The following is a 129,325-nucleotide window of genomic DNA, read 5'->3' on the forward strand; positions in this document are numbered from 1 at the left end:
AAGACTACAGTATAAGGTCTGTAATGGTTGTGATAGTCTCCAGGCCTAAAGACTACAGTATAAGGTCTGTAGATGGTTATGATAGTCTCCAGGCCTAAAGACTACAGTATAAGGTCTGTAATGGTTATGATAGTCTCCAGGCCTAAAGACTACAGTATAAGGTCTGAGTGGTTATGATAGTCTCCAGGCCTAAAGACTACAGTATAAGGTCTGTAATGGTTATGATAGTATCCAGGCCTAAAGACTACAGTATAAGGTCTGTAATGGTTATGATAGTCTCCAGGCCTAAAGACTACAGTATAAGGTCTGTAGTGGTTATGATAGTCTCCAGGCCTAAAGACTACAGTATAAGGTCTGTAGTGGTTATGATAGTCTCCAGGCCTAAAGACTACAGAGAAGGTCTGTAATGGTTATGATAGTCTCCAGGCCTAAAGACTACAGTATAAGGTCTGTAATGGTTATGATAGTCTCCAGGCCTAAAGACTACAGTATAAGGTCTGTAATGGTTATGATAGTCTCCAGGCCTAAAGACTACAGTATAAGGTCTGTAATGGTTATGATAGTCTCCAGGCCTAAAGACTACAGTATAAGGTCTGTAATGGTTATGATAGTCTCCAGGCCTAAAGACTACAGTATAAGGTCTGTAATGGTTATGATAGTCTCCAGGCCTAAAGACTACAGAGAAGGTCTGTAGTGGTTATGATAGTCTCCAGGCCTAAAGACTACAGTATAAGGTCTGTAATGGTTATGATAGTCTCCAGGCCTAAAGACTACAGTATAAGGTCTGTAATGGTTATGATAGTCTCCAGGCCTAAAGACTACAGTATAAGGTCGAGGGGTTATGATAGTCTCCAGGCCTAAAGACTACAGTATAAGGTCTGTAATGGTTATGATAGTCTCCAGGCCTAAAGACTACAGTATAAGGTCTGTAATGGTTATGATAGTCTCCAGGCCTAAAGACTACAGTAGAAGGTCTGTAGTGGTTATGATAGTCTCCAGGCCTAAAGACTACAGTATAAGGTCTGTAATGGTTATGATAGTCTCCAGGCCTAAAGACTACAGTAGAAGGTCTGTAGTGGTTATGATAGTCTCCAGGCCTAAAGACTACAGTATAAGGTCAGGGGGTTATGATAGTCTCCAGGCCTAAAGACTACAGTATAAGGTCTGTAATGGTTATGATAGTCTCCAGGCCTAAAGACTACAGTATAAGGTCTAGTGGTTATGATAGTCTCCAGGCCTAAAGACTACAGTATAAGGTCTGTAATGGTTATGATAGTCTCCAGGCCTAAAGACTACAGGAGAAGGTCTGTAATGGTTATGATAGTCTCCAGGCTTAAAGACTACAGTATAAGGTCTGTAATGGTTATGATAGTCTCCAGGCCTAAAGACTACAGTATAAGGTCTGTAGTGGTTATGATAGTCTCCAGGCCTAAAGACTACAGTAGAAGGTCTGTAATGGTTATGATAGTCTCCAGGCCTAAAGACTACAGTATAAGGTCAGGGGGTTATGATAGTCTCCAGGCCTAAAGACTACAGTATAAGGTCTGTAATGGTTATGATAGTCTCCAGGCCTAAAGACTACAGTATAAGGTCAGGGGTTATGATAGTCTCCAGGCCTAAAGACTACAGTATAAGGTCTGTAATGGTTATGATAGTCTCCAGGCCTAAAGACTACAGTATAAGGTCTGTAGTGGTTATGATAGTCTCCAGGCCTAAAGACTACAGTATAAGGTCTGTAGGGGTTATGATAGTCTCCAGGCCTAAAGACTACAGTATAAGGTCTGTAATGGTTATGATAGTCTCCAGGCCTAAAGACTACAGTAGAAGGTCTGTAATGGTTATGATAGTCTCCAGGCCTAAAGACTACAGTATAAGGTCTGTAATGGTTATGATAGTCTCCAGGCCTAAAGACTACAGAGAAGGTCTGTAATGGTTATGATAGTCTCCAGGCCTAAAGACTACAGTATAAGGTCTGTAGTGGTTATGATAGTCTCCAGGCCTAAAGACTACAGTAGAAGGTCTGTAGTGGTTATGATAGTCTCCAGGCCTAAAGACTACAGTATAAGGTCTGTAATGGTTATGATAGTCTCCAGGCCTAAAGACTACAGTATAAGGTCTGTAGGGTTATGATAGTCTCCAGGCCTAAAGACTACAGTATAAGGTCTGTAATGGTTATGATAGTCTCCAGGCCTAAAGACTACAGTATAAGGTCTGTAGTGGTTATGATAGTCTCCAGGCCTAAAGACTACAGTATAAGGTCTGTAATGGTTATGATAGTCTCCAGGCCTAAAGACTACAGAGAGGTCTGTAATGGTTATGATAGACTCCAGGCCTAAAGACTACAGTATAAGGTCAGAGGGTTATGATAGTCTCCAGGCCTAAAGACTACAGTATAAGGTCTGTAATGGTTATGATAGTCTCCAGGCCTAAAGACTACAGTATAAGGTCTGTAATGGTTATGATAGTCTCCAGGCCTAAAGACTACAGTATAAGGTCTGTAATGGTTATGATAGTCTCCAGGCCTAAAGACTACAGTATAAGGTCTGTAATGGTTATGATAGTTTCCAGGCCTAAAGACTACAGTATAAGGTCTGTAGTGGTTATGATAGTCTCCAGGCCTAAAGACTACAGTATAAGGTCTGTAATGGTTATGATAGTCTCCAGGCCTAAAGACTACAGAGAAGGTCTGTAGTGGTTATGATAGTCTCCAGGCCTAAAGACTACAGTATAAAGTCAGGGGTTATGATAGTCTCCAGGCCTAAAGACTACAGTATAAGGTCTGTAATGGTTATGATAGTCTCCAGGCCTCAAGACTACAGTATAAGGTCAGGGGTTATGATAGTCTCCAGGCCTAAAGACTACAGTATAAGGTCTGTAATGGTTATGATAGTCTCCAGGCCTAAAGACTACAGTATAAGGTCTGTAATGGTTGCATGATAGTCTCCAGGCCTAAAGACTACAGTATAAGGTCTGTAATGGTTATGATAGTCTCCAGGCCTAAAGACTACAGTATAAGGTCAGGGGTTATGATAGTCTCCAGGCCTAAAGACTACAGAGAAGGTCTGTAATGGTTATGATAGACTCCAGGCCTAAAGACTACAGTATAAGGTCAGGGGTTATGATAGTCTCCAGGCTTAAAGACTACAGTATAAGGTCTGTAATGGTTATGATAGTCTCCAGGCCTAAAGACTAAAGTATAAGGTCAGGGGTTATGATAGTCTCCAGGCTTAAAGACTACAGTATAAGGTCTGTAATGGTTATGATAGTCTCCAGGCCTAAAGACTACAGTATAAGGTCTGTAGTGGTTATGATAGTCTCCAGGCCTAAAAACTACAGTATAAGGTCAGGGGTTATGATAGTCTCCAGGCCTAAAGACTACAGTATAAGGTCTGTAATGGTTATGATAGTCTCCAGGCCTAAATACTACAGAGAAGGTCTGTAATGGTTATGATAGTCTCCAGGCCTAAAGACTACAGTATAAGGTCTGTAATGGTTATGATAGTCTCCAGGCCTAAAGACTACAGAGAAGGTCTGTAATGGTTATGATAGTCTCCAGGCCTAAAGACTACAATATAAGGTCTGTAATGGTTATGATAGTCTCCAGGCCTAAAGACTACAGAGAAGGTCTGTAGTGGTTATGATAGTCTCCAGGCCTAAAGACTACAGTATAAGGTCTGTAATGGTTATGATAGTCTCCAGGCCTAAAGACTACAGTATAAGGTCAGGGGGTTATGATAGTCTCCAGGCCTAAAGACTACAGTATAAGGTCTGTAATGGTTATGATAGTCTCCAGGCCTAAAGACTACAGTATAAGGTCTGTAGAGGTTATGATAGTCTCCAGGCCTAAAGACTACAGTATAAGGTCTGTAATGGTTATGATAGTCTCCAGGCCTAAAGACTACAGTATGAGGTCTGTAATGGTTATGATAGTCTCCAGGCCTAAAGACTACAGTATAAGGTCTGTAGAGGTTATGATAGTCTCCAGGCCTAAAGACTACAGTATAAGGTCTGTAATGGTTATGATAGTCTCCAGGCCTAAAGACTACAGTATAAGGTCTGTAATGGTTATGATAGTCTACAGGCCTAAAGACTACAGTATAAGGTCTGTAATGGTTATGATAGTCTCCAGGCCTAAAGACTACAGTATAAGGTCTGTAATGGTTATGATAGTCTCCAGGCCTAAAGACTACAGTATAAGGTCAGGGGTTATGATAGTCTCCAGGCCTAAAGACTACAGTATAAGGTCTGTAATGGTTATGATAGTCTCCAGGCCTAAAGACTACAGAGAAGGTCTGTAATGGTTATGATAGACTCCAGGCCTAAAGACTACAGTATAAGGTCAGGGGTTATGATAGTCTCCAGGCCTAAAGACTACAGTATAAGGTCTGTAATGGTTATGATAGTCTCCAGGCCTAAAGACTACAGTATAAGGTCAGGGGTTATGATAGTCTCCAGGCCTAAAGACTACAGTATAAGGTCTGTAATGGTTATGATAGTCTCCAGGCCTAAAGACTACAGTATAAGGTATGTAATGGTTATGATAGTCTCCAGGCCTAAAGACTACAGATAAGGTCGAGGGTTATGATAGTCTCCAGGCCTAAAGACTACAGTATAAGGTCTGTAATGGTTATGATAGTCTCCAGGCCTAAAGACTACAGTAGAAGGTCTGTAATGGTTATGATAGTCTCCAGGCCTAAAGACTACAGTATAAGTCAGGGGTTATGATAGTCTCCAGGCCTAAAGACTACAGTATAAGGTCTGTAATGGTTATGATAGTCTCCAGGCCTCAAGACTACAGTATAAGGTCAGGGGTTATGATAGTCTCCAGGCCTAAAGACTACAGTATAAGGTCTGTAATGGTTATGATAGTCTACAGGCCTAAAGACTACAGTATAAGGTCTGTAATGGTTATGATAGTCTCCAGGCCTAAAGACTACAGTATAAGGTCTGTAATGGTTATGATAGTCTCCAGGCCTAAAGACTACAGTATAAGGTCAGGGTTATGATAGTCTCCAGGCCTAAAGACTACAGAGAAGGTCTGTAATGGTTATGATAGTCTCCAGGCCTAAAGACTACAGAGAAGGTCTGTAATGGTTATGATAGTCTCCAGGCCTAAAGACTACAGTATAAGGTCAGGGGTTATGATAGTCTCCAGGCCTAAAGACTACAGTATAAGGTCTGTAATGGTTATGATAGTCTCCAGGCCTAAAGACTACAGATAAGGTCTGTAGGGGTTATGATAGTCTCCAGGCCTAAAGACTACAGTATAAGGTCTGTAATGGTTATGATAGTCTCCAGGCCTAAAGACTACAGTATAAGGTCTGTAATGGTTATGATAGTCTCCAGGCCTAAAGACTACAGTATAAGGTCTGTAGTGGTTATGATAGTCTCCAGGCCTAAAGACTACAGTATAAGGTCTGTAATGGTTATGATAGTCTCCAGGCCTAAAGACTACAGTATAAGGTCTGTAATGGTTATGATAGTCTCCAGGCCTAAAGACTACAGTATGAGGTCTGTAGGGGTTATGATAGTCTCCAGGCCTAAAGACTACAGTATAAGGTCTGTAATGGTTATGATAGTCTCCAGGCCTAAAGACTACAGTATAAGGTCTGTAGTGGTTATGATAGTCTCCAGGCCTAAAGACTACAGAGAAGGTCTGTAATGGTTATGATAGTCTCCAGGCCTAAAGACTACAGTATAAGGTCAATGGTTATGATAGTCTCCAGGCCTAAAGACTACAGTATAAGGTCTGTAATGGTTATGATAGTCTCCAGGCCTAAAGACTACAGTATAAGGTCAGGGGTTATGATAGTCTCCAGTTCTAAAGACTACAGTATAAGGTCTGTAATGGTTATGATAGTATCCAGGCCTAAAGACTACAGTATAAGGTCTGTAATGGTTATGATAGTCTCCAGGCCTAAAGACTACAGTATAAAGTCAGGGGTTATGATAGTCTCCAGGCCTAAAGACTACAGTATAAGGTCTGTAATGGTTATGATAGTCTCCAGGCCTAAAGACTACAGTATAAGGTCTGTAATGGTTATGATAGTCTCCAGGCCTAAAGACTACAGTATGTGGTCAGGGGTTATGATAGTCTCCAGGCCTAAAGACTACAGTATAAGGTCTGTAATGGTTATGATAGTCTCCAGGCCTAAAGACTACAGTATAAGGTCAGGGGTTATGATAGTCTCCAGGCCTAAAGACTACAGTATAAGGTCTTTAATGGTTATGATAGTCTACAGGCCTAAAGACTACAGTATAAGGTCTGTAATGGTTATGATAGTCTCCAGGCCTAAAGACTACAGTATAAGGTCTGTAATGGTTATGATAGTCTCCAGGCCTAAAGACTACAGTATAAGGTCAGGGGTTATGATAGTCTCCAGGCCTAAAGACTACAGTATAAGGTCTGTAATGGTTATGATAGTCTCCAGGCCTAAAGACTACAGAGAAGGTCTGTAATGGTTATGATAGTCTCCAGGCCTAAAGACTACAGTATAAAGTCAGGGGTTATGATAGTCTCCAGGCCTAAAGACTACAGTATAAGGTCTGTAATGGTTATGATAGTCTCCAGGCCTAAAGACTACAGAGAAGGTCTGTAATGGTTATGATAGACTCCAGGCCTAAAGACTACAGTATAAGGTCAGGGGTTATGATAGTCTCCAGGCTTAAAGACTACAGTATAAGGTCTGTAATGGTTATGATAGTCTCCAGGCCTAAAGACTAAAGTATAAGGTCAGGGGTTATGATAGTCTCCAGGCTTAAAGACTACAGTATAAGGTCTGTAATGGTTATGATAGTCTCCAGGCCTAAAGACTAAAGTATAAGGTCAGGGGTTATGATAGTCTCCAGGCTTAAAGACTACAGTATAAGGTCTGTAATGGTTATGATAGTCTCCAGGCCTAAAGACTACAGTATAAGGTCTGTAGTGGTTATGATAGTCTCCAGGCCTAAAGACTACAGTATAAGGTCAGGGGTTATGATAGTCTCCAGGCCTAAAGACTACAGTATAAGGTCTGTAATGGTTATGATAGTCTCCAGGCCTAAATACTACAGAGAAGTTCTGTAATGGTTATGATAGTCTCCAGGCCTAAAGACTACAGTATAAGGTCTGTAATGGTTATGATAGTCTCCAGGCCTAAAGACTACAGAGAAGGTCTGTAATGGTTATGATAGTCTCCAGGCCTAAAGACTACAATATAAGGTCTGTAATGGTTATGATAGTCTCCAGGCCTAAAGACTACAGAGAAGGTCTGTAGTGGTTATGATAGTCTCCAGGCCTAAAGACTACAGTATAAGGTCTGTAATGGTTATGATAGTCTCCAGGCCTAAAGACTACAGTATAAGGTCAGGGGTTATGATAGTCTCCAGGCTTAAAGACTACAGTATAAGGTCTGTAATGGTTATGATAGTCTCCAGGCCTAAAGACTACAGTATAAGGTCTGTAGAGGTTATGATAGTCTCCAGGCCTAAAGACTACAGTATAAGGTCTGTAATGGTTATGATAGTCTCCAGGCCTAAAGACTACAGTATGAGGTCTGTAATGGTTATGATAGTCTCCAGGCCTAAAGACTACAGTATAAGGTCTGTAGAGGTTATGATAGTCTCCAGGCCTAAAGACTACAGTATAAGGTCTGTAATGGTTATGATAGTCTCCAGGCCTAAAGACTACAGTATAAGGTCTGTAATGGTTATGATAGTCTCCAGGCCTAAAGACTACAGAGAAGGTCTGTAATGGTTATGATAGTCTCCAGGCCTAAAGACTACAGTATAAGGTCTGTAATGGTTATGATAGTCTCCAGGCCTAAAGACTACAGAGAAGGTATGTAGTGGTTATGATAGTCTCCAGGCCTAAAGACTACAGTATAAAGTCAGGGGTTATGATAGTCTCCAGGCCTAAAGACTACAGTATAAGGTCTGTAATGGTTATGATAGTCTCCAGGCCTCAAGACTACAGTATAAGGTCAGGGGTTATGATAGTCTCCAGGCCTAAAGACTACAGTATAAGGTCTGTAATGGTTATGATAGTCTACAGGCCTAAAGACTACAGTATAAGGTCTGTAATGGTTATGATAGTCTCCAGGCCTAAAGACTACAGTATAAGGTCTGTAATGGTTATGATAGTCTCCAGGCCTAAAGACTACAGTATAAGGTCAGGGGTTATGATAGTCTCCAGGCCTAAAGACTACAGTATAAGGTCTGTAATGGTTATGATAGTCTCCAGGCCTAAAGACTACAGAGAAGGTCTGTAATGGTTATGATAGACTCCAGGCCTAAAGACTACAGTATAAGGTCAGGGGTTATGATAGTCTCCAGGCCTAAAGACTACAGTATAAGGTCTGTAATGGTTATGATAGTCTCCAGGCCTAAAGACTACAGTATAAGGTCAGGGGTTATGATAGTCTCCAGGCCTAAAGACTACAGTATAATGTCTGTAATGGTTATGATAGTCTCCAGGCCTAAAGACTACAGTATAAGGTCTGTAATGGTTATGATAGTCTCCAGGCCTAAAGACTACAGAGAAGGTCTGTAATGGTTATGATAGTCTCCAGGCCTAAAGACTACAGTATAAGGTCTGTAATGGTTATGATAGTCTCCAGGCCTAAAGACTACAGAGAAGGTCTGTAGTGGTTATGATAGTCTCCAGGCCTAAAGACTACAGTATAAGGTCTGTAATGGTTATGATAGTCTCCAGGCCTAAAGACTACAGTATAAGGTCTGTAATGGTTATGATAGTCTCCAGGCCTCAAGACTACAGTATAAGGTCAGGGGTTATGATAGTCTCCAGGCCTAAAGACTACAGTATAAGGTCTGTAATGGTTATGATAGTCTACAGGCCTAAAGACTACAGTATAAGGTCTGTAATGGTTATGATAGTCTCCAGGCCTAAAGACTACAGTATAAGGTCTGTAATGGTTATGATAGTCTCCAGGCCTAAAGACTACAGTATAAGGTCAGGGGTTATGATAGTCTCCAGGCCTAAAGACTACAGTATAAGGTCTGTAATGGTTATGATAGTCTCCAGGCCTAAAGACTACAGAGAAGGTCTGTAATGGTTATGATAGACTCCAGGCCTAAAGACTACAGTATAAGGTCAGGGGTTATGATAGTCTCCAGGCCTAAAGACTACAGTATAAGGTCTGTAATGGTTATGATAGTCTCCAGGCCTAAAGACTACAGTATAAGGTCAGGGGTTATGATAGTCTCCAGGCCTAAAGACTACAGTATAAGGTCTGTAATGGTTATGATAGTATCCAGGCCTAAAGACTACAGTATAAGGTCTGTAATGGTTATGATAGTCTCCAGGCCTAAAGACTACAGTATAAAGTCAGGGGTTATGATAGTCTCCAGGCCTAAAGACTACAGTATAAGGTCTGTAATGGTTATGATAGTCTCCAGGCCTAAAGACTACAGTATAAGGTCTGTAATGGTTATGATAGTCTCCAGGCCTAAAGACTACAGTATAAGGTCAGGGGTTATGATAGTCTCCAGGCCTAAAGACTACAGTATAAGGTCTGTAATGGTTATGATAGTCTCCAGGCCTAAAGACTACAGTATAAGGTCAGGGGTTATGATAGTCTCCAGGCCTAAAGACTACAGTATAAGGTCTGTAATGGTTATGATAGTCTACAGGCCTAAAGACTACAGTATAAGGTCTGTAATGGTTATGATAGTCTCCAGGCCTAAAGACTACAGTATAAGGTCTGTAATGGTTATGATAGTCTCCAGGCCTAAAGACTACAGTATAAGGTCAGGGGTTATGATAGTCTCCAGGCCTAAAGACTACAGTATAAGGTCTGTAATGGTTATGATAGTCTCCAGGCCTAAAGACTACAGTATAAGGTCTGTAATGGTTATGATAGTCTCCAGGCCTAAAGACTACAGAGAAGGTCTGTAATGGTTATGATAGTCTCCAGGCCTAAAGACTACAGTATAAGGTCTGTAATGGTTATGATAGTCTCCAGGCCTAAAGACTACAGAGAAGGTCTGTAATGGTTATGATAGTCTACAGGCCTAAAGACTACAGTATAAGGTCTGTAATGGTTATGATAGTCTCCAGGCCTAAAGACTACAGTATAAGGTCTGTAATGGTTATGATAGTCTCCAGGCCTAAAGACTACAGTATAAGGTCAGGGGTTATGATAGTCTCCAGGCCTAAAGACTACAGTATAAGGTCTGTAATGGTTATGATAGTCTCCAGGCCTAAAGACTACAGTATAAGGTCAGGGGTTATGATATGTAGGGAATAGGGTGCCATTTGGAATGCATGCAACAAAATGTCAAGATTCCTTTTAGATAATAACAGAGTATAGCAGCTTGGCAACAGTACAATCTTCCTTTTTTGATTGGCAGGCTCTTCCATCTCTGGGCGTTTGATTGGCAGGCTCTTCCATCTCCGGGCGTTTGATTGGCAGGCTCTTCCATCTCCGGGCGTTTGATTGGCAGGCTCTTCCATCTCTGGGTGTTTGATTGGCAGGCTCTTCCATCTCTGGGCGTTTGATTGGCAGGCTCTTCCATCTCCGGGCGTTTGATTGGCAGGCTCTTCCATCTCTGGGCGTTTGATTGGCAGGCTCTTCCATCTCTGGGCGTTTGATTGGCAGGCTCTTCCATCTCTGGGTGTTTGATTGGCAGGCTCTTCCATCTCTGGGCATTTGATTGGCAGGCTCTTCCATCTCCGGGCGTTTGATTGGCAGGCTCTTCCATCTCTGGGCGTTTGATTGGCAGGCTCTTCCATCTCCGGGCGTTTGATTGACAGGCTCTTTCATCTCCGGGCGTTTGATTGGCAGGCTCTTCCATCTCCGGGCGTTTGATTGGCAGGCTCTTCCATCTCTGGGCGTTTGATTGGCAGGCTCTTCCATCTCCGGGCGTTTGATTGGCAGGCTCTTCCATCTCCGGGCGTTTGATTGGCAGGCTCTTCCATCTCCGGGAGTTTGATTGGCAGGCTCTTCCATCTCCGGGCGTTTGATTGGCAGGCTCTTCCATCTCTGGGCGTGTGATTGGCAGGCTCATTCTTTGGCAGTGAGTGTGTTGTTGTTTTTCTTTCTGCTTTGAGACATTTCAAGTTCTCCCCTCCTCAGGGGGCAATGCGTAACGTATCTATGGCAACCACCAGAAGCCATGGCACTGTGGGTGTGCTGTGGGTGTGCTGTGTGTAATTTGTTCCAGAAGTTGACCAGAGCAGAAGTGCTACACATCTGACTAGTAATGTTAACATCAGACTGTTAAATAGCCATCACCAGCACATTAGAGGCTGCTGCTGCCTATTGAAATCACTGGCCACTTTAAGAAATGGAACACTAGTCACTTTAATAATGTTTACATATCTTGCACTACTCATCTCATATGTATATACTGTATTCTATTCTATAATATTCTACTGTATCTTAGTCCATGCCGCTCTGTCATTGCTTGTCCATATACAGTGGGGGAAAAAAGTATTTAGTCAGCCACCAATTGTGCAAGTTCTCCGACTTAAAAAGATGAGAGAGGCCTGTAATTTTCATCATAGGTACACGTCAACTATGACAGACAAATTGAGAAAAGAAAATCCAGAAAATCACATTGTAGGATTTTTTATGAATTTATTTGCAAATTATGGTGGAAAATAAGTATTTGGTCACCTACAAACAAGCAAGATTTTTGGCTCTCACAGACCTGTAACTTCTTCTTTAAGAGGCTCCTCTGTCCTCCACTCATTACCTGTATTAATGGCACCTGTTTGAACTTGTTATCAGTATAAAAGACACCTGTCCACAACCTCAAACAGTCACACTCCAAACTCCACTATGGCCAAGACCAAAGAGCTGTCAAAGGACACCAGAAACAAAATTGTAGACCTGCACCAGGCTGGGAAGACTGAATCTGCAATAGGTAAGCAGCTTGGTTTGAAGAAATCAACTGTGGGAGCAATTATTAAGAAATGGAAGACATACAAGACCACTGATAATCTCCCTCGATCTGGGGCTCCACGCAAGATCTCACCCCGTGGGGTCAAATGATCACAAGAACGGTGAGCAAAAATCCCAGAACCACACGGGGGGACCTAGTGAATGACCTGCAGAGAGCTGGGACCAAAGTAACAAAGCCTACCATCAGTAACACACTACGCCGCCAGGGACTCAAATCCTGCAGTGCAAGACGTGTCCCCCTGCTTAAGCCAGTACATGTCCAGGCCCGTCTGAAGTTTGCTAGAGTGCATTTGGATGATCCAGAAGAGGATTGGGAGAATGTCATATGGTCAGATGAAACCAAAATATTACTTTTTTGGTAAAAACTCAACTCGATCGTGTTTGGAGGACAAAGAATGCTGAGTTGCATCCAAAGAACACCATACCTACTGTGAAGCATGGGGGTGGAAACATCATGCTTTGGGGCTGTTTTTCTGCAAAGGGACCAGGACGACTGATCCGTGTAAAGGAAAGAATGAATGGAGCCATGTATCGTGAGATTTTGAGTGAAAACCTCCTTCCATCAGCAAGGGCATTGAAGATGAAACGTGGCTGGGTCTTTCAGCATGACAATGATCCCAAACACACCGCCCGGGCAACGAAGGAGTGGCTTCGTAAGAAGCATTTCAAGGTCCTGGAGTGGCCTAGCCAGTCTCCAGATCTCAACCCCATAGAAAATCTTTGGAGGGAGTTGAAAGTCCGTGTTGCCCAGCAACAGCCCCAAAACATCACTGCTCTAGCGGAGATCTGCATGGAGGAATGGGCCAAAATACCAGCAACAGTGTGTGAAAACCTTGTGAAGACTTACAGAAAACGTTTGACCTGTGTCATTGCCAACAAAGGGTATATAACAAAGTATTGAGAAACTTTTGTAATTGACCAAATATTTATTTTCCACCATAATTTGCAAATAAATTCATAAAAAATCCTACAATGTGATTTTTGGATTTTTTTCCCTCATTTTGTCTGTCATAGTTGACGTGTACCTATGATGAAAATTACAGGCCTCTCTCATCTTTTTAAGTGGGAGAACTTGCACAATTGGTGGCTGACTAAATACTTTTTTTCCCCACTGTATGTATATATTCTTAAATTCCATTCCTTACTAGATTTGTGTGTGTTGGGTATATGTTGTGAAATTGTTAGATATTACTGCACTGTCGGAGCTAGAAGCACAAGCATTTCGCTACACCCGCTATAACATCTGCTAAACAAGTGTATGTGAAAAATACAATTTGATTTGATTGGCTGATTTTGTCATTTAAAAAGGGTTTTATTGGTTCGGTATGAACTACTGTATATTTGCTCAAAATCACAATGATGGCATACCTATGAACATTCCAGTATGCTGATGTTTATCACACCAGATATGTCATGCCTATGAACATTCCAGTATGCTGATGTTTATCACACCAGATATGTCATGCCTATGAACATTCCAGTATGCTGATGTTTATCACACCAGATATGTCATGCCTATGAACATTCCAGTATGCTGATGTTTATCACACCAGATATGTCATGCCTATGAACATTCCAGTATGCTGATGTTTATCACACCAGATATGTCATGCCTATGAACATTCCAGTATGCTGATGTTTATCACACCAGATATGTCATGACTATGAACATTCCAGTATGCTGATGTTTATGACACCAGATATGTCATGCCTATGAACATTCCAGTATGCTGATGTTTATCACACCAGATATGTCATGCCTATGTGCATCTCTATGTGAGATATGACATCCTGTGTAAAAGCTATTATTATTCCCACTGTCACAGAAACTGTGGTCTGTTTTAGAAATACTGAGAGTGTGTGTGGAGATGTGTTTCACTGTGTCTGAATGCTGAGTGTGTGGAGTTCTCTCCAATCTGTGTGTGCGTGTGCATGTGTGTGTGTGTGTGTAGTTATCCCCAGTCTGTGAGATGGGTTTGCTTGTTTGTGAATGCTGAATGTGTGTCTACAGTAGTAATTCAGTGAGATGGTTTTCCATCCAACAGAGCTGAGGCCTGTAACCTGTAACCCTGTAACCTGTAACCTGTAACCCTGTAACCTGTAACCCTGCAACCCTGTAACCTGTAACCCTAAAACCCTGTAACCTGTAACCCTGTAAACCTATAACCTGTAACCCTGTAAACCTGTAACCTGTAACCTGTAACCTGTAACCCTGTAAACCTGTAACCCTGCAACCTGTAACCCTTAACCCTGTAACCTGTAACCTGTAACGCTGTAACCTGTAACCCTTAACCCTGTAACCTGTAACCTGTAACGCTGTAACCTGTAACCCTTAACCCTGTAACCTGTAACCCTAAAACCATGTAACCTGTAACCTGTAACCCTGTAACCTGTAACCTGTAACCCTAAAACCCTGTAACCTGTAACCCTAAAACCCTGTAACCTGTAACCTGTAACCTGTAACCCTAAAACCCTGTAACCTGTAACCTGTAACCTGTAACCTGTAACGCTGTAACCTGTAACCCTTAACCCTGTAACCTGTAACCCTAAAACCATGTAACCTGTAACCTGTAACGCTGTAACCTGTAACCCTCCCAGGAGCTGGCTGAGTAGCTGAAAGGTTCACCTTGAGACTGGTGCTTAAGAGGCCCTGTGTGTCTGTGTGTGTGTGTGTGTGTGTGTGTGTGTGTGTGTGTGTGTGTGTGTGTGTGTGTGTGTGTGTGTAACCACAGTGTGCATGTGTGTGGTCATGAATAGTATTTCAATGGAGTACAGGCTTAACTGAATGACAGAGACAGAATACAATATGGGATTTTATTGAATAGTTTGGGGTAGGCCTCGTCTCTGAGGAATGCTCAGGTGCTGATGACAGGTTTCCCTATGCTGGGCAGCTGGCATGGAAACCCCGCCAGCTGGGAGATCGGGGCTTCAGGTTATTATGCTGGTGGTGGTGGGGAGGTGGAAGGTCATTGGAAGACTGTTGATGCAAAACATCAAGTGAGAAACAAGGGGTGAGTTGTCATAAATGCTCCCCTAGATTTTTGCCCATTGGTTGACCAAAAGGGAAGTGATTATTGCACGAGTGATCCAATAGGTTAATCAGCAAGCGTAGTGGAATTGCCTTAGTGTGCCATGCTCATTGGCTGAAGTTAATAGGTGAATGACATTCCACACACTTGCTAATGGTAAAGAAGAGGAGAGACGTGACGCTATCCTGATGAGGTAACATTATTAACACTCCCATACCAATACCTGCTTTGCTGATGGGGTAACATGGACACCCATACCAATACCGTCTATATGCATATGAGGTAACGTTATAATTATTACCATATAAATATCTGCTATGATGATGAGGTATCATTATAACCACTACTATATAAATACCTGTTATGATGGTGAGGTATCATTAAAACCACTACTATAAAATATCTGCTATGATGGTGAGTTATCATTATAACCACTACTATATAAATATCTGCTATGATGGTGAGTTATCATTATAACCACTACTATATAAATACCTGTTATGATGGTGAGTTATCATTATAACCACTACTATATAAATACCTGTTATGATGGTGAGTTATCATTATAACCACTACTATATAAATATCTGCTATAATGGTGAGGTATCATTAAAACCACTACTATAAAATACCTGTTATGATGGTGAGGTATCATTAAAACCACTACTATAAAATATCTGCTATGATGGTGAGGTATCATTAAAACCACTACTATATAAATATCTGCTATGATGGTGAGTTATCATTATAACCACTACTATAAAATATCTGCTATGATGGTGAGTTATCATTATAACCACTACTATATAAATACCTGCTATGATGGTGAGTTATCATTAAAACCACTACTATATAAATACCTGCTATGGTGGTGAGTTATCATTAAAACCACTACTATAAAATACCAGATTAATGAGGTGACGATCATTCAGACCAGCCTTACTGATTGAACTTTCATAACTATATATCTCCATGCCCCTGAGCTCTGAGTCCGTTTACCTGACAGGGCAGGATGCTCTCCTCTCCTCTCCTCTCCTCTCCCTCTCCTCTCCTCTCCTCTCCTCTCCTCTCCTCTCCTCTCCTCTCCTCTCCTCTCCTCTCCTCTCCTCTCCAGCCAACCAGGCTTTGTTATCTGAATAGAGAATACCATCTCCCTGTTGCTACACTATTCTTCCTCAACAGCTCAGCCTTGAACAGGTCCCACTGTCCACTGTTAATAATGCCAATGTGAATGAGACCATTCTCTTCTGCTTATTCTATGTGAATTATAGACTACATGGGCCACTGTATTCCTACATTACCATAGCTAGCCTGTTGATACTAGTTAATATTAGCCATTAGAATGAATGGATGACAGTGAATGTAGCCTGATAAGTGTTCCCTGCCTATTCCCTGTGGTGCAGTTTATTAGAGACTATTAATGAAACAAACAAAGGGGGGTTTCTAGTCGCTGTTTATTTCAATTCAGTGTCTTTTAACCTTTTTTGTTGTTGACAACAGAAGTGCGTCCATGTTGCCGTCCATTCATGTGTAAAAGTATCCATGTGGCTGACAGGCTGACAGTGCTGCTATCTAGCCTACTGCGACTGTTCTGTGATCGTCACGGCTAAGCAATCAATCAATCAAATGTATTTATAAAGCCTTTTTTTACATCAGCAGTTGTCACAAAGTGCTTATACAGAAACCCAGCCTAAAACACCAAAGAGCAAGCAATGCAGATGTAGAAGCACGGTGGCTAGGAAATACTCCCTAGAAAGGCAGGAACCTAGGAGGAAACCTAGAGAGGAACCAGGCTATGAGTGGTGGCCAGTCCTCTTCTGGCTGTGCCAGGTGAAGATTACAACAGTACATGGCCATTAAGGCCAGATCGTTCTTCAAGATGTTCAAACGTTCATAGATGACCAGCAGGGTCAAATAATAATCACAGTGGTTGTAGAGGGTGCAACAGGTCAGCACCTCAGGAGTAAATGTCAGTTGGCTTTTCATAGCCAAGCATTCATAGGTCGAGACAGCAGCTGCAATAGAGAGGGAGAGAGAGAGGGAGGGAGGGAGAGAGGGAAAGGGAGAGAGAGGGTTGAAAACAGCAGGTCCGGGACAAGGTACCACATCCGGTGAACAGCGCACTCCTGTGGCCTGTGGTTACAGCCAAACACACTACAACCAGTCCAGTTCCATCCCTTACTGGAGCACACAGGCCTGCTGTACACTGTAGTGGTCATAGGTTGTCTTTGGCAGCTTAGTAAGGCTGGTCTTGGCGGTTTTCTGTTTTGTGGTTGTTTGAAGTTCTCTGTTGAATTGATGGGTTAAGAGAATCTAATGGTGTACATCGATTTCACTTTGCATTAATGTAATATCTTAAGTTGTCCTTGTCTATAACTGTTCTATACTTTCTCATGTATTTGTACGTTTTATGTGGACCCCAGGAAGAGTAGCTGCTGCATGTGCAGTGTCTAATGGAGATCCTAATGAACTAAACTAAACAGTTCTTCATCTCTCTCTCTCCCTTTCCCTCTCGCTCTCTCTCTCTCTCTGTCTCTCTCTCTCTCTCTCTCTCTCTCTCTCTCTCTCTCTCTCTCTCTCTCTCTCTCTCTCTCTCTCTCTCTCTCTCTCTCTCTATCAGCTGACTGGCTGGTGTGGTGGATGCCCTGCTTGTCCCTCACATAGTCCTGATTGTGGAGAGCTCTGACCAGGGGGAGGCCTTTAAACGTAACACGCCGGACCAGGGGGGAGGCCTTTTAACCTGACACACCGGACCATGGACAGGAAGAGGAAATGGGTGCTGAGCAGCGGTGCTTTGCTGGTGATATTCCTTGGTCACATGACCACAGCCTTAGAAGTGCCTCTTGACCGTAAGTACTGTAGGATATGGTGACTGTAGATCAGAATGTTCAGATTGTTCATAGAATTTAAGATGGTGACTCCCGCAATATTGAATGGGTACTGTATTTTTTTGTTACTGGAATTGTTTGTTTTCAGATTTCATGACATTACTGGTTACAAGTTAGTATGTACAGGGTTCGGAAGCATTCAGTCAATTAACCATAGATACAGTAGCTTCCTTCCAGTGACCTGCATCTCAACAACACTGCATGGTGACATGATATGCATGTTGGGACAGATCTCAGATGATGATACAGTTCAACCACAGTGAAGAGGAATCCTCTATTATTGTCTTGCCACATTGCATGCATCCCAAATGGCACCCTATTCCCTTTATAGTGCACTACTTCTGACCAGAGCCCTATAGACCCTGGTCAAAAGTAGTGCACTATATAGGGAATAGGGTGCCATTTTGGACTCAAACATTACCCACATTACCTTTATCTGCCTGTTGACTAATACTTAGCTTTCCTCACCTTCCTCACCATTTTATGACCATTCATGGGGGACAAAAAGCTAAGGTTCTGGAAGGATGTAAGTTATCAGTGCATTACTCTGTCTCTGCCGTGAGATGTAGTGTGGAGTGATGGAGTGTGGAGATCTTACTGTCGTGTGGATTGGAGTGACGTCGCTAAATTTGCATGTAGCTATTTGGCCCCCTGTGTTTACAAACAAGCTTTTTATTGATTTTTTATTTATTTCATGTTTGTCATTCATGTTTGAACCCTTTAATTGAATGGTAATACAATGATCGTCCATAAGTATAATAAGATGCAATGGTGATTTACATGTAGCATTGTGGTTGATAGTTACAGGAAGTGTTTGCTGCATCTTGTCCTGCTGAGTGCATGCTTCTTACTTTTCCTTCCATTTGATTTAATGCTGGCTAATGTGTTGCGTCTGCTTCTCTCTCTGAGTGAGTGTGTGTGTGTGTCTCTCTCTCTCACTATGTCTGTGTGTTTGTTTGTGTGTGTGTGTGTGTGTGTGTATGTGTGTGTGTCTGTGTCGCTATGTGTGTGTGCACATTGTGGAGTGAGGTGTGTGTAGATTTGCCTCTGTTTAACCCTCTCGTTACCCCTCCCTCCAGTACCACAGCCCCCCACTATAACCCACCAATCCCCTAAGGATTTCATCATCGACCCTCGGGAGAACATCCTCATCTACTGTGAGGCCAAAGGGAAGCCGCATCCCAGGTGAGTGGAATGCTGTGTGAATAAATCCCATTGAAGACCATTACCATAGAGACCCATCGTCCATCGCGTTAGTAACACTTAACTGCAACACCTGACTGAGCCTAACTGCCTACAGTTAAGTAGAAACTCCCTCTTGAGAGTCTCTACGCTCTTAGAAATAAAAGCTGCTATCTGGAGCCAAAAAGGGTTATTCGGCTGTTCCCATAGGAGAACCCTTTGAAGAACCCTTTAAGGTTACAGGTAAACCAATAGACACACCACCTTCAGTACTGACTCTCAAGTGGAGGGTTCTAAACCATTAGATACACCACCTTCAGGACTGACTCTCAAGTGGAGGGTTCTAAACCATTAGATACACCACTTTCAGTACTGACTCTCAAGTGGAGGGTTCTAAACCATTAGATACACCACCTTCAGGACTGACTCTCAAGTGGAGGGTTCTAAACCATTAGATACACCACCTTCAGGACTGACTCTCAAGTGGAGGGTTCTAAACCATTAGATACACCACCTTCAGTACTGACTCTCAAGTGGAGGGTTCTAAACCATTAGATACACCACCTTCAGGACTGACTCTCAAGTGGAGGGTTCTAAACCATTAGATACACCACCTTCAGTACTGACTCTCAAGTGGAGGGTTCTAAATGAGTCACATGAATCCCAATATTCAGCCCTATTCCATGAACTGGATACATGTCTAACCTCAATTAGATTTTCTACTGTACTCTACTCTACTCTACCGTACTCTACTTTAACCCCTTATGTTTCATCCAGCTTTTCCTGGACACGGAATGGGACGCATTTTGACGTGGAGAAGGACTCTAAGGTGTTGATGAAGCCGAGCTCAGGGACGCTGGTCATAGACATCAGTGGGGAGAAGGCTGAGGCCTACGAGGGGGTCTACCAGTGTACCGCACGCAACGAGCGCGGGACAGCTGTTTCCAACAACATCATCATCAGACAGTCCAGTAAGGACTGTTACTTCCAACTGTCACTGAGCCTGTCTTTACCCTGAACCTGTCTTTACCCTGAACCTGTTGTTACCCTGAGCCTGTCTTTACCCTGAGCCTCTTTACACTGAGCCTGTCTTTAACCTGAGCCTGTCTTTACCCTGAGCCTGTTGTTACTCTGAGCCTGTCTTTACCCTGAACCTGTCTTTACCCTGAGCCTGTCTTTAACCTGAGCCTCTTTACACTGAGCCTGTCTTTAACCTGAGCCTGTCTTTACCCTGAGCCTGTTGTTACTCTGAGCCTGTCTTTACCCTGAGCCTGTTGTTAACCTGAGCCTGTCTTTACCCTGAGCATGTCTTTACCCTGAGCCTGTCTTTACCCTGAGCCTGTTGTTAACCTGAGCCTGTCTTTACCCTGAGCATGTCTTTACCCTGAGCCTGTTGTTAACCTGAGCCTGTCTTTACCCTGAGCATGTCTTTACCCTGAGCCTGTCTTTACCCTGAGCCTGTCTTTACCCTGAGCCTGTCTTTAACCTGAGCCTCTTTACACTGAGCCTGTCTTTACCCTGAGCCTGTCTTTACCCTGAGCCTGTTATTACCCTGAGCCTGTTGTTACCCTGAGCCTATCTTTATTCCGAGCCTATCTTTAACCTGAGCCTGTCTTTAACCTGAGCCTGTCTTTAACCTGAGCATATCTTTAACCTGAGCATATCTTCAACCTGAGCCTGTCTTTACCCTGAGCCTGTCTTTAACCTGAGCCTGTCTTTAACCTGAGCCTGTATTTAACCTGAGCCAACTATAGTACAACTATTTTACCCTGGGATTCTAGTCATAACAAACACTTCTTCACTTTGTAAACTCTCCCTGAAGGGATGATGAATCTGTATTGAACAAGTATTATAATCAGCAGATCTTTACAGATTAGAGTTAACCATTCTGATATTTTAAAGACATAACTCCCTGCATTACATTTCAAACAGGGCCCCTCCCTCCCTGCAGTACATTTTAAACAGTGCCCCTCCCTCCCTGCAGTACATTTTAAACAGGGCCCCTCCCTCCCTGCAGTACATTTTAAACAGGGCCCATCCCTCCCTGCAGTACATTTTAAACAGGGACCCTACCTCCCTGCAGTACATTTTAAACATGGCCCCTACCTCCCTGCAGTACATTTTAAACAGGGCCCCTCCCTCCCTGCAGTACATTTTAAACAGGGCCCCTCCCTCCCTGCAGTACATTTTAAACAGGGCCCCTACCTCCCTGCAGTACATTTTAAACATGGCCCCTACCTCCCTGCAGTACATTTTAAACAGGGCCCCTCCCTCCCTGCAGTACATTTTAAACAGGGCCCCTCCCTCCCTGCAATATATTTTAAACAGGGCCCCTACCTCCCTGCAGTACATTTTAAACATGGCCCCTACCTCCCTGCGGTACATTTTAAACAGGGCCCCTCCCTCCCTGCAATACATTTTAAACAGGGCCCCTCCCTCCCTGCAGTACATTTTAAACAGGGCCCCTCCCTCCCTGCAGTACATTTTAAACAGGGTCCCTCCCTCCCCACAGTACATTTTAAACAGGGCCCCTCCCTCCCTGTAGTACATTTTAAACAGGGCCCCTCCCTCCCTGTAGTACATTTTAAACAGGGCCCCTACCTCACGGCTGTCTGTATGATGTGTGTTTGTGTGACACAGGGTCCCCCTTGTGGTCGAAGGAGAGGAACGAGGCAATCATGGTGCAGGTGGGGGTGTCTCTGGTCCTGCGGTGCCGACCCCCTGCAGGCCTGCCTCCTCCTATTATCTTCTGGATGGACAACAGTAAGTCTTCATGGGGTTTCATACGTTTATATATCACTGTTGTTTGTTGATTACATCAAGACAGTATGCTGTAAAGCCCAATTTTAGAAGTCTTATTGGTCGGACTGTGCAATACAATGTGTTTAGAGTTTATATAGAGGTTGTTTTTGGTTGTCAGCAAGCATAAATATTTAGTGTAATTGTATACAACCACCATGTGTAACATATTCATGTTTCCCCCCCCCCCTCCAGACTTCCAGCGCCTACCTCAGAACACACGTGTGTCCCAGGCGTTAAACGGGGACCTGTACTTCTCTAACGTCCTATTGGATGACACCAGGAACGACTACATCTGTTATGCCCGCTTCCCCCACACACAGACCATTCAGCAGAAACAACCCATCACTGTCAAAGTCCTGGACAGTAAGTGTCCATCCCACTCAGCACAGAGACTTTTAACCAGTCTCAGTGGGTTCCTAACCCTTAGATGTTTGCTGATCTGTAAGTTGGAAGCAATAAGGTGGAAGCTCCACCATTACACTGCTTATACCTATCAATACCCTTCAGATCAGCAAACAAGGGTTAGGGCCAAGGCAAAGGGAGCAAATTTGGGCAAGACGGTCTATGTCCTGGGCTGTCCCTGGGTTGTCTGGTTCTATCTGTGGTCTTAGTGGAAACCATGACATTCATTGTCATTGTATGTTTACATGTTTCTGTGCATCTCCACATTACCTTGTTTTGCAATATTTTAATATTGTGATCATTTTCTAGAGTATTTTTGTAATACTCACATCATTTGAATGTGTGATGCATTTTTTAAAACTGTCCTTTCATGTTGCTGTTGTTCGATGATCTCCCTTTCTCTGAACTGAATCTCCCCCATGGTTGTTCCCCTGTAGATGTCTAAGTAGTACTGCATGCTTCTGATACTTCTGATTGATTTTTACAGTGGATGCAATCAATGAAACTGTGGCAGCTATGTACAATTATACGAACGATTTATTTGTTGGTGAGTGCTGGTTTACCCCCTTACCCCAAAGTGAACCCAGCCCCATCCCAACTCCTCCTTTTAGTCTAACCTCACCTGAAATATACCTGACCCACCTGACTCCAACACCTGTTGTATAACCTACCTGGAATATACCTGACCCACCTGACTCCAACACCTGTTGTATAACCTACCTGGAATATACCTGACCCACCTGACTCTAACACCTGTTGTATAACCTACCTGGAATATACCTGACCCACCTGACTCCAACACCTGTTGCATAACCTACCTGGAATATACCTGACCCACCTGACTCCAACAACCTGTTGTATAACCTACCTGGAATATACCTGACCTGATAATCTACTCCCAACCTCCTCCTGTGTGACTAAATTAACATTTATAACATAATATTACAAAATAACATCAAACAATGTTAATTAAATTCCATAACTAAACCCTCTCCCTTTACGCTGTACTTTGTTAGCTTAGCATACCTTCTCACTTTGAAAACCAAATGTCTAAATGAAAGGTGGATTAATTTATAGAAAACCAATCAGGAAAAAGCAACCAATCAAATCCCTTTTCTTTACTGTAATGGATGTTCCTTTCTTTGGCTGGATATTCCTTCCAAAGCAATGGACATTAATCTACTAATGTTAACCATAGGCTGAGCATTAGCTTAGCATTATTCATAGTAAAAGGTATGCTCCTCCTAGTTTCAATTCAACACGTAACCCAATAGTTAGATGATGAAATCCAATGTGAAGCAAACAGCATATAGGACTAGTTTGATGAAACTCTTGCCTGACCCATAGGCAGTATTTACTCCCTCTTCTAGATCTTTCCATGTTATTTTAATGTAAGTCTCCGACCCTGAAAAAGGCATGCATGGAAAGATCATTAAACTCAATCTGTGTTCTGTCCATCAAATCAGCGGTTCACGTCAATGTGTTGTATACAGCACATTCCCCCCAGCTCTTCTCACTCAATCTAGTCTAATTATAAATTTACCCGGAAGAGATTTTCCAAGACCTTTCAGTAAGGGATTGCTTATGGCTGAAAATGTCAGAATCATAGCAACCGTAGCTAGCTTATGGCTAAAATCTGTCATATGATTATATCGAGGAAGGATACTAAGGGTGATGTGGTGGAAGGAAGCTCTAGGGGCAGTGAGAGATCCCTTGGTTGTCTTGGCAACGGATTGACGAAGGACGACCTGTCTCTCCAGGTGTTCTGTGTTTACTTTAGACCAGTGGCCATACTGTATATAGTGCACTATGCTGAATAGGGTGCTGTTTGGGAAGCAGCCTCTGATAGGGCCAACGTAGGGCCTGCCTGGCTACAGTTAAGTCATTATATATCCACTATCACAGTCCATAACAGCACGTGATATTACTACTATCCTTTAATAGTCTATATGTCGCTGGTGCTGGACTACTGGCTCTACGAACTGAACGGTCACAGCTAGCTACAGACAGTTATACCCTTTCCAATCCAGCAACTATGGTGGATATGTACCCACTACCCAGGTCAGGGAAGTACTACTCAGCTTGTCTCAGCTCGGCTTGGCTCAGTAGTGTGAACAGGGTATAAGAAACGTGTGGTTCTGGTGCTGAGATGGTTGTTTGCTGTCCTGTTCTCCAGACAGTCCATCGGGGGAGCGGCGACCCAGCTTCATGGCTCCTCTTGGGAAGAGCAGCACCCAGATGGCCCTGAGAGGAGGGGTTCTGGAGCTGGAGTGTATCGCTGAAGGACTGTAAGTACACCCACAACACTGCTTGAACAACACTGTTGTGCACAAGGTTTTGACTTCTGTTTTTGCACAAGGGCAGGTTGGTTTGTTTAGTCTTTGTATCTGACTGTTTCTGCATTCAGCAATACTACAAAACCAGGCTGGTTACCTAGACAACAGTTGACTAGCTGTCTGTCTGTTCTTTTTGGGAGATGACAATACACAGATATTGGTAAATTATTTCTTTTTTGTTGTTGTTTTTGCTAGCCCGACTCCGGAGGTGTCCTGGTATAAGGAGAGTGGCGACCTTCCTAGCAGCCGGATGTCCTTCCACAACTTCCAGAAGACGTTGAAGATCGCAGACGTGATGGAGGCGGACGCTGGGGACTACCGCTGCACTGCCAAGAACAGCCTAGGCTCCGCCCACCACATCATCAAAGTCAACGTCAAAGGTCTGTGACACAACGCAGAGTTAGGACTAGATGAAATATGTGGAGAAATGTTCCTGACACTGGTACCTTTACAGTGTTACCGTAACAGAAATGTTCCTGACACTAGTACCTTTACAGTGTTACCGTAACAGAAATGTTCCTGACACTAGTACCTTTACAGTGTTACCGTAACAGAAATGTTCCTGACACTAGTACCTTTACAGTGTTACCGTAACAGAAATGTTCCTGACACTAGTACCTTTACAGTGTTACCGTAACAGAAATGTTCCTGACACTAGTACCTTTACAGTGTTACCGTAACAGAAATGTTCCTGACACTAGTACCTTTACAGTGTTACCGTAACAGAAATGTTCCTGACACTAGTACCTTTACAGTGTTACCGTAACAGAAATGTTCCTGACACTAGTACCTTTACAGTGTTACCGTAACAGAAATGTTCCTGACACTGGTACCTTTACAGTGTGACCGTAACAGAAATGTTCCTAATACTAGTACCTTTACAGTGTTACCGTAACAGAAATGTTCCTGACACTGGTACCTTTACAGTGTTACCGTAACAGAAATGTTCCTGACACTGGTACCTTTACAGTGTTACCGTAACAGAAATGTTCCTGACACTAGTACCTTTACAGTGTTACCGTAACAGAAATGTTCCTGACACTAGTACCTTTACAGTGTTACCGTAACAGAAATGTTCCTGACACTGGTACCTTTACAGTGTTACCGTAACGTTCATAAACCATAGCTATTGATGTTCTTCGGCAGTGTTTGGTTGGATTTGAAAAGGTGTATTCTACAAGAAGGCCTATTTTGGATTTCAAGCCATTTCTGGTTGCTTAGGGAATTTCTGGCATGCAGATTAGGTCTGTCCCTCTCTCTCTCTCTTTCTCTGACTAACTTCCACCCCTCCCCCTCAGCGGCTCCATTCTGGATCAGTGCCCCCAGGAACCTGATACTGGCCCCCATGGAGACGGGCATCCTCACCTGCAGGGTCAATGGAGACCCCAAGCCCAAAATCACATGGTCCGTCAACGGAGTCCCCATCGAAAGTGAGTCTAGTCCACTTCCACCCTAGCCTGCGGCTCAACGGAACGAATCCTAACTGGAGAAATGCACACTAAAGCTTACATTTACATTTGAGTAATTTAGCAAACACTCTTATCCAGAGCGATTTATAGTCAGTGTGTTTCACAGTAGGTAGAACAGCAACAGAGCTCAGATACTTTTGCAGAAATCATTCATTGATGTCAATGAGAGATTTGCACGAAACATGGTGATGCACGCAAGTAGAGTATCCTATCTCAAGTTAGGATTCGTCCCCTATGTGACCAGAGCACACATCTATACGGTTTCATCTCTCTGTTGAGTATGAACATCCAGATGTGCAGGAGGAAGAGTGAACAGAGGATTGAATGTGTGACATACTTGTATATCCAGCCTGTGATCCCTTGATAGACTCTCCGAAGGACGTGAGTCGGAAGGTGGAGGACGACACAGTGATTCTGAGCGACGTCCAGACCGGCTCCAGCGCTGTCTACCAGTGCAACGCCTCCAATGAGTTTGGCTACCTGCTGGCTAATGCTTTTGTCAATGTGCTTGGTGAGTTACTGGAAACACAACCATTGAATCTGCCTTTTAGAATCAGGATATTGAGTCAATAAACAAAAAACAACTCTGAACTCTTGAGCTTTATAACTCTTGAACATTGTTTTGGCCAATGAGAGCATTTTGTGTTCGCTGCGTCATTCTCATGTCAAGGTATGGTATAGTAATCATTATCAATATTATTTGTTTCTGTTTTCAGCCGAAGCACCAAGGGTGCTGACTCCCCCCAACAACGTGTACCAGGTCATCACCAACAATCCTGCTTTACTGGACTGTGCCTCGTTCGGCTCACCCATACCAACCATCACATGGTTAGTCCATCAGACTCTAAGCATCGCAAGCCAGTCAGCCAGACTCTAGTCTCATAAGCCAGTTAGCCAGAGTCTCACAAGCCAGTCAGCCAGAGTCTAGTCTCATAAGCCAGTCAGCCAGAGTCTCGCAAGCCAGTCAGCCAGACTCTAAGTCTCCCATCTTGTTTGTAAAGTAGGTACAGTACATATCCAGTGGTTGCCCAGTAGCTTTTCCATGCTCTCAAAAACCTTTCTCACAAGAGACACCACGTAGGGATGTTGTAAAGGGCACTCTGTTAACACCACTCTGTTAACACCACTGCACTTCCTAATGGAGAACACTGAGGCTAGTGTGATCGTGAACAGAGGGCTGCTAATGAATATGACACAGTGTCCAGTAAAGTCCTACAGTCACAAACTGTTCTACATTATCTTCTCATAAGGAACTGAGCTGATGAAGTCTCACAGGGTCCTAGTGTTCTAGTGTGTTTCCTCTGATGAAGTCTCACAGGGTCCTAGTGTTCTAATGTGTTTCCTCTGCAGGTTTAAGGACAGCCAGACCAGTATCCTGAATAGAGACCCATATATGATCCATAATAACGGTACCTTAGAGATCAACGTAGCCCAGCCCCTGAACAGTGGCAAGTACACCTGTATAGCCTCCAACAACCTGGGAACCAAGGAGAACCATGTCTACCTAGAAGTCAAAGGTCAGACAAGCCTGCTCATAACCTGATTATAATGCTTTATGAATGTATTTATAGACACTTATAATGCATTATGAATGTAGTTATAGATGTTATAATCATTATGAATGTAGTTATAGATGTTATAATGCATTATGAATGTAGTTATATATGTTATAATGCTTTATGAATGTAGTTATAGATGTTTATGACCATCTATTATCACCTATGGCTATTTTGTGCATTATTGTTTATTATGCACATAGCTCATAAGGCGTCATGAATGCACTTATAATGCATTATGAATGTAGTTATAGACACTTATAATGCATTATGAATGTAGTTATATACACTTAGAATGCATTATGAATGTAGTTATATACACTTATAATGCATTATGAATGTAGTTATATACACTTATAATGCATTATGAATGTAGTTATAGACACTTATGATGCATTATGCCTGTAGTTATAGACACTTATAATGCATTATGAATGTCTTTATAGACACTTATAATGTATTATGAATGTATTTATAGACACTTATAATGCATTATGAATGTAGTTATAGATGTTATAATCCATTATGAATGTAGTTATAGATGTTATGATCCATTATGAATGTAGTTATAGATGTTATAATGCATTATGAATGTAGTTATAGATGTTATAATCCATTATGAATGTAGTTATAAATGTTATAATCCATTATGAATGTAGTTATATATGTTATGATCCATTATGAATGTAGTTATATACACTTATAATGCATTATGAATGTAGTTATATACACTTATAATGCATTATGAATGTAGTTATAGACACCTATGATGCATTATGCCTGTCGTTATAGACACTTATAATGCATTATGAATGTCTTTATAGACACTTATAATGTATTATGAATGTATTTATAGACACTTATAATGCATTATGAATGTAGTTATAGATGTTATAATCCATTATGAATGTAGTTATAGATGTTATGATCCATTATGCATGTAGTTATAGACACTTATAATGCATTATGAATGTAGTTATATACACTTATAATGCATTATGAATGTAGTTATAGACACTTATGATGCATTATGCCTGTAGTTATAGACACTTATAATGCATTATGAATGTCTTTATAGACACTTATAATGTATTATGAATGTATTTATAGACACTTATAATGCATTATGAATGTAGTTATAGATGTTATAATCCATTATGAATGTAGTTATAGATGTTATGATCCATTATGAATGTAGTTATAGATGTTATAATGCATTATGAATGTAGTTATAGATGTTATAATCCATTATGAATGTAGTTATAAATGTTATAATCCATTATGAATGTAGTTATAGATGTTATAATCCATTATGAATGTAGTTATAGATGTTATAATGCATCATGAATGTAGTTATATATGTTATAATGCTTTATGAATGTAGTTATAGATGTTTATGACCATCTATTATCACCTATGGCTATTTTGTGCATTATTGTTTATTATGCACATAGCTCATAAGGCGTCATGAATGCACTTATAATGCATTATGAATGTAGTTATAGACACTTATAATGCATTATGAATGTAGTTATATACACTTATAATGCATTATGAATGTAGTTATATACACTTATAATGCATTATGAATGTAGTTATAGACACTTATGATGCATTATGCCTGTAGTTATAGACACTTATAATGCATTATGAATGTCTTTATAGACACTTATAATGCATTATGAATGTAGTTATAGATGTTATAATCCATTATGAATGTAGTTATAGATGTTATGATCCATTATGAATGTAGTTATAGATGTTATAATGCATTATGAATGTAGTTATAGATGTTATAATCCATTATGAATGTAGTTATAAATGTTATAATCCATTATGAATGTAGTTATATATGTTATGATCCATTATGAATGTAGTTATATATGTTATAATGCATTATGAATGTAGTTATATATGTTATGATCCATTATGAATGTAGTTATATATGTTATAATGCATTATGAATGTAGTTATAGATGTTATAATCCATTATGAATGTATTTATAGATGTTATAATGCATCATGAATGTAGTTATATATGTTATAATGCTTTATGAATGTAGTTATAGATGTTTATGACCATCTATTATCACCTATGGCTATTTTGTGCATTATTGCTTATTATGCACATAGCTCATAAGGCGTCATGAATGCACTTATAATGCATTATGAATGTAGTTATAGACACTTATAATGCATTACGAATGTAGTTATATACACTTATAATGCATTATGAATGTCTTTATAGACACTTATAATGCATTATGAATGTAGTTATAGATGTTATAATCCATTATGAATGTAGTTATAGATGTTATGATCCATTATGAATGTAGTTATAGATGTTATAATGCATTATGAATGTAGTTATAGATGTTATAATCCATTATGAATGTAGTTATAAATGTTATAATCCATTATGAATGTAGTTATATATGTTATGATCCATTATGAATGTAGTTATATATGTTATAATGCATTATGAATGTAGTTATAGATGTTATAATCCATTATGAATGTAGTTATAGATGTTATAATGCATCATGAATGTAGTTATAGATGTTATAATCCATTATGAATTTAGTTATATATGTTATGATCCATTATTAATGTAGTTATAGATGTTGTAATGCATTATAAATGTAGTTATAGATGTTATAATGCATTATGAAGAGGGTATTCATAGGAAGTGTAACCATATGTGTGTATTTTCCTCCAGAGCCGACGAGGATCCTGGCCCAGCCAGAGTACATGGTGGTCCAGAGGAACAGGAAGGCAGTGTTTGAGTGTAAAGTAAAACACGACCCCACCCTCATCCCCACCATGACCTGGCTCAAAGACAACGGAGAGCTGCCTGACGACGAGAGGTACTGGAGACCATCTCCTCTATACACATGTTCTCTTTACAGACATGGGTCTGCTATAGGCCAGTGGTGGTCAACCCTCCTCCAGGAGAGATACCTCCATGATCCTCCATGATTCTGACACACCTCATTCTACTAATCAAACTGCTCCTCAGGCCCTTTATTAGCTGCATTAGGTGTGTTATAGCAGGGCTGGAGCAAAAGCCTGAAAAAAAAGAAGTATTTTAGTAAATGTATGGTTGGATGTTACTGTAAGCAGGATTGTCTGACTGTGTGTGGTGGTGTTTTGTTAGGTTCGTGGTGGACACTGACAGTCTGACCATCAAAGACGTGACAGAGGAGGACGAGGGAACCTACACCTGTGTCATGAACACCACCCTGGACCAGGACTCAGCTAGCGCCATGCTCACTGTCGTTGGTGGGTTTACCATTATACTTCACATGATGTTTACCTAACTTATCTTAGGAAATAAAACACATTCTATCATTTCCTTGTTATCTATATTCTATCTCCTTTACTTACCCTTATGACAAAGGATGTGTTTAGTCTCTGTGGTAGACAAGCTTGTTCTGAATAGTCTGCTAACATCTTTATTTACATACTTTGTAGTCTGATCCAACGCTCACATACAGTTGCAATACTAGAGTGTTGTAATATTGATGATTGACTATAGTAACAGTAGTATTTCATAACCAATACTAGTGTTGTAATACTGATGATTGACTATAGTAACAGTAGTATTTCATAACCAATACTAGTGTTGTAATACTGATGATTGACTATAGTAACAGTAGTATTTCATAACCAATACTAGTGTTGTAATACTGATGATTGACTATAGTAACAGTAGTATTTCATAACCAATACTAGAGTGTTGTAATATTGATGATTGACTATAGTAACAGTAGTATTTCATAACCAATACCAGTGTTGTAATACTGATGATTGACTATAGTAACAGTAGTATTTCATAACCAATACTAGTGTTGTAATACTGATGATTGACTATAGTAACAGTAGTATTTCATAACCAGTACTAGTGTTGTAATACTGATGATTGACTATAGTAACAGTAGTATTTCATAACCAATACTAGTGTTGTAATGCTGATTATTGACTATAGTAACAGTAGTATTTCATAACCAATACTAGAGTTTTGTAATACTGATGATTGACAATAGTAACAGTACTATTTCATAACCAATACTAGTGTTGTAATACTGATGTTTGACTATAGTATCATTAGTATTTAATAACCAATACTAGTGTTGTAATACTGATGATTGACTATAGTAACAGTAGTATTTCATAACCAATACTAGTGTTGTAATACTGATGTTTGACTATAGTAACAGTAGTATTTCATAACCAATACTAGTGTTGTAATACTGATGATTGACTATAGTAACAGTAGTATTTCATAACCAATACTAGTGTTGTAATACTGATGATTGACTATAGTAACAGTAGTATTTCATAACCAATACTAGAGTGTTGTAATACTGATGATTGACTATAGTAACAGTAGTATTTCATAACCAATACTAGTGTTGTAATACTGATGATTGACTATAGTAACAGTAGTATTTCATAACCAATACTAGAGTGTTGTAATACTGATGATTGACTATAGTAACAGTAGTATTTCATAACCAATACTAGTGTTGTAATACTGATGATTGACTATAGTAACAGTAGTATTTCATAACCAATACTAGTGTTGTAATACTGATGATTGACTATAGTAACAGTAGTATTTCATAACCAATACTAGAGTGTTGTAATACTGATGATTGACTATAGTAACAGTAGTATTTCATAACCAATACTAGAATGTTGTAATATTGATGATTGTCTATAGTAACAGTAGTATTTCATAACCAATACTAGTGCTGTAATACTGATGATTGACTATAGTAACAGTAGTATTTCATAACCAATACTAGTGTTGTAATACTGATGATTGACTATAGTAACAGTAGTATTTCATAACCAATACTAGTGTTGTAATACTGATGATTGACTATAGTAACAGTAGTATTTCATAACCAATACTAGTGTTGTAATACTGATGATTGACTATAGTAACAGTAGTATTTCATAACCAATACTAGTGTTGTAATACTGATGATTGACTATAGTAACAGTAGTATTTCATAACCAATACTAGTGTTGTAATACTGATGATTGACTATAGTAACAGTAGTATTTCATAACCAATACTAGTGTTGTAATACTGATGATTGACTATAGTAACAGTAGTATTTCATAACCAATACTAGTGTTGTAATACTGATGATTGACTATAGTAACAGTAGTATTTCATAACCTTACTGTTGCTGTGTAGTCTTATTCTCCCTCTCTCTCAGACCAATGTTGTGTCACTAACCTCTAACTCCTACCTTACGCCTGCCCTCGCTCTCTCAGAGGCTACTCCAACTCCTGCTATTGTCTACGGTAAACAACGCTGGCACTTTTGGCCGTATTAGCATTCCCACACCATCACCATCGTCATCATTCCTCATCCACTCCTCTCCCTCGGTCCTGAGTGTGTGAGAGCTGACCCTCACCCTTACTGTAACAGTCCTGAGTGTGTGAGAGCTGACCCTCACCCTTACTGTAACAGTCCTGAGTGTGTGAGAGCTGACCCTCACCCTTACTGTAACAGTCCTGAGTGTGTGAGAGCTGACCCTCACCCTTACTGTAATAGTCCTGAGTGTGAGAGCTGACCCTCACCCTTACTGTAACAGTCCTGAGTGTGTGAGAGCTGACCCTCACCCTTACTGTAACAGTCCTGAGTGTGTGAGAGCTGACCCTCACCCTTACTGTAATAGTCCTGAGTGTGTGAGAGCTGACCCTCACCCTTACTGTAACAGTCCTGAGTGTGTGAGAGCTGACCCTCACCCTTACTGTAACAGTCCTGAGTGTGTGAGAGCTGACCCTCACCCTTACTGTAACAGTCCTGAGTGTGTGAGAGCTGACCCTCACCCTTACTGTAACAGTCCTGACCGTTTTGTTAGCATGCTATGGCTCTGTTGTGATGCTCCTGCAGTGGCACATTGACAGACCGTGACCAGAGGGAACCAGTCTGTGTGTGTTTGAAGTGTCTGGTGTATCATTAGATTTATTCAGTAGTGTGATTATTATTATTATTAGTTCCTATGTCTGACTACTGTGTTTTGGGTTGGAGTTGTATCCTGCTCATTTTAGACTCGCGCTCAGTTAATCAGTTTATCAAACAAGGCATGCTGACTCCCACCACCCAAAGCATCAAGTGACCTTGTTGTTGTAGTGAGTGGTACTGACACCATGTTTTCCTCTCCAGAGGAACCGGACCCTCCTACAGACCTGGAGCTGACTGACCAGAGAGATAGGAGCGTCCAGCTCACCTGGATACCTGGAGACGAACACAACAGCCCTACACAGAGTACTGTATTATAATGAACACAACAGCCCTACACAGAGTACTGTATTATAATGAACACAACAGCCCTACACAGAGTACTGTATTATAATGAACACAGCAGCCCTACACAGAGTACTGTATTATAATGAACACAACAGCCCTACACAGAGTACTGTATTATAATGAACACAACAGCCCTACACAGAGTACTGTATTATAATGAACACAACAGCCCTACACAGAGTACTGTATTATAATGAACACAACAGCCCTACACAGAGTACTGTATTATAATGAACACAACAGCCCTACACAGAGTACTGTATTATAATGAACACAACAGGGTCACTACCAACAGGGTCAACAGGGTCACTACCAACCCAAGATCCTCCTTCGTGTTCTAACCCCTCCTCCATGTTCTAACCCCTCCTCCATGTTGTCTCCCCTCCCAGAGTTCCTGGTCCAGTATGAGGATCTGCTCCACCAGGCTGGGGTGTGGCACAACCTGACAGAGGTGGAGGGCACCAAGACCACGGCCCACCTGGACCTGTCCCCCTACGTCTACTACTCCTTCAGGGTGCTGGCCATGAACCATGTGGGCCACAGCCAGCCCAGCCAGCCCTCCAGGCAGTACAGGACCAACCCTGCAGGTAAAACTATACTGTGGATCTTAGTTTATTAAACCATGTGGGCCACAGCCAGCCCAGCCAACCCTCCAGGCAGTACAGGACCAACCCTGCAGGTAAAACTATACTGTGGATCTTAGTTTATTGTCAAAGAAATGCAAATGGTCTGTTCTAAAACTGTAGAAGTGTTAGAGGTAGGGATGACTAGTGTTGAAGAGTAGGTTGGTCAGAAGTGTTAGGGTGAGAGGTAGGGATGGCTATAGAGTAAGATGGTCAGAAGTGTTAGAGTGAGAGGTAGGGATGGCTATAGAGTAAGATGGTGTGATGTACACTGTAGAGAAGAGGTTTGGTCTGATCTGTGATCTGTTTGTGACTCTGTTAGCTCCAGCTGAGAATCCAACAGATGTCCAAGGTGTTGGAACTGAACATAATAACTTAGTCATCTCATGGAAGGTAAGATATGCTCCATCTAAAGTATAATCAGTATCATTAGTCCTAATTCAGCAGCCTGCAGTGGATCAGTTTGAGTATTCCTGACCCTATTCATGGTGTCACCATATCACTATAATCCCAGTGATTCCAAGACCCCTCTTCCCCTCTTCCCCTCTAATCTCTCTCCCATAGGAGCTGACAGGCCTCCAGTCCAACGGGCCAGGACTACAGTACAAGGTGAACTGGAGACAGAAGGTTGTGGAGGAGGACTGGTCTTCTGAGACCGTGGCAAATGCCTCCAAGTATGTGGTGTCAGGCACGCCCACTTTCGTACCCTACGAGGTCAAAGTTCAGGCGGTGAACGACTATGGAAACGGACCAGCGCCTGAGACAGTGGTGGGATACTCTGGAGAGGACGGTGAGTATTGTATTGTGTGTGTGTGTGTGTGTTTGTGTATGTGTCTGTGTGTGTGTGTGTGTTTGTGTGTAGAGAGGACTGTGAGTACTACTACTGTACATGAGGAGGTTGTGAATGGAGAGAGCAATGGTCTTTTTCAGAGCCATGCATCACTACCTAGAGTATGTGGACAACTACAAATATCTAGGTGTCTGGTTAGACTGTAAACTCTCCTTCCAGACTCACATTAAGAATCTCCAATCCAAAGTTAAATCTAGAATCGGTTTCCTATTTCGCAACAAAGCCTCCTTCACTCATGCTGCCAAACATGCCCTCGTAAAACTGACTATCCTACCGATCCTTGACTTCGGCGATGTCATTTACAAAATAGCCTCCAACACTCTACTCAGCAAATTGGATGTAGTCTATCACAGTGCCATCCGTTTTGTCTCCAAAGCCCCATATAATACCCACCACTGTGACCTGTACGCTCTTGTTGGCTGGTCCTCACTACATATTCGTCGCCAAACCCACTGGCTCCAGGCCATCTATAAATCACTGCTAGGCAAATCCCCGCCTTATCTTAGCTCATTGGTCACCATAGCAACACCCACCCGTAGTCTGCGCTCCAGCGGGTATATCTCACTGGTCATCCCCAAAGCCAACACCTCCTTTGGCCGCAATTCCTTCCAGTTCTCTGCTGCAAATGACTGGAACAAATTGCAAAAATCTCTGAAGCTGGAGACACTTATCTCCCTCACTAACTTTAAGCATCAGTTGTCAGAACACCTTACCGATCACTGCACCTGTACACAGCCCATCTGAAATTAGCCCGCCCAACTACCTCATCCCTATATTGTTATTTATTTTGCTCATTTGTACCCCAGTATCTCTATTTGCACATCATCTCTTGCACATCTATCATTCCAGTGTTAATACTAATTGTAATTATTTTGCACTATAGCCTATTTTATTGCCTTACCTCCATAACTTGCTAAATTTGCACACTGTATATTATATGTATTTCTGTTGTATTTTTGACTTTGTTTTGTTTTACCCCATATGTAACTCTGTGTTGTTGTTTTTATCGCACTGCTTTGCTTTATCTTGGCCAGGTCGCAGTTGTAAATGAGAACTTGTTCTCAACTGGTTTACCTGGTTAAATAAAGGTGAAATAAAATAAAAAATAAAAATTATCAGAGCCCAACTGAAACTGTCACCATAAGTTCCAATAACTTCCTGCTCCCCTTCATTTCTAGTTAGAATGCAAATTAGAATGACGTTGTCATGAAACAATTGATGCCAGTATGGAGTATAGTCTGTTGAACTCTTTGTCTGTCACTCAGTGCCCATGTCAGCCCCAGAGAGTGTCCAGGTGCTGGTTCAGAACGGGACGCTAGCAGAGGTTCACTGGGAGCCTGTCCTCACCCCCATGGTCAGAGGAGGACTACAGGGTTACAAGGTGCTGTACACAGAAACCAGGGATCCCTCACAATGTGGACAAATGTTTATTATCACTACAATATATTGATAGTTGAAATACATACGTAGCAGTTAGTGGCAAAGTTAAGATGGCAAAATTCTGGTGTGTTTGCCAAAATGCCCATGTTTTCCTGCAATCAGGAGGGGATGAGCAGGAAATCTGACAATCATCGAACCAGGAAAAACCTGGTAATTTTGTGAAAGTGACCAGAATGTTTGTGTGATGTTTGTGATGTGTGATGTGTGATGTGTGATGTGTGATGTGTGATGTGTGATGTGTGATGTGTGATGTGTGATGTGTGTGTGTGTGTGTGTGTGTGTGTGTGTGTGTGTGTGTGTGTGTGTGTGTGTGTGTGTGTGTGTGTGTGTGTGTGTGTGTGTGTGGTCCTGCAGGTGACCTACTGGCGTGAACGTAGCCTCCACCAGGCAGAGGGACAGCAGGGGGAGCAGCAGGTGTTGGCCTTCAGTGGGAACAGGAGTGAGGGCAGACTACCAGGCCTCCAACCATACAGCCTCTACACACTCAACATCAGGGTGGTCAACGGCAAGGGAGAGGGGCCCCCCAGCCCCAACCAGAACTTTGAGACCCCAGAGGGAAGTAAGGGTCATCATTCAGACTCCTAATGTTATTGGATAGATTCTCTGTGTGTAATCCGTATACCAAAGGAGGCTGGTGAGGGGAGGATGGATCATATTAATGAATGGAATGGAGTGAATGGAATGGTATCAAACATATGAAAACCAGGCGTTTGATGTGTTTGAGACCATTCCATTTACTCCGCTCCAGCCATTACCATGAGCCCGTCCTCCCCATTTAAAGTGCCACCAGCCACCACTACTGTGTACATTTAGTCATGCATTGTGCTATACTGTAGGAAGTGGCTCACTATGGGCTTGAAACAAGGCTGATAAAAGGTCAGTACTTGTTCACATTCCATATCAGGTTAGAATGGTTTTGTCTGTACGTTACTATATGGTTTTGTGCCTATGAATGATGTTTTTCTTTAGTTAATAAGTAATGTTTTATAATTGCATCCATACATTATGTCATTGTATTCCTGTGTTTGTCTGTGTGTGTTTAGTCCCCGGTCCTCCTTCCTTCCTGCGTATAAAGAACCCCAACATGGACTCTTTGACGCTGGAGTGGGGTCCTCCACAGGACAACAATGGCCGTCTCACCGGATACACACTGAAATACCAGCCAGGTAAGTGGCTGACCCTAGCTTCTACCCCTATGGGTGTGTATGTGTGTGTGCCTCAGTGTGATTGGGTTCAAATCAAAAGAAGCGTTTCAATATCTTTATCTTTATGGATCTCTCTCTCTCTCTCTCTCTCTCTCTCTCTCTCTCTCTCTCTCTCTCTCTCTCTCTCTCTCTCTCTCTCTCTCTCTCTCTCTCTCTCTCTCATCTCTCTCTCTCTCTCTCTCTCTCTCTCTCTCTCTCTCTCTCTCTCTCTCTCTCTCTCTCTCTCTCTCTCTCTCTCTCTCTCTCTCTCTCTCTCTCTCTCTCTCTCTCTCTCTCTCTCTCTCTCTCTCTCTCTCTCTCTCTCTCTCTCTCTCTCTCTCTCTCTCTCTCTCTCTCTCTCTCTCCCCCTCCTCCTCCACTCTCTCTCTCAGTCAACAACTCCAATGAGCTTGGTCCCATGGAGGAGATGACGTTCCCAGCCAATGAGACCACCATAACCCTGGCCAACCTCAAGTACAGCACCCGCTACAAGTTTTACTTCAACGCTAAGACCATCAAGGGCTCCGGCCCAACCATCACAGAGGAGGCTGTCACTATCATGGATGAAGGTGAGTTTTATGTAGAATGAAATCCAACACTAGAATGGCCTTTGGCATCCCGGCAAGGTGATTACAGGACGGCCATCTTGGTCAGGGAATCTAATGTATCTCTATGGAGCTTTAGGTACTGTGAAAGCAAATTGTACAAAGTATTATGGGTGTGTTGAAGTTTAAAGCTGCTGTCTAGGAATTTGAGAGTGGTTTCTCTCAGATTTCTCTCAGCTGTTTACCAAAACAAGTGGTGGGCGGCAGTTTACGGACTGTAACTTTTCCTACAGCGCAGCGTCCAACGTTTCCTACGGCGTCCCATATGGGAGTCATTGTTTTCTCAGCGGACACTTTGCAGGTTGCATGAACTCTTTGACGTGTTCAAGTGTGGTAAAACTGTCACCCGTGTTGTTCGACCTGTAGTGAATCATTCTGTTTGGCTTCAACTTGGTGAAATAAGACTTTGTCTTTTAAAATGGGACCCCAGTGTGATCTAGTTGTACCTTTCCTTGCTCGTCTACTTACATCACCTCTGCCTGGGTTTGTGCTCTCATCTCTTCTCTCTCTCTTTATTCCCCTCTTCCTCCTCTTCTCTCTGAAGCCTTTATACAGCAACCCATAGTAGATGTGGTCAAAGGTAAAATAAGTCTCTCAGCGGAAGCACCTGCATGTTCTGCCAGATAGAGAAACTAGGCCCTGATAGATAGCTACTGTAGATCTGTCTGCATGTGCCTTCCTCCATCATCAGCGAACTGTAGCATGATGCACTACAGTACCCATAATGCTCTGTGTTAGCTACTGTGGGAGTAGATGTTAACTCTAAGGCTACATTCCAATAGCCGTTCTAGAACACTCCTTAGAATGCATGCCCCCAAAGCATTTCCTCACTCTAAGTGGTAAGCTGAAGAAATCATCCTATAACTGCGTTCATTGCATCCGCAAGCACCAAGCCATGTGTCCAATTCGAAAAAGAAGGGTCACGTTAAAAGACCTAAATGGATGAATAGCAATATTCTAGGCTACTCATCTCTTTAATTCTCTCAGTCTTTCCCCTCTTCCCTTGCTCTTGCTCATGAATGAATTCCACCACTGTGTCATTTGCTTTATTGAGCCGTCCTGCATGATGCTGTACCACTGGACAGTCTGCATGCTGTTAACTGCTCTATCTCTAACTACTATAACTACTATAACTACTCTATAGTATTGTGGTACTATTTGTTTGTCTGTGGTGTCTGTTGTGTTTGTGGTGTTTGTGGTGGTAGTGGTGTCTGTGGTGTCTGTGGTGTTTGTGGTGTTTGTGGTGTCTGTGGTGTTTGTGGTGTTTGTGGTGTCTGTGGTGTTTGTGGTGTCTGTGTTGTTTGTGGTGTCTGTGGTGGTGGTGGTGTTTGTGGTGTCTGTGGTGGTGGTGGTGTCTGTGGTGTTTGTGGTGTTTGTGATGGTGGTGGTGGTGTTTGTGGTGTCTGTGGTGTCTGTAGTGGTGGTGGTGGTGTCTGTGGTGTTTGTGGTGTCTGTGGTGGTGGTGTTTGTGGTGTCTGTGGTGTTTGTGGTGTCTGTGGTGGTGGTGGTGTTTGTGGTGTCTTACTCTTCTCTGTGGTGTTGTTGTTTCAGGCCACACAGAACCCCATCATCCAATCTCTCCCATCACTCAGTCTCTGCGCCCCCCGTTTCACAAGGGTACTACAGCCATTCCCTGTGTCCCTTACTTCTCTCTCCATTACATCTCTAGCCCAAAAGAGGAACATTTTAACTTATCGTTTAGGGCAGTTGTGTGTCCTGTGTCTAGCTTGCATATGAGAAATGATTAGTTCTCAGGGAAATATGGTGGAAAATGCAGAAAAGTAAGAAAAAGCAGAATATCTGTAGACATTTAGTGAAAGGTGTGACTCATTTTCTGGAAAACAAAACATTATTAGGTTACAAAGTCTACAGTTTGTATTTGAGTCTAAGTTAACTCCTCCATGACCTTCTGTGACGTCCTGTCTCTGAGACTGTATATTACTGGCTATGATTCCAACTTGTGTAGCTCAACACCTGTCCTGTATGTATGTTCTTCCCTGTGTGGTCAGTGGGTCCGATAGGCCCGGCGTTCACCAATGTAAACTCATCTGTGGTGGGAGAGGAGGGAGCAGTGATAAGTTGGGAATACTTTGGACCAGATAAGAATGTGTATGTGGAGTATATTGTAGAAAACAGTAAGCTATTCCTACTTCTATACAATATCGTCTCATCACATCACAAAGCAAATTGCATGCTCATAAACATACAGTTAAGCATATAAACTGCCTGTCAAACGTTAAAGTATCATTGTTCATTTATTCCTAAACTTGGATCATCAGTGCCTATAAAAATGTGTATGCAAACCCACTGTTAACATACCTCATAGAATGAGGAAGTGGCATGCTCAACTCAAAAGTTTGAAGTAATAAAAGGTTTTTCAGTACATACATCATATTATCACCCAAATACTTGCCTTTTCCAATACATACTTTCCTTCTCTCGATTTTCACTTTCTTCCCAACCCCTCCATTCCCTCCAGGTAAAGAAGACTGGACAAAAGAGTTTGTAAACGGCAGTAGCGGGTCTCAGACCTATCTGATAAAGGGCTTAAAGCCGGGGACGTCCTATAGGGTTCGGGTGGTAGTTAAAGACCATTCTGAGGCTACCATACACAGTACAGAGGAGCTAGTGATAACGCTGCCAGGTGAGGCAGCATGTTCAGAGCGCTCTGCCTCAGTGCACTGCAGGGTTGGAGACAATTCCATTTCAATATTAGTCAATTCAGGAAGTTGGAACAGTTACAATTCTATTTCTAATGTTCCTCATTGCTTTTCAATGAATTGGAATTGACTGAATTGAAATGGAATTGACCCCAACCCTGATGTACAGTAGATGATTGTTCCTTGTAGTTGCCTGCGTCACCCTTCCATGCCCTCCTCCCATGATAAGTCCTCCATCAGTTTGACCAGTAATAATCTGGGGTGTAGCTAGTGTAAAAGCATGGGAAGAGCAAGGTTTGAAGCATGATGTCCCTAATTCATTTTAAGGTATCCTGTCTCTTTTCAGTTAGTGTTCAGTGAAAGTTGACTGTATGTGCAGTAGAGGGTCATTGTCATTGCATGTCTTCATTTTTGAAAACATTAATTACTTTTTTTATCAGATCTTTTCATCCTTAAACAATTTTTGGGAAATTCCCTCCTGCTTCTTAATTTAATTTAACCGTTATTTATACTGGTCCTTGCCTGCGCCACTCCCCCCTTCAAATATTCACCTTCTAGCACCTTCTAGCACCTTCTAGCACTCTGACCACTTTGCCCTTTCTCTTCTTCCTGTGTGTGTGTGTGTGTGTGTGTGTGTGTGTGTGTGTGTGTGTGTGTGTGTGTGTGTGTGTGTGTGTGTGTGTGTGTGTGTGTGTGTGTGTGTGTGTGTGTGTGTGTGTGTGTGTGTGTGTGTGTGTGTGTGTGTGTGTGTGTGTGCATGCGTGCGTGTGTGTGTGTCTGTCAGAAGCAATGAAAAGCAACCAGGTAGACCTAGCCACTCAGGGCTGGTTCATAGGGCTGATGTGTGCCATCGCACTCCTCATCCTCGTCCTCCTCATCGTCTGCTTCATCAAGAGGAACAAGGGAGGGAAATACCCAGGTACACACACACACACACACACACACACACACACACACACACACACACACACACACACCCTAGACATTCAGCAACAATGATATGTATCGTATCCACAGTGAAAGAAAAAGAGGACGCTCACCAAGACCCAGAGATCCAGCCTATGAAGGAGGATGATGGGACGTTTGGAGAGTACAGGTGAGAGACACTCTGTAACACAACACACACATTCCTGTTGAAGACTACTGTACTTGTTCCATGTTGTTCTGATTGACATGTTGTTCTGATGGACATGTTGTTCTGATTGACATGTTGTTCTGATTGACATGTTGTTCTGATTGACATGTTGTTCTGATTGACATGTTGTTCTGATTGACATGTTTGGATGTATAGAACATTTTACCAAGGAACAAGGAAACTCTCCCTTCCTGACTCCCTCGAGGCAAGACAGAATCTACACCTCTCTGTGTTTAATTAACAAGACAGAATCTACACCTCTTTGTGTTTAATTAACAAGACAGAATCTACACATCTCTGTGTTTAATTAACAACACAGAATCTACACCTCTCTGTGTTTAATTAACAAGACAGAATCTACACCTCTTTGTGTTTAATTAACAAGACAGAATCTACACATCTCTGTGTTTAATTAACAAGACAGAATCGACACCTCTCTGTGTTTAATTAACAACACAGAATCTACACCTCTCTGTGTTTAATTAACACTGTAAATGCTGTACTTACTTACAAATATGATTTTATAATCAATCTAAGCAAATGTATACATTGGTGTGTGTGTGCAAATACTGTATGTATTTTAATGTAAAATTAAAAACATCTGTCATGCTATCATTGTTGAGTAGTGGTATCAAGCTTTATTGCTGAACGGGTCTCAATCTGCACACCACTATCTTGTGATATCATCATCATACTTTGTGTGCCAAATCATTTTTTGTGATTTTGTTGACAAAATTTTTTTTGTTGAATAATAATTGCGGTGTGTCGAACATGTGTTGACTGATAGAGGCTTCTACTGTAATACATGGGTTGACTGTTTGATAGCTGGCTGCTACTGTAATACATTAATTGACTGTTTGATAGCAGGCTGCTACTGTAATACATGGGTTGACTGTTTGATAGCTGGCTGCTACTGTAACACATGGGTTGACTGTTTGATAGCTGGCTGCTACTGTAACACATGGGTTGACTGTTTGATAGCAGGCTGCTACTGTAATACATGGGTTGACTGTTTGATAGCTGGCTGCTACTGTAACACATGGGTTGACTGTTTGATAGCAGGCTGCTACTGTAACACATGGGTTGACTGTTTGATAGCTGGCTGCTACTGTAATACATGGGTTGACTGTTTGATAGCTGGCTGCTACTGTAATACATGGGTTGACTGTTTGATAGCAGGCTGCTACTGTAATACATGGGTTGACTGTTTGATAGCTGGCTGCTACTGTAATACATGGGTTGACTGTTTGATAGCAGGCTTCTACTGTAATAAAGCACATAGCGGAATGTATTTTCTCATCCACCACTCTTCATGTGTTCCTCCATTGTTCTCTGTCTTTGGGGTGTAGGTCCCTGGAAAGGTAAGAGGGTTAGCGTTATGCTATTAGCATACAGCAAGCCTGGCATGCAACACACAACCTCTGATACCGGTCTATGTGTGTGTGTCTGAACTGATACTAAAGGAGAGGGGTGGGCCTTGTCAAACCGAGCACAGATAATATTATGTCAGTTTTACTCACTTGTTTGTTTTCCAGCACCTGATTGTAAACCAGTTATATTTATTGAACACTAACAGTCACTAAAATCAGAAGCTACTATTTGACTGTGTTTCCTGTTTGGCTTCATTTTCAGTTGCTTTCAATGTTTCCTTTTGGGTAGAAAAATGTCAACATTCGGTTGTATTTATGAGTTGTGCCGTTGTAATGTCGATCTAGTATAAGTATATACACTGAGTGTACAAAACATTAAGAACTCCTTCCTAATATTGAGTTGCACCCCCTTTTGCCCTCAGAACAGCCTCAATTCGTCAGGGCATGGACTCTACAAGGTGTCGAAAGCATTCCACAGGGATGCTGGCCCATGATGACTCCAATGCTTCCTACAGTTGTGTCAAGTTGGCTGGATGTCCTTTGGGTGGTGGACCATTCTTGATACATATGGGAAACTGTTGAGCGTGAAAAACCCAGCAGCGTTGCAGTTCTTGACACAAACCGGTGTGCTTGGCACATACTACTATACCCTGTTCAAAGGCACTTAAATATTTTGTCTCGCCCATTCACCCTCTGAATGAAACATACACAATCCATGTCTCAAGGCTTAAAAATCCTTCTTTAACTTGTCTCCTCCCCTTAATCTACACTGATTGAAGTGGATTTAACAGGTGACATCAATAAGGGATCATAGCTTTCACCTGGATTCACCTGGTCAGTCTATGTCACGACAAGATAAACAACGTGTTCAACTCCACCTTATATAAACTTAAATCGGGTGCTATGTCATGGAAAGAGTAGGTATCCTTAATGTTTTGTCCACTCAGTGTTGTTATCTATAGACGGTATAAATGTACGAGTGGTGAGGACATACTAAGGACAGCCATTACAAAGTCTTATATAGCTGTGTATTCTCACCGTAGTGTTAATGTTGTACAGGATATAGTGTGCTGCACTTCTACTGGTAGATTGATCCACCAGAATCAGTTCAGTTTGTCATTTCAATAGAAGGGTTTTTGTACGACTCAGCCCCTCGACCCCAAGACCCCTATGCATTTTGGACAGATCTGTTATTTGAATCCCTCTGAGTCTTTAATGCATGTAGATGCAATGGAGAGCACATGGTCTGATGTCTGCCTAGTATGTGCATTATGCTGAGAAGCACGCCTTATAGATTGAAATGGAATCATGTCAAAGTATTCGTCACCAAGTCCAGTCCTGCAGAACTAGGTGTTCCAGGCTTTTGCTCCAGCCCAGCTTGAACACATCCTAAACAAGACCTTGGTCAGGTGAATCAGGTGCATCAATGCCAGGCTGGAACAAAACCCTGCAGCCCCTGTATCTCTCCAGGACCAAACTTAGCCACAACTATCTGACCTAAAGTAAACCATCTCTCTACCTCTTTACTCACATCTCTCTGCTCTCCCCCTCCCTCCTAACCCTTAGTGACACGGAGGACCACAAGCCTCTGAAGGGCAGCCGGACGCCGTCCAACGGCACGGTGAAGAGAGACGACAGTGATGACAGCCTGGTGGACTACGGCGAGGGAGGGGACGGCCAGTTCAACGAGGACGGATCCTTCATCGGCCAGTACAGCGGCAAGAAGGAGAAAGATACACACGAGGGCAACGAGAGCTCCGAGGCCCCCTCGCCGGTCAACGCTATGAACTCCTTTGTCTAGTTAGATAGATAGTGACCGATAGCTGACGGCGATGCCATGACGACCGGCTGCCATGGAAACCTTCGCAATGGTGACCTGACCTGTCACCATGGAGACCAGTCACCATAAGGACGTGTCACCATGGAGACTCATCACCGTGGAGACCTGTCACCGTGGCCACCCGTCACCATGGCTACTTCTGTCACACCCTGTCATCTCTCCACAGCCTGCCCGTCCTGCCAACTCCCCACCCCCCATCACACTGTGACTACTCTCACCACCCTCACTATCACATGTTGAGACCAACAAACAACCAAACAGAAGAGACATGAAAAGAAGAAGAAGAACCTTAGAACCATTTGAAAAAGTAGAAGGAGGGATGTAGGAGCCCAGAAACAGAGAGAGAGATAGATGGAGAGATGGAGGACAAGCAGGAAGCGGAGGAATGTATTCCAGGAGCAGACTGGGTTGGTTCTCATCACCCAGACTGGTCCACAAAGAGCTGGAGAGGGCATGTGTGTGTTAGTGCCGTTTTATCTTTTGCAAACGTATATATGATGACATATATAGATCATTGTCTTTTTGAAAACAATTATACACGTTAGAATATATATTTTCTCAACATGCCATTATATACATTCATCTGCTTCTGATTAATATACTGCATGGAATTAATGATATTCTAAACCATCACACATGGAATCATTACTAGTGTCTGGCGTGGAAGCAGAGATTCACGTTGACTGACTGTCGGCGATGACGCGGTGCTCACCTTAAACTACTGCTTATGCCTTTTATCACCTTACCTTTCTATCTTCAAAAGAGTTCTAGTGGTATTATGATACGGGAAAACAATGGCATCATCAATGTCTTTGTGGACATTGCTGTGAAAAGTGTGACTCGGTGTAAATGCTATTGTGATATGTCTTTTTTGCAAGACAGGAGGTGTTTGTATGTATACTGTAATAGCAGATCTATGGACTGGATGGTCAGGTATAACACATTTATAGTTTGTAACTCTTGATAATCAATTCAGAATAACTCTGACAGTCCTAGCCGCTCTCCAACGATCCCACACTCACACAGACGTTGCAGTTTGTCTTCCTTTTGTTTTTCAATTCTTGTTGTTGTTTAGTTGTTGTTGTTTAGTTGTCTTCCTTTCCACCAGACACATGGTCTTGTTGCAGTGGCACTACTATCCATCATGGAGATTGGAACAGACCCATCGTTCATATAGCTTCACCACACACTCAGCTGAGACTGCATACAGCCTCTCTGATCATGGAACAAACATTGATCAACATGTTGCCCTTTTCTATAACATGGCCACCACCCAGCATAGTTCAACAGCATTGCATTTCCACTCTCCTGCCTTGTGTGCTGAACATGGAGGGAGAGAGAGAGAGAGAGAGAGAGAGAGAGAGAGAGAGAGAGAGAGAGAGAGAGAGAGAGAGAGAGAGAGAGAGAGAGAGAGAGAGAGAGAGAGAGAGAGAGAGAGAGAGAGAGAGAGAGAGAGAGAGAGAGAGAGAGAGAGAGAGAGAGAGAGAGAGAGAGAGAGAGAGAGAGAGAGAGAGGTCAAGCAGTGCTATGTTCCTGTTGCAGTTCTCAGAGCAGACCTATGTCAAAATAGTAAAGTATTTGTTTTCTTGCGAAATCAAACTATTCTGAGCCAGGTCTGGATCCTGATACAGGCGGTGCAGAACCAGAGAACCCTTCAGCACGATTAATAGTGCCTTTGTAAAGAACAGCCTGAGTTCTAGATTCATACCCACACACATCCTCTCATCCACATAGCAGAACTGTGGTTCCAGTACACAGAGCAGAACCGTGTTCCAATACACAGAGCAGAACCTGGTTCCAATACACAGAGCAGAACCTGGTTCTAATACACAGAGCAGAACCTGGTTCCAATACACAGAGCATAACCTGGTTTCAATACACAGAGCAGAACCTGGTTCCAATACACAGAGCATAACCAGGTTCCAATACACAGAGCATAACCTGGTTCCAATACACAGAGCATAACCTGGTTCTAATACACAGAGCATAACCTGGTTCCAATACACAGAGCATAACCTGGTTCCAATACACAGAGCATAACCTGGTTCTAATACACAGAGCATAACCTGGTTCCAATACACAGAGCATAACCTGGTTCCAATACACAGAGCAGAACCTGGTTCTAATACACAGAGCAGAACCTGGTTCCAATACACAGAGCATAACCTGCTTTCAATACACAGAGCAGAACCTGGTTTCAATACACAGAGCATAACCTGGTTCCAATACACAGAGCATAACCTGGTTCCAATACACAGAGCATAACCTGGTTCTAATACACAGAGCATAACTTGGTTCCAATACACAGAGCATAACCTGGTTCCAATACACAGAGCATAACCTGGTTCCAATACACAGAGCATAACCTGGTTCCAATACACAGAGCAGAACCTGGTTCCAATACACAGAGCAGAACCTGGTTCCAATACACAGAGCAGAACATGGTTCCAATACACAGAGCATAACCTGGTTCCAATACACAGAGCAGAACCTGGTTTCAATACACAGAGCAGAACCTGGTTCTAATACACAGAGCAGAACCTGGTTCCAATACACAGAGCAGAACCTGGTTCCAATACACAGAGCAGAACCTGGTTTCAATACACAGAGCAGAAACTGGTTCTAATACATAGAGCATAACCTGGTTCCAATACACAGAGCAGAATCTGGTTCCAATACACAGAGCATAACCTGGTTCCAATACACAGAGCATAACCTGGTTCTAATACACAGAGCATAACATGGTTCCAATACACAGAGCATAACCTGGTTCCAATACACAGAGCATAACCTGGTTCCAATACACAGAGCATAACCTGGTTCCAATACACAGAGCAGAACCTGGTTCCAATACACAGAGCAGAACCTGGTTCCAATACACAGAGCAGAACATGGTTCCAATACACAGAGCATAACCTGGTTCCAATACACAGAGCAGAACCTGGTTTCAATACACAGAGCATAACCTGGTTCTAATACACAGAGCAGAACCTGGTTCCAATACACAGAGCAGAACCTGGTTCCAATACACAGAGCAGAACCTGGTTTCAATACACAGAGCAGAAACTGGTTCTAATACACAGAGCATAACCTGGTTCTAATACACAGAGCAGAACCTGGTTCTAATACACAGAAATAGAATGACATTCATTCCATCATTCTGTTTCTATGGTTCCAATCCAGTACAGTTGTTATGGGTCCATGTATAGGTTCAGCCTAAAGAGATGATTTACTAACCTAAAGAAATGCATCACTAACCAACACCACAGGAGACTAGACTATCATCATCCATAGTCTCATCTCTCAACATCTCCTCTCAGCGTCACACCTAGAGGAGAGATTACGGACCAGACCAGCAGCACTAAACTAAACTACTGCCAACCTACGGTGCATCTGAAATGGCACCCTGTTCCGCTATGTAGTGCACTACTTTGGACCAGGGCGGATAGGGCTCTGGTCAAAAGTAGTGCACCAAATAGGGTGCCCTTGTCAAAAGTAGTGTACTGGAAATGGGAATAGGGTTCCATTCCCAGGTCAAAAGTAGTGTGCTATGGGGAATAGGGTGTCATTTCAGATGCAGCCTATTGTTTAACTCTCTGGTTAACTGCCATTAAGGATGGATGAACTACTGCTAGAACTTAAAACAGATGATATGAAATGTAGGGGGTTGAAAGGTATGGAAGATTTTGAATGTGGAAACAAGTTTGTTTTACCTATTCATCATAAGGAATGAAATGTTGCTTGTTTCATTGGAAAATGTCAATGGTTTTTGCATCTAAACGTTTATATGTGTATGTTGTCACGTTTTGCTCTAACTCAGAGAGCAACCTTGAAGTTCAGTGTATAGCCTACACCCAGTAGTCAGTGGGCTTGGATAATCTATAGGAATGAAGTGTGTGTGTGTGTGTGTGTGTGTGTGTGTGTGTGTGTGTGTGTGTGTGTGTGTGTGTGTGTGTGTGTGTGTGTGTGTGTGTGTGTGTGTGTGTGTGTGTGTGTGTGATGTATTCTATTTCTCCCCTTCTGCGATGATGACAGCCTGTTGAGCTGTTGTGCGAAGCGGTCTACCCCATCTTGACAGATAAACTGTTCCATATGTTATCTGGAAGACGGAGGGAGCTTTTCAAGAGAATGTTCCAGATTTCCATGATCTAGTTTTTCATAACTTGCATCAAGTTTTTAGTTTCCAATTGTGTCTGCGTTCTGTGTGTAGATATTTTGTTGTAATATGTAAATAGAGCTTGGCCTGATTGTAGATGTTTTGGGTCGAGAGCTATGATAGAGACGCCAGACGAGAGCTTGGCCTGACTGTAGATGTTTTGGGTCGAGAGTTATGATAGAGACGCCAGACGAGAGCTTGGCCTGACTGTAGATGTTTTGGGTCGAGAGTTATGATAGAGACGCCAGACGAGAGCTTGGCCTGACTGTAGATGTTTTGGGTCGAGAGTTATGATAGAGACGCCAGACAAGAGCTTGGCCTGACTGTAGATGTTTTGGGTCGAGAGTTATGATAGAGACGCCAGACGAGAGCTTGACCTGATCAACTAGCATCATGGGGATTTGAAGCAAGGTGTGTTGGGTGCATTGCATGATGGGTGCGAGAGAGACCTTTAACTGTTTTCACTCTTTCATTTGCTGTGCAACTGTTTTTCAAAATTGTCAGGTTACTACTTTTGCTAGCTCAAATGTTAATGGGGTAAGGAGGAGGAGAGGAGGAGGAGAAGAGGAGAAAAAAAATCAAAAAATCTAAATTTTACAAATGACATGCTCATCCACTGAGACTCACGAATAGACTGACTGAATAGCAGGATGCAGTGTGGAAACCCTGGTGACTGGTGATTATAGGAAATAATATATGATATGATATAGTAGGACATTCTGGTAAATGTTGAAGCTACACGAAGAGCATGAAAGGCTGTCAAATGGTTTACTCTATAATATAATATTGCTAAATATTTTGTATTTTAAAATGAAAAAAATAAATGTTGGTTTCAGAATTTCACCTCAGACTGATTTATTCCTCATTTTTATTTCAGCCCTCATTTTTGATGGATTAATTTATATTCTATATGAAACATGAATACCTGTGTATTGTTTCAATAGATTCTAAATGTATACCTGGAGATATGCAAGGTTCTTTGTAACATGTTATTGTTTAATATGCAAAAGCAAGGCCTTGTCCAATGTACCTTGTTTAGAAATAGAAGGAATCGTGAGCATGCACCCTATAAAGTAAACTTGTATAATCTGTTAACTGTGACACGTCAACCTACTAGTCCAGGAACCCCTATTATATCTATTAAGCTGGCTTTACTTAATATCAGATCTCTCGCCAACAAATCATTCTTGGTAAATGACATTATAATATCCTAGATTTTATGTTTCTCACTGACACATGGCTAACAGAAGACTGTAGTGCTGCCATTCTTAACGAGACAGCACCTGAAAAATGTGGCTATATGAATACGTGTCGAAATGGTAGGAAAGGAGGAGGAGTGGCTGCCCTATTCAAAGATACATTCCAGTGCTAAGAAAATCCACTAGGTAATTTTATTTATTTTGAATACCTCTGTACCCCCAACATTTTGTTTTTAACCATTTACAGACCTCCACGATATTCTGCAAATTGTATTGATGATTTTGCTGAACTACTCTCTGTTATATCAGTTGATTATAACTTGTTTATTATTACAGGGGATTTTAACATCCACATAGATAATTGTACAGACAATAATGCCAAATAACTTTTTGCACTACTTGACACTTTTGATCTCACTCAACATGTGAAAGAGCGCACACACACTCAAGGCCACATTTTAGAACTGGTTATCTCTAAAGGTCTCGATATTTCCTCTGTCATGGTTAAAGACATGGCCCTGTCTGATCATTTCTGTGTCTTTTTTGAATCACTTATCACCCCGAATGTTCCAGTAAACTCAGTTTCTGTTAAGAAAAGGTACATTAATGAGAGTCTAAATGCTCAGTTTATGGAAGCCATAGCTATCTCTCCAATAATAAGTGCTGAGTCAGTTGATGTACTCCTGGATCATTTGAATGCCAAAATATTGAATGTCATGGATCGTGTTGCACCGGTAAAGGTAAAGAACACTATGAGCAAACAGAAAACACCATGGAGAACCACCATGATGGTGAAACGCCCTGAAAAGAGAATGTAGGAAAGCGGAACGCAAGTGGAGGAAAACTAAACTTCAAATTCACTATGACATCTATAAACAAAGCCTTGGTAGCTTCAACAATGAGTTACGCAGGGCCAGACAGCAACATTTATCGGGAATGATCAACAAGAATATCAACAATACCCGCCCTCTATTTGTCATGGTCGACAAGCTTACAAACCCAATAAAGCAGATACCATCAGAACTCATGTCCACTGTGAAATGTAATGAATTTGCGTGTTTCTTTAGTGAAAAAATAATAAGTATAAGACGGACCATCAAAACTGCTCAGTCTAAAAAGGACTCTGTACCGTCACCACGACCACCAAGACATAACTTGGTTATTATGTCACATTTTAATACAATTGATCAAAACATCCCTAGAAGAAACAGTTCGACATCTTAAAGCTTCCACTTGCTGTCTCGACACACTGCCATCAGACTTTTTAAAAACCATTTTTAACTCTATAACAATGGACTTACAGCATATAGTTAATAGCTCTCTGCAATCAGGCATTTTCCCAACGTCTCTAAAAACAGCTGCCATTAAGCCCCTATTAAAAAAGAGAACACTGGATGCATCTATAATGAACAACTTTAGACCTGTATCAAATCTCCCTTTTATAGCCAAGATCAGTGAGAAGGTTGTCTTCTGACCTCACCACAGTACTGAAACGGCCCTGATTAAAGTTTTAAATGATATACGGCTGAATACTGATTCTGATAAAGTAACAGTTCTGGTTCTATTAGATCTCAGTGCAGCATTTGACACTGTCGATCATGGAACACTTATAGATAGGCTGGAAAAGTGGGTAGGACTCTCCGGGACAGTCCTTGATTGGTTCAGATCTTATCTAGATGGCCGGAGTTAATCATGAATCTGATAGGGTGGCTATGACATGCGGAGTTCCACAGGGATCAGTTCTCGGACCGATTCTGTTTAATCTCTATATGCTACCTCTGGGCCAAATTTTACAGAACAACAACATTAACTACCGCAGCTATGCTGATGATACTCAAATATATATGGCTCTCGAACCGTATGACAACAGCTCAATAGACTCTCTGTGTCACTGTATAGAGCACATAAATACCTGAATGAACCAAAATTGTCTACAATTAAACCAAGATAAAACTGAGATTATTGTGTTTGGCAACAAAAATAAAATAACAAGTATTAGTAAAGAGCTGGATTCTCGGGTCCTAAAACCAGCGATCAAGTGCGTAATCTTGGTGTTCTGATAGACTCAGACCTCACATTTAACAGTCATATCAAAGCGGTCACCAAAACAGCATTCTATCATCTAAAAAATATAGCCAGAATCAAAGGCTTGGTGTCCCAAGAAGATCAAGAGAAGCTCATCCATGCTTTTATCTCTAGTAGGGTTGACTACTGTAATGGCCTCTTAACAGGACTCCCTAAAAAGACTGTAAAAAAGCTGCAGCTCATTCAGAATGCAGCTGCTAGAATGTTAACCAGGACCAAGAGAACGGAGCACATCACTCCGGACGTTAACCAGGACCAAGAGAACGGAGCACATCACTCCGGTTCTTAAATCTTTACATTGGCTTCCAGTCAGTTACAGAATTGATTTCAAAGTGGTGCTTTCAGTTTATAAATCTTTGAATGGTTTAGGACCCGAGTACATGTCTGATATGTTTGCAGAATATAAACCGAGCAGGGCTCTTAGATCCATGAACACAGGTCAGCTAGTAGAGCCCAGAGCCCAAACTAAACATGGAGAAGCTGCGTTTAGCACTGATGCTGTACACAACTGGAATAAACTACCAGAAGATCTTAGATGTGCCCCAAACGTATCCATTTTTAAATCCAGGTTAAAAACACGTCTCTTTTCACGTGCCTACGACTGAGCACTTAAACTTAACCACACTGTTTAGCCTTATAGCGTCCTATGTTTTTATCCCATTTTTAATTTTTAATTTTTAATCTTTATATGTTTTTTTTTGTTTTTTTTTTATTGTATTTTTATTATTATGATGTTTTCATTATTTTTGATAAATATCTTTGTAAAGCACATTGAATTGCTTCGATGTATGAATTGTGCTATATAAATAAACTTGCTTGCTTGCTTGCTTGCTTGTTTGGAGACTGAATGGCACGGCTGTTTATCCAGTGAAGTACTAGACTACTTTGCCCCCTAGTGACTCAAATATATAGAGGGAGATTTGTTTTGATCTAATCCTGCTGTATATAACTGCTCTTTCTCTCTGTTTCTCTCCCCCTGATTAACCACACTGGGGATTACAGCATCTGGGGGATTGAGATTGTGTGTGTGTGTGAGAGAGAGAGGGAGAGAGAGGGAGAGAGAGTATCAACAAGCTAAAGCTCAACAGAGCTCCCATCACCCCTCCCCCCACCTCTACCACCTCTCTCCTCCCATCACCCCTCCCCCTACCTCTACCACCTCTCTCCTCCCATCACCCCTCCACCCACCTCTACCACCTCTCTCCTCCCATCACCCCTCCACCCACCTCTACCACCTCTCTCCTCCCATCACACCTCCCCCCACCTCTACCACCTCTCTCCTCCCATCACCCCTCCCTCTACCACCTCTCTCCTCCCATCACACCTCCCCCCACCTCTACCACCTCTCTCCTCCCATCACCCCTCCACCCACCTCTACCACCTCTCTCCTCCCATCACCCCTCCACACACCTTCCACATATGTTTCTGGACATACTATTTGTTCAATTAAAGCGCCTGCTGTTGTTGTTTTAAAACATGGGTATCATGCTCTGTTTCATAAAGTTAACCTTTTGTTATTAATGCATCATTTAAAAAGCATGGCACATGGCAGCATATTGGGACAGTAAATGTACACTTTGTTTCAACAGAATTATGATTATTCAAGTGTGCCCAGAGAACATTTTAAAGATCTTTACAAATAAATAATTTCCGAAATTGTAGGCTACTGATCATGTTAGCCTACAGCAGAAAGCTGATGTGATTACTTTGTCGGCTTTGCATTGCAGGCACAGATGCCGCCGCCGGTGCGCAATGCTGGCATCCTCCCTGCATCCGCCTCATCCAATTGCGATCAGATATGCGCTTCCTCGTGCTTCCAACTATCACCGCCAGTCATAGGCTCTCCTCCAATAGAAAAGTTGAGACGCACGCGCCGCTCCTCGCGCTTGGTTGTGGGACAATGCGGTTTTGATCCAGGTGTTCATGCTATGCGGAGAATTTGACATACCGTTTCATTCTATTTCACAGGTAAGGCCGACATGGCATGGGCATAATGCATGTAGAATAGGGTCTCTAGATTTAGCCGGTATTAGGGGATTGCAATGAGGGATTTTAAAACGGACTAGGACAGGGATATAACTGTAATGCTTCGGAGTCTGCTACCGCAATGCAGAATAGTCAGTTGCCAGTGCTGGTCTGGTACTGCAGTTCCATACTCATCATGGTCGAAGTGAGGTGCGTGTGAGGGTAATGTGCAGTCACTTTTTGACCAGTGAACGCCTTCATTTCCCCCCGGGATATTTACACGTCTGCACTTTGCTACATTTAATAGGTTTCTGAAAAATGAATGTGAACAAGTTACTTTTGTGAAAGTAGCATCTCATTTTGGGAGGGGACCCTGCAGCTTGGCATTGAGGAGAGGCAAGGTGAAATTGAAGGAGGATGCGTCAAGGGCGCATTGGGCAGGGCTGTCCTGTAACCCGTTATTTGCCTAAACTTCTGCAATATGTAATGTTCATATATGTAACTGTCCTATGGTGGGCGAGCTTGGGGCGTACCCTATAGGCTTTCCTTCATTGATGTAGCATAGCACACCACTAAACTCTGGCAATAATGGTTGTTGTCAATTCAGTTCCTCGTAAACAGATAGGAGAACAATCAGTAGACTGCCATGCACAATATTATAACCCCAGCTGTTATAGGATGTTTATAGCTTTCATTCAATATTATTGGTGTTTGAGAAACAAGCATTTAATTATTTAAGATATTTTATATTGGGGGAAAGGACATTTTGGTGATTACTTTTCATGCACTTCAGGCCTATATATTTCTCTGGAAGTCAGAATACAAATCTGAAAAGAAATGAAGCAGAAATGTATTGAGTTTTAATTTCACAATTCAAGGTACCATGGTGGAAGGATTCTGCTGGGATTTCAGTATTATTACTGTGGTGTTTCTCTGCATTCAGCCAGGACAAACAGACATACGGTCAGTCAGTGGGCCAGGCAGATAGTTTAATACTAGGCTGACCTAAATACGGATGTCCCGTTGAACAGATTACAGAATGACAGAGAAAACCCACTCTCAGGACTTGATCAGAGATAGTAGCCTAGAGTAGAAGAAGCTTACAGTCTTGTCTTCATCATGTTCACTATGCCTCTGGATCCACTAGACCAATATCAGTTTAGCAGGTTGGTGCTCTGAGGAAGATTTCTATTCTATTCTATTCTATTGAATTCATTTCCATTCTATTCTATTATTTTGCATTCCATTCTATTCTATTCTATTGCATTGCATTGCATTGCATTCCATTGCATTCCATTGCATTCCATTGCATTCCATTCTATTCTATTCTATTGCATTCTATTCTATGTGGATTATAGAGGAGGGACTTCATCTGTGAGTTTATGACACATTAGATTAGGAGGATAAAACAGTCTCCAAGCAGCCTCATAAATTGGATTTGCAAAGTACAGTAGTTGTTGATAAATGAGATTATGCAGTGGTCAAGTGTCAGGGCTGGGGCTCACATACTGCTGGGCTACAGTACAAAAGCTGTTGTCTAAGTCTTTATGAATCACTGAGTCATCCCTAGAGCTCCTGTTAGCCTAGCAGGCAGCACATGCTAATATTGTTGAGTCAGCCAGCCAGCCAGAGGAGGGTGTGAGGAGGAATGCAGCAGCAGCAGCAGCAGGGTATCAGATGCTACATGCTGGAGGCTGCCCAGCTGGACATGCCTGAGTTATTCCTCATTTATACCGAAATGCACCCTCCTCTGTTAGTTGAGTCATCACCCATCACCTCTTTCGTAATCCCACCCCTCTCTCTCTCTCTCTCTCTCTCTCTCTCTCTCTCTCTCTCTCTCTCTCTCTCTCTCTCTCTCTCTCTCTCTCTCTCTCTCTCTCTCTCTCTCTCTCTCTCTCTCTCTCTCTCTCTCTCTCTCTCTCTCTCTCTCTCTCTCTCTCTCTCTCTCTCTCTCTCTCACTCTCTCTCTCTCTCTCTTTCTGTCTGTATATATACACTACCGTTCAGAAGTTTGGGGTCACTTAGAAATGTCCTTATTTTCGAAAGAAAAGCAATTTCTTTGTCTATTAAAATAACATCAAATTGATCAGAAATACAGTGTAGACATTGTTAATGTTGTAAATGGCTATTGTAGCTGGAACCAGCTGATTTCTAGTGGAATATCTACATAGGCGTCTCACAGGTCCTCATCTGGCAGTTTCATTAAATAGTTCCTGCAAAACACCAGTCTCAACGTCAACAGTGAAGAGGCGACTCCGGGATGCTGACATTCTAGGCAGAGTTGCAAAGAAAAGCCATATCTCAGACTGCCCATCTTAATCTTTTAATTTTTATTGGCCAGTCTGATATGTGAAGCTGCCAGTTGAGGACCTGTGAGGCGTCTGTTTCTCAAACTAGACACTCTAATGTATTTGTCCTCTTGCTCAGTTGTGCACCGGGGCCTCCCACTCTTCTTTCTATTCTGGTTAGCGCCAGTTTGCGCTGTTCTGTGAAGGGAGTAGTACACAGCGTTGTTACGAGATCTTCAGTTTCTTGGCAATTTCTCACATTTCTCACATTTCTCACATTTCTCACATAACTTCTCAGAACAAGAATAGACTGACGAGTTTCAGAAGAAAGTTATTTGTTTCTGGCCATTTTGAGCCTGTAATCGAACCCACAATTGCTGATGCTCCACATACTCAACTAGTCTCAAGAAGGCCCGTTTTATTACTTCTTTAATCAGCACAACAGTTTTCAGCTGTGCTAACATAATTGCAAAAGGGTTTTCTAATGATCAATTAGCCTTTTAAAATGATAAACTTGGATTAGCAAACACAACGTGCCATTGGAACACAGGACTGATGGTTGCTGATAATGGGCCTCTGCACGCCTATGTAGATATTCCATTAATAATCAGCCGTTTCCAGCTACAATAGCCATTTACAACATTAACAATGTCTACACTGTATTTCTGATCAATTTGATGTTATTTTAATGGGGAAAAAATGCTTTTCTTTCAAAAACAAGGACATTTCTAAGTAACCCCAAACTTTTGAACGGTAGTGTATATACTGAACAAAAATATAAACGGAACAATTTCAAAGATTTTACTGAGTTACAATTTATATAAGGAAATCCGTCAATTGAAATAAATTCATTAGGCCCTAATCTATGGATTTCACATTACTGGGAATACAGATATGCATATGTTGGTCACAGATACCTTACAAAAAAGGTAGGGGTGTGGATCAGAAAACCAGTCAGTATCTGGTGTGACCACCATTTGCCTCATGCAGCGCAACACATCTCCTTCGCATAGAGTTGATCAGGCTGTTGATTGTGGCCTGTGGAATGTTGTCCCACTCCTCTTCAATGGCTGTGAGAAGTTGCTGGATATTGGTGGGAACTGAAACACGCTGTCATACACGTCGATCAAGAGCATCCCAAACATGCTCAATGGGTGACATGTCTGGTGAGCATGCAAGCCATGGAAGAACTGGGACATTTTCAGCTTCCAGGATTTGTGTACAGATCCTTGCGACATGCGGCTGTGCATTATCATGCTAAAACATGAGGTGATGGCGGCGGATGAATGGCACGACAATGGGCCTCAAGATCTCATCATGGTATCTCTGTGCATTCAAATTGCCATCGATAAAATGCAATTGTGTTTGTTGTCCGTAGCTTATGCCTGCCCATACCATAACCCCACCGCCACCATGGGGCACTCTGTTCACAACGTTGACATCAGCAAACCGCTCGCCCACACGACCCCATACACGTGGTCTTTGGTTGTGAGGATGGTTGGACATACTGCCAAAATGTTGGAGGCGGCTTATGGTAGAGAAATGAACATGAAATTCTCTGGCAACAGCTCTGGTTGCCATTCCTGTAATCAGCATGCCAATTGCACACTCCCTCAAAACTTGAGACATCTGTGGCATTGTGTTGTGTGACAAAATTGCACATTTTAGAGTGGCCTTTTATTGTCCCCAGCACAAGGTGCACCTGTGTAATGATCATGCTGTTTAATCAGCTTCTTGATATGCCACACCTGTCAGGTGGATGGATTATCTTGGCAAGGATAAATGCTCACTAAGAGGGATGGAAACAAATTTGTACACAACATTTGAGAGAAATAAGCTTTTTGTGAGTATGGAACATTTCTGGGCTCTTTTATTTTAGCTCATGAAACATGGGACCAACACTTTACATGTTGCGGTTATATTTTTGTTCATTGTAGATAGTACCTCTCTCTCTCATCTCTCTCTCCTCTCTCTGTGGGCTCAGACAGATGGCAGATGCAGGTGAATCAGAAGCACGTGGGTGGGCACTTCCTCTCCCTCTCTCTGCCTTCTCTCTCTCCTTCCTCTCTGCCTCATCTCTCCTCTCCTTCTCTCCCCTCTCTCTCTCTCTCCCTCTGTATCCTCTCTCTCTCCTCGCTCTCTGTCTCTGAGGTCACAGTCTGACTCTGAAGGGCTCTGGGACTGCCTGGTGACTTTAGGACAGGCCGGGTTCAGTATAGTAGCTGGACAGACAGGGGTTCAGTATAGTAGCTGGACAGACAGGGTTCAGTATAGTAGCTGGACAGACAGGGTTCAGTATAGTAGCTGGACAGGCCGGGTTCAGTATAGTAGCTGGACAGACAGGGTTCAGCATAGTAGCTGGACAGACGGGGGTTCAGTATAGACAGACAGGGTTCAGTATAGTAGCTGGACAGACGGGGCTCAGTATAGTAGCTGGACAGACATGGTTCAGTATAGACAGACAGGGTTCAGTATAGAAGCTGGACAGACAGGGTTCAGTATAGTAGCTGGACAGACAGGGTTCAGTATAGTAGCTGGACAGACAGGGTTCAGTATAGACAGACAGGGTTCAGTATAGTAGCTGGACAGACGGGGTTCAGTATAGACAGACAGGGTTCAGTATAGTAGCTGGACAGACAGGGTTAAGTATAGACATACAGGGTTCAGTATAGAAGCTGGACAGACAGGGTTCAGTATAGTAGCTGGACAGACAGGGTTCAGTATAGTAGCTGGACAGACAGGGTTCAGTATAGTAGCTGGACAGACAGAGTTCAGTATAGTAGCTGGACAGGCCGGGTTCAGTATAGTAGCTGGACAGACAGGGTTCAGTATAGTAGCTGGACAGGCCAGGTTCAGTATAGTAGCTGGACAGACAGGGTTCAGTATAGACAGACAGGGTTCAGCATAGTAGCTGGACAGACAGGGTTCAGTATAGACAGACAGGGGTTCAGCATAGTAGCTGGACAGACAGGGTTCAGTATAGTAGCTGGACAGACATGGTTCAGTATAGTAGCTGGACAGACAGGGTTCAGTATAGTAGCTGGACAGACGGGGTTCAGTATAGACAGACAGGGTTCAGTATAGTAGCTGGACAGACGGGGTTCAGTATAGACAGACAGGGTTCAGTATAGTAGCTGGACAGACAGGGTTCAGTATAGACAGACAGGGTTCAGCATAGTAGCTGGACAGACAGGGTTCAGTATAGACAGACAGGGTTCAGTATAGTAGCTGGACAGACAGGGTTCAGTATAGTAGCTGGACAGACAGGGTTCAGTATAGTAGCTGGACAGACGGGGTTCAGTATAGACAGACAGGGTTCAGTATAGTAGCTGGACAGACAGGGTTCAGTATAGTAGCTGGACAGACATGGTTCAATATAGACAGACAGGGTTCAGTATAGTAGCTGGACAGACAGGGTTCAGTATAGTAGCTGGACAGACAGGGTTCAGTATAGACAGACAGGGTTCAGTATAGTAGCTGGACAGACGGGGTTCAGTATAGACAGACAGGGTTCAGTATAGTAGCTGGACAGACAGGGTTAAGTATAGATAGACAGGGTTCAGTATAGTAGCTGGACAGACAGGGTTCAGTATAGTAGCTGGACAGACAGGGTTCAGTATAGTAGCTGGACAGACAGGGTTCAGTATAGTAGCTGGACAGACAGGGTTCAGTATAGTAGCTGGACAGACATGGTTCAGTATAGTAGCTGGACAGACAGGGTTCAGTATAGTAGCTGGACAGACAGAGTTCAGTATAGACAGACATGGTTCAGTATATTAGCTGGACAGACAGAGTTCAGTATAGACAGACAGGGTTCAGTATAGTAGCTGGACAGACAGGGTTCAGTATAGTAGCTGGACAGACAGGGTTCAGTATAGTAGCTGGACAGACAGGGTTCAGTATAGTAGCTGGACAGACAGGGTTCAGTATAGACAGACAGGGTTCAGTATAGTAGCTGGACAGACGGGGGTTCAGTATAGTAGCTGGACAGACATGGTTCAGTATAGACAGACAGGGTTCAGTATAGTAGCTGGACAGACAGGGTTCAGTATAGTAGCTGGACAGACAGGGTTCAGTATAGTAGCTGGACAGACAGGGTTCAGTATAGACAGACAGGGTTCAGTATAGTAGCTGGACAGACGGGGTTCAGTATAGACAGACAGGGTTCAGTATAGTAGCTGGACAGACAGGGTTAAGTATAGACATACAGGGTTCAGTATAGAAGCTGGACAGACAGGGTTCAGTATAGTAGCTGGACAGACAGGGTTCAGTATAGTAGCTGGACAGACAGGGTTCAGTATAGTAGCTGGACAGACAGAGTTATACTATAGGCTTTCCTTCATTGATGTAGCATAGCACACCACTAAACTCTGGCAATAATGGTTGTTGTCAATTCAGTTCCTCGTAAACAGATAGGAGAACAATCAGTAGACTGCCATGCACAATATTATAACCCCAGCTGTTATAGGATGTTTATAGCTTTCATTCAATATTATTGGTGTTTGAGAAACAAGCATTTAATTATTTAAGATATTTTATATTGGGGGAAAGGACATTTTGGTGATTACTTTTCATGCACTTCAGGCCTATATATTTCTCTGGAAGTCAGAATACAAATCTGAAAAGAAATGAAGCAGAAATGTATTGAGTTTTAATTTCACAATTCAAGGTACCATGGTGGAAGGATTCTGCTGGTATTTCAGTATTATTACTGTGGTGTTTCTCTGCATTCAGCCAGGACAAACAGACATACGGTCAGTCAGTGGGCCAGGCAGATAGTTTAATACTAGGCTGACCTAAATACGGATGTCCCGTTGAACAGATTACAGAATGACAGAGAAAACCCACTCTCAGGACTTGATCAGAGATAGTAGCCTAGAGTAGAAGAAGCTTACAGTCTTGTCTTCATCATGTTCACTATGCCTCTGGATCCACTAGACCAATATCAGTTTAGCAGGTTGGTGCTCTGAGGAAGATTTCTATTCTATTCTATTCTATTGAATTCATTTCCATTCTATTCTATTATTTTGCATTCCATTCTATTCTATTCTATTGCATTGCATTGCATTGCATTCCATTGCATTCCATTGCATTCCATTGCATTCCATTGCATTCCATTCTATTCTATTCTATTGCATTCTATTCTATGTGGATTATAGAGGAGGGACTTCATCTGTGAGTTTATGACACATTAGATTAGGAGGATAAAACAGTCTCCAAGCAGCCTCATAAATTGGATTTGCAAAGTACAGTAGTTGTTGATAAATGAGATTATGCAGTGGTCAAGTGTCAGGGCTGGGGCTCACATACTGCTGGGCTACAGTACAAAAGCTGTTGTCTAAGTCTTTATGAATCACTGAGTCATCCCTAGAGCTCCTGTTAGCCTAGCAGGCAGCACATGCTAATATTGTTGAGTCAGCCAGCCAGCCAGAGGAGGGTGTGAGGAGGAATGCAGCAGCAGCAGCAGCAGGGTATCAGATGCTACATGCTGGAGGCTGCCCAGCTGGACATGCCTGAGTTATTCCTCATTTATACCGAAATGCACCCTCCTCTGTTAGTTGAGTCATCACCCATCACCTCTTTCGTAATCCCACCCCCCTCTCTCTCTCTCTCTCTCTCTCTCTCTCTCTCTCTCTCTCTCTCTCTCTCTCTCTCACTCTCTCTCACTCTCTCTCTCTCTCTCTCTCTCTCTCTCTCTCTCTCTCTCTCTCTCTCTCTCTCTCTCTCTCTCTCTCTCTCTCTCTCTCTCACTCTCTCTCTCTCTCTCTTTCTGTCTGTATATATACACTACCGTTCAGAAGTTTGGGGTCACTTAGAAATGTCCTTATTTTCGAAAGAAAAGCAATTTCTTTGTCTATTAAAATAACATCAAATTGATCAGAAATACAGTGTAGACATTGTTAATGTTGTAAATGGCTATTGTAGCTGGAACCAGCTGATTTCTAGTGGAATATCTACATAGGCGTCTCACAGGTCCTCATCTGGCAGTTTCATTAAATAGTTCCTGCAAAACACCAGTCTCAACGTCAACAGTGAAGAGGCGACTCCGGGATGCTGACATTCTAGGCAGAGTTGCAAAGAAAAGCCATATCTCAGACTGCCCATCTTAATCTTTTATTTTTATTGGCCAGTCTGATATGTGAAGCTGCCAGTTGAGGACCTGTGAGGCGTCTGTTTCTCAAACTAGACACTCTAATGTATTTGTCCTCTTGCTCAGTTGTGCACCGGGGCCTCCCACTCTTCTTTCTATTCTGGTTAGCGCCAGTTTGCGCTGTTCTGTGAAGGGAGTAGTACACAGCGTTGTTACGAGATCTTCAGTTTCTTGGCAATTTCTCACATTTCTCACATTTCTCACATTTCTCACATAACTTCTCAGAACAAGAATAGACTGACGAGTTTCAGAAGAAAGTTATTTGTTTCTGGCCATTTTGAGCCTGTAATCGAACCCACAATTGCTGATGCTCCACATACTCAACTAGTCTCAAGAAGGCCCGTTTTATTACTTCTTTAATCAGCACAACAGTTTTCAGCTGTGCTAACATAATTGCAAAAGGGTTTTCTAATGATCAATTAGCCTTTTTAAAATGATAAACTTGGATTAGCAAACACAACGTGCCATTGGAACACAGGACTGATGGTTGCTGATAATGGGCCTCTGCACGCCTATGTAGATATTCCATTAATAATCAGCCGTTTCCAGCTACAATAGCCATTTACAACATTAACAATGTCTACACTGTATTTCTGATCAATTTGATGTTATTTTAATGGGGAAAAAATGCTTTTCTTTCAAAAACAAGGACATTTCTAAGTAACCCCAAACTTTTGAACGGTAGTGTATATACTGAACAAAAATATAAACGGAACAATTTCAAAGATTTTACTGAGTTACAATTTATATAAGGAAATCCGTCAATTGAAATAAATTCATTAGGCCCTAATCTATGGATTTCACATTACTGGGAATACAGATATGCATATGTTGGTCACAGATACCTTACAAAAAAGGTAGGGGTGTGGATCAGAAAACCAGTCAGTATCTGGTGTGACCACCATTTGCCTCATGCAGCGCAACACATCTCCTTCGCATAGAGTTGATCAGGCTGTTGATTGTGGCCTGTGGAATGTTGTCCCACTCCTCTTCAATGGCTGTGAGAAGTTGCTGGATATTGGTGGGAACTGAAACACGCTGTCATACACGTCGATCAAGAGCATCCCAAACATGCTCAATGGGTGACATGTCTGGTGAGCATGCAAGCCATGGAAGAACTGGGACATTTTCAGCTTCCAGGATTTGTGTACAGATCCTTGCGACATGCGGCTGTGCATTATCATGCTAAAACATGAGGTGATGGCGGCGGATGAATGGCACGACAATGGGCCTCAAGATCTCATCATGGTATCTCTGTGCATTCAAATTGCCATCGATAAAATGCAATTGTGTTTGTTGTCCGTAGCTTATGCCTGCCCATACCATAACCCCACCGCCACCATGGGGCACTCTGTTCACAACGTTGACATCAGCAAACCGCTCGCCCACACGACCCCATACACGTGGTCTTTGGTTGTGAGGATGGTTGGACATACTGCCAAAATGTTGGAGGCGGCTTATGGTAGAGAAATGAACATGAAATTCTCTGGCAACAGCTCTGGTTGCCATTCCTGTAATCAGCATGCCAATTGCACACTCCCTCAAAACTTGAGACATCTGTGGCATTGTGTTGTGTGACAAAATTGCGCATTTTAGAGTGGCCTTTTATTGTCCCCAGCACAAGGTGCACCTGTGTAATGATCATGCTGTTTAATCAGCTTCTTGATATGCCACACCTGTCAGGTGGATGGATTATCTTGGCAAGGATAAATGCTCACTAAGAGGGATGGAAACAAATTTGTACACAACATTTGAGAGAAATAAGCTTTTTGTGAGTATGGAACATTTCTGGGCTCTTTTATTTTAGCTCATGAAACATGGGACCAACACTTTACATGTTGCGGTTATATTTTTGTTCATTGTAGATAGTACCTCTCTCTCTCATCTCTCTCTCCTCTCTCTGTGGGCTCAGACAGATGGCAGATGCAGGTGAATCAGAAGCACGTGGGTGGGCACTTCCTCTCCCTCTCTCTGCCTTCTCTCTCTCCTTCCTCTCTGCCTCATCTCTCCTCTCCTTCTCTCCCCCTCTCTCTCTCTCCCTCTGTATCCTCTCTCTCTCCTCGCTCTCTGTCTCTGAGGTCACAGTCTGACTCTGAAGGGCTCTGGGACTGCCTGGTGACTTTAGGACAGGCCGGGTTCAGTATAGTAGCTGGACAGACAGGGTTCAGTATAGTAGCTGGACAGACAGGGTTCAGTATAGTAGCTGGACAGACAGGGTTCAGTATAGTAGCTGGACAGGCCGGGTTCAGTATAGTAGCTGGACAGACAGGGTTCAGCATAGTAGCTGGACAGACGGGGTTCAGTATAGACAGACAGGGTTCAGTATAGTAGCTGGACAGACGGGGCTCAGTATAGTAGCTGGACAGACATGGTTCAGTATAGACAGACAGGGTTCAGTATAGTAGCTGGACAGACAGGGTTCAGTATAGTAGCTGGACAGACAGGGTTCAGTATAGTAGCTGGACAGACAGGGTTCAGTATAGACAGACAGGGTTCAGTATAGTAGCTGGACAGACGGGGTTCAGTATAGACAGACAGGGTTCAGTATAGTAGCTGGACAGACAGGGTTAAGTATAGACATACAGGGTTCAGTATAGAAGCTGGACAGACAGGGTTCAGTATAGTAGCTGGACAGACAGGGTTCAGTATAGTAGCTGGACAGACAGGGTTCAGTATAGTAGCTGGACAGACAGAGTTCAGTATAGTAGCTGGACAGGCCGGGTTCAGTATAGTAGCTGGACAGACAGGGTTCAGTATAGTAGCTGGACAGGCCAGGTTCAGTATAGTAGCTGGACAGACAGGGTTCAGTATAGACAGACAGGGTTCAGCATAGTAGCTGGACAGACAGGGTTCAGTATAGACAGACAGGGTTCAGCATAGTAGCTGGACAGACAGGGTTCAGTATAGTAGCTGGACAGACATGGTTCAGTATAGTAGCTGGACAGACAGGGTTCAGTATAGTAGCTGGACAGACGGGGTTCAGTATAGACAGACAGGGTTCAGTATAGTAGCTGGACAGACGGGGTTCAGTATAGACAGACAGGGTTCAGTATAGTAGCTGGACAGACAGGGTTCAGTATAGACAGACAGGGTTCAGTATAGTAGCTGGACAGACAGGGTTCAGTATAGTAGCTGGACAGACAGGGTTCAGTATAGTAGCTGGACAGACGGGGTTCAGTATAGACAGACAGGGTTCAGTATAGTAGCTGGACAGACAGGGTTCAGTATAGTAGCTGGACAGACATGGTTCAATATAGACAGACAGGGTTCAGTATAGTAGCTGGACAGACAGGGTTCAGTATAGTAGCTGGACAGACGGGGGTTCAGTATAGACAGACAGGGTTCAGTATAGTAGCTGGACAGACGGGGTTCAGTATAGACAGACAGGGTTCAGTATAGTAGCTGGACAGACAGGGTTAAGTATAGATAGACAGGGTTCAGTATAGTAGCTGGACAGACAGGGTTCAGTATAGTAGCTGGACAGACAGGGTTCAGTATAGTAGCTGGACAGACATGGTTCAGTATAGTAGCTGGACAGACAGGGTTCAGTATAGTAGCTGGACAGACAGAGTTCAGTATAGACAGACATGGTTCAGTATATTAGCTGGACAGACAGAGTTCAGTATAGACAGACAGGGTTCAGTATAGTAGCTGGACAGACAGGGTTCAGTATAGTAGCTGGACAGACAGGGTTCAGTATAGTAGCTGGACAGACAGGGTTCAGTATAGTAGCTGGACAGACAGGGTTCAGTATAGACAGACAGGGTTCAGTATAGTAGCTGGACAGACGGGGTTCAGTATAGTAGCTGGACAGACATGGTTCAGTATAGACAGACAGGGTTCAGTATAGTAGCTGGACAGACAGGGTTCAGTATAGTAGCTGGACAGACAGGGTTCAGTATAGTAGCTGGACAGACAGGGTTCAGTATAGACAGACAGGGTTCAGTATAGTAGCTGGACAGACGGGGTTCAGTATAGACAGACAGGGTTCAGTATAGTAGCTGGACAGACAGGGTTAAGTATAGACATACAGGGTTCAGTATAGAAGCTGGACAGACAGGGTTCAGTATAGTAGCTGGACAGACAGGGTTCAGTATAGTAGCTGGACAGACAGGGTTCAGTATAGTAGCTGGACAGACAGAGTTCAGTATAGTAGCTGGACAGGCCGGGTTCAGTATAGTAGCTGGACAGACAGGGTTCAGTATAGTAGCTGGACAGGCCAGGTTCAGTATAGTAGCTGGACATACAGGGTTCAGTATAGACAGACAGGGTTCAGCATTGTAGCTGGACAGACAGGGTTCAGTATAGACAGACAGGGTTCAGTATAGTAGCTGGACAGACAGGGTTCAGTATAGTAGCTGGACAGACAGGGTTCAGTATAGTAGCTGGACAGACGGGGTTCAGTATAGACAGACAGGGTTCAGTATAGTAGCTGGACAGACAGGGTTCAGTATAGTAGCTGGACAGACATGGTTCAATATAGACAGACAGGGTTCAGTATAGTAGCTGGACAGACAGGGTTCAGTATAGTAGCTGGACAGACAGGGTTCAGTATAGACAGACAGGGTTCAGTATAGTAGCTGGACAGACGGGGTTCAGTATAGACAGACAGGGTTCAGTATAGTAGCTGGACAGACAGGGTTAAGTATAGATAGACAGGGTTCAGTATAGTAGCTGGACAGACAGGGTTCAGTATAGTAGCTGGACAGACAGGGTTCAGTATAGTAGCTGGACAGACATGGTTCAGTATAGTAGCTGGACAGACAGGGTTCAGTATAGTAGCTGGACAGACAGAGTTCAGTATAGACAGACATGGTTCAGTATATTAGCTGGACAGACAGAGTTCAGTATAGACAGACAGGGTTCAGTATAGTAGCTGGACAGACAGGGTTCAGTATAGTAGCTGGACAGACAGGGTTCAGTATAGTAGCTGGACAGACAGGGTTCAGTATAGTAGCTGGACAGACAGGGTTCAGTATAGACAGACAGGGTTCAGTATAGTAGCTGGACAGACGGGGGTTCAGTATAGTAGCTGGACAGACATGGTTCAGTATAGACAGACAGGGTTCAGTATAGTAGCTGGACAGACAGGGTTCAGTATAGTAGCTGGACAGACAGGGTTCAGTATAGTAGCTGGACAGACAGGGTTCAGTATAGACAGACAGGGTTCAGTATAGTAGCTGGACAGACGGGGGTTCAGTATAGACAGACAGGGTTCAGTATAGTAGCTGGACAGACAGGGTTAAGTATAGACATACAGGGTTCAGTATAGAAGCTGGACAGACAGGGTTCAGTATAGTAGCTGGACAGACAGGGTTCAGTATAGTAGCTGGACAGACAGGGTTCAGTATAGTAGCTGGACAGACAGAGTTCAGTATAGTAGCTGGACAGGCCGGGTTCAGTATAGTAGCTGGACAGACAGGGTTCAGTATAGTAGCTGGACAGGCCAGGTTCAGTATAGTAGCTGGACAGACAGGGTTCAGTATAGACAGACAGGGTTCAGCATAGTAGCTGGACAGACAGGGTTCAGTATAGACAGACAGGGTTCAGCATAGTAGCTGGACAGACAGGGTTCAGTATAGTAGCTGGACAGACATGGTTCAGTATAGTAGCTGGACAGACAGGGTTCAGTATAGTAGCTGGACAGACGGGGTTCAGTATAGACAGACAGGGTTCAGTATAGTAGCTGGACAGACGGGGGTTCAGTATAGACAGACAGGGTTCAGTATAGTAGCTGGACAGACAGGGTTCAGTATAGACAGACAGGGTTCAGTATTGTAGCTGGACAGACAGGGTTCAGTATAGTAGCTGGACAGACATGGTTCAGTATAGTAGCTGGACAGACAGGGTTCAGTATAGTAGCTGGACAGACAGAGTTCAGTATAGACAGACATGGTTCAGTATATTAGCTGGACAGACAGAGTTCAGTATAGACAGACAGGGTTCAGTATAGTAGCTGGACAGACAGGGTTCAGTATAGTAGCTGGACAGACAGGGTTCAGTATAGTAGCTGGACAGACAGGGTTCAGTATAGTAGCTGGACAGACAGGGTTCAGTATAGACAGACAGGGTTCAGTATAGTAGCTGGACAGACGGGGTTCAGTATAGTAGCTGGACAGACATGGTTCAGTATAGACAGACAGGGTTCAGTATAGTAGCTGGACAGACAGGGTTCAGTATAGTAGCTGGACAGACAGGGTTCAGTATAGTAGCTGGACAGACAGGGTTCAGTATAGACAGACAGGGTTCAGTATAGTAGCTGGACAGACGGGGTTCAGTATAGACAGACAGGGTTCAGTATAGTAGCTGGACAGACAGGGTTAAGTATAGACATACAGGGTTCAGTATAGAAGCTGGACAGACAGGGTTCAGTATAGTAGCTGGACAGACAGGGTTCAGTATAGTAGCTGGACAGACAGGGTTCAGTATAGTAGCTGGACAGACAGAGTTCAGTATAGTAGCTGGACAGGCCGGGTTCAGTATAGTAGCTGGACAGACAGGGTTCAGTATAGTAGCTGGACAGGCCAGGTTCAGTATAGTAGCTGGACAGACAGGGTTCAGTATAGACAGACAGGGTTCAGCATAGTAGCTGGACAGACAGGGTTCAGTATAGACAGACAGGGTTCAGCATAGTAGCTGGACAGACAGGGTTCAGTATAGTAGCTGGACAGACATGGTTCAGTATAGTAGCTGGACAGACAGGGTTCAGTATAGTAGCTGGACAGACGGGGTTCAGTATAGACAGACAGGGTTCAGTATAGTAGCTGGACAGACGGGGTTCAGTATAGACAGACAGGGTTCAGTATAGTAGCTGGACAGACAGGGTTCAGTATAGACAGACAGGGTTCAGTATTGTAGCTGGACAGACAGGGTTTTGTATAGTAGCTGGACAGACAGGGTTCAGTATAGTAGCTGGACAGACGGGGTTCAGTATAGACAGACAGGGTTCAGTATAGTAGCTGGACAGACAGGGTTCAGTATAGTAGCTGGACAGTCATGGTTCAATATAGACAGACAGGGTTCAGTATAGTAGCTGGACAGACAGGGTTCAGTATAGTAGCTGGACAGACGGGGTTCAGTATAGACAGACAGGGTTCAGTATAGTAGCTGGACAGACGGGGTTCAGTATAGACAGACAGGGTTCAGTATAGTAGCTGGACAGACAGGGTTAAGTATAGACAGACAGGGTTCAGTATAGTAGCTGGACAGACAGGGTTCAGTATAGTAGCTGGACAGACAGGGTTCAGTATAGTAGCTGTACAGACATGGTTCAGTATAGTAGCTGGACAGACAGGGTTCAGTATAGTAGCTGGACAGACAGAGTTCAGTATAGACAGACATGGTTCAGTATAGTAGCTGGACAGACAGGGTTCAGTATAGACAGACAGGGTTCAGTATAGTAGCTGGACAGACAGGGTTCAGTATAGTAGCTGGACAGACTGGGTTCAGTATAGTAGCTGGACAGACGGGGTTCAGTATAGACAGACAGGGTTCAGTATAGTAGCTGGACAGACAGGGTTCAGTATAGTAGCTGGACAGACATGGTTCAGTATAGACAGACAGGGTTCAGTATAGTAGCTGGACAGACAGGGCTCAGTATAGTAGCTGGACAGACAGGGTTCAGTATAGACAGACAGGGTTCAGTATAGTAGCTGGACAGACGGGGTTCAGTATAGACAGACAGGGTTCAGTATAGTAGCTGGACAGACAGGGTTAAGTATAGATAGACAGGGTTCAGTATAGTAGCTGGACAGACAGGGTTCAGTATAGTAGCTGGACAGACAGGGTTCAGTATAGTAGCTGGACAGACAGGGTTCAGTATAGTAGCTGGACAGACAGGGTTCAGTATAGTAGCTGGACAGACAGAGTTCAGTATAGACAGACATGGTTCAGTATATTAGCTGGACAGACAGAGTTCAGTATAGACAGACAGGGTTCAGTATAGTAGCTGGACAGACAGGGTTCAGTATAGTAGCTGGACAGACAGGGTTCAGTATAGTAGCTGGACAGACAGGGTTCAGTATAGTAGCTGGACAGACAGGGTTCAGTATAGACAGACAGGGTTCAGTATAGTAGCTGGACAGACGGGGTTCAGTATAGTAGCTGGACAGACATGGTTCAGTATAGACAGACAGGGTTCAGTATAGTAGCTGGACAGACAGGGTTCAGTATAGTAGCTGGACAGACAGGGTTCAGTATAGTAGCTGGACAGACAGGGTTCAGTATAGACAGACAGGGTTCAGTATAGTAGCTGGACAGACGGGGTTCAGTATAGACAGACAGGGTTCAGTATAGTAGCTGGACAGACAGGGTTAAGTATAGACATACAGGGTTCAGTATAGAAGCTGGACAGACAGGGTTCAGTATAGTAGCTGGACAGACAGGGTTCAGTATAGTAGCTGGACAGACAGGGTTCAGTATAGTAGCTGGACAGACAGAGTTCAGTATAGTAGCTGGACAGGCCGGGTTCAGTATAGTAGCTGGACAGACAGGGTTCAGTATAGTAGCTGGACAGGCCAGGTTCAGTATAGTAGCTGGACAGACAGGGTTCAGTATAGACAGACAGGGTTCAGCATAGTAGCTGGACAGACAGGGTTCAGTATAGACAGACAGGGTTCAGCATAGTAGCTGGACAGACAGGGTTCAGTATAGTAGCTGGACAGACATGGTTCAGTATAGTAGCTGGACAGACAGGGTTCAGTATAGTAGCTGGACAGACGGGGGTTCAGTATAGACAGACAGGGTTCAGTATAGTAGCTGGACAGACGGGGTTCAGTATAGACAGACAGGGTTCAGTATAGTAGCTGGACAGACAGGGTTCAGTATAGACAGACAGGGTTCAGTATTGTAGCTGGACAGACAGGGTTCAGTATAGTAGCTGGACAGACATGGTTCAGTATAGTAGCTGGACAGACAGGGTTCAGTATAGTAGCTGGACAGACAGAGTTCAGTATAGACAGACATGGTTCAGTATATTAGCTGGACAGACAGAGTTCAGTATAGACAGACAGGGTTCAGTATAGTAGCTGGACAGACAGGGTTCAGTATAGTAGCTGGACAGACAGGGTTCAGTATAGTAGCTGGACAGACAGGGTTCAGTATAGACAGACAGGGCTCAGTATAGTAGCTGGACAGACGGGGTTCAGTATAGTAGCTGGACAGACATGGTTCAGTATAGACAGACAGGGTTCAGTATAGTAGCTGGACAGACAGGGTTCAGTATAGTAGCTGGACAGACAGGGTTCAGTATAGACAGACAGGGTTCAGTATAGTAGCTGGACAGACGGGGTTCAGTATAGACAGACAGGGTTCAGTATAGTAGCTGGACAGACAGGGTTAAGTATAGACATACAGGGTTCAGTATAGAAGCTGGACAGACAGGGTTCAGTATAGTAGCTGGACAGACAGGGTTCAGTATAGTAGCTGGACAGACAGGGTTCAGTATAGTAGCTGGACAGACAGAGTTCAGTATAGTAGCTGGACAGGCCGGGTTCAGTATAGTAGCTGGACAGACAGGGTTCAGTATAGTAGCTGGACAGGCCAGGTTCAGTATAGTAGCTGGACAGACAGGGTTCAGTATAGACAGACAGGGTTCAGCATAGTAGCTGGACAGACAGGGTTCAGTATAGACAGACAGGGTTCAGCATAGTAGCTGGACAGACAGGGTTCAGTATAGTAGCTGGACAGACATGGTTCAGTATAGTAGCTGGACAGACAGGGTTCAGTATAGTAGCTGGACAGACGGGGTTCAGTATAGACAGACAGGGTTCAGTATAGTAGCTGGACAGACGGGGGTTCAGTATAGACAGACAGGGTTCAGTATAGTAGCTGGACAGACAGGGTTCAGTATAGACAGACAGGGTTCAGTATTGTAGCTGGACAGACAGGGTTCAGTATAGTAGCTGGACAGACAGGGTTCAGTATAGTAGCTGGACAGACGGGGTTCAGTATAGACAGACAGGGTTCAGTATAGTAGCTGGACAGACAGGGTTCAGTATAGTAGCTGGACAGTCATGGTTCAATATAGACAGACAGGGTTCAGTATAGTAGCTGGACAGACAGGGTTCAGTATAGTAGCTGCACGGGGTCAGAGACAGACAGGGTTCAGTATAGTAGCTGGACAGACGGGGTTCAGTATAGACAGACAGGGTTCAGTATAGTAGCTGGACAGACAGGGTTAAGTATAGACAGACAGGGTTCAGTATAGTAGCTGGACAGACAGGGTTCAGTATAGTAGCTGGACAGACAGGGTTCAGTATAGTAGCTGTACAGACATGGTTCAGTATAGTAGCTGGACAGACAGGGTTCAGTATAGTAGCTGGACAGACAGAGTTCAGTATAGACAGACATGGTTCAGTATAGTAGCTGGACAGACAGAGTTCAGTATAGACAGACAGGGTTCAGTATAGTAGCTGGACAGACAGGGTTCAGTATAGTAGCTGGACAGACAGGGTTCAGTATAGTAGCTGGACAGACAGGGTTCAGTATAGTAGCTGGACAGACAGGGTTCAGTATAGTAGCTGGACAGACAGGGTTCAGTATAGTAGCTGGACAGACAGGGTTCAATATAGACAGACAGGGTTCAGTATAGTAGCTGGGACATTTAACATTTTAGTCATTTAGCAGACGCTCTTATCCAGAGCGACTTACAGGAGCAATTAGGATTAAGTGCCTTGCTCAAGGGCACATGGACAGATTTTTCACCTAGTCGGCTCGGAGAGTCGAACCAACACTCTTAAATGCTAGGCTACCTGCTGGGACAGACAGGGCAGCTGAGGCCAGTACTGTGGAAAGGCTTGGGGGATCTCTAGGATTCTCTGCAGATATAGGGTGTCAGAGGTGTGTTAAGGACACTAACCATGACTACAGTAAGCACTACATCCTGTGTTCAACCAGGAGTGTATTATGCATGCAGCATGACTGCAGTTTTTGATAATGGGGGGATGCAGTGAGGGGCGGAGCTAAAGCTTGACTGGCTGCAGCCGATGTAGGCTGGTGTTGTGTTGTCCTCAGAGAGCTGAGAGTTCTGCAGACTCAGAGCAGTCACTCTAGTATCTCTCTCTCTCTCTCACACACTCTCTCTCTCTCTCTCTCTCTCTCTCTCTCTCTCTTTCTCTCTCACCCTCTCACCCTCTCTCTTGCTCTGTGTCACTCTCTCTCTCCCTCTCTGTCTCTATCTCTGTCTCTGTCTCTCTCTCTCTCTCTCTGTCTCTGTCTCTCTCTCTCTCTCTCTCTCTCTCTCTCTCTCTCTCTCTCTCTCTCTCTCTCTCTCTCTCTCTATATCTCTCTCTCGCTCATTCTCTCTCTCTATCTCTCCTCTCAGTATTCAGGAGGTGTGTCTTGCTGCAGTATCACACTCATATGCTGCTGAAGAACTGATGTGGAAGCATGTGTGACGCCAGACAGGACCCGTCTGAGCGCTGCAATGTGTTTGTGTGTTTGTATGTGTGTGTGTGTGTGTGTGTGTGTGTGTGAGCGCATATATTAACGGAGAAAGCCCTCCACAGAGAAACGCCTGCATGACTATATTTGGAGAATACTGCTGACTCATGAGTCTTATAAATCATTGAAACATCCTACAGCCTGAGGAAAGCTCTAACTATGTCACTGTACTCAGCCTTACTGTGGCATAGATAACATCCTGCATACTAACATGGAAAGTGCACACTGGGGGTTATATCTAATAGAATCAAGTTTTATTTATACAGCTAAAAGCTGAAATGCGTATACACTGTATACCAGGATATTCAACAAAACAAAACAACAACAACAAATGAATATATGAATTCAGATCCATTCCTCATCTGTGGCTGCTGCTACACTGAGGTTACAGTCAGACTGCTAAGGATAGTGCAAGGGAGCATATGAATAGATTGGGTGGCATCGTGTGTGTGTGGCATCGTGGTTGTTGTTGACATGAGGACACACAGTCAGCTATGAAGAGCAGAAGGTCAAGACATCATGTTGTCTGTTGTGTTACATTCAGATTTCATTCAGCAAAGAAGATAAACTATAATTGTATTTTCTCTCTAGCTGATGTCATTTCTCTCTCTCCTCTCTAGCTCATGTCCTGTCCATCATAGACCTCTGTCGGTCTGTGTGGCAGTCAGTAGACAGTCATGGCTCTCAACAGACTGCTTCTGCTAGTCCTCTCCTCCTCTCTGTCACACACTGGTGAGTAGCTCTCAACAGACTGCTTCTGCTAGTCCTCTCCTCCTCTCTGTCACACACTGGTGAGTAGCTCCCAGCAGACTGCTTCTGTCTTCTAGACATGTCTTAGAATGAACTAGATTAGATATCATCTCAAAAGGACTACTGTCCATGTTGCTCCGTTCTACCTCATGTGCTGTTGGAACATTGTGATACAGTTTAAGCCATGTTGCTCTGTTCTACCTCATGTGTTGTTGGAACATTGTGATACAGTTTAAGTAATGTTGCTTCATTCTACCTCATGTGTTGTTGGAACATTGTGATACAGTTTAAGTAATGTTGCTCCGTTCTACCTCATGTGTTGTTGGAACATTGTGATACAGTTTAAGCCATGTTGCTTCATTCTACCTCATGTGTTGTTGGAACATTGTGATACAGTTTAAGCCATGTTGCTCTGTTCAACCTCATGTGCTGTTGGAACATTGTGATACAGTTTAAGTCATGTTGCTCTGTTCAACCTCATGTGCTGTTGGAACATTGTGATACAGTTTAAGTCATGTTGCTTCATTCTACCTCATGTGTTGTTGGAACATTGTGATACAGTTTAAGCCATGTTGCTTCATTCTACCTCATGTGCTGTTGGAACATTGTGATACAGTTTAAGTCATGTTGCTCTGTTCAACCTCATGTGTTGTTGGAACATTGTGATACAGTTTAAGCCATGTTGCTCTGTTCAACCTCATGTGCTGTTGGAACATTGTGATACAGTTTAAGCCATGTTCTAGCCAATGAGAAACTAAACAACGTGTACTTGTTTCTCCCGTCATTTTGCAGTGGCGGTCTTGTTTGGTGAGCCCAGGATCTTTGGAGGTAAGACTGGTTGTGATTCACATGACGGTTAACTCTCTAAAAGCTTGTAATGCACTTACGTACAGTGTGAACTCCTAAACGCTGAGTCACAGTAAAAGGGGTCTGGTTTCATGTGTGTTTATCGACCATTCACAGTTATATTGGTATTAATGTTGCTGTAACGTTGTTGTAACATTACTGTGATGTTGTGCCCTGTTAGATGACGCTACAGGCTACGGTCCAATATTTGAAGAGGAGCCTCTGGATATTGTCTACACAAAGGAGTCACCTGACAGACGCATCTCCATGAACTGTAGAGCACGGGCCAACCCTGCACCTACGTACAGGTAACACACGCGCACGCACGCACACACACACACACACACACACACACACACACACCACACACGCACGCACGCACGCACGCACGCACGCACGCACGCACACACACACACACACACACACACACACACACACACACACACACACACACACACACACACACACACACACACACACACACCACACCACACACACACACCACACACCACACACCACACACACACACACACACACACACACACACACCCGTGCCATACATTCAGGTAACATGCGTTACTTAGATCACATATCTTTGGCGTCCTGGAAAACCAAAGAGGTAACTTTTCAGGAATTGAAAAAATGATTGATGGTTATTTTAAGATCTACTGCCATGTAGTCACAGACATTCACAAGGTGTTCTGAATGACTTTGATTGGTTCTAGAGTCATACAACGTTCAGAGTACATGAAGAGGAATGACTAATTCCAATTTATTCAAAAAACAGCAATTTATCGGTTAAAATTGAGATACACATTTCCCGCCAGATGGAGGCGTGACAACTGGGAGATCAAGCTGATGGAGCTGCCTAATGAACACTACAGTCTGGTGGGAGGGAACCTCATCATAAACAACCCTGAAGAGAAGAAACATGCAGGGACCTATGTCTGTGTCGCCAAGAACATCTACGGCACTGTCATCAGCAAGGAGGCCAAGGTCAAGTTTGGATGTGAGTATTGTCGCGAGCCATAACCGAATATCATGTTGAGAGAGACTAGTACTGGATGTGAGTGAAACTGGTTGACTCTGGTCAACAGGTGTTAGTTCGATTTCTCTCTCACAGTAGATTTACTTATTCAGATCCCAATGGTTCTGAAATGGAATTGACTAACAAACACAAGTATCACCAAGAATGAGCCGTGTCGTGTGTCTAGTCCCTAAGTCATTGCTTCTGTCTGTGGTTTACAGCTGTGTTGTCTGTGGACACCTGGGATCATAACTATATGCTAGAGTTACACTGACCAATGCGTTGTGTTTTCTCTATCTCCAGACCTGGAGGAGTTCCCAGATGAAGAGCGGGACCCTGTGACCGTGAAGGAGGGCCAGGGGGCCGTGCTGCTCTGTGCTCCTCCCAAGCGATGGCCAAGTTAGTACCTCGACATACTGGAATACACATGATCACTCAAACTAACACACACTTATCTTTTCTTACAACCACTGACTTTGCTGATATTACTTTATTGAAGAAAAATGTGTTTACTATGACTGTGTTATGTGGTTGACTCACCTAGTTATCTTAAAGGCCCAGTGCATTCAAAAACGTGATTTTCCTGTGTTTTATACATATTTCCACACTATGAGGTTGGAATAATACTGTGAAATGTTCTGCCAATAACAGCACATTTTCAGTTTTCACCTCCTCACTCAGACCACTCCCAGACAGTCCTAGAAAAAGTATTGCTTGAGAAATTGCTCTTTGCTAAAAAGCAATTTCTGTTTCTTTTTTTTAAACCATTTTAATTGAAAACAATCACAGTAAGGTACTTAATTGTTTACCAGAAATGATTTGATATTGAGATAAAAATGGCTGCATTGGACCTTTAAGATCAATGCACTATCTTCAAGTGGCTCTGGTTAAGAGCGTCTGCTGAAATGTAAACGTAAACCAGGGGTGTCAAACGTCCGGCCCGCGGGCCGGATCAGGCCCGCAAACGGGTTTAATCCGGCCCGCGAGATGATTTTGAAATAAATAAATAAAAATAAATAAATAAAATAATAATAATAATTTTGTAAAGTATAAAAATGCGCTGCAATTTTTCAATAAAATAAACTGCTGTTCCAATTGCGTCCACTGGATGGTGCAATAGCAATTGTGTTAAGCAAGCAAACTGTTTATACCGGGGCAGAGCAAGTAGGTCAAGCACGTGCAGCCAATGAGCTACTTTGTTTTGCCCGCGATATTTATTACGGCTTCTACTTTTAACATTATGTGCTTTGGCACCCTCATTGCCCCAATATGTCTCTGTCAAAAAAGAGAAAAGTGGACGCAGAGTGCAGAGTGTTCCAAGAAAAGTGGTCATCCTATTTATTCACGGAATTGAATGGGAAAGCTGTATGTTTGGTGTGTTCAGAGCATGTTGCGGTGCTGAAAGAATATAACCTTCGTCGCCACTATGTGAGTCTTCATGCCGACAAATATGACAACTTTCAAGGACAGCGGAGATGAGAGAAGGTGAATGAACTGTTGGCGGGTCTGAAGAAACAGCAGTCTGTGTTTACTCACAGCCGAGACATCAGTGACGCTGCAGTGAAAGCTAGCTACCTCATTGCTAATGAAATCGCAGTGGCTTCAAAACCATTTAGTGAGGGTGAATTTGTAAAAACATGCATGATGAAGGCAGCGGAGATTGTGTGCCCTGAAAAGCGGCAGGCTTTTTGCAAATATCAGCCTGACAAGAAACACAGTTGCAGACAGGATTTCCGATCTTTCAGTGGATTTGGACAGCCAGTTGAAGCAAAAAGTAAAGTCATTTATTGCGTTTTCGGTTGCAATTGATGAAAGCACGGACATTACAGATGTTGCACAACTGGCCATTTTCATCCGCGGAGTTGATGACACATTGACCGTCACCGAGGAGTTTGTGGAGTTGGTGCCGATGACAGATACAACGACAGCAGCTGATATTTTTACCGCACTCGTCGGGCGCGCTGGACAGGGTCGGAGTGGACTGGTCCCGCGCTGTCAGCCTGGCTACAGATGGTGCGCCCTCAATGATCGGGAAAAAAGCAGGCGTTGTGACAAAGTTCAGAGAGAAAGTGCAATCTGCAAATGGAGGACGTGATTTTTTAACTTTTCACTGTATTTTGCACCAGGAGGCTTTGTGTTGCAAGTCATTAAAGATGGATAACGTCATGAAGGTGGTCATCCAAACTGTTAATTTCATCCGATCCAGAAGCCTGAATCACCGTCAGTTTGACAGCCTTCTCAGAGAGAAAGACCACATCTATGGCCTGCCATACCACACTGAGGTAAGATGGTTAAGGCGAGGTGCTGTGCTGAGGCGTTTCTTTGATTTACGAGAAGAAATTGAACAGTTCATGGAAGAAAAGGGCAAACCAGTGTTAGAATGTCATTCCGCAGAATGGATGCAGGACCTTGCATTTATGGTGGATGTTACAGAGCACCTGAATAACTTGAACAAACAGCTGCAAGGGCGCAACAAAGTTGTCACGCAGTATTATGACAGCATACGTTCTTTCAAGTTGAAGCTGTCATTGTGGGAGACGCAACTTGCCGGTGGTGATGCAGCTCACTTCCCCTGTCTGAAAAATGTGTGCGCGACCCAACATGTGGCAGACATGAAGCGGTTCAAAGATAAAATAACGGGACTGTTACGGGAGTTTGAGCAACGCTTTCAGATTTATGTTTATATAGTTTTATGTTGATGTGCTATTGTTTTTAATAGATTTTATTTTATTTGTATATTTAACCTATTCTTGACTCTGTGGTTCTTGCACTTGTTTGGGGAACAGGATTTCATTATTTTTATCTACATTTCTGCCTGAGAAATGACACCCTGATATAGTTCTGTGATCTGTGAAACAGTTCTGTTAATCACTGAGGCATTGTGTGTTTGTGTGTTCTTTTTCTTTAGAATTTTCAAATAAACTTGACGTGTTTTATGATTAATAGTGATGTTGTGCTTGTACTATTTTGGACACACTGTCCTCAGGCTCCAGCTTTATGTTGTATGTTGATCGTATTAAAACAAAGAAAACAATCTGAAGTTGTTGTTTTTAAGTTATATATACCATGATTTTTCCGGTCCGGCCCACTTGGGAATAGATTTTCCTCCATGTGGCCCCTGAGCTAAAATGAGTTTGACACCCCTGACGTAAACATTCTGACTTCTAATGTATTCAGTGCTGAATCATAGAACTTCATGAAGAAAGAGCTGGACAGAACACCGTTGTTCACAGTACCTCAGAGTTACACAGTACACAAAACGAACCCCCGTAGAGACTCAGAGGTGATTCAGGTGAAACTGACCACCACATTCTTACTATTTCGTTTTTTGTTCTTCCCCTGTATCCCAGCTGAGGTGACGTTCCGTTGGATATACAACGAGTTTCCGGTTTTCCTCCACCCGGATAAGCGTCGCTTCGTCTCTCAGAGCACCGGGAATCTGTACATCTCCAAGGTGGAGGCGTCAGACGCAGGGAACTACTCCTGCTATGTGTTTAACCCACAGATCGGCAAGGGAGTCTACTCCAAGTTCATCACTCTTATATCTACAGAAGAGAGTGAGTAGCCTATGTCTGTGTTACCTAGATAGTTCACTACTTTATGTCTGCGTTACCTAGATAGTTCACTACTTTATGTCTGTGTTACCTAGATAGTGCACTACTTTATGTCTGTGTTACCTAGATAGTTCACTACTTTATGTCTGTGTTACCTAGATAGTTCACTACTTTATGTCTGTATTACCTAGATAGTGCACTACTTTTGACCATTGTCTTTGCTTTGTCTGCAACTCCGGGTAGTTACGCCTAGGCTCAGATCTAGGATCAGCTTATACCCTCCCCAAAACCTAAGATTTTTCATTTGATGGAAAGACACAAAACTGACCTTAGATCAATGTCTAGGTAGAAGTTGACCCTAGTCACAGATCTAGGATCATCTTACACTGCGAAATCTAACCCTAAACATTAGGCTGGAAAAACACAAAAAACTGACCAGGGATCAATATCTTTTGGGCAACTCTATAGTGCTGACCTATGACCTATGACCCTTTCATCCCCACAGCCCCAGAGAAGAGGTACAAGGCCGACCTCGTAGTGAAGTTCCCTGACACCACAGCTATGCTCAACTACAACGTCACACTGGAGTGCTTCGCTCTGGGAAAGTGAGTCAGAATATGGAAATGACAGATATTTAGTTACTGATGAAACAAACACCAAGACTTTGGGGACTTTTGATCAGTCGTCACACTGTAATAGAGAAGATGGCATCCACTTGCTTATACATCTTTTGTGAAACAGTTATGTATGCCTTTATTTATTTATTAAGCCTTCATAAGACACATGGCCTGTCCCAAATGGTTCCCTTTTCCCTATATAGTGCACTACTCTTGACCAGAGCCCTAGAATCGGCTTCCTATTTCGCAACAAAGCCTCCTTCACTCATGCTGCCAAACATGCCCTCGTAAAACTGACTATCCTACCGATCCTTGACTTCGGCGATGTCATTTACAAAATAGCCTCCAACACTCTACTCAGCAAATTGGATGTAGTCTATCACAGTGCCATCCGTTTTGTCACCAAAGCCCCATATACTACCCACCACTGTGACCTGTACGCTCTTGTTGGCTGGTCCTCACTACATATTAGTCGCCAAACCCACTGGCTCCAGGCCATCTATAAATCACTGCTAGGCAAATCCCCGCCTTATCTTAGCTCATTGGTCACCATAGCAACACCCACCCATAGTATGCGCTCCAGCAGGTATATCTCACTGGTCATCCCCAAAGCCAACACCTCCTTTGGCCCCCATTCCTTCCAGTTCTCTGCTGCCAATGACTGGAATGAACTGCAAAAATCTCAGAAGCTGGAGACTCTTATCTCCCTCACTAACTTTAAGCATCAGTTGTCAGAGCAGCTTACCGATCACTGCACCTGTACACAACCCATCTGAAATTAGCCCACCCAACTACCTCATTCCCATATTGTTATTTATTTTGCTCATTGGCACCCCAGTATCTCTATTTGCACATCATCTCTTGCACATCTATCATTCCAGTATTAATACTAATTGTAATTATTTTGCACTATGGCCTATTTATTGCCTTACCTCCATAACTTGCTACATTTGCACACACTGTATATATATTTTCTGTTGTATTTTTGACTTTATGTTTTGTTTTACCCAATATGTAACTCTGTGTTGTTGTTTTTATCGCACTGCTTTGCTTTATCTTGGCCAGGTCGCAGTTGTAAATGAGAACTTGTTCTCAACTGGCTTACCTGGTTAAATAAAGGGGAAATCAAAATAAATAAATAAACATAGTGCACTAAATAGGGAATAAGGTGTCATTTGGGACACGACCATGCTCAGTTTGTTCCTTCGTCTCTTGTTCTCTTTGCGTCCAGTCCGGCCCCTCATATCGTCTGGAGGAAGATAGGTGCTACCGACCTGCCTGCTAGCGCTGAGGTCAGCATGTCTGGAGCGCTGCTCCACCTCTACAACGTCCAGTATGAAGATGCAGCAGGGTACGAGTGTGAGGCCATCAACCAGAAATGGCAGGACTGGCATCAGGCGTGGCTCTACGTAGAGGGTAAGATGCCAAACTCCATCTCTACAGTATTACAAGGACATATCTGATATACAGTATATAGCAGTTGCTTATAACACTTTACATTATAATGTTAGTACCACTAACACTAAGATATGATTTACTGTAAACCAAAACATATACATGGTTTCATTGTAGTGTGTATGTGTTTCAACATTGATATTATGTTTTGATTGACAGCTGCTCCTGAGTGGGCTGTGACCATCAACAACACCCAGAAGGACATAGAGTCAGAACACACCATGTCCTGTGTAGCTAACGGGAAGCCTGACCCGTACATCCGATGGCTCAAGGATGGATACTCGGTAAAGATGCCTGTCCTCCCAATGCTGGCTGTTATTCTTTAAAGGGCTACTTCAAGATCAAAATCAAAGTTGGACAGATGAACACAAAACTCTTAAAGGGATACTTGGGGATTTTGGCAAGGATGCCCTTTATCTACTTCCCCAGAGTCAGATCAACTTGTGGATACCATCTGTATGTGTCTGTGTCCAGTATGAAGGAAGTTAGAGGTAGTTTGACGAGCCAATGCTAACTAGCGTTAGCACAATGACTGGAAGTCTATGGGTCTCTGCTGGCATGCTTTTGTGGTAGGTGTTTTAATCAACACCTACCACAATTAATGTACATCTGTTGTGTAGATCCATTCTATAAGAATAGTGAAATAAGCAGGCCTTGATCTCAATTCAACAGGAAAGATTGGCACCATCTTATCTTGTACAAATTCTTTCCCAGTATGGTAAAGGTGAGCTGAAGTTCTCCAGTCTGACGCTTGCTGACTCTGGGATGTACCAGTGTATCGCTGAGAACTACTGGGGTATCATCTACGCCAGCGCTGAGCTACGTGTCATTGGTGAGTGTATAACACAAACTACGTGTGATTGGTTAGTCTGTAACAAAAACTATGTGTGATTGGTTAGTCTATATCCCAAACTACGTGTGATTGGTTAGTCTGTAACAAAAACTATGTGTGATTGGTTAGTCTATATTCCAAACTACGTGTGATTGGTTAGTTTATAACCCAAACTACGTGTGATTGGTTAGTCTATATCCCAAACTACGTGTGATTGGTTAGTCTATATCCCAAACTACGAGTGATTGGTTAGTCTATATCCCAAACTACGTGTGATTGGTTAGTCTATATCCCAAACTATGTGTGATTGGTTAGTCTATAACACAAATTACGTGTGATTGGTTAGTCTATATCCCAAACTACGTGTGATTGGTTAGTCTATATCCCAAACTATGTGTGATTGGTTAGTCTATAACACAAATTACGTGTGATTGGTTAGTCTATATCCCAAACTACTTGTGATTGGTTAGTCTATAACACAAATTACGTGTGATTGGTTAGTCTATAACACAAATTACGTGTGATTGGTTAGTCTATAACACAAACTATGTGTGATTGGTGAGTCTATATCCCAAACTATGTGTGATTGGTGAGTCTATAACACAAATTACGTGTGATTGGTTAGTCTATAACACAAACTATGTGTGATTGGTGAGTCTATAACACAAATTACGTGTGATTGGTTAGTCTATAACACAAATTACGTGTGATTGGTTAGTCTATAACACAAACTATGTGTGATTGGTTAGTCTATAACACAAACTATGTGTGATTGGTTAGTCTATAACACAAACTATGTGTGATTGGTGAGTCTATAACACAAATTACGTGTGATTGGTTAGTCTATAACACAAATTACGTGTGATTGGTTAGTCTATAACACAAATTACGTGTGATTGGTTAGTCTATAACACAAATTACGTGTGATTGGTTAGTCTATAACACAAACTATGTGTGATTGGTTAGTCTATAACACAAATTACGTGTGATTGGTTAGTCTATAACACAAACTATGTGTGATTGGTTAGTCTATAACACAAACTATGTGTGATTGGTGAGTCTATAACACAAATTACGTGTGATTCGTTAGTCTATAACACAAACTATATGTGATTGGTTAGTCTATAACACAAACTATGTGTGATTGGTGAGTCTATAACACAAATTACGTGTGATTCGTTAGTCTATAACACAAACTATATGTGATTGGTTAGTCTATAACACAAACTATGTGTGATTGGTGAGTCTATAACACAAATTACGTGTGATTGGTTAGTCTATAACACAAATTACGTGTGATTGGTTAGTCTATAACACAAACTATGTGTGATTGGTTAGTCTATAACACAAATTACGTGTGATTCGTTAGTCTATAACACAAACTATATGTGATTGGTTAGTCTATAACACAAACTATGTGTGATTGGTTAGTCTATAACCCAAACTACGTGTGATTGGTGAGTCTATAACACAAATTACGTGTGATTGGTTAGTCTATAACACAAACTATGTGTGATTGGTTAGTCTATAACACAAATTACGTGTGATTGGTTAGTCTATAACACAAACTACGTGTGATTGGTTAGTCTATAACACAAACTATGTGTGATTGGTGAGTCTATAACACAAATTACGTGTGATTGGTTAGTCTATAACACAAACTATGTGTGATTGGTTAGTCTATAACACAAATTACGTGTGATTGGTTAGTCTATAACACAAACTACGTGTGATTGGTTAGTCTATATCCCAAACTATGTGTGATTGGTTAGTCTATAACACAAATTACGTGTGATTGGTTAGTCTATAACACAAACTATGTGTGATTGGTGAGTCTATAACACAAATTACGTGTGATTGGTTAGTCTATAACACAAATTACGTGTGATTGGTTAGTCTATAACACAAACTACGTGTGATTGGTTAGTCTATAACACAAACTATATGTGATTGGTTAGTCTATATCCCAAACTATGTGTGATTGGTTAGTCTATAACACAAACTATGTGTGATTGGTGAGTCTATAACACAAACTACATGTGATTGGTTAGTCTATAACAAAAACTAAGTGTGATTGGTTAGTCTATAACACAAACTACATGTGATTGGTTAGTCTATAACAAAAACTAAGTGTGACTGGTGAGTCTATAACCCAAACTACGAGTCATTGGTGAGTCTGTGCCCGGCACCTCATTGGTTCATCTTTGAAAACAAATATGTAATATTAACAAGCACATAACCACTGTGTTTCTAGTGTTGATTCTGGGAATATAAAAAACAACATAGTCATCATTTATACACACTACAAAGTCCTCATTGATAAATAATTACATCCAACCACTTCCAAATATAGACAGTCTAAATTCTACCCTTCCCCATCCCAGCTTGTGCCCCAACGTTTGAGTTCAACCCAGTGAAGAAGTATCTTCTAGGAGCTAACAACGGCCGTGTGGTCATAGAGTGTAAACCCAGAGCTGCCCCCAGACCCAGGTTCACCTGGACCAAGGGAAAAGAAGTGCTCTTCAACAACTCACGGTAAATAAGGACGTCTTTGTGGGGGAAAATAATGTTACGAATACAAATGTTTGATTGGTTGATTGGTTGGTTGATTGGTTGATCAATTGGCTGATTGGTTTATTGGTTGGTTGATTGGTTGATTGGTTGATTGGTTGATTGGTTGATTGGTTGATTGGTTGATTGGTTGATTGGTTGGTTGATTGATTGGTTGATTGATTGACATCTGAGTTTGTTATTCATCCCAGCAACTGTAGGAGAATCTTGTCAAACCTTTGAAAGAAATCCAAAGTGCTGTATGGTTGTGAATGTTTCCGTCCCTCCATAGGATCTCCATAATGTTTGATGGGAGTCTGGAGATCCTGAACGCCACCAGGAATGACCAGGGGGTTTACACCTGCTTAGCTGAGAACGACAAGGGGAAGGCCAACAGCACAGGGACTCTCACCATCACAGGTATTACGCTCCATCCAGCTTTACACAGTTGTCTAAAATCTGCCCTATTATGAATCTACCTTGAATGTTCATGTGTAGTTACTGGGTATGTTGGTCACAGTGAACCATCTGTATGTCTCATTCGTTGATCCCATTCTGATTCTGTATTGACATGAGTACTGTTCTTTAAAGCTGGGTCTGTGTACAGCCAGCATAACGTTGCACAGTGTTGGTAAACAGTCTTCTCTACGTGTGTGTGTCTGACACAGAGGCGACCCAGATCACAGTGGCCCCAGAGGACACCCAGGTGATGGTAGGGGAGGAGGTGCGTCTGCAGTGCCAGGCCTCCTATGACCCCAGTCTGGACATCACCTTCATCTGGTCTCTGGACTTCAGGGTCATCGACCTCTACCTAGAGAGGAAGCACTACGAACGCATCATGGTAGGGAGGGATAGCACAACCCAGCAGGGTTGTGGTCAATTCCATTTCAATTCAGTCAATTCAGGAAGTATACTGAAATTCCAATTCCAATTCCGTTCAATGCTTTTGGTTTACTTTCTGAATTGACTGTATTCTAAATGGAATTGACCACAACCCTGGAACCCAGAATTAAATCTTGCGTGCTAACTTTTATGTTAACAATCTGTCATGAGAAACATGGAGTGATGGATGAGGCGTCAATGTCCCACCTTACAAGGCCGAATCATTTTGTGGGATCATATGCACACTGTGGGCTGAATGCATCTCAATATCCAGACTCAAAGTCTGACTCTGGCATAGCCTTTTACAAGCTCTTCTGGAAGTCTGGTAAAATCCAGATGAGCTGAACGCTATATATTACTTAAGCAATGAGCATGCATTGATATTGATGCCAATAAGATACCAGATACCTGTTTCTCAGGTGATTTGCCACTGTGTGAAGTGTCTAACCCTGTCTCTCTGTCTGTCTATCTCCTGTCCGTCCAGGATCGTGAGGACAGTGGAGAGCTGAAGATAATGAATGTCCAGTTAAGACACGAGGGACGCTACACATGTACAGCCCAGACTGTTGTGGACAACGTTACCGCGTCAGCTGACCTCAAGGTCAAAGGTCGTCCTGCTCCTCCCGGTGGGGTGAGGGTTGAGGAGATCAGGGACACCTCGGTGAAGTTGGTGTGGAACCGAGGGGCCGACCACGGCAGCCCCATCCTCGGGTACACCATCCAGACCAGAGACTTCTACGCACTAACTGAAGTGGACTGGAGGGACGCCTCCACCTGTAAGTACAGGAGTCTACCACCAGAGGGCGTCATTACTCTAACGCTGACAGCAAAAACATGAATACAGTTGCCTTTAATGCTGAACATACTACTACTGCTCTCTCTCCCCCTCTCTCTCTATCCCTCCCTCCCTCCCCCCTCTCTCTCTCTCCCTCTCCCTCCCTCCCTTCCTCTATCCCTCCTTCTCTCTCTCTCTCTCTCTCTCTCTCTCTCCCTTCCTCTCTCTCTCTCTCTCTCTCTCTCTCTCTCTCTCTCTCCTCACTCATTCACTCACTCACTCACTCACTCACTCACTCACTCACTCACTCACTCACTCACTCACTCACTCACTCTCTCACTCTCTCACTCACTCACTCCCTCACTCCCTCTCTCTCTCTCTCTCTCTCTCTCTCTCTCTCTCTCTCCATCCCTCTCTCTCTCTCTCTCTCTCTCTCTCTCTCTCTCTCCCTCTCTCTCTCCCTCTCTCTCTCTCTCTCTCTCTCTCTCTCTCTCTCTCTCTCTCTCTCTCTCTCTCTCTCTCTCTCTCTCTCTCTCTCTCTCTCTCTCTCTCTCTCTCTCTCTCTCTCTCTCTCTCTCTCTCTCCCTCTCTCTCTTTCTCAGCCCCTACGGCCCTGGATGGCATGTCAGTGATGGCTGATGTTATGGACCTGTACCCCTGGATGGAGTATGAGTTCAGGGTCTATGCTACTAACGAGTTTGGAGACGGGGAGGCCAGCATCCCTTCCATGAAGATCAAAACCTGGGACGCAGGTAGGGACCTGCCTGGGCCACTAACATGTTGTTGTTGCAATAGAAATGTGTGCGTTTGTGTATGAGTGTCTAATAACATCTGTTGGAAACACACTGTCTCTCAGTGCCTGTGGTGGCCCCGACCAACGTTGGAGGCTACGGGGGTAAAGATGGAGAGTTGATCATCACATGGACAGTAGGTGTCTGAGTTTCTCTCTTCCCCCTGTGGATGACACATTTCAACCAACCCTTCTAACCATGTTCTGATCCAGTGTTCTTCAGTCCTGGTTGTGTAGCATTATACGGTCTGCAGGCTTTTGCTCCTACCCCTATTTTGCCATAATGGTTCATACAAAATCTACGGTATCGACTTAAAGTTACTAATGTTGTTTTTCTTGAACAGCTTTTAATAAAAATTTTGGTCAGTTTGATATGTTGTGGGTCTTCATGATTAGGTAAATAACAAGGATCTGATCTTCCTCTGTCATCTTCCAGCCCGTGCAGCCGCAATACTTCTACGGCAAGAAGTTTGGCTACGTTGTGGCCTTCAAGCCTCATGATGATTATGACTGGTGGTATGAGACCATATCAGACCCAGAGACACGACGCTACGTCCATCGTGACTCCTCTTTCGGGGTCAAGTCGGACGACTTCCAGGTCAGGGAGTTCCAGGTGAAGGTGAAGACGTTTAACTCCAAAGGAGATGGACCCTACAGCCTGACAACCACTGTCTACTACCCACGAAATGGTGAGGGTAATACTAACCCTAACCCCTAACCCTACAAGATGGTGAGGATCAGACTAACCCTAACCCCTAACCCTAACCCCACGAGATGGTGAGGATCAGACTAACCCTAACCCCTAACCCTAACCCCACGAGATGGTGAGGATCAGACTAACCCTAACCCCTAACCTTAACCCCACGAGATGGTGAGGATCAGACTAACCCTAACCCCTAACCCTAACCCCCACGAGATGGTGAGGATCAGACTAACCCTAACCCCTAACCCTAACCCCACGAGATGGTGAGGATCAGACTAACCCCTAACCCCTAACCCTAACCCCACGAGATGGTGAGGATCAGACTAACCCTAACCCCTAACCCTAACCCCACGAGATGGTGAGGATCAGACTAACCCTAACCCCTAACCCTAACCCCACGAGATGGTGAGGATCAGACTAACCCTAACCCCTAACCCTAACCCCACGAGATGGTGAGGATCAGACTAACCCTAACCCCCTAACCCTAACCCCTACGAGATGGTGAGGATCAGACTAACCCTAACCCCTAACCCTAACCCCACGAGATGGTGAGGATCAGACTAACCCTAACCCCTAACCCTAACCCCACGAGATGGTGAGGATCATACTAACCCTAACCCCTAACCCTAACCCCACGAGATGGTGAGGATCAGACTAACCCTAACCCCTAACCCTAACCCCACGAGATGGTGAGGATCAGACTAACCCTAACCCCCTAACCCTAACCCCACGAGATGGTGAGGATCAGACTAACCCTAACCCCTAACCCTAACCCCACGAGATGGTGAGGATCAGACTAACCCTAACCCCTAACCCTAACCCCACGAGATGGTGAGGATCAGACTAACCCTAACCCCTAACCCTAACCCCACGAGATGGTGAGGATCAGACTAACCCTAACCCCTAACTCCTAACCCCACGAGATGGTGAGGATCAGACTAACCCTAACCCCTAACCCTAACCCCACGAGATGGTGAGGATCATACTAACCCTAACCCATAACCTTAACCCCACGAGATGGTGAGGATCATACTAACCCTAACCCCTAACCCTAACCCCACGAGATGGTGAGGATCATACTAACCCTAACCCCTAACCCTAACCCCACGAGATGGTGAGGATCAGACTAACCCTAACCCCTAACCCTAACCCTAGCTGTATGACCACATCCCGGTTCAACCCTAACCCTAACCTCAACCACAACCCTAGCCTCAAACCAGAGAAGAGCAGCTGAATCCAGGTGGATAGCCAAACTTAAGACCTTGGCTCCACTTGGTTTGAATGGTAAAGAGTAGTATACAGCCTTGACGGTGGGAGTCAGTGAGGGCCCAATCAGGAGAGCCGGAGAGGCCACCACCACCAGGAGGACGTTCAATAAAAAACCATGGAATTATTAGCCCTGTCTGGATTTGTGTTTCATATTTAATGTTCTTATATTAAGCACTTATTTTAGCAGCACTTAATCCCTTGGTGTCATTTTTTTATTATGTACTATATTATTTACTTGTTCAATTATTTATCTATTCATTTATTGATCCAGCTTGCATGTTTTATTATTTAAAAAATGAACTTGTTCACCCTCAGCACTTCATCAACCCTCATCTTCCTCCTATTGTTGAACCGTCGTGGGTGACCCCTCTGAGCTCCCGGCCTTCATGTTCTCTCACCCTCTCCAGACTCCGGACTGACGTACAATATAGAAACAGAGCAGGAAGTTGCAATAGGCCCGTGCAACCCAAGGTTTGATACCAGCACAAACAGAAACCCTCTTAAACCCAACCCTAGCCTCAACCCTAAACCCAACCCTAGCCTCAACCCTAAACCCAACCCTAGCCTCAACCCTAAACCCAACCCTAGCCTCAACCCTAAACCTAACCCTAGCCTCAACCCTAAACCTAACCCTAGCCTCAACCCTAAACCTAACCCTAGCCTCAACCCTAAACCTAACCCTAGCCTCAACCCTAAACTGAACCCTAGCCTCATTCCTAGCCTCAACCCTGATCTTAACCTTCAACCCTAACCCTAACCCTAGCCGCAACTAAGGCTCATTTTAGCCCAAATCCTAACCTTAATCTTGAGGGGGAAGATAGCCCACCCCATCAACCCTTTATTAGTTGTGTACCTTGACCCTAATCATAACCACTTAGGGGAACAAGGCTTAATCAATCAACCCTTGGTTAGATCTGAGGCTAACCTTAACCCTAACCTTAACCAATCAGTGGAACATGACTTACTCCTTCCAGTTGCCTCAGGCCTTTATATTAATTCTGGCACTGATTCTAACTCTAATCCTAACCTTAACCACACTGGACAAAATGGTTCACTTCAGCAACCCTTGGTTGACTCTAACCCTAACCTTAACCCTAACCTTAACCCTAACCTTAACCAATCAGGGGAACATGGCTTACTCCAGCACCAATCAGGCTGCTATGCTCTTAAGCTTGACTCTACCAATGACCCTTACTTGGGCAATAACCCTAACCTCAACCACACAAGAGAACAAAGCTCTCCACTGCAACCCTTGGTTAGCTCTAATTTTGATACTAATCTAAACCAGTCAGGGCAACATGGCTCACTCCAGTACCCCCCAGTTGGTTCCAGCCTTGGTATTGACTCTGGCCTAGAATCTAACCTCAACCACGCAGGTGGAAACAGCTCACTTCAGAACCTTCAGCACTCTTAACAACGAACCTAGCAGGTTACAGACTGATGTTATGATTTTTAATGTCCATTTTGAGCTGGGAACCTTGGATGACGCCCCACCCCTCTCGACACCATGAAATTCTCCAGTGACTTCAGGTGTAGGAATAAGTGGGGCAGTTACTAGTAATGTTGCGGTGATTATGTCTGATTACATTACTCTTTCTTTCCCCCTGTATAGATGGGGTGTTGCCACCTGGAGGGGAGCAGCCAAACACCCACTCCCATGCATCCCACACCCACACACACACCAACTTCCAGTGGTGGCCCTCACTGAGAACGTAATTACGAAGGGTCATTCTGATAAAAAGCACAAAAAAAAGCAAGTGAGTCCTCAGATTTCTCCAACAGGAGAGTTTCCACCCGTTCCACTACTGATATGGAAACTTCCAGTACTGCTCCCTTCCAGAGACCTACACCACATGCCAATTCAACTAATAAAATAAGGGATTGTTTCAGATTGCGGGAGTGAATCATGTAATGTGGCAGAGTATATTGATTCCTTTCTCAATCCCTTATCTCAGAAGCACCCCAGTTATGTTGTCACGTTCGTTGAAGGACGGGTCAGACCAAGGCGCAGCGTGATATACGTACATGTTTATTAAAGTAATAAACAACACGACAAAAACAAAGGAAACGAAATGTGAAGTCCAAGGTAGCACACACACCATACCTTACAAGGAACAAGATCCCACAACTAGACAGTGCCAATAGGCTGCTTAAGTATGGGCCCCAATCAGAGACAACGAGCGACAGCTGCCTCTGATTGGGAACCGGCCAACATAGAACTAGACATACTAGATCCTAAACATAGACAAAGCACAACAAGGAATATACAAACCCTGACTCAACATATAAGCGTCCCCTGAGTCAGGGCGTGACAGTACCCCCCCCCCCAAAGGTGCGGACTCCGACCGCACAACATAAACATAACAGGGTAGGGGCCGGGTGGGCATTCCGCCTCGGAGGCGGATCCGGCTCAGGGCGTGACGACCTCTCACTCTCCGCCTCCCTATTGCGCCCCTGGTCTGGTCTAGACCTCGGCGCGTTGCTTCCTCTCTCCTTCCTCCCACGATACGCCAGGCCCTGTCTGGACCCTGAACCTGGAGAGGGGCTGACGTCATGGTCTGGACTGGAGCCGCTGACCGAAGCTGGATCAGGCACCGGTGGAGCGGACTGCTCTGGCTCCGGAGTGGAGCCGCTGACCGGAGCTGGACTAGGCCCTGGTGGAGCGGACTGCTCTGGCTCCGGAGTGGCGCAGCTGACCGGAGCTGGATCAGGCACCGGTGGAGCAGACTGCTCTGGCTCCAGAGTGGAGCAGCTGACCGGAGCTGGATCAGGCAACGGTGGAGCGGACTGCTCTGGCTCCGGAGTGGAGCAGCTGACCGGAGCTGGATCAGGCAACGGTGGAGCGGACTGCTCTGGCTCCGGAGTGGAACAGCTGACCGGCACTTGATCAGGCACCGGTGGAGCGGACTGCTCTGGCTCCGGAGTGGAGCAGCTGACCGGTGCTGGACCAGGCACGGGCCGTGCCGGACTGGACAAACGCACCACTGGTCTGGTGCGAGGAGCAGGCACGGGCCGGACCGGACTAGGAACACGCACCACTGGCTTGGTGCGGGGAGCAGTAACGGGCCGGGCTGGACTGGCGACACGCACCACTGGCTTGGTGCGAGGAGCAGGAACAGGCCGGGCTGGGCTGGCGACGCGCACCACTGGCTTGGTGCGAGGAGCAGGTACAGGCCGGGCCGGGCTGGCGACGCGCACCACAGGCTTGGTGCGAGGGGCAGGAACGGGCCGGGCCGTACTGGGAACACGCACCACTGGCTTGGTGCGGGGAGCAGGAACGGGCCGGACCGGACTGGCAACATGCACCACTTGCTTGGTGCGAGGAGCAGGACTGGGTGCCTTTATTAACCCCTGCTCCTTCTACTGCCTAACCAGCTCCTCTCGCCGTGCCTCTACTCTTTCCTTCTCCCTTTTAGCCTCCTGTAGCGCCTCCCTCTGACCGAATAACTCCTGCTCCCTCTGAACCAATAGCCCCCATAACATGGTGGCCTCCTCTCCTAACCTGCAGATCCGCCCTTTAACGGCCTCCTGCTGCCTCGTCGTCCACACAGTGTGCCCCCCCCCAACATTTTCTTGGGGTTGCCTCTCGGGTCTCCGTTTCACCTCTCCTGCCTGGGCTTCCTCCTTCGCCCAGGGTCCGCTATCGGCTAATCTCACCTCCTTCTCCCTCATCCCTTTCAGGGCCTCCATATGCTTGGCCAGATCCTCTCTTATCTCCTCCCAAGTCCATGATCTCTGCTCCACTACCTGTGTCCAGGGTGTCTGCTGCTCCTGGGCATGCTGCTTGGTCCGTGTTTGGTGGGATCTTCTGTCACGTTCGTTGAAGGACGGGTCAGACCAAGGCGCAGCGTGATATACGTACATGTTTATTAAAGTAATAAACAACACGACAAAACAACAAAGGAAACGAAACGTGAAGTCCAAGGTAGCACACACACCATACCTTACAAGGAACAAGATCCCACAACTAGACAGTGCCAATAGGCTGCTTAAGTATGGTCCCCAATCAGAGACAACGAGCGACAGCTGCCTCTGATTGGGAACCACACCGGCCAACATAGAACTAGACATACTAGATCCTAAACATAGACAAAGCACAACAAGGAATATACACACCCTGACTCAACAAATAAGCGTCCCCTGAGTCAGGGCGTGACATATGTAAAGGATACCTATGCATTTGTTAATAAGCTTAGAGAAATGGAGTTACCTTCTGGAGCAATGTTATTCTCGATTGATGTAGACTCACTATACACTAATACTGACACTCAATTAGGACTTAGGGCAGGGATACAAATAGACCAGATGAGGCTATCCTTTCTCTCTTAGAACTGGGAATAACACGGAATGACTTTGAATTTGATTCTAAACACTGCTTACAAATCTCAGGTACTGCAACAGGGAAGAAGTTTGCTCCTGCGTATGCCAACATTTACATGACCGATTGGGAGCAGACGGTCTTCCCCAAGTGCAAAAAACTTCCATTCATATACATGCGGTACTTGGATGATATCTTTGGGGTTTGGTGCCACTTGGTGGGGGAGTTTGTAAACTTTATAGATATTTTGAATGGACATCACCCCTCGATTACAGTTAAGTACAACTTACAATTTCTTGATACCAAAGTTTTATGATGCCAGGCCATAATGATAGAAACCTCTTGGGAATTAGAGTATATTTCAAACCGACCGACACACACATGCATTGCTACATGAGACTAGTTATCATCCTAAACAACTTATAGGGGTCTTATTAAGTCTGTTTGTTTTTTAAATGAAGATTACGAGGCAGCTACACAGATACTGGTTTCTTTGTGATTATTTTTTTTGGATTTGCATGATAACGGAATATAGTTTTTCCTCTTTTGGCTATTTTGATTTCTACCCCCTCCTCTTAATGCACTTGTTTCAACAATTATAACTTATTTATTTATATTTGCCAACATCAGGACTTATAACCTTTTGGCAAAATAACCTTGAGGCAAAAATATATATATATATATATATATATATATATATATATATATATATATATATTTATTTATTTATGATTTTGAGTATCTAAATGTTTTGAGGATTGGTTGGTGTCATCTCCTCCCAACTAAAAGACAATCTTGTAACAAAATGTCATACATGTCAGTGCCTTGTACCTGGGCATGACAGCCCAGTGGTTAGAGTATGACGATAGTGACTGGTAAATTGCTGGTTCGAATCTTCAAGGGGAGGCAAAACTGTTTTTGGGGGTGTTCCATTGAGAAAGGCGTTTGTTGATGGAGTTTATGCCGTCTAGTGACCACTAACAGACATTACAGGGAACTACCCTTTATTTTGGTTGGAAGTTTGGAGCTTTCTGGGATCATTTCCTCTATTTTTACAATGTATTAAAATGGTACCTTGGTTTTAAATAGAGGTTCATAAAATGAGTGGGGTAATTGTCTATGTACTTCTTGTGGGTAACAGTTTTTGTCCCCTTACCTAATCCTAATCTCAACCCTAACCCTAGCCTCAACCCTAACCCTAGCCTCAACCCTAACCCTAGCCTCAACTCTAACCCTAGCCTCAACTCTAACCCTAGCCTCAACTCTAACCCTAGCCTCAACTCTAACCCTAGCCTCAACTCTAACCCTAGCCTCAACTCTAACCCTAGCCTCAACTCTAACCCTAGCCTCAACTCTAACCCTAGCCTCAACTCTAACCCTAGCCTCAACTCTAACCCTAGCCTCAACTCTAACCCTAGTTGATTATGGACCCAATACCTTCCATTTCTTATGACTTACTAAAGCCTATTTGGAGGGGATGGGAGCGTGTGTATATTTGTATTGCCTTGCAGGTTTTGCCATGCGTGTTCTTCTCAGACATGAGGGGTTTACAGTGGGGAAAAAAAGTATTTAGTCAGCCACCAATTGTGCAAGTTCTCCCACTTAAAAAGATGAGAGAGGCCTGTAATTTTCATCATAGGTACACGTCAACTATGACAGACAAATTGAGGAAAAAAAATCCAGAAAATCCCATTGTAGGATTTTTAATGAATTTATTTGCAAATTATGGTGGAAAATAAGTATTTGGTCACCTACAAACAAGCAAGATTTCTGGCTCTCACAGACCTGTAACTTCTTCTTTCAGAGGCTCCTCTGTCCTCCACTCGTTACCTGTATTAATGGCACCTGTTTGAACTTGTTATCAGTATAAAATACACCTGTCCACAACCTCAAACAGTCACACTCCAAACTTCACAATGGCCAAGACCAAAGAGCTGTCAAAGGACACCAAAAACAAAATTGTAGACCTGCACCAGGCTGGGAAGACTGAATCTGCAATAGGTAAGCAGCTTGGTTTGAAGAAATCAACTGTGGGAGCAATTATTAGGAAATGGAAGACATACAAGACCACTGATAATCTCCCTCGATCTGGGGCTCCACGCAAGATCTCACCCCGTGGGGTCAAAATGATCACAAGAACGGTGAGCAAAAATCCCAGAACCACACGGGGGGACCTAGTGAATGACCTGCAGAGAGCTGGGACCAAAGTAACAAAGCCAACCATCAGTAACACACTACGCCGCCAGGGACTCAAATCCTGCAGTGCGAGACGTGTCCCCCTGCTTAAGCCAGTACATGTCCAGGCCCGTCTGAAGTGCATTTGGATGATCCAGAAGAGGATTGGGAGAATGTCATATGGTCAGATGAAACCAAAATATAACTTTTTGGTAAAAACTCAACTCGTCATGTTTGGAGGACAAAGAATGCTGAGTTGCATCCAAAGAACACCATACCTACTGTGAAGCATGGGGTTGGAAACATCATGCTTTGGGGCTGTTTTTCTGCAAAGGGACCAGGACGACTGATCCGTGTAAAGGAAAGAATGAATGGGGCCATGTATCGTGAGATTTTGAGTGAAACCCTCCTTCCATCAGCAAGGGCATTGAAGATGAAACGTGGCTGGGTCTTTCAGCATGACAATGATCCCAAACACACCGCCCGGGCAACGAAGGAGTGGCTTCGTAAGAAGCATTTCAAGGTCCTGGAGTGGCCTAGCCAGTCTCCAGATCTCAACCCCATAGAAAATCTTTGGAGGGAGTTGAAAGTCTGTGTTGCCCAGCGACAGCCCCAAAACATCACTGCTCTAGAGGAGATCTGCATGGAGGAATGGGCCAAAATACCAGCAACAGTGTGTGAAAACCTTGTGAAGACTTACAGAAAACGTTTGACCTGTGTCATTGCCAACAAAGGGTATATAACAAAGTATTGAGAAACTTTTGTTATTGACCAAATACTTATTTTCCACCACCATATGCCAATAAATTCATTAAAAATCCTACAATGTGATTTTCTGGATTTTTTTTTCTCATTTTGTCTGTCATAGTTGACGTGTACCTATGATGAAAATTACAGGCCTCTCTCATCTTTTTAAGTGGGAGAACTTGCACAATTGGTGGCTGACTAAATACTTTTTTCCCCCACTGTATATGGCATTTATATCATTATTTGCGCTTTTGTAACATTGAAAAGATTCTCTCTACTGTGTTCGATTTCTTGGGGTTTCTCGATTGGTCCTGATTATTAGAGATGTTGAAGATGGGTTGGTCTAGGACCTATGTGGGTAACAGAACTTAGTCCCCTAGCCTGAACCCTAACCCTAGCCTCAACCCTAACCCCTCTCTCAATCTGATCTACCCCAAATCCCTCGCTCTCTCCCCCGACCCCCTCTCTCAAATTGATCTACCCCAATCCCTCTCTCTCTCTCTCTCTCTCTCTCTCTCTCTCTCTCTCTCTCTCTCTCTCTCTCTCTCTCCACTAGTCCCCTCTGAGTCTCCTACAGATGTATACGCCAGGCCTGTCTCGTCCCACGAAGCTTTGGTCTGGTGGCTACCAGTCATGGACACTGGTACCGGCCTTCAGCAGTACATAGATGGATACCAGGTCTGTAGCTCTGTAAATCTCCTGGATATCTAATGATGTCCATGATTTATGAGGAAGGCCAGATATTCCTGGTCAGATTACGAATGATGGTCTGGTTAAGTGATCAGGAAAAACACATCCCACTGGGCACAGACGTCAGTTCAGCATCTAGTTTTGACTTACATTTGGTTGAGTTATCAACTAACGTGAATTCAACAAAATTATCATGTCATTGGATTTATGTTAAAAGTTGGGTGAAAGAAACTACGAAATTCCCTTGATGATTTGTTGCAAATCCAATCTGTTTTTTTAGCGTGAAATGACGTGGAAACAACGTTGATTCAACCGGTTTTTGCCCAGTTTGATGGCCCTTCTCATGAGACTATAGAAAATAAAATACCTTGTGTTCAACTGTAGCTTCCTTGCCAGACTGACCTAAAGAAGCATATGTCTTTGTGTGAGGAACTGGTGAATATTTTGATTGGTTCACCAGTTTTGATTCAGATTGATTGACACCTGCTCTGACCAATCCCGGCTCTCTGACCAGGTGAAGTACTGGAGGAAGTATGACGATACAGAGCCGGGGGCCAATCGTATCTTTGTGTCCGCCTCCATGAACCAGACCAGGCTGGAGAACATGCTGCCAGACTCCCACTACCTCATCGAGGTCAGAGCCTACAACGGAGCCGGTGTCGGCCCGCCCAGCGAACACTGCGAGGTGTTCACCAAGAGAGCACGTAAGACCAGATGCCAAAACCACATTTTACTTCCATATACAGGTCTATTTTAGGTGATCCCATTGAGATTAATATTCTATTCTATTCTATTCTTTGCAGCTCCAAGTGTGGCTCCCCAAATGTGGCGTTATATCAGCTACTCTGGCAAGTGGCTGTACGTGTGGTGGCACCACATCCCCTACGACTGGTTTGGCAATGAGTCCTTCCCACTATATTATAAGGTATGTAAAGGCATTTTACTTTGTTTCATTTGAATCTTGCAGCAACTGGTGTGATCCAGTTTGAGCCTGTGGAAATAAATGTCCTCAGAAGACAATAAATTCCTCCTCTCCTCTCCTCTCTTCTCCTCTCCTCTCCTCTCCTCTCCTCTCCTCTCCTCTCCTCTCCTCTCCTCTCCTCTCCTCTCCTCTCCTCTCCTCTCCTCTCCTCTCCTCTCCTCTCCTCGCCTCGCCTCGCCTCGCCTCGCCTCGCCTCGCCTCGCCTCGCCTCGCCTCTTCTCTTCTCTTCTCTTCTCTTCTCTTCTCTTCTCTTCTCTTCTCTTCTCTTCTCTTCTCTTCTCTTCTCTTCTCTTCTCTCCTTCCTCTTCTATTCTCTACTCTACAGGTGATGTTCAGGAAGACTGGCTACATCACAGGGCCGATCTACATGACGGGCTGGCACTTCATTGACTTCCCCATGCCCCAGGTAGGGGACTACGAGCTGGAGGTCAGAGGTCGCTATGAGGGAGGAGACGGCCCCATCAGGAAGATCAGGCTTCAGGGTAAGTAAGGGATAGATGGGTTTAATGTAGCCTGGGTAGTATCTGGTTGGTGAATTGAAGGACTGTGCCAATTTGTGGGTGAATCTCAAAAGTATTTTCCTCGATTCCTCAATTGTTTGATTCCTCTCTCCTCACCTTCTTCTCAAAACATCAGTGGGAAGGGAGGAGAGCATCGGAGGAGAAGTGTGTTTTGAGTGTGTTTGTTGTCCGGACAGTGTCTTACCCAGCATGCCTCTTATTGTGTCCCCTCCCCTCCTCCAGGTAAGGCGTCTTTCCTGAGACCCACTCTCAGTCTGGCCGCCATGCTACTGCTGGCCCTGTGCATCGTGGGATTGGGGATATAGAGACGCAGGACGTGTCTGGGTGGACTGTGGGAGATTTGACAGACACAACTCTCACATGGACTTCCTATATCTCGTTATGGACTTCCAATCTTTCCTCAACCTCTTCCTGTCTGTATGTCTTCCCACAACAAAACAGAACACCTTGCCACCATACAGAAATGACCTGCCTAGCTACAGAATTACCTACATCTACAAGAGTTACTGTACTGTAAGACATCCAATAAATCCTTTCTGATTTACAGTACCAGTCAAAAACTTGGACACACCTACTCATTCAAGGGTTTTTCTTTATTTTTACTATTTTCTACATTGTAGAATAATAGTGAAGACATCAAAACTATGAAATAACACATATGGAATCATGTAGTAACCAAAAAAGTGTTAAACAAATCAATATATATATATAGATTCTTCAAATAGCCACCCTTTGCCTTGATGACAGCTTTGCACACTCTTGGCATTCTCTCAACCAGCTTCACCTGGAATGCTTTTCCAACAGTCTTGAAGGAGTTCCCACATATGCTGAGCACTCGTTGGCTGCTTTTCCTTCACTCTGCAGTCCAACTCATCCCAAACTATCTCAACTGGGTTGAGGTCGGGTGATTGTGGAGGCCAGGTCATCTGATGCAGCACTCCATCACTCTCCTTCTTGGTCAAATATCCCTTACACAGCATGGAAGTGTGTTTTGGGTCATTGTCCTGTTGAAAAACAAATGATAGTCCCACTAAGCGCAAACCAGATGGGATGGCGTATCGCTACAGAATGATGTGGTAGCCATGCTGGTTAAGTGTGCCTTGAATTCTAAATAAATCACAGACAGTGTCACCAGCAAAGCACCCCCACACCATAACACCTCCTCCTCCATGCTTCACGGTGGGAACCACACATGCGGAGATCATCCGTTCACCTACTCTGCGTCTCACAAAGACACAGCGGTTGGAACCAAAAATCTCTAATTTGGACTCATCAGACCTAAGGACAGATTTCCACCGGTCTAATGTCAATTGCTCGTGTTTCTTGGCCTAAGCAAGTCTCTTCTTCTTATTGGTGTCCTTTAGTAGTGGTTTCTTTGCAGCAATTCGACCATGAAGGCCTGATTCACGCGGTCTCCTCTGAACAGTTGATGTTGAGATGTGTCTGTTACTTGAACTCTGTGAAGCATTTATTTGGGCTGCAATCTGAGGTGCAGTTTACTCTAATGAATGTATCCTCTGCAGCAGAGGTATCTCTGGGTCTTCCTTTCCTGTGGCGGTCCTCATGAGAGCCAGTTTCATCATATCGCTTGATGGTTTTTGCGACTGAAATGTTCTGTAATTACTGACCTTCATGTCAAAGTAATGATGGACTGTCGCATCTCTTTGCTTATTTGAGCTGTTCTTGCCATAATATGGACTTGGTCTTTTACCAAATCGGGCTATCTTCTGTATACCACCCCTACCTTGTCACAACAAAACTGATTAGCTGAAACGCATTAAGAAGGAAAGAAATTCCACAAATTAACTTTTAACAAAGCACACCTGTTAATTGAAATGCATTCCAGGTGACTACCTCATGAAGCTGGTTGAGAGAATGCCAAGAGTGTGCAAAGCTTTCAACAAGGCAAAGGATGGCTACTTTGAAGAATCTCAAATATAAAATATATTTTGATTTGTTTAACACTTTTTTGGTTACGACATGATTCCATATGTGTCATTTCATAGTTTTGATGTCTTCACTATTAATATACAGTGTAGAAAATAGTAAAAAATAAAAGAAAAACTCTGGAATGAGTAGGTGTGTCCAAGCTTTTGACTGGTACTGTAGTTATTTAACAGGTACTGAAGGAATTGAACGGGTACTAAAGAGGAATAGATTTTTCAATATGATGAATCAAATTGTACAATCTTCCCAACATATTCTAGACTCATGTATAAGACAATGTCTGACTGTAATCAACACTATACTGTATGACGTGTAATGAGGAAACTGTAAAGGAATGATCAGAGGAAGATTGTATGTAGCTCAGTCACCAACTACACAGCCTCTTCCTCCCCTTGACTCACCCAGTTGTTTGGAAATGTAGTTTCCACAGGTTTGCCAATTCAAGACGGCACTAGAGTAGAAGTAGTGTGTGTTTATGTTTGATTGATTCGTTGGAGAATCCTTTTCACATTTCTGTAATGGTGCTGTGTGAAAATAGATATTTAGTTTTGGTTCGTTTTCCTGTTTTATGTTTGTTTATCTCTTCAGATTCGTACACACACGCTCGGCAGACATGGATATAGCTATAACTAACTCTGCAGAGATTGCTAGCTTTGAATGCTATTCTTTCTTACACTGTACTATACCACATGCTAATCAGCTTTATATTCCTAGTGAATTCTGTCTTCTAGATGCGCAAGGTAACGCCATATCGCTTCGACAATGCCCTGATATTTAGGCTTGTCCAGATTTTTGCGCTGACGATCGCAGAATGTTTTAACTGAATGGTAACAAGAAATCAGGGTTGTAGAATATTGATGTGCTGCTGTTTATTTTGTTCTAGTATTTGTTTTACATTGCTATGTATATGAGATCATGCTGTAAACTCGTTAAATAGAATACATATGAACGCTCCAGGATTGTAATTATCATGTGAGCGTAACTAAATCTTGCGAATGAAGTGTATTTGTTGTATTACTTTCATGATGCCAACAGAGGGCAGCATTCATTCATTTACGTTGTTTACAGGTTACAGCCACTCATCTACAGTGGGGGAAAAAAGTATTTAGTCAGCCACCAATTGTGCAAGTTCTCCCACTTAAGAAGATGAGAGAGGCCTGTAATTTTCATCATAGGTACACGTCAACTATGACAGACAAATTGAGGAAAAAAAATCCAGAAAATCACATTGTAGGATTTTTAATGAATTTATTTGCAAATTATGGTGGAAAATAAGTATTTGGTCACCTACAAACAAGCAAGATTTCTGGCTCTCACAGACCTGTAACTTCTTCTTTAAGAGGCTCCTCTGTCCTCCACTCGTTACCTGTATTAATGGCACCTGTTTGAACTTGTTATCAGTATAAAAGACACCTGTCCACAACCTCAAACAGTCACACTCCAAACTCCACTATGGCCAAGACCAATGAGCTGTCAAAGGACACCAGAAACAAAATTGTAGACCTGCACCAGGCTGGGAAGACTGAATCTGCAATAGGTAAGCAGCTTGGTTTGAAGAAATCAACTGTGGGAGCAATTATTAGGAAATGGAAGACATACAAGACCACTGATAATCTCCCTCGATCTGGGGCTCCACCTAAGATCTCACCCCGTGGGGTCAAAATGATCACAAGAACGGTGAGCAAAAATCTCAGAACCACACGGGGGGACCTAGTGAATGACCTGCAGAGAGCTGGGACCAAAGTAACAAAGCCTACCATCAGTAACACACTACGCCGCCAGGGATTCAAATCCTGCAGTGCCAGACGTGTCCCCCTGCTTAAGCCAGTACATGTCCAGGCCCGTCTGAAGTTTGCTAGAGTGCATTTGGATGATCCAGAAGAGGATTGGGAGAATGTCATATGGTCAGATGAAACCAAAATATAACTTTTTGGTAAAAACTCAACTCGTTGTGTTTGGAGGACAAAGAATGCTGAGTTGCATCCAAAGAACACCATACCTACTGTGAAGCATGGGGGGTGGAAACATCATGCTTTGGGGCTGTTTTTCTGCAAAGGGACCAGGACGACTGATCCGTGTAAAGGAAAGAATGAATGGGGCCATGTATCGTGAGATTTTGAGTGAAAACCTCCTTCCATCAGCAAGGGCATTGAAGATGAAACGTGGCTGGGTCTTTCAGCATGACAATGATCCCAAACACACCACCTGGGCAACGAAGGAGTGGCTTCGTAAGAAGCATTTCAAGGTCCTGGAGTGGCCTAGCCAGTCTCCAGATCTCAACCCCATAGAAAATCTTTGGAGGGAGTTGAAAATCCGTGTTGCCAAGCGACAGCCCCAAAACATCACTGCTCTAGAGGAGATCTGCATGGAGGAATGGGCCAAAATACCAGCAACAGTGTGTGAAAACCTTGTGAAGACTTACAGAAAACATTTGACCTGTGTCATTGCCAACAAAGGGTATATAACAAAGTATTGAGAAACTTTTGTTATTGACCAAATACTTATTTTCCACCATCATTTGCAAATAAATTCATTAAAAATCCTACAATGTGATTTTCTGGATTTTTTTTTCTCATTTTGTTTGTCATAGTTGACTTGAACCTATGATGAAAATTACAGGCCTCTCTCATCTTTTTAAGTGGGAGAACTTGCACAATTGGTGGCTGACTAAATACTTTTTTCCCCCACTGTATGAAGACCTAATGCCAATCAATGTGAAAGGTGCGTCAGTGCCTCTCGAGCAGTGGCGGCTCCTGAAAAAATTCTCAGGGGGGGCAATTTTTCTGATGATTTAGGTGACCTACACACATTTTAAAAAATATATGTCCAGCAACAACATGAAGACAGGGGCAGCATATAAGTCAATACTGATATACACATTACTTGCTTCAAAAAGGCCTCATGGTTGAATTGGAAATATGTGCACCTGAGCATAATTCACAACAAGCAAGCAGGAGCTTTTGATAGAGGCTACTGAAAACATTGATGCAAGTTATTGGTAATAAGACATTTTTATAGACTTCCATATTCTGCCCTCTTGTATAGATTTGTGAAAATGAACAGTGATAGACATTTTGCCTGAAAACAGAATTTGAAAATAATTTCTAGAAAAGGTAAACACAGCTATCTGTATGGCTTTGTAAAAATGAACAACCATATTCTGGCCAATTGTATAGATTTGTAAAAATGAACATGAACAGATTTTTGTTTTTGTTTTACTTTTTTAAAAATGAAAAATAACTATTTTAAACAACATCAACTGTGAACTGATTTGGGCGTGTGTGTGTTAAAGAGACAGACAGGGAGGGACAAAGAGAGAGAGAGGCTACATTACTTGTACTGAAACTGTTCTCTTCTCTCTTTCAATGCAGCAAAGCGGTCAATGACTTTCTCATTGAAATCAGGCATGCTGAGGACTAGTTCCCTCTCCATGGAAAGCATGGCCAGTGCATTCAGACGTTCCTGGCCCATTGAATTTCGCAGGAATGTCTTAACTCGTGTCAAAGTTGAGAAACATCTCTCAGCTTCAGCTGTTGTCATGGGAGTAATTATGAGGATGTTCAACAGAGTCACAGTCTCAGAGAACGTCTCCTGGAGGTTGTAGCTCATGAGAACCTGGTACAGTGCCAGTGCACCACAGCAGCCCTTGAATTCAGGATTCTCATAGATCAGAGATAGTTCTGTCTTGAGCTTTGCCTTGCTCAGCATGGGGTATGCATTCACAGTGGCATTCAGAGCCTCATCAGGAAATGAATGGCAGTACCTTTCAAACATGTCTGCTTGCAGTAAGGTAGCACTCACAAGGTGGCCAGAGAAAGAGAACCTTTCTTTGGTGTGATCCAGGATGGTGTTGCAGACCTCTTCAGACAGCCTCTGCTTCTCCTCTTCTCTCAAAGCTGTTCTGGGTCTTTTGGCTCCTGTTGCTTCTTGCAGCTGCTGTTGAGAGGAGTCCCTGAAGGCAAACAGACCAATGTGTTTGTTGGCTTTGTACAGTATTGTTGTCTATGTGATGCACAGGTATATGCAATGTATCCATGTATAGTACAAATACTTCAGTTCCACTTAAAATGGGCAGGGATGCATAAAGTCTTTAGTGTTTAAGTTAGCCTTTGTGTCTCACATAGCCTGGATGTTCAGCACAGTATACAGTGGTGCTCATAAGCTTATGAGCCCATGCTAAAGTTGACTAAAAAGAGGAATAAAAAATAAAATAAAATTGGTGTCCTTAAAGGTTGGATTTTCCAACTTTTTTAATTAAGTCATTAAGATCAATTTCCAAAAGATGATTTTTTTATTTTTTTATTCCTCTTTTTAGTCAACTTTAGAATGTGTTCATACACTTATGAGCACCACTGTACAGTACACATAGTATATAAAATAAGCTAGATTACACCACTGGCCATATATAATGAGAATAATGTAATTTCAAACATAAAAATGCAGTCTCCTTTCATGCATACATTTTCAAATAAAGCTCTGCTTTGAGAAAGATCGAATGATATTGTTTAATCTTACCTTATGGCCTGCACACTGCTTGTGAAGCTGTCGAGGGCACGTTTGATGAAGACAGCATCGATGTCCTTCTTCTGTAGCTTCTGGTACAGAATGTCGACGTGGGGCATGATTTTGTGAAAAAGCCCCAGGAAAAAAATAAAATCTTCATCATGTAGCATCCTCACGTAGCCAGATGCCTCTCTCACGGTGGGCTGGTCAAATGAACCCAATGAACCCGTCCGGATGGCTTCAAAACATTCTATGAGGTCGTCTCGATTCTCGTAGACAGTGTTCACGACTCTGCTGTTGAAGTTCCACCGTGTGGATGAAGGTCTGGGCAGTCTTCGTGCAACAGTCTGGTCAAGAATGCTGGTGCGTTTGGGTGACCGGAAAAGAAAATGTTCACTTTTTTGATGCGAGAAGTAGCTTGCTGTATGATCAAATTCAGCTGATGCGCATAGCAATGCACGTAATGGGCATTCTTGAAATGCTCACGCACCTTTTGCTGCACACCAGCCTTCTCTCCCCTCATCACACTGGCTCCATCGTAAGCTTGCGCAATGAGTTTGACTTTCTCGTCGTCGGCAAAAAGACCGTTCAGTCTCTCCAAAAGCACACTGGCGATTGAGACTGAGGTTGATTCCGAGATGGGAAGGAACTCAAAAAAGCGCTCCTGCACTTTGTGGTTGCTATCTATGTACCTCAGCACAAGCACCAGCTGTGTCTGTGTAGAAACGTACGTGGTCTCGTCAGCTTGGATAGCTACGAAGTTCGCCGACTTCACCTCCTCCACAATATGTTCCCTCATGACCGCTAGCATACACTCCAGTAGCTCGTTTTGAATGGTCTTTGATGTGCCCTTGAAAACTTTAGCATTTTTAAGATGGTCATCAAACACCTCATCTAATTGTGCCACAAAGTTGACAAGTCCAAGAAAAATACCAGGGTAGGTGGAGCCCTCAGTTTCATCTTTGCCTCGCAAAGCTAACTCAAACACTCCGCAAAACTTCACACACTGGATTAGCCGGCTGAGGATGTGGCGGTTCTTGCTAACCTCATCGTTGTGGCGGCGGACAGCTAGCCTGTATCCCTCATCCAGTTGAGTGGCAATGTTCACTCTCCCCAAAGCAGACAATCTCAAACAGCTATCCATGTGGGTCTTTGACAGCTCATGTTTCTTAATCTTTTCTGAAAGATGGTGCATGTCCGTTACACCAGTCGCTGTCCAAGCGGTGCTGTCTGCCGTGCCGCCTTCAGGGTGAAAGAGTAAGCAGGGGTAGCAGAATACTGCATTAGCTACATCGCAGCCTGCTAGCCAGGTTTTTCGTTCGTACCAATTTTTGGAAAATCCTCGGGTGTAGGACTTTCCCCCTTTAGTAGAAACCTGTTGAATTATTAAATTTGGTCTGGGAGGTCCTAATTGTTTCGCTGCCAATTTATCTTGATTTGTTCGCCGACAAAAAGGAACTTCTTTCAAAGAGACAATCGAGTTGCACTGAACACTAGCCATCTTGACAGTAGTACGTGAATTGATTGACGCTGCTACCCGTTCTTTTCTTAGTTATGTTCATGGTTATGTTACGTATGACGAAAGCGCGTAAGTGCAAGCCCTCCCGGAACCCATAGAGATTGTATTGAAAGCTCTGATATTTGAAAAAAAAAAGATTTTACATGAGAGTCTATGAGAGACTTCTGGGGCGATTTTCAACCTGACTGAAATCGCCCCAAAACGGGCGGGGCCATTTGAAGCACGACTTTAGCCTGATTGGACATTTAGTGGCAGATCAGACGTCTAGATTAGAACACTGATAACTACTGTTGCCGTGATATAATTGATTAGAAAAAAAATCCCTTCCTTTTCCCGTTTGGCAGTGCGTCGCCCATATCGCCCTAATGAACACACCGCCCCTGCTCTCGAGTGGACCTTTAGCAGTCCTTATAGAGCAGTACCTGTGGAGTGGACCTTTAGCAGTCCTTATAGAGCAGTACCTGTGGAGTGGACCTTTAGCAGTCCTTATAGAGCAGTACCTGTGGAGTGGACCTTTAGCAGTCCTTATAGAGCAGTACCTGTGGAGTGGACCTTTAGCAGTCCTTATAGAGCAGTACTTGTGGAGTGGACCTTTAGCAGTCCTTATAGAGCAGTACCTGTGGAGTGGACCTTTAGCAGTCCTTATAGAGCAGTACCTGTGGAGTGGACCTTTAGCAGTCCTTATAGAGCAGTACCTGTGGAGTGGACCTTTAGCAGTCCTTATAGAGCAGTAGTAGTATTGTGGTGAGTGATATCTGCTGTGGCTTTGACTGTAATGTTCTCAGGAAGGCAATAACAGAAATAAATGGATAAAAACCTGGATAGACCCCAAATCAGGACTATCATATTGTAACTGAGCCTCCCCCATCTTTCATTTCTCATTCATCTTATGCTTGCTGTCATTCTGGTTATGTTGTTGAGGACAATCACTTGTTCCTCTCTGAGGTAGAGACCTGATTAATATGGTTCTGTTGTTGAGGACAATCACTTGTTCCTCTCGGAGGTAGAGACCTAATTAATAGGGTTCTGTTGTTGAGGACAATCACTTGTTCCTTTCTGAGGTAGAGACCTGATTAATATGGTTCTGTTGTTGAGGACAATCACTTGTTCCTCTCTGAGGTAGAGACCTGATTAATATGGTTCTGTTGTCGAGGACAATCACTTGTTCCTCTCTGAGGTAGAGACCTGATTAATATGGTTCTGTTGTTGAGGACAATCACTTGTTCCTCTCTGAGGTAGAGACCTGATTAATATGGTTCTGTTGTTGAGGACAATCACTTGTTCCTCTCTGAGGTAGAGACCTGATTAATATGGTTCTGTTGTTGAGGACAATCACTTGTTCCTCTCTGAGGTAGAGACCTGATTAATATGGTTCTGTTGTTGAGGACAATCACTTGTTCCTCTTTGAGGTAGAGACCCGTCGACGGAGGTAGAGAGAAAGAGAGAAAGAGAGCGCTGTTGTTACCGTAGTGAAATCAGAAGATGAGTAGAACAGGGAGCCCACAGATTACTGATGAGGGATAGTGTGTACGGGTGTGTGTGTGTGTCTGTGTGTGTGTGTGTGTGTGTGTGTGTGTGTGTGTGTGTGTGTGTGTGTGTGTGTGTGTGTGTGTGTGGCCTTTTTTCTCTCTCTTCTACCTTCATTATCAGCATCTCTATCCTCTAAATTCTCCCCCTAAATAAATTACAGGAATGGAGCAACGTACAAATCAATGTGGCCATTATGTGTAAACAATGTTACTGGTAGACAGAGGTGATGCTCTTACTGCTGGAGGCTGATTGGACCTCTGATGAAGCACAGAGAATAGCCTATTCTCTCTGAGAGAGAGAGAGAGAGAGAGAGAGAGAGAGAGAGAGAGAGAGAGAGAGAGAGAGAGAGAGAGAGAGAGACAGAGACAGAGACAGAGACAGAGACAGAGACAGAGACAGAGACAGAGACAGAGACAGAAATGGCTGGAGCAGAGTGAGTGGAATGGTATCAAATACAGTGGGGAAAAAAAGTATTTAGTCAGCCACCAATTGTGCAAGTTCTCCCACTTAAAAAGATGGGAGAGGCCTGTAATTTTAATAATAGGTACACGCCAACTATGACAGACAAAATGAGGAAAAAAAATCCAGAAAATCACATTGTAGGATTTTTTATGAATTTATTTGCAAATGATGGTGGAAAATAAGTATTTGGTCACCTACAAACAAGCAAGATTTCTGGCTCTCACAGACCTGTAACTTCTTCTTTAAGAGGCTCCTCTGTCCTCCACTCGTTACCTGTATTAATGGCACCTGTTTGAACTTGTTATCAGTATAAAAGACACCTGTCCACAACCTCAAACAGTCACACTCCAAACTCCACTATGGCCAAGACCAAAGAGCTGTCAAAGGACACCAGAAACAAAATTGTAGACCTGCACCAGGCTGGGAAGACTGAATCTGCAATAGGTAAGCAGCTTGGTTTGAAGAAATCAACTGTGGGAGCAATTATTAGGAAATGGAAGACATACAAGACCACTGATAATCTCCCTCGATCTGGGGCTCCACGCAAGATCTCACCCTGTGGGGTCAAAATGATCACAAGAACAGTGAGCAAAAATCCCAGAACCACACGGGGGGACCTAGTGAATGACCTGCAGAGAGCTGGGACCAAAGTAACAAAGCCTACCATCAGTAACACACTACGCCGCCAGGGACTAAAATCCTGCAGTGCCAGACGTGTCCCCCTGCTTAAGCCAGTACATGTCCAGGCCCGTCTGAAGTTTGCTTGAGTGCATTTGGATGATCCAGAAGAGGATTGGGAGAATGTCATATGGTCAGATGAAACCAAAATAGAACTTTTTGGTAAAAACTCAACTCGTCGTGTTTGGAGGACAAAGAATGCTGAGTTGCATCCAAAGAACACCATACCTACTGTGAAGCATGGGGGTGGAAACATCATGCTTTGGGGCTGTTTTTCTGCAAAGGGACCAGGACGACTGATCCGTGTAAAGGAAAGAATGAATGGGGCCATGTATCGTGAGATTTTGAGTGAAAACCAGCAAGGGCATTGAAGATGAAACGTAGCTGGGTCTTTCAGCATGACAATGATCCCAAACACACCGCCCGGGCAACGAAGGATTGGCTTCGTAAGAAGCATTTCAAGGTCCTGGAGTGGCCTAGCCAGTCTCCAGATCTCAACCCCATAGAAAAACATTGGAGGGAGTTGAAAGTCCGTGTTGCCCAGCGACAGCCCCAAAACATCACTGCTCTAGAGGAGATCTGCATGGAGGAATGGGCCAAAATACCAGCAACAGTGTGTGAAAACCTTGTGAAGACTTACAGAAAACGTTTGACCTGTGTCATTGCCAACAAAGGGTATATAACAAAGTATTGAGAAACTTTTGTTATTGACCAAATACTTATTTTCCACCACAATTTGCAAATAAATTCATTAAAAATCCTACAATGTGATTTTCTGGATTTTCTTTTCTCATTTTGTCTGTCATAGTTGACGTGTACCTATGATGAAAATTACAGGCCTCTCTCATCTTTTTAAGTGGGAGAACATGCACAATTGGTGGCTGACTAAATACTTTTTTTCCCCACTGTACATCGAACACACGGTTTGATGCCATTCCATTTGCTCCATTCCAGTCATTATTATGAGCCGTCCTGCCCTCGGCAACCTCCACTGTTAGATACTAGTTATTGTGGGAGTCAGGCTGACCCTTTCCCATTCTAAACAGAGATTGGATAGAAAATGAGCCAACCTTTCATCAACAATCACATTGATGAACAGAATCAACTTCTTTCATTTGTTCTTTTGATGAAGCACTCAGAATAATGGTGTTTTGTTTTCTGTTGGTGTTATGATTATAATGAGTAGACAAGGAGACCTGTAGAATACTAATAGAAGGGCCTTCAAACATGGTCTGTCAATAGATCACTTCAGAGCATAAATAGATTGCAGCGTGTGGAATATCAGTTTTGCATGATTGTAATCAGGACCAGTGCTCTACAGATACCAATATAGTTCATCTGTAATCATTCTCGTGTGTATTCCACTGACGTCTAAATTCTGCCGTTTGACAATGAAGAAGGTAGGCTACTTCCATGTAGGCATATTTAATATTGGGCAAATATTCAGCATGGTATTCTGTGTGGGGACACTGATATATTATACATATGGAATGCTATTTATTTAGTCATTTGATATTCAGTTTGCCATGTTTCTAGATCAGAGGCCCACTGTCATCATTAGATACAGGGACCTGGGTGAAGAGAGATCTAACGACAACAGTCATGGAGGTGAAGAGCAGCCAGTTTACAGGGTGATTTCATACCTCTCTCACTGCATTTAAAAAACCTCTCTTCCCCTTTGTACCTCTAAATGTATCCTACATATCCTATTTAATACCCACATCTACATCCATATATCATTGATGCATTTGTATTTGCCCACAACAAGGTGCTGTAAATTTGAATAGAAAACACATTTTCCATAATTTAGCAGAAAGGGGGATGCTATGAATAATATAGGGCTCTCAGCATCGGATAGGGAACAGACCTCAATAAAATAGTCCAACCCCATCCGCTATGGGTCTAAAGCAGGACCTACTGTATGTAAAGCGCCATGGATTAGCCTAGCGCTAGGCCATAAATCCCATGCGTTTGGCAGGGCCCCCGGGCCAGGTAGCTATCTCGCTAACGTTACTTCACCTAGGCCCGTGGAGTCCTGTAATGCAATGTAGCCTAGCCTCTACTCTAAATCTAAGACATAAGATGGCCGTACAGAGTGGAATAGATTGAACCCCCTATAATCTAAATGTCCTGGGCCAATGTGATACGTCCGAGGCTATAGAGTATTAGCTGCAGTTAGCGCTGTTAGTGAGGGAACCCGCTGTTCCAAATGGCACCCTATTCCCTATTTAGTGCACTACTTTTGACCAGGGCCTATAGGCACTACTTTTGACATAGGGAATAGGGTGCCATTTGGGAAGCAACCCTTGTGTCAGACCAGGAAGTAATTGCCACATCTGTAGATGCTTTATGGCCCTGTTTACTCTATGAGGAATGGCTTTTTTAAGATGTCCCCTCTCTGCTATAAGGTGGTTCATATACTGGCACTTTGTCAAACTGATGGTCGTCTATAGGGGTATTCCTTCAATGGTAATGACCAAGAGAAGCAAAACCTTGGGCCAGTACAGAGACACAGTGAGTAGAGCAAGAGAAACAATTGTTCTTATTTTCCAATTAAATATCCTTCTATATTAGCCTGGCCCCAGATCTATTTGTGCTGAATAACAACCATAGGAGGTGGCTGTACCTTTCTATATTAGCCTGGCCCCAGATCTGTTTCTGCCTTTGTGAGCATGATACCTCCTTATAAACCTCTCTTGTTGTCTGTCAGCATTCTGCCAGATATTTCTGCTCCGTCTGCAAAGGGACCCCCCAGACTGATTTGGCAATCGCACCAAACCAAATGCTTTCCTCTTCTCCTCCCCTAAATAACTAACCAGGGCTCTGGCTGGCAAAGCAACGACAGGAAGCAACCCAATCCTCTTTGAGTCCAATTAGAGATTAACACCAAAGTCTTGTCTTCTTTTTTGGGGTGTCAATTTTGAAATCCTCCAAAAATGTCCTGCCTGAAATATATTTCCTGATTCTAAGAATTCCACTGTAATTGGTTGAAGCACTGCTGATGGCCACTTCCTTTGTCAGTACTACACCTACACGTCCACCATGTCATATTTTGTCAGTTCCCTTTGGTCTTATGAAGATGGAATCATCTAATAAACCAAACTCCCGTGAAGGGAGCGTTCCCTGTCAGTGGTTCCCATCATTCTTCATGTATTGCGCTCAGCCTTGGAGTATGGTACAGCAGAGTAACTATCTTATTAAGGGCTAGCCTGACAACCTCTCACTTAGCAGTAGTGTAGAGCAGAGTAACTATCTTATTAAGGTCTAGCCTGACAACCTCTCACCTAGCAGTAGTGTACAGCAGAGTAAACTATGTTATTAAGGGCTAGCCTGACAACCTCTCACCTAGCAGTAGTGTAGAGCAGAGTAAACTATCGTATTAAGGGCTAGCCTGACAACCTCTCACCTAGCAGTAGTGTAGAGCAGAGTAAACTATCGTATTAAGGGCTAGCCTGACAACCTCTCACCTAGCAGTAGTGTAGAGCAGAGTAAACTATCGTATTAAGGGCTAGCCTGAAAACCTCTCACCTAGCAGTAGTGTAGAGCAGAGTAAACTATCGTATTAAGGGCTAGCCTGACAACCTCTCACCTAGCAGTAGTGTAGAGCAGAGTAACTATCTTATTAAGGGCTAGCCTGACAACCTCTCACCTAGCAGTAGTGTAGAGCAGCAGGCTGACAGATTGGCTGCCAAGCTGATAAAAGGAGAATATGACGCCACCGTGGCCTTGCCTGAAAACACAATGCATCTCAGGACACGGACCCTCGAGGGGCAGTCATCTCATCTCTCTCTCTCTCTCTGCACCTCTCTCTCTCTCCTCCCATCTCTCTCTCTCCTCCAATCTCTCTCTCTCTCTCTCTCTCTCTCTCTCTCTCTCTCTCTCTCTCTCTCTCTCTCTCTCTCTCTCTCCTCCTCTCTCTCTCCTCCCCTCTCTCTCCTCCCCTCTCTCTCTCTCTCCCTCCCTCTCTCTCTCTCTCTCTCTCTCTCTCTCTCTCTCTCTCTCTCTCTCCCTCTCCTCCCTCTCTCTCTCTCTCTCCTCCCCTCTCTCTCTCTCTCTCTCATCCCCCTATCTCTCATCCTCTCTCTCTCTCTCCTCCCCCCTCTCTCTCTCCTCCCCCAGTATATAAGGGAGTTTATCAAAATTGGGTTTGTTTTCAATTCTTTGTGGATCTCTGTAATCTGTGGAAGTGCAGCTCAGTTCCACCTCATTTTGTGGGCAGTGTGCACATAGCCTGTCTTCTCTTGAGAGCCAGGTATGCCTATGGCGGCCTTTCTCAATAGCAAGGTAATGCTCACTGAGTCTGTACATAGTCAAAGCTTTCCTTAAGTTTGGGTCAGTCACAGTGGTCAGGTATTCTGCAACTGTGTACTCTCTGTTTAGGGCCAAATAGCATTCTAGTTTGCTCAGTTTTTTTGTTAATTCTTTCCAATGTGTCAAGTAACTCTCATTTTGTTTTCTCATGATTTGGTTGGGTCTAATTGTGTTGTTGTTGTTGTTGTCCTGGGGCTCTGTGGGGTCTGTTTGTGTTTGTGAACAGAGCCCCAGAACCAGCTTGCTTAGGGGACTCTTATCCAAGTTCATCTCTCTGTAGGTGATGGCTTTGTTATGGAAGGTTTGGGAATCGCTTCATTTTAAGTGGTTATAGAATTTAACGGCTCTTTTCTGGATTTTGATAATTAGCGGGTATCGGACTAATTCTGCTCTGCATGCATTATTTGGTGTTTTTCGTTGTACACTGAGGATATTTTTGCAGAATTCTGTATGCAGAGTCTCAATTTGGTGTTTGTCCCATTTTGTGAATTCTTGGTTGGTGAGCAGACCCCAGACCTCACAACCATAAAGGGCAATGGGTTCTATAACTGATTCAAGTATTTTTTGCCAGATCCTAATTGGTATGTCGAATTTTATGTTCCTTTTGATGGCATAGAAGGCCCTTCTTGCCTTGTTTCTCAGATTGTTCACAGCTTTGTGGAAGTTACCTGTGGCGCTGATGTTTAGGCCGAGTTATGTATAGTTTTTTGTGTGCTCTAGGGCAACGGTGTCTAGATGGAATTTGTATTTGTGGTCCTGGCAACTGGACCCAGGTCTGACAGAATCTGTGCAGAAGACCTAGGTGCTGCTGTAGGCCCTCCTTGGTTGGTAACAGAAGCACCAGATCATCAGCAAACAGTAGACATTTGACTTCAGATTCTTGTAGGGTGAGGCCGGGTGCTGAATCCCTGTCTCACCCCACGGCCCTGTGGAAAGAAATGTGTGTGTTTTTTGCCAATTTTAACCGCACACTTGTTGTTTGTGTACATGGATTTTATAATGTCATATGTTTTTCCCCCAACCCCACGTTCCATCAATTTGTATAGCAGACCTTCATGCCAAATTGAGTCAAAAGCTTTTTTGAAATCAACAAAGCATGAGAAGACTTTGCCTTTGTTTTGCTTTATTTGTTTGTCAATTAAGGTGTGCAGGGTGAATACGTGGTCTGTCATACGGTAATTTGGTTAAAAGCCAATTTGACATTTGCTCAGTACATGTTTTCACTGAGGAAATGAACTAGTCTGCTGTTAATGATAATGCAGAGGATTTTCCCAAGGTTGCTGTTGATGCATATCTTCACGGTAGTTATTGGGGTCAAATTTGTGTCCACTTTTGTGGATTGGGGTGATCAGTCCTTGGTTCCAAATATTGGGGAAGATGCCAGAGCTAAGGATGATAAAGAGTTTAAGTATAGCCAATTGGAATTTGTGGTCTGTATATTTTATCATTTCAATGAGGATACCATCAACACCACAGGCCTTTTTGGGTTGGAGGTGTTTGTATTTTGTCCTGTAGTTCATTCAATGTAATTGGAGAATCCAGTGGGTTCTGGTAGTCTTTAATAGTTGATTCTAAAATGTGCACTTGTTCATGTATATTATTTTGCTGTTTGTTCTTTGTTATAGGGCCAAAAAGATTGGAGAAGTGGTGTACCCATACATCTCCGTTTTGGATAGATAGCTCTTCGTGTTGTTGTTTGTTTAGTGTTTTCCAATTTTCCCAGAAGTGGTTAGAGTCTATCGATTCTTCAATTACATTGAGCTGATTTCTGACATGCTGTTCCTTCTTTTTCCGTAGTGTATTTCTGTATTGTTTTAGTGATTCACCATAGTGAAGGCGTAGGCTCAGGTTTTCTGGGTCTCTATGTTTTTGGTTGGATAGGTTTCTCAATTTCTTTGTTAGGTTTTTGCATTGTTCATTAAACCATTTGTCACTGTTGTTACTTTTCTTCAGTTTTCTGTTTGAGATTTTTAGATTTGATAGGGAAGCTGAGATGTCAAATATACTGTTTAGGTTTTCTAATGGCAAGTTTACACCTTCACTATTACAGTGGAACGTTTTGTCCAGGAAGTTGTCTAAAAGGGATTGAATTTGTTGTTGCCTAATTGTTTTCTGGTAGGTTTCAACACTACTTTCCTTCCATCTATAGCATTTCTTAATATTATTCAGTTCCTTTGGCTTTGATGCCTCATGTTTGAGTATTGCTCTGGTCAAGTAGACTGTGATTTTGCTGTTGTCTGATATGGGTGTCAGTTGGCTGACTGTGAACGCTCTGAGAGACTCTGGGTTGAGGTCAGTGATAAAGTAGTCTACAGTACTACTGCCAAGAGATGAGCTATAGGTGTACCTACCATAGGAGTCCCCTCGAAGCCTACCATTGACTATGTACTGTACATACCCAGCGTGCGACAGAGCTGCAGGAGTTGTGACCCGTTTTTGTTGGTTATGTTGTCGTAGTTGTGCCTAGGGGGGCATATGGGGGAGGGAATGCTGTCACCTCCAGGTAGGGGTTTGTCCCCCTGTGTGCTGAGGGTGTCAGGTTCTTGTCCAGTTCTGGCATTTAGTTCGCCACAGCCTAGTACATGTCCCTGGGTCTGAAATTATTGATTTCCCCCTCCAGGATGGAGAAACTGTCTTCATTAAAGAATGGGGATTCTAGTGGGGGAATATAGGTAGCACACAGGAGGACATTTTTCTCTGTTGAGATAATTTCCTTTTGAATTTCTAGCCAAATGTAAAATGTTCCTGTTTTGATTAATTTCATAGAGTGAGTTAGGTCTGCTGTATACCAAATTAGCATACCCCCTGAGTCCCTTCCCTGTTTCACACCTGGTAGTTTGGTGGATGGGACTACCAGCTCTCTGTAACCTAGAGGGCAACTAGTGAAGTCTTTGGTGAAGTCCAGATTCCTGCTCTTTAGTCCAGATTCCTGCTCTTTAGGCCAAAGGCAGATGATCTCAGGCCTTGGATATTACAGGATGAAAAGTGAAGGCTTTGTGTTCCATAAAGTGTCTAATGTTGTTGGTCGTGTAGTTTGGCCTCAGGCCAGTAATTGTGAGCAGAGCCTGCTGAGCATCTGGTACATGCCATTGTCTTGGGCTAGTGTAAGAGTGTGGGTTGGGCCTGTTTGCCTGCTCACGCCCTGGGCGTATGTGTGACTTTCATGTTGAGGCCCTCTTTGCGGGAGTTGGGGGCATGGGGTGGGTAGGAGGGGTATAGGTCTGATCTGAGGGGGCCTAAATGGGGTGTGGGCATGGTTGACTTGGGGGGGTGTTAATTAGTGGGGGTGGCAGTGTGGATGTGACTGGTGGTGCTGTGGTCTGGATGTAGGTCCTCTCTGCGGGGGTCCTCTATGTGTAGGTTTGGGAGAGTGTCTCGCTGGTCTGGGCGAGGTGTCTGTTGATCTGTTGCTCCTGTGTGAGGTGTTGGGTCTTCGGTTGAGGGCGATATCCTTTAGGGTCCGGACGAAGGTGGGCACTGATGCCTTGTAGAGGTGGACCTGGTCGTAAAGGCTGTTCAAGTCTAGGGTGGAGTGGTGGGCCAGGTAGACATTAGGTTTTGAGGCACAGTCTCGCGAAATGCTTCCATTCCCCCGCTGTATGGTGGCAGAGTGAAAGTATTTTTGTGGTAGCAGGGTGGAGATAACCACTTGTGCATTGGGGAAAGTGGAAGAAGCTTTTTCTATCACTCCCTTGAGTGCTGTGGCCACCCTTTCCTGCTGTGTTCTCAGGTTGTTTGTGCCTGTGTGTATTATTATGTGGCAGGGTGATCCTAGTTGGTCTTCAGACAGAAGGTCTAGGGCGCGCTGGGCGTTTGGACACCAGAGTTTAGACACTGTGTTTTTGGAAAAAGTTTATTTACTTGTATGTGTTTCCCGTTTGAGTCCATAAGGAGTACTCTCTCTCTCTCTCTCTCTCTCTCTCTCTCTCTCTCTCTCTCTCTCTCTCTCTCTCTCTCTCTCCTCCCCTATCGCTCCCTTTCTCTTTCTTTCTTTATCTCTCGCTCCTCGCTCACTTTCCCTCTCACTCACCTAATGAATGACAGAAAGCTAGGACACTGGGAGAATGCTGGTTAGAGTTTATAATAACGGCGTCAGAGGAGGAGGTACATTACAGTAGTAGACTACCAACTGTGATGAAAATATCACCTCTGGAAGTTTTCATTATTCTGAAAGGTGTTTTGTCTTCATTTGGCTCAGTGATGTGAAATGGGAGCCCAGCATGACTGCTCGGTCTCTCTCTGTGCAGGTTGGTGTTTTGAATGGAGGTTTGTTTGGGAAACTGTCGTGTTTTCTTGGCATGAAGTCGTGTGAAACCCTGTCACACCCCTCCTCCCATCGCCTCTCAAGCTGCCTGCCTCTCAGGCTCAATAGATAGCACAGGCAGGCAGATAATAAAGATATCAGGTTCTGTCACAGTCAAACTCCAGCTGAGACAAAGGGCTTGTGTAAAAGAGTCGTTAGCAACATTACTTCATATAGCCTGAGTACTGAATTACACCTCTCTTCTCGCATGACCATCTGTAGGTCCGCTGCCACAAAGCCTACTGTGGCCTCTGTCCACACCCACACACCTACCTACCCAACACCTGTGGGAAGGCGAGGCGCATGTTATTGGGTTACACATAGAGTGTGATGGATTGGGGATGGGAACACCTCGCGTGGAAAAGAGTTAAAGCATTATCGCCTAATTGAGACAGATGCATTTTTAATGACTAGCGTTGGCGCGAAGTGAGAGAGGCAAACAAATATGCTAAGTCTGTGAAAAACGCTGACGACGGGCCAGCCAATGGCCATAGGTTGTTCTTAAGAGTTTACAGTGTTCTGTGTTCCCTTCAGTACACCGCACTCATTATACTGGTTCAAGACCTGAGAGTTTGTGGTGCATTTGATTGATGCTGTCTGACATTCCGTTTTTAGAGGTAAAGCACTTTTAAAAGAATAGAAGATTATGCTGATGCAGTAGTCATATAGACAGAGAGAAAGCACGGCTGGTCTAAAAGATGCAGGCACTGTAGGAATTGTAGACTGACTTCAAGGTGAATTGCATCAGACTGACACAAAGCTCCTCTGCCCTACATATAACCTAGTTCCTTTTCACAATCCTGTTTGCATCATTTGAAAGAGACCCTCTATTAATATTCAAGCAACTTCTCAGTTACAATATTATTTGAGGAGGCGTTGTTACCACGTCATTTCAACCCCAGAAAATATATGTGGTGACATTGAGTCAACGTGGAAAACTGATTGGATTTGCAAAAAAGTCTTCAACTAAAGGCATTTTCACCAACTTTAACCTAAATCCAATGACATGGTGACGTTTTGTTTTTGAAATCAGGTTGAATTCACGTTAATTGACAACTCTTCCAAATGTGGGGGGCATTAGCTGTTGCGAAAGCAGAAGCTACTCTTCCTGGGGTCCACACATAACATAAACATTACATAATGCAGAACATTAATAGACAAGAACAGCTCAAGGACAGAACTACATACATTTAAAAATGGCACACATAGCCTACATATCAATACATACACACAAAATATCTAGGTCAAATAGGGGAGAGGCGTTGTGCCGTGAGGTGTTGCTTTATCTGTTTTTTTTTAAACCAGGTTTGCTGTTCATTTGAGCAATATGAGATGGAAGGGAGTTCCATGCAATAATGTCTCTATATACTGTAACTGTACGCTTTCTTGAATTTGTTCTGGGCCTCTGTTCTGGGCCAGCTGCAGCTTAACTAGATATTTTTTAGCAGCACTTGACCACACGACTGGACAATAATCAAGATAAGACAAAACTAGAGCCTGCAGGACTTGCTTTGTGGAGTGTGGTGTCAAAAAAGCAGAGCATCTCTTTATTACGGACAGACCTCTCCCCATCTTTACAACCATTGAATCTATATGTTTTGACCATGACAGTTTACAATCTAAGGTAACACCAAGTAGTCTCCTCAACTTGTTCAATAGACACCCCATTCATTACCAGATTCAGCTGAGGTCAAGAGCTTAGGGAATGATTTGTACTAAATTCAATGCTCTTAGTTTTAGAGATTTTCAGGACCAGTTTATTGCTGGCCACCCATTCCAAAATTGACTGCAACTCCTTGTTAAGGGTTTCAGTGACTTCATTAGCTGTGGTTGCTGACACGTATATGGCTGAATCATCAGCATACATGGACACACATGCTTTGTTCAATGCCAGGAGGTTTGTCATTATTGATCGATAACAATATTTTTTCCACCTGTCCCACACTAACTTTACAAAATTCTAACTTACAAAGCTTTTCTTTCATTATTTGTTTTCATTATATCTGAAAATGTAGCTAGCTAGACTCTCTTACCTGTATACATGGATGGACGCTTCTCCCTCTCTGTCACGGATGCCATGGTTGCCCTTAGTTTGACGATGTAATCCGGAGACAGGTGTTTTATACAACAGCCTTCTGTGTGTTCTCTTTTTGACTCTGTCTGCATATTTGCAATCAAACGCCAGAATCTTCTCCATCTCCTTAGCTATCATACTCTAATTCCACTGATTTCAAAACTCGGTCCTCCAGAAAGTGGAGAGCAACACTTATGCAGTTCTGCTATGTGATATCGTTCAAAAAAGTAGCGTTAGAAAGGATTACCTATACATACTGACCAGCTCATATTATAGACAGAAGCAGGCTACGTGGCTAAACCAACTAGGCTCGTAATTTAACAATTTTCTTCGTATTTACAGATGGCATACAAGTTTGTTATTAAGGCACATGAAAGTTCACATGTTCCAGAAGGCATTTCAGGCAAAAAACGCACTTTGATAAAAAACATTCACATTCAAATGGCTCTCCTGTGAAGTAGTGACGCGCGACATACGCCTAGTTTCCTGAAGCGATTCACACATTGTGATCTCTGCATCCAATGGGTATCGATTCAGCTTTAGAACAGAGTTCTACAGTATTAGTACAAATGTGATCAATACATGTGGATGATCTTGTTCCTGTAGTGTTTGTAAACACCCTGGTAGGTTGATTAATAACTTGAACCAGATTACAGGCACTGGTTACAGTGAGAAGATTCCTCTTGAGTGGACAGCTTGATGGAAACCAGTCAATATTTAGGTCCCCAAGAAAGTAGACCTCTCTGTTTACATCACATACACTATATAGCATTTCACACACATTATTTAGATACTGACTGTTAACACTTGGTGGCCCAAAATAATAGGCTTTAGATGAGGCAGGTGAACCTGCAGCCAAAGTACTTCAATAACACTTGACATGAGACCTTCTCTAAGCAGTACTGGGATATGGCTCTGAATATACAGTACCAGTCAAACATTTGGACACACCTACTCATTCAAGGGTTGTAGATTAATAGTGAAGACATCAAAACTATGAAATAACACATATGGAATCATGTAGTAACCAAAAAAGTGTTATAGAAATCAAAATATATTTTAGATTTGAGAATCTTCAAAGTAGCCACCCTTTGCCTTGATGACAGCTTTGCACACTCTTGGCATTCTCTCAACCAGCTTCATGAGGTAGTCACCTGGAATGCATTTCAATTAACAGGTGTGCCTTGTTAAAAGTTAATTTGTGGAATTTCTTTCATTCTTAATGCTTTCAGCCAATCAGTTGTGTTTGTGACAAGGTAGGGGTGGTATACAGAAGATATTTTGGTAAAAGACCAAGTCCATATTCTATTTGGTAAAAGACCAAGTCCATATTATGGCAAGAACAGTTCAAATAAGCAAAGAGAAACGACAGTCCATCATTACTTTAAGACATGAAGGTCAGTCAATGCAGAACATTTCAAGAACTTTGAACATTTCTTCAAGTGCAGTCGCAAAAACCATCTAGCACTATGATGAAATTGGCTCTCATGAGGACCACCACAGGAAAGGAAGACCCATAGTTACCTCTGCTGCAGAGGATAAGTTCTCTAGAGTTACCAGCCTCAGAAAATGCAGCCCAAATAACTGCCTCACAGAGTTCAAGTAACAGACACATCTCAACATCAACTGTTCAGAGGAGACTGCGTGAATCAGGCCTTCATGGTTGAATTGCTGCAAAGAAACCACTACTAAAGGACACCAATAAGAAGAAGAGACTTTCTTGGGCCAAGAAACATGAGCAATGGACATTCGACCGGTGGAAATCTGTCCTTAGGTCTGATGAGTCCAAATTTGAGGTTTTTGGTTCCAACCGCCGTGTCTTTGTGAGACGCAGAGTAGGTGAACGGATGATCTCTGCATGTGTGGTTCCCACCATGAAGCATGGAGGAGGAGGTGTGATGGTGTGGGGGTGCTTTGCTGGTGACACTGTCTGTGATTTATTTAGAATTCAAGGCACACTTAACCAGCATGGCCACCACAGCATGCTGCAGCGATATGCTATCCCATCTGGTTTGTGCTTAGTGGGACTGTCATTTGTTTTTCAACAGGACAATGACCTAACACACCTCCAGGCTGTGTAAGGACTATTTGACCAAGAAGGAGAGAGATGGAGTGCTGCATCAGATGACCTGGCCTCCACAATCAGCCGACCTCAACCCAATTGAGATGGTTTAGGATGAGTTGAACCGCAGAGTGAAGGAAAAGCAGCCAACAAGTGCTTAGCATATGTGGGAACTCCTTCAAGACTTTTGGAAAAGCATTCCTCATGAAGCTGGTTGAGAGAATGCCAAGAGTGTGCAAAGCAGTCATCAAGGCAAAGGGTGGCTACTTTGAAAAATCTAAAATCTATTTTGATTTGTTTAAAACTTAGTAAAAATAAAGAAAAACCCTGGAATGAGTAGCTGTGTCCACATTTTTGACTCCCCCATAAGCATTCCTGTCTCTTCTATAGATGTTATATCCTTGTATTGCTACTGCTGTATCATCAAATGAATTATCTAAGTGAGTCTCAGAAATGGCTAATATATGAATGATATCTGATGTTAGCAAGTTATTGATTACATTAAGCTTATTTCTAAGGCTACATATAATAATATGGGCTATTTTCAGCCCTTTCCTGGGTAGCTTCTCAGAGATAGACATAATACGGAAAATAACAAACAAAGCAAGAGAAACAAAAATGTACGTTTATCAGTCCATTAATCAGTTGGTGTGTGTAAGTGTATGTGTGTGTTGCGGGGTTGAAGCTACTAACCCATAGGCTTGGCTCTCTAATCCCTTCCAGGCTTTCGGGAGGGAGGGTGGACAATGGCCTGTCATCTCGGATGTAAGCAATGTCCCCACGCGCTCTGGCAGCTTTCATGGCCGGGATAAGTTATTTTCTCTTCTGGCGCACAGCTTCAGGATAGTCCTCATTGAGGAAGATGTATGTTCCCCTCAAGTTCATGGCTCTTTACAGAACCGCTACCTTGTCCTTGAACCTCAGGAACTTGACGACTATTAGCCTGGGCCTGTCACCTGGGCCGGTGGTGGGTTTTCCAGTCCTGTGGGCGCGCTCCAACTCAATCTTCCTGTGGTCCATCTTCAGTTTCTCCGAGATCATTTCCTTCACTTTGTCCTCAGTATCCGTCCAGGTTTCATGTGGAGATTCTGCAATTCCATCTACAACAATGTTGTTCTGCCTTGATTGTCCCTCGAGATAATTTGATTTCTCTGTCATTGTTATCATGGATTGACATACAGAACTGATGTCCTCTCTCAATGACTTACAGATTGTTGTCATCTTGCCGTTTTCTTGTTTAAACTCATGGAGCTGACCCTGGGAGAACTGCAAACTGTTCTTCAGGTCCTGGGCCTCTCCATTCTTTTATTAGTTGACTCCACCAGTATTTGGACAAAACACTTGAAGCTATTTTCTTGTTGTTGTAAAAACTGCTTGTAGAACTCTTTCTGTTTGTTTAAAAGACCCTTCACCTGTGATAGAGAGACACCCTGTCTTCAATGGTACTCCCACCAGCTTTGGTCTTTGTTATGGTAGCAACGTAGGCTACGCTGTTACTCCTCGCAATTCCAGACAGGGCAGGTCACAGGGAAGATGGAAACAGCAACAAACAGTAGGGATCTAAACAGCCACAAGCCCGGGATAATCCGTGGTCCCAGCCACAAGGGCTAATCGCGTCACGGGCTGCATTCAAGCCCTCAAGGAAACCCTGCTAGCTTGATAGGCAGCTAACAGTGGCAGCTAGGCCAGCTGATATGCCAAGCTGCTCATCATCAGACCCCCGGTCAGCAGGATCCCTGGACAGATAGCAGCGGTCCCAGCAACTGATGCCAACCGCGTCGCAGGATGAAAATCAAAAGGTAGCTAGCTAGTAACCAAACTTTTCCAATAGAACACTTTTTCAGACACTTTCCAAACTTTCCAAACCAACAAACCGAGCGCTGCCTCATTCCGCGTTCAACAGGAAGTGACGTTGAGGCTTACCATCAGACATCTGTGCCCAGTGGGATGTTGTTGCTCTTCACTTCATCGTTGATCCACAGTGAATACAACAATCAGAGATAGAACAGGTGAATGATCCCACAACACTTGATTTCTCAGCTATCTCTGTGGGTTGACTGGGTTGAGAAAGGGTTTATTTCTCGGCTATCTCTGTGTGTTGACTGGGTTCAGAAAGGGTTTATTTCTCAGCTATCTCTGTGGGTTGACTGGGTTCAGAAAGGGTTTATTTCTCAGCTATCTCTGTGGGTTGACTGGGTTCAGAAAGGGTTTATTTTGAAATGACAGCTCAAAAAACAGATCCTAGAGATTCATTTTAACTGTGTACTGCCAGGGCTCACCCAGTAATTTGGCACCTGAGGAGAACTAGCTAGATATCAAAAAGAAGATGTCTTAGCGTTGCCGGGGTTTGGTAATGAGATGCAGACATTTCTCCCTTGTTGCCATCTGTCGCCTGAGTAAAGCTCAAGGGACTTTACTTTTAGTTTCCGTCCCATGCAAACTGTGTGTGTGTGTGTGCATATGCGTGTGTGTGCGTGCGTGTGTATGTGCGTGTGTGTGTGTGCGTGCATGTGTGTGTGTGTGTGTGTGTGTGTGTGTGTGTGTGTGTGTGTGTGCATGTGTGTGTGTGCGTGTGTGTGCGTGCGTGTGTAAAACACCTCTCTATGCTTCTACTACATGACTAGTAGAGCTGGGTCAAGGCCAATGGGGAACACATCTGTTAGACTGTTGCTTGTTTACACTCAGACATTATTCTGTTTTAACCATCATCTAATATGTGCTATATTTCATAAGTGACTATAACGATCATGAGATGATGAGTGTTGGTTAAATAACACATTTTGCTAAAGGAAATGGGAAATATAGGTAAACCACAATGTAATATTTACCCAAACTACAAAGTCTTTAAATAGTTATGATAATACACCATGTTGTACTGTATAACCATAACACAGTGTTGTTTGGGTAGTATACCATGTGGTACTGTATAATCATGTACAGTGGGGAGAACAAGTATTTGATACTCTGCCGATTTTGCAGGTTTTCCTACTTACAAAGCATGTAGAGGTCTGTAATTTTTATCATAGGTACGCTTCAACTGTGAGAGACGGAATCTAAAACAAAAATCCAGAAAATCACATTGTATGATTTTTAAGTAATTAATTTGCATTTTATTGCATGACATAAGTATTTGATCACCTACCAACAAGTAAGAATTCCGGCTCTCACAGACCTGTTCGTTTTTCTTTAAGAAGCCCTCCTGTTCTGCACTCATTACCTGTATTAACTGCACCTGTTTGAACTCCTTACCTGTATAAAAGACACCTGTCCACACACTCAGTCAAACAGACTCCAACCTCTCCACAATGGCCAAGACCAGAGAGCTGTGTAAGGACATCAGGGATAAAATTGTAGACCTGCACAAGGCTGGGATGGGCTACAGGAAAATAGGCAAGCAGCTTGGTGAGAAGGCAACAACTGTTGGCGCAATTATTAGAAAATGGAAGAAGTTCAAGATGACGGTCAATCACCCTCGGTCTGGGGCTCCATGCAAGATCTCACCTCGTGGGGCATCAATGATCATGAGGAAGGTGAGGGATCAGCCCAGAACTACACAGCAGGACCTGGTCAATGACCTGAAGAGAGCTGGGACCACAGTCTCAAAGAAAACCATTAGTAACACACTACGCCGTCATGGATTAAAATCCTGCAGCGCACGCAAGGTCCCCCTGCTCAAGCCAGCGCATGTCCAGGCCCATCTGAATTTTGCCAATGACCATCTGGATCTCTCTCGCTCTCCTCCCACACTACTCACTCTGCCCCTACACAGATGGTAATGCGCCGCCGCAACCTTCGCTCTCTCTCTCCCACTACTCTCTCCTCTTCCATCCTATCATCTCTTCCCTCTGCTCAATCCTTCTCCCTCCAATCTCCTGATTCTGCCTCCTCAACCCTCCTCTCCTCCCTTTCTGCATCCTTTGACTCTCTGTGTCCCCTATCCTCCCGGCCGGCTCGGTCCTCTCCTCCAGCTCCGTGGCTTGATGACTCATTGCGAGCTCACAGAACAGAGCTCCGGGCAGCGGAGCGGAAATGGAAGAAAACTAAACTCCCTGCCGACCTGGCATCTTTTCACTCCCTCCTCTCTACATTTTCTTCATCTGTTTCCGCTGCTAAGGCCACTTTCTACCACTCTAAATTCCAAGCATCTGCCTCTAACCCTAGGAAGCTCTTTGCCACATTTTCCTCCCTCCTGAATCCTCCCCCCCGCCCCCCTCCTCTCTCTCTGTGGATGACTTCGTCAACCACTTTGAAAAGAAGGTTGACGACATTCGATCCTCGTTTGTTAAGTCTAATGACACTGCTGGTCCTACTCACACTGCCCTACCCTATGCTTTGACTTCTTTCTCCCCTCTCTCTCCAGATAAAATCCTGCGACTTGTGACTGCAGGCCGCCCAACAACCTGCCCGCTTGACCCCATCCCCTCCTCTCTTCTCCAGACCATCTCCGGTGACCTTCTCACCTACCTCACCTCGCTGATCAACTCATCCTTGACCGCTGGCCATGTCCCTTCCGTCTTCAAGAGAGCGAGAGTTGCTCCCCTTCTCAAGAAACCAACACTCGATCCCACTGATGTCAACAACTACAGACCAGTATCCCTTCTTTCTTTTCTTTCCAAAACTATTGAGCGTGCCGTCTTTAGCCAACTCTCTTGCTATCTCTCTCAGAATGACCTTCTTGACCCAAACCAGTCAGGTTTCAGGACTGGTCATTCAACTGAGACTGCTCTTCTATGTGTCACAGAGGCTCTCCGCACTGCTAAAGCTAACTCTCTCTCCTCTGCTCTTGTCCTTCTAGACCTGTCTGCTGCCTTTGATACTGTGAACCATCAGATCCTCCTCTCCACCCTCTCCGAGCTGGGCATCTCCGGCGCGGCTCACTCCTGGATTGCGTCCTACCTGACCGGTCGCTCCTACCAAGTGGCGTGGCGAGAAGCTGTCTCCGCACCACGTGCTCTCACCACTGGTGTCCCCCAGGGCTCAGTTCTAGGCCCTCTCCTTTTCTCCCTATACACCAAGTCACTTGGCTCTGTCATATCCTCACATGGCCTCTCCTATCATTGCTACGCTGACGATACACAACTAATCTTCTCCTTTCCCCTTCTGATAACCAGGTGGCGAATCGCATCTCTGCATGTCTGGCAGACATATCAGTATGGATGACGGATCACCACCTCAAGCTGAACCCTGGCAAGACGGAGCTGCTCTTCCTCCCGGGGAAGGACTGCCCGTTCCATGATCTCGCCATCACGGTTGACAACTCCGCAGTGTCCTCCTCCCAGAGTGCGAAGAGCCTAGGCGTGACCCTGGACAACACCCTGTCGTTCTCCGCCAACATCAAGGCGGTGACCCGCTCCTGCAGGTTCATGCTCTACAACATTCGGAGAGTACGACCCTGCCTTACACAGGAAGCGGCACAGGTCCTAATCCAGGCACTTGTCATCTCCCGTCTGGACTACTGCAACTTCGCTGTTGGCTGGCCTCCCTGCCTGTGCCATTAAACCCCTACAACTCATCCAGAATGCCGCAGCCCGTCTGGTGTTCAACCTTCCCAAGTTC

The 129,325-nt window shown here is 43.5% G+C and overlaps 2 protein-coding genes across 20 annotated transcripts; both read left to right on the forward strand.

The window, feature by feature from the left end:
* The first annotated feature begins 17,558 nt into the window (after positions 1-17,558).
* LOC121543338 (neuronal cell adhesion molecule-like) lies at positions 17,559-47,000 on the forward strand. Of its 19 annotated transcripts, none has more exons than XM_045217982.1 (31): positions 17,559-17,784; positions 18,332-18,349; positions 18,903-19,008; positions 19,783-19,976; positions 21,646-21,768; positions 22,000-22,170; positions 22,697-22,756; positions 24,386-24,497; positions 24,741-24,925; positions 25,844-25,975; positions 26,382-26,525; positions 26,731-26,842; positions 27,365-27,531; positions 30,290-30,437; positions 30,728-30,852; positions 32,863-32,892; positions 33,761-33,862; positions 34,294-34,491; positions 34,850-34,920; positions 35,092-35,317; positions 36,643-36,758; positions 37,172-37,376; positions 37,861-37,983; positions 38,394-38,570; positions 39,151-39,186; positions 40,158-40,223; positions 40,616-40,741; positions 41,086-41,250; positions 42,051-42,185; positions 42,284-42,362; positions 45,338-47,000. In XM_045217982.1, the coding sequence occupies exons 1-31, from the start codon at positions 17,691-17,693 to the stop codon at positions 45,570-45,572; spliced, it is 3,981 nt and encodes a 1,326-aa protein (XP_045073917.1). In that variant the 5' UTR covers positions 17,559-17,690; the 3' UTR covers positions 45,573-47,000. The 19 variants fall into 19 exon arrangements, with proteins under 19 accessions (XP_045073917.1, XP_045073918.1, XP_045073928.1 ...); XM_045217983.1 differs by having other exon boundaries at positions 42,054-42,185; XM_045217993.1 differs by lacking the exon at positions 45,338-47,000 and adding an exon at positions 42,558-43,013.
* Positions 47,001-54,890: 7,890 nt separating this feature from the next.
* Positions 54,891-100,961, forward strand: LOC121543337 (contactin-1a-like). Its single transcript, XM_045217981.1, has 23 exons — positions 54,891-55,019; positions 75,518-75,629; positions 76,440-76,475; positions 76,675-76,801; positions 77,321-77,502; positions 77,824-77,919; positions 80,871-81,077; positions 81,580-81,679; positions 82,923-83,107; positions 83,306-83,430; positions 83,861-83,978; positions 86,363-86,513; positions 86,821-86,948; positions 87,197-87,369; positions 87,895-88,186; positions 88,788-88,937; positions 89,042-89,112; positions 89,412-89,664; positions 98,744-98,865; positions 99,392-99,581; positions 99,681-99,802; positions 100,185-100,341; positions 100,603-100,961. Exons 2-23 carry the CDS (start codon positions 75,575-75,577, stop codon positions 100,683-100,685), a joined length of 3,123 nt encoding a protein of 1,040 aa, XP_045073916.1. The 5' UTR covers positions 54,891-55,019; positions 75,518-75,574; the 3' UTR covers positions 100,686-100,961.
* Positions 100,962-129,325: the final 28,364 nt, after the last annotated feature.

This window comes from Coregonus clupeaformis, unplaced genomic scaffold (genome assembly GCF_020615455.1).
Source record: "Coregonus clupeaformis isolate EN_2021a unplaced genomic scaffold, ASM2061545v1 scaf1310, whole genome shotgun sequence".
In the NCBI taxonomy this organism is placed as follows: domain Eukaryota; kingdom Metazoa; phylum Chordata; class Actinopteri; order Salmoniformes; family Salmonidae; genus Coregonus; species Coregonus clupeaformis.

Excerpts from the sequence above, each read along its gene's own strand:
- LOC121543338 (XM_045217982.1), top strand. The coding sequence starts at position 17,691 with ATGGACAGGAAGAGGAAATGGGTGCTGAGCAGCGGTGCTTTGCTGGTG. Across the intron at positions 22,171-22,696 it reads CACTGTCAAAGTCCTGGACA|TGGATGCAATCAATGAAACT; the intron begins GTAAGTGTCCAT and ends TGATTTTTACAG. Across the intron at positions 41,251-42,050 it reads GCTAGTGATAACGCTGCCAG|AAGCAATGAAAAGCAACCAG; the intron begins GTGAGGCAGCAT and ends TGTGTCTGTCAG.
- LOC121543337 (XM_045217981.1), top strand. The coding sequence starts at position 75,575 with ATGGCTCTCAACAGACTGCTTCTGCTAGTCCTCTCCTCCTCTCTGTCA. Across the intron at positions 75,630-76,439 it reads CTCCTCTCTGTCACACACTG|TGGCGGTCTTGTTTGGTGAG; the intron begins GTGAGTAGCTCT and ends GTCATTTTGCAG. Across the intron at positions 99,582-99,680 it reads GGTGTTCACCAAGAGAGCAC|CTCCAAGTGTGGCTCCCCAA; the intron begins GTAAGACCAGAT and ends TATTCTTTGCAG.